Source organism: Panulirus ornatus, chromosome 25, assembly GCF_036320965.1.
Source record: "Panulirus ornatus isolate Po-2019 chromosome 25, ASM3632096v1, whole genome shotgun sequence".
Taxonomy (NCBI): Eukaryota; Metazoa; Arthropoda; class Malacostraca; order Decapoda; family Palinuridae; genus Panulirus; species Panulirus ornatus.
The window spans coordinates 22,210,492-22,312,164 of record NC_092248.1 but is presented as its reverse complement, the minus strand read 5'-3'; the positions used below and the strand labels follow the sequence as shown (position 1 = coordinate 22,312,164).

The following is a 101,673-nucleotide window of genomic DNA, read 5'->3' as shown; positions in this document are numbered from 1 at the left end:
ATTTTGAAGGTTTGTTGAATGTGTTTGATGATAGAGTGGCAGATATAGGGTGTTTTGGTCGAGGTGGTGTGCAAAGTGCGAGGGTTAGGGAAAATGATTTGGTAAACAGAGAAGAGGTAGTAAAAGCTTTGCGGAAGATGAAAGCCGGCAAGGCAGCAGGTTTGGATGGTATTGCAGTGGAATTTATTAAAAAAGGGGGTGACTGTATTGTTGACTGGTTGGTAAGGTTATTTAATGTATGTATGACTCATGGTGAGGTGCCTGAGGATTGGCGGAATGCGTGCATAGTGCCATTGTACAAAGGCAAAGGGGATAAGAGTGAGTGCTCAAATTACAGAGGTATAAGTTTGTTGAGTATTCCTGGCAAATTGTATGGGAGGGTATTGATTGAGAGGGTGAAGGCATGTACAGAGCATCAGATTGGGAAGAGCAGTGTGGTTTCAGAAGTGGTAGAGGATGTGTGGATCAGGTGTTTGCTTTGAAGAATGTATGTGAGAAATACTTAGAAAAGCAAATGGATTTGTATGTAGCATTTATGGATCTGGAGAAGGCATATGATAGAGTTGATAGAGATGCTCTGTGGAAGGTATTAAGAACATATGGTGTGGGAGGCAAGTTGTTAGAAGTAGTGAAAAGTTTTTATCGAGGATGTAAGGCATGTGTACGTGTAGGAAGAGAGGAAAGTGATTGGTTCTCAGTGAATGTAGGTTTGCGGCAGGGGTGTGTGATGTCTCCATGGTTGTTTAATTTGTTTATGGATGGGGTTGTTAGGGAGGTGAATGCAAGAGTTTTGGAAAGAGGGGCAAGGATGAAGTCTGTTGTGGATGAGAGAGCTTGGGAAGTGAGTCAGTTGTTGTTCGCTGATGATACAGCGCTGGTGGCTGATTCATGTGAGAAACTGCAGAAGCTGGTGACTGAGTTTGGTAAAGTGTGTGAAAGAAGAAAGTTAAGAGTAAATGTGAATAAGAGCAAGGTTATTAGGTACAGTAGGGTTGAGGGTCAAGTCAATTGGGAGGTGAGTTTGAATGGAGAAAAACTGGAGGAAGTGAAGTGTTTTAGATATCTGGGAGTGGATCTGGCAGCGGATGGAACCATGGAAGCGGAAGTGGATCATAGGGTGGGGGAGGGGGCGAAAATTCTGGGAGCCTTGAAGAATGTGTGGAAGTCGAGAACATTATCTCGGAAAGCAAAAATGCGTATGTTTGAAGGAATAGTGGTTCCAACAATGTTGTATGGTTGCGAGGCGTGGACTATGGATAGAGTTGTGCGCAGGAGGATGGATGTGCTGGAAATGAGATGTTTGAGGACAATGTGTGGTGTGAGCTGGTTTGATCGAGTAAGTAACGTAAGGGTAAGAGAGATATGTGGAAATAAAAAGAGCGTGGTTGAGAGAGCAGAAGAGGGTGTTTTGAAATGGTTTGGTCACATGGAGAGAATGAGTGAGGAAAGATTGACCAAGAGGATATATGTGTCGGAGGTGGAGGGAACGAGGAGAAGAGAGAGACCAAATTGGAGGTGGAAAGATGGAGTGAAAAAGATTTTGTGTGATCGGGGCCTGAACATGCAGGAGGGTGAAAGGAGGGCAAGGAATAGAGTGAATTAGAGCGATGTGGTATACCGGGGTAGACGTGCTGTCAGTGGATTGAATCAAGGCATGTGAAGCGTCTGGGGTAAACCATGGAAAGCTGTGTAGGTATGTATATTTGCGTGTGTGGACGTATGTATATACATGTGTATGGGGGTGGGTTGGGCCATTTTTTTCGTCTGTTTCCTTGCGCTACCTCGCAAACGCGGGAGACAGCGACAAAGAAAAAAAAAAAAAAAATATATATATATATATATATATATATATATATATATATATATATATATATATATATATATATATATATGTGTGGTGAGGTGCCTGAGGATTGGCGGAATGCGTGCATAGTGCCATTGTACAAAGGCAAAGGGGAAAAGAGTGAGTGCTCAAATTACAGGGGTATAAGTTTGTTGAGTATTCCTGGTAAATTATATGGGAGGGTATTGATTGAGAGGGTGAAGGCATGTACAGACCATCAGATTGGGGAAGAGCAGTGTGGTTTCAGAAGTGGTAGAGGATGTGTGGGTCAGGTGTTTGCTTTGAAGAATGTATGTGAGAAATACTTAGAAAAGCAAATGGATTTGTATGTAGCATTTATGGATCTGGAGAAGGCATATGATAGAGTTGATAGAGATGCTCTGTGGGAGGTATTAAGAATATATGGTGTGGGAGGCAAGTTGTTAGAAGCAGTGAAAAGTTTTTATCGAGGATGTAAGGCATGTGTACGTGTAGGAAGAGAGGAAAGTGATTGGTTCTCAGTGAATGTAGGTTTGCGGCAGGGGTGTGTGATGTCTCCATGGTTGTTTAATTTGTTTATAGATGGGGTTGTTAGGGAGGTGAATGCAAGAGTTTTGGAAAGAGGGGCAAGTATGAAGTCTGTTGTGGATGAGAGAGCTTGGGAAGTGAGTCAGTTGTTGTTCGCTGATGATACAGCGATGGTGGCTGATTCATGTGAGAAACTGCAGAAGCTGGTGACTGAGTTTGGTGAAGTGTGTGAAAGAAGAAAGTTAAGAGTAAATGTGAATAAGAGCAAAGTTATTAGGTACAGTAGGGTTGAGAGTCAAGTCAACTGGGAGGTAAATTTGAATGGAGAAAAACTGGAGGAAGTAAAGTGTTTTAGATATCTGGGAGTGGATCTGGCAGCGGATGGAACCATGGATGCGGAAGTGGATCATAGGTTGGGGGAGGGGGCGAAAATACTGGGAGCCTTGAAGAATGTGTGGAAGTCGAGAACATTTACTCGGAAAGCAAAAATGGGTATGTTTGAAGGAATAGTGGTTCCAACAATGTTGTATGGTTGCGAGGCGTGGGCTATGGATAGAGTTGTGCGCAGGAGGGTGGATGTGCTGGAAATGAGATGTTTGAGGACAATATGTGGTGTGAGGTGGTTTGATCGAGTAAGTAACGTAAGGGTAAGAGAGATGTGTGGAAATAAAAAGAGCGTGGTTGAGAGAGCAGAAGAGGGTGTTTTGAAATGGTTTGGGCACATGGAGAAAATGAGTGAGGAAAGATTGACCAAGAGGACATATGTGTCGGAGGTGGAGGGAACGAGGAGAAGTGGGAGACCAAATTGGAGGTGGAAAGATGGAGTGAAAAAGATTTTGTGTGATCGGGGCCTGAACATGCAGGAGGGTGAAAGGAGGGCAAGGAATAGAGTGAATTGGATCGATGTGGTATACCGGGGTTGACGTGCTGTCAGTGGATTGAATCAGGGCATCTGAAGCGTCTGGGGTAAACCATGGAAAGCTGTGTAGGTATGTATATTTGCGTGTGTGGACGTATGTATATACATGTGTATGGGGGTGGGTTGGGCCATTTCTTTCGTCTGTTTCCTTGCGCTACCTCGCAAACGCGGGAGACAGCGACAAAGCAAAAGAAAAAAAAAAAAAAAAAAAAATATATATATATATATATATATATATATATATATATATATATATATATATATATATATGTATATATATATATATATATATACATATATATATTGGGGAGATTGGGGAGAAAGAATACTTCCCACGTATTCCCTGCGTGTCGTAGAAGGCGACTAAAAGGGGAGGGAGCGGGGGGCTGGAAATCCTCCCCTCTTTTTTTTTTTTTTAGTTTTCCAAAAGAAGGAAGAGAGAAGGGGGCCAGGTGAGGATTTTCCCTCAGAGGCCCAGTCCTCTGTTCTTAACGCTACCTTGCTAACGCGGGAAATGGCGAATAGTTTGAAAAATATATATATTCCTATGAGTCCACGGGGAAAATGAAACAAGATAAGTTCCCAATCGCACTTTCGTGTAATAATCACATCATCAGGGGAGACACAAGAGAGAAATATAAGTCAGTTGATATATATCGAAGAGACGAAGCTAGGACGCCATTTGGTAAACATGCGATTGTCCAAGACATACAACGAGCGTTCATAAACTTATAGTTTCTGAACCTATAATGAGTTCAGAAGGCCCCATCACATATAAATTGTCAAAATGGTTAGTTTCTTTATTTAGTGGGTAAGGTATCAAATTCTAATATCATGAATAATGTACATTTAGTCAACAAGCTAAACAATATCAATGTTAATTTTGATTTCAAACTAGTCAGCTTTGATGTTTCCTCACTTTTCACTAAAGTTCCAGTTGATGACCTTGTAGAATATCTATTTGATGTCTTGAATGATATTCATTCACGTTTCAAAGTCTGTTTTCACTGAACTGATAAAATTGTGTATAAAAGACTGTGTATTTCAATTCAATGGAGATTATTATGCTCAAGAATTTGGTATGGCAATTGGTAACCCTCTTTCACCTAGACAAAGTAATCTTTATATGGAATTTTTTGAAACAAAATTACTAAAGGATATCTTATCTCCTAATGCATTTTGGTTTAGGTATGTAGATGATGTTCTTTGTGTTTGGCCAACAAATGAAAATTTACAAATATTTCTCCCGTTACTTAACAAGTTAGTACCTTCCATCAAATTTACTGTATAAAATGAAAATAGTGGTATGTTACCATTTTTAGATTGCATGATCCATAGGCAAGGAAACAAGTTTAAGTTTATCATATACAGAAAACCTACCAATGTATGCTTATATATTCATTATTACTCGTCTTAACATGGCAGTTGAATTATCATCATTTCAATCTATGTTCCTTAGACCATTACGTATTTGCAGTCCAGAATTTATTGATGAGTTTGAGAAGATATATTCTATTTGATCTAACTTAAAGTACCCCAGATCTTCCATTGATAAATCCCTTAAGATAGCAAAGAAATCATTTTATAGAGTTGAGCCCAAACCTCCCATTGACACAAAGAATCTTTTACTTCTCCATTTTGATAATAATTTCACTAAACTTCCCATGTTCCTTAAATCCTTTAATGTAAATGTTACCTTCAGCAACAATGATACTATAAATAATATCTTAATCAGGAATTCACCAGAAAACTTCTCTTGGATGCATCTATAAAGTGCCATGTGGAAATTGTGATATATTTTATGTTGGGCAGACTGGTAAGGATCTTTCTGTTAGACCTAAGCAACGTAAATATAGTATAAGAACGGAACAAGAATCAAATGCCTTATTCAATCACGTTAAAAACTATGATCATTGTATTGACTGGAGTAATGCCATCTCAGTTATTAACTCTAACTCTATTACCAAGAGAAAGATAATTGAATCTTCTATTATTAAATGCACAAAGAATCATAATCTTAATATTAGTGATGGTCTATACAAATTAGATAACTTTATTGTTGATAAAATTTGTAAAATGATAAGTTTATGAAGGCTCGTTGTATATGTTAGACAATCGCATGTTTACCAAATGGCGCCCTAGCTTCGTCTCTTCGATGTATATCAACTGACTTATATTTCTCTCTTGTGTCTCCCCTGATGATGTGATTATTACACGAAAGTGCACTTGGGAACTTTTCGTGTTTCATTTTCCCCTTGGACTCATAGGAATATCTTGATCACGCGCAAAATTGTGATTCTTTTGCTTTGTCGCTGTCTCCCACGTCAGCGAGGTAGCACTAGGAAACAGACGAAAGAATGTCCCAACGCACCCACATACACATGTATGTGGTCCACACACGCAAATATATATACCTTTACATCTCAACGTATACATATATATACACACACAGACATATACATATATATACATGCACATAATTCATACTATCTGCCTTTATTCATTCCTATCACCACCTCATCACACATGTTCAGGCCCCGATCACTCAAAAGCTTTTTCACTCCATCTTTCCACCTCCAATTTGGTCTCCCACTTCTCCTCGTTCCCTCCAAATCTGACACAAATATCCTCTTGGTCAATCTTTCCTCACTCATTCTCTCCATGTGACCAAACCATTTCAAAACACCCTCTTCTGCTCCCTCAACCACACTCTTTCTATTACCACATATCTCTCTTACCCTATTATTATGTACTCGATCAAACCACCTCACACCACTTATTGTCCTCAAACATCTCATTTCCAGCACATCCACCCTCCTCCACACAACTCTATCTATAGCCCACGTCTCGCAATCATACAACATTGTTGGAACCACAATTCCTTCAAACATACCCATTTTTGCTTTCCGAGATAATGTTCTCGACATCCACACATTCTTCAAGTCTCCCAGAATTTTCGCCCCCTCCCCCACCCTATGATTCACTTCCGCTTCCATGGTTCCATCCGCACCCAAATCCACTCCCAGATATCTAAAACACTTCACTTCCTCCGGTCACTCTCCATTCAAACTTACCTCCCGATTGACTTGACCCTCAACCCTACTGTACCTAATAACCTTGCTCTTATTCACATTTACTCTCAACTTTCTTCTTTCACACACTTTACCAAACACAGTCACCAGCTTCTGCAGTTTCTCACATGAATCAGCCATCAGCGCTGTATCATCAGCGAACAACAACTGGCTCACTTCCAAGCTCTCTCATCCACAACAGACTGCATACTTGTCCCTCTTTCCAAAACTCTTGCATTCACCTCCCTAACAACCCCATCCATAAACAAATTAAACAACCATGGAGACATCACACACCCCTGCCGGAAACCTATATTCACTGTGAACCAATCACTTTCAACTCTTCTTACACGTACAGATGCCTTACATCCTCTATCAAAACTTTTCACTGCTTCTAACAACTTGCCACATACACCAAATATTCTTAATAGCTTCCATAGAGCATCTCTATCAACTCTATCATATGCCTTCTCCAGATCCATAAATGCTTCGTACAAATCCATTTGTTTTTCTAAGTATTTCTCACATACATTCCTCAAAGCAAACACCTGATCCACAAATCCTCTACCACTTCTACCACTTTTTAATAAATTCCACTGTAATACCATCCAAACCCGCTGCCTTGCCGGCTTTCATCTTCCGCAAAGATTTTACTACCTCCTCTCTGTTTACCAAATCATTTTCCCTATTCCTCTCACTTTGCACACCACCTCGACCAAAACACCCTATATCTGCCACTCTATCATCAAACACTTTCAATAAACCTTCAAAATACTCACTCCACCTCCTTCTCACATCACCACTGCTTGTTATCACCTCCCCATTAGCCCCCTTCACTGAAGTTCCCATTTGTTCCCTTGTCTTACGCACTTTATTTACCTCCTTCCAAAACACCTTTTTATTCTCCCTAAAATTTAATGATACTCTATCACCCCAACTCTCATTTGCCCTCTTTTTCACCTCTTGCACCTTTCTCTTGACCTCCTGCCTCTTTCTTTTATACATCTCCCACTCAATTACATTTTTTCCCTGCAAAAATCGTCCAAATGCCTCTCTCTTCTCTTTCACTAATTATCTTACTTCTTCATCCCACCACTCACTACCCTTTCTAGTCTGCCCACCTCCCACGCTTCTCATGCCACAAGCATCTTTTGCGCAAGCCATCACTGCTTCCCTAAATGCATCCCATTCCTCCCCCACTCCCCTTACATCCTTTGTTCTCACCTTTTTCCATTCTGTACTCGGTCCCTCCTGGTACTTCCTCACACAAGTCTTCCCAAACTCACTTACTCTCACCACTCTCTTAACCCCAACATTCTCTCTTCTTTTCTGAAAACCTCTACAAATCTTCACCTTCGTCTACACAAGATGATGATCAGGCATCCCTCCAGTTGCATCTCTCAGCACATTAACATCCAAAAGTCTCTTTCGCGCGCCTATCAATTAACATGTAATCCAATAACGCTCTCTGGCCATCTCTCCTACTCATGTACGTATACTTATGTATATCTCTCTTTTCAAACCAGGTATTCCCAATCACTAGTCCTTTTTCAGCACATGAATCTACAAGCTCTTCACCATTTCCGTTTACAACACTGAACGCGCCATGTATACCCATTATTCCCTCAACTGCAACATTACTCACCTTTGCATTCAAATCACCCATCACTATAACCCAGTCTCGTGCATCAAAACCACTAACACACTCATTCAGCTGCTCCCAAAACACTTGCCTCTCATGATTTTTCTTCTCATGCCCAAGTGCATTTGCAACAATAATCACCCATCTCTCTCCATCAACTTTCAGTTTTACCCATATCAATCTAGAGTTTACTTTCTTACACTGTATCACATACCCCTACCACTCCTGTTTCAGGAGTAGTGCTACTCCTTCCATTGCTCTTGTCCTCTCACTAACCCTGACTTTACTCCCAAGACATTCCCAAACCACTCTTCCCCGTTACCCTTGAGCTTCGTTTCACTTAGAGCCAAAACATCCAGGTCCCTTTCCTCAAACATACTACCTATCTCTCCTTTTTCTCATCTTGGTTACATCCACACACATTTAGACACCCCAATCTGAGCCTTCGAGGAGGATGAGCGTTAGCGAGGTAGCGTTAATAGCAGAGGACTGAGCCTTAGAGGGAAAATCCTCACTTGGTCCCCTTCTCTGTTCCGTCTTTTGGAAAATTAAAAACTGGAGGGGAGGATTTCTAGCCTCCCGCCCCCTCCCCTTTTAGTCGCCTTTTACGACACGTATGGAAAACGTGGGAAGTTTTCTTTCTCCCTAAAGAAAATATATATATCATCAACGTCACGGCTCAATTTCGATCGATCGATGAACTTTAGTTTACGAAAGTGATTTACTGAATACCTCAAACAAGACAGACGGATCCTGGTTAAGTTTGGGCTTTGGGACTACCAGTTGCCAGGGTCATTAAGGCCGTTAACGTTGAGCTGCCTCCACCAAGCGAACTATACCGTAACACCTTCGCTGTGTGTGTGGCGATGGGGAAGGAGTGGGTCCAGCGATGTGACTGCGACGCCACTCTTAACAAACGCCACGTCCTGGCCTCCTTACGTCGAAAGCACTACTTAGCTGGAATTTTTTCTTAAATCAGTTGATGAAATTATCGAACAAAAACGACTGAAAATGACGAAGTGGGATGTGGACAATATCTTTTTTTCGCAAGTGTTCAGCAAAAAGAAAAAATGAATACAGTAAATACATTAAGAGTATTGGTTCGTGGCTTGTTGGCCCCAAGGCGATGGTGCATGAAATATAGTGACATTTAGTAACACAATTCCTGTAAGTAGAAGGTAGTGCTAGGTAGCCACAGTGCGGCCTTTTGCCATTACTACCAAAATCTTAGTCACCAGATCCCGTCTGCAAAGGGCATTTTGCCCCCAACCTCATAACTGGATCCAGTTTGTTCCATTACCCAACACATTTTATTCGTTCTCTGCTTCGATATCCAATATATATCGGCACTTTTCCTCATACTCTAAATGATGAATCACATTAAAAAAAAGAAAAGTAGAAATAGACCAATGGTTTACTAATTGTTCAGAAGAATGGGAATCACAGTTTATGGAACTAGATGTAGGAATTTACCTCCAGTGTGAGGTTAAATAATGTGAGACTAAAGTATTTCCAATGATTTTATTGAGGTCGTCCAATTGATGCTTCCGCATGCATTTGACGCATCACCTACGATACATTAATGATATTCTGTATCATGTATTACCTTCAGGGAAGCAATCCGATACTGGAACACGATTGCCACTATTGAGGTTATTTAGAAACATTTAAGACTTCCAGACCTCAAAGACAAATCCATATGACATAAAAACATTAATTCAGTCTTTCTATCGTCCCCTCTTGCTCCCATAATCCATCTGGCATGGACACACAATCCGCAAACAAGACCAAACAAGGGCCGCTGGTATAGTCAGGGTGGACGTGATCTAAGAGTTATCCTCGCTGCCGGAAGAAGGTGTTGGAAGATTTTTCGGTTCGTGGATGCACATTGACGTCGACGGAGGGCGTCCATGATCCTGGAGATTGATAGGCTAAAGAAGCCTAAACTTATGTACAGGATCTGAGGTCAGCCACACCTGAATATCTATGATTATATTTCCGCTTCAGAAAACAACCTCGATACCTCCTGGAGATGGGGCAAGTACTCTCCCTCCTTTGTAGAGGCACACATTGCCTTCCTCCCTAGGAGAGGTCCTGGTTGTCCTCCTTAACGGTAGAGGTCAGATTGTCTTCCTCTCTCTAAAGGCGACGGTTGTCTTCCTCTCAGAGCATGGCGTTAGGTTATCTTCCACTCCAAGAGGAAGTTAGGCTCTCTTCCTTTCCGGTGTGGACTCGATTGTCTTCCACCCTTACAATGGGGTCAGAATGTCTCCCTCCCTAAGAAGGGGTCAGGTTTCTTCCTCTGTAAGTGTCAGGTTGTCTTCCTCCATCGGAAAGTGTCAGGTTGTCTTCCTCCATCGGAAAGTGTCAAGTTGTCTTCCTCCCTAGGCCTCGATTGACTACATACATAGGCAGGTTCAGTTACCAAGCAACACCTCACGGAAGTACACGTAATTATGTCCTTCAGATTCTCTGGTTCTTTACCTGATACATCAAACTGTTCCTTGTTAACAACTGCATTCGTTTTCGTTGGAAGTTCCACGAAAACTGAAAGTTTCAATCAACGACTGACTTCATACGTTCCATGTGTTATCCTACAACACCATCATACACACACACGCACAAGGATACATTTAACAGTGATAACTGGTCCAGCCAGACATCAACTTTTGTAAAGTTTTAACATTTATGCAAATACATAGATCATCATAAAAACATAATCAATTCGTATCTGGTACATAACACGGTATAATCTCAGAGTATAAGAAGACTAACAAAAATACACAATATTCATCACTTTCAACAGAAGATTACGTCCTTAAGACTAAGAACGACAAAAGACAAACAGATACGATACAATGTAGGTATGTTTTACTCCACTTCGGTTTGAGAAGTGATGTTACATGCGGAATGGCTGGCGTCTTGCTGCGTTCTGTCCTGCATTTAGGAAGTAAAAACTACGATGCCTTGTTGAGCATTTCGGCCCTGGACGGAGTTAGTGACGGGAGGCCACAAGTGGCAGTGGTCAACGTTAACTGACCAAAGTTAAACAGATCCTCACGTCGCTGGCCCAATGCAAGTTCAAGGTCTGAAGAGCATTCTAGTCTGGTGGCGCAGTCAGGTTATCTACAATACTTTTGCAACTCGCATAATAATACTGCAGACGACGCTGAGAAATGAAGTTGTTTGATGAGACTAAGTACATTAAACCACAGCGTCTCTATGTCCTCTTTGCTAACGTACATCACATGGCACTTTATTATTTACTAGAAGATTAGGGGCCTCGTCTGCCTGCTCCGGATCAGTTGATCACTGACCTTTGGTCTCTGATTTACAATGAGTAGACGCTTCGACAAGTTTCAATGGAGAACGGCGGACCGGCATTCATCAATGGTATAACCAGTTCTCCCCCGTCATTTTTTTCAGTGTATACCTCCCTTATTGCTGGCACAAATTTATGTCTAAACATAACATATCACGCTATTAGACAGGAATTTTAATTCTGCTAAGGAAACACATCAGTTATTGGCAACTTATTATGGGGGTCAACTGTCGTGTGCATGGATCCACAGACAGAAAAGACCGAAACTACTTTCAGTAGTGCATAATATGATACAAAATCTTCCCTAAAATATATCACCTAAGCAGGAAGCCTAGGCTGTCCGTGCCGTCTCAACTAACATAAGAAAAAGAAATCTATCTTTAATTATTGGCACTTGTGTACGAGAAGCAATCGTCCTGTGGACAGTATCTTTTCCGGCGTGTCAACAGACAGGACCGACTTATTAGTGTAGACCTATAGCTGTATAAAGCCAGTCGTGAGAAAGACATGGATTAACAGAGCTTCAAATGAGGTTACAGTAAACGCTGCTGACATTGATTCGATATCTGGTAAACCATAATTTTGGTGGTTCCATTCACGGACATGATCTGGGCGAAGTCTTACACAAGTCTGGGGGATATATCAAATACAGGGAGATATATGAAACAAGTTCCATGTTACGAACTGAAGCAGGTTTTGCCAAAGGTTCATACGATGTATGAAACTCGTGGTATAGGAGTATATGAAATGAAGCACCTGAAATCCTGTTACCATATGCGGTTCTGAAAACCAAAGCAAGAGTTTGATGCTGCTTCGAGACATCAGGTCCTCTGATGTACGTTCTCGAAGGCTGGAATTTCGCTGCTTGAGCTCAATACAATCCTCGTCCTTATGGGTGTTCAGGGGCCACTACTTGGGGTCAACATAATCCTCGTCCTTATAGGTGCTCAGGGGTACTACTTGAGATCAACACAATCCTCGTCCATATGGGTGTTCAGGGATCACTACTTGGGGTCATCAGAATCCTCGTCTTCATGGGTGCTCAAGAGTTTTGACTCCTCTGTCTTGCCTTCTGCTGTGTCCATCTCTATGTCCTCTTCCTGCTCACCGTAAAGGTCCAGCTGATGGCTGTAGCAGAACACGACAATGTCGCCGATCACCGAGACTAGAGTCAATGCTGAGGGCGGAAAGCAAGTCCACTATCAGTAACCATTTCCCTGGTGAAATGATGAATGGTCGACAACTGATGTCCACGGTTATGAATGAGAGAAGCATGGAAAAATGTTGAGACACATCCATCTAAAATACTAGTAACAGAAGTTACAGTCACAACATACTTGATATAAACTGTATGCTACATCCAAGTTAACTCCAAGAGTCTTCAATACATTCTACTAAAATTAACATACACAAGAGCAGAAAGGAAGACGATTAACTGCAATATAATGATCAGTCCAAGCCATGATCTGGTTAACCAAAATGTAACACTTGAAAAGTTTATTTCTTTGCTTTTCCAGTAAGTACTACTTTACCTGGGGTTTTCAATCACCTCTGACTTAGAGCACCTCGTTTACATAAGGAACTTGCCCGGTCCTCTCCATCAGAGATCATCAGTCGCGCTTTGCGTTACCTAGTCGATAACGAGACTCTCTGTAACCAGGTCGTCAACGATCACACATTTGGGGTACGATCCAGACAACAAAACCTCCTGCACCCTCATGGTGGATCAGTGCATTGCTTCATCCACCGTCTACATCCGCAGTCTCTGGTTAGCTTCCATCAACTCCGCCCATGATTGTTAGTCTTAAATGACACAAAACATTTTACTTTCGAAACAAGACGACATCGCTGTGAATAATTCGCACCGTACATCTACACTCTCTGGCCGATTTATCTCCGTGGTTGATGATGGATCAGCCTCCCCACCTTTCTCTATCAACAGCAGTGTCCCTCAAGGTTCTGTCCTATTCCCTACACTCTTTCTCCATTTTATCAAGGATTTCCTGCTTTTCACAAATAACCAAATGCACTCACACGCTAACGACGTCCTTTAATTCTACTCCTTCTCCTCTCACTCGATCTGCATCTCATCTCAACAGAACTTCCTCTATAAACTCAGACTTGGACAGGATGTCTCAGTGAGGTAGACGAAATCTTGTTAAGTTTAATGCCTCCAAGACCCGGTTTCTACCTATCTCACCATCGCAACTTTCCTCTCTCCTTTGCCGGTTCTGTAATTCCACCTCTTGACTCAATGAACATACTTGGTGTTACTGTAACGTCCACTCTATCTTAGAGCTCCCACCAGACCTGCTTCTGCCATAGGCATGGTGATCTACCAGACCTGTTCTTTATACTTGGCTTTAACACAGGTATGGTGATCCACTAAACCTGAACCTAACACAGGTATGGCAACCTACCAGGCCTGCTCCAAAAACAGGTATGACAACCTACCAGACCTGCCCTTAACACAGGGATGGCAACCTTTCACTTGAGACCTACCTGCAGGTACAAGGTGTATTATGATCCTGAACTTGTCCGAGTCGTAGAGCCAACAGTTGCCAAATATACCACAAGACTTTTCCCACAACAGACACGACGAATCTGGGAGAAAAATGAAGAAGAAAATGGGTCTCAATCGTCACATCAACAAAAGTACCGACTTTTCGAACTGATTTGTGAATTGAATTGATTTTCTGATATATTTTTTTCTTTGTTTTACGTTAAATAACTCTATCCATTACCTCATGAGTGTTAGCGGGCTCCACCTGTAAGGGAAAGCACCGCTGGCAAGAAGTCACCTTATGTTTACTTTTCCATCGTCAGTGGCGCAAAAAGTGTAGTACAACGCTGAGGATCTCGTCTGAAAGTAACTCACTTTGGCCTGCTTCAGCGTGGAGCGTAGCATTGAAAGCTAAAGGAGTCCCATAATTAGGGTCCTAAGGCTCCTTAATACTGCCTCATTTTCGATACACTGTTCTCAGGTTACTTACGGAGAAAATGTATTTAAAGTTTGTAATCAACTTCACAGATGTTATGGTATTTTGGTAAATGTAACAAATTCTTTGATATGATTTTCGTTGACCCTCTGGTTTCCATCGCGCAGCCGTAAGACATACAACGATCATATCTACTTCAGAAACTGCAATAATGACAAGACCCAGGTAGACGTATATACTGGCTTCGGTCAATCTGGATGACAATGCTGGTCCATGAAAGAAGACCCCCCCCCCCCCGACACACACACACACACACACACACACACACACACATTTTCTTCACCTCGTAGTGTAAAAAGAAGTTTTTCATCGTGAATGGTAGTGAAAACTATTAGGCTTATTTACCAATGGAAAAGACTGTTTGAGCGGAAGCACCCCAAGTGTTCGAAACGTGGTGGTTTCACTTTCATCAGTCAACACATCGAACACTTTCAATCAGTAGAAGCAGAAGGACGCACTGTCTTCCCAAATGTAACGAGTCATTACGAGTTTTTTCCGATTCGAACCATAAGATAATCTGACCTAAACTCTTGAGATCCAGATAAGAACGTAGATAAGAATGCAGCTCTCGATACCGCACTTTATCTACATCTCCGTCAGAATGTCATGCTATCGCTGAGTAAATGTTAATGACTTGCATGACTTAGCATAACAGGTAGATAGTGGCGGCTAGGATCTACACTGACGGCACTTAAAAGCAGACCATCAGTCAAAGTCTTTCTAAAAACAACATATCGTAATTCCAGGTCAGCCACGTTCATCCATAGCATGTAGCTGTCAGCCACTCACCTATGATCGCGCCCATTATGATAGGTGCTGGAATGAAGCCGAAGAAGCTGATGAAGACAGTGAGCGCACCCAAGGCCAGGCCCTTATCTTCATCCGCCACAGACCTGCGAAGAAGAGAAGTTCGGGTAATGGAACACTGGCCCTCCTCCTTCAGGCTAGTCGATACAATTGTTATTCTTATAAATCTTGGCAACTTCAACCGTGTCCTTCAGGTTGGTAGATAATCGATTATATTAGTGTGTTGAGGGAACACTTCACGCAAAACTATTGTTCTTGTGGACGCAAAACTCAATCAAGAGTCAGTCAGTAGCTTCAGTCCTATAAGGCTCATGACTCAAGTGCTGGTAACAGACCCTACAGGTTCTGACCGTCCATACAGACCCTACAGGTTCTGACCGTCCATACAGACCCTACAGGTTCTGACCGTTCATACAGACCCTACAGGTTCTGACCGTCCATACAGACCCTACAGGTTCTGACCGTTCATACAGACCCTACAGGTTCTGACCGTCCATACAGACCCTACAGGTTCTGACCGTTCATACAGACCCTACAGGTTCTGACCATTCATACAGACCCTACAGGTTCTGACCATTCATACAGACCCTACAGGTTCTGACCATTCATACAGACCCTACAGGTCCTGACCGTCCATATTTTCTACCTACTTTCAGTTGCTTGTGACAATAATTTTGTTTTTTCTTTTTTTTTCGCCTTGAGATATATTATTATGATGATAAGTATCTCTTAAATAACCGTTTCCCGTTTGTGCTAACAAGTACATCACTGTTAAACTTTATTTTCCATATCAGAAAATATACTGAGGGGAATAACATGTTCTTACTGAGTTATTAATTATACAAAAACTTACAGGAATATAAGAAGATATACTAGTTCATGAACTGTATTTTCTCCCTGTAGGTTCCGATGGTTGGAATAAGACTACCTGTTATTCACCACAAACGCCAGAGTTCTTATCCATGTACAATAAATGGAATATACCAATATCATAACTGGATTTTAATGCCAAAAAATTCAGTAAGGGTCTAGTGCTGTAAGATACTAAGGAACATTATAGTGGAAAAAAAGATTAGTTTACATCATGATTGGCGTCGCATCAAAACATATACAATTGAAAAGAAAAAAAAATCTTGTAAACTATGACTTACCTAATATGAAGCAGACTACTGCCCGCTCTGCTGGTCGAGGACACAGTCTTGATGATGATCTGAATGATGAGGTAGTAGAAGAAGGTGTCGCACGGCTCGGGGCAGTAACCGCTCGTCCCATACCCAAACCCATCGCCAGTCTGTAAACATTGACCGAAAGGAATCAAATCGTCATTGCAGAGGGTTACAGCGGCCCTGGCTCTGGGGCAGTTCCTCATCTGACATATATTTAGAAGTGTAACTTGATTCATCACACATATCCTCAACTTCAATAAACTGCGATCATGAATCTGAAATGCACTACATCTTCCTCAGAAAACTCTTATTTTCACTGAAATTATAATGAGCTTAACGTAGTGAAGATAAGGGTAGAGTGCTGAAGTCCTTTGCAATGAAGATGTGAGTAATGAGTACAAAATCTGCTGGACCTGGAGCCTCTAAGCTGAGTAAAGGAAAAGGATAATGAGGAAGAAGGTTAGTGACCAAGAGTATGAGGGACATATGTTCAAGGACAATGTGTATTTACGACATCACATTCGTTCTTGAGAGTTGGTACGGGTCGTAGCCTTGTACCAAGGAATCATACCGTCACGTTCAAGTACCGTGCCGTCGTAAACATGCATTGTGCCCTCACGCTCAAAGGATCGCACCGTCGTACTCAAAGGATCGCACCGCCGTACTCAAGGGATCGCACCGTCGTACTCAAAGGATCGCACCGTCGTACTCAAGGTATGTTAACAGGTGACACAGCTCTCCGGAAAAGTCACCCAGCAAGAGCAGTTAAAGGCCGTTCATCACAGTCAACATACTGTCATAAAGCAATAACTCAAAGTCTGAAAATGTACCTGCAGTCCATCCCGTTGAAAGTAAAATTTAAAAAAATCAACTCCTGGAAGACCATGTCAGCGATGGTGAACGCGTGTGTGTGCGCAAGCCTCTTATGTAGAGAGGCATCTAACGGAAAAGAAAAAAAAAACTGCTCACATGAAAACTTGGTTCATCAGCCAGCTCTTCAGTACCAGTGTCATTCATTCCTCACACTATGCTCGGGTTACACAAGGCATGTCTGATTCTCTTACCTCTGGCGGTAAGGTAGTGCTGGCGGGCGGCGTAGTAAAGATATCTGATGGTGGAGTGGACGTATTGCTGATACACTTGCACCCACTGAATACCTGCAAGCGGGAAAAGAATGAATTAGTTTAACCTTTCCATCTCAGAAGGTACGCGGGTGCATCTATCTGAGTGGTGTGAGGTGATGGCCGATCATGTACGGGTCCTCTGCTACTTTCATTATCCAATTTCCAACGTCTTTACATTCATGACAACCTTCCTGTATCCTACAGTAAGTATTGACTGGCCTAAAACAAAGACTCTCTCTCTCTCTCTCTCTCTCTCTCTCTCTCTCTCTCTCTCTCTATATATATATATATATATATATATATATATATATATATATATATATATATATATATATATATATATATATATATATATTTTTTTTTTATTATACTTTGTCGCTGTCTCCCGCGTTTGCGAGGTAGCGCAAGGAAACAGACGAAAGAAATGGCCCAACCCACCCCCCATACACATGTATATACATACGTCCACACACGCAAATATACATACCTACACAGCTTTCCATGGTTTACCCCAGACGCTTCACATGCCCTGATTCAATCCACTGACAGCACGTCAACCCCGGAATACCACATCGATCCAATTCACTCTATTCCTTGCCCTCCTTTCACCCTCCTGCATGTTCAGGCCCCGATCACACAAAATCTTTTTCACTCCATCTTTCCACCTCCAATTTGGTCTCCCTCTTCTCCTTGTTCCCTCCACCTCCGACACATATATTCTCTTGGTCAATCTTTCCTCACTCATCCTCTTCATGTGCCCAAACCACTTCAAAACACCCTCTTCTGCTCTCTCAACCACGCTCTTTTTATTTCCACACATCTCTCTTACCCTTACGTTACTCACTCGATCAAACCACCTCACACCACACATTGTCCTCAAACATCTCATTTCCAGCACATCCATCCTCCTGCGCACAACTCTATCCATAGCCCACGCCTCGCAACCATACAACATTGTTGGAACCACTATTCCTTCAAACATACCCATTTTTGCTTTCCGAGATAATGTTCTCGACTTCCACACATTCTTCAAGGCCCCCAGGATTTTCGCCCCCTCCCCCACCCTATGATCCACTTCCGCTTCCATGGTTCCATCCGCTGCCAGATCCACTCCCAGATATCTAAAACACTTCACTTCCTCCAGTTTTTCTCCATTCAAACTCACCTCCCAATTGACTTGACCCTCAACCCTACTGTACCTAATAACCTTGCTCTTATTCACATTTACTCTTAACTTTCTTCTTCACACACTTTTCCAAACTCAGTCACCAGCTTCTGCAGTTTCTCACATGAATCAGCCACCAGCGCTGTATCATCAGCGAACAACAACTGACTCACTTCCCAAGCTCTCTCATCCCCAACAGACTTCATACTTGCCCCTCTTTCCAAAACTCTTGCATTTACCTCCCTAACAACCCCATCCATAAACAAATTAAACAACCATGGAGACATCACACACCCCTGCCGCAAACCTACATTCACTGAGAACCAATCACTTTCCTCTCTTCCTACACGTACACATGCCTTACATCCTCGATAAAAACTTTTCACTGCTTCTAACAACTTTCCTCCCACACCATATATTCTTAATACCTTCCACAGAGCATCTCTATCAACTCTATCATATGCCTTCTCCAGATCCATAAATGCTACATACAAATCCATTTGCTTTTCTAAGTATTTCTCACATACATTCTTCAAAGCAAACACCTGATCCACACATCCTCTACCACTTCTGAAACCAAACTGCTCTTCCCCAATCTGATGCTCTGTACATGCCTTCACCCTCTCAATCAATACCCTCCCATATAATTTACCAGGAATACTCAACAAACTTATACCTCTGTAATTTGAGCACTCACTCTTATCCCCTTTGCCTTTGTACAATGGCACTATGCACGCATTCCGCCAATCCTCAGGCACCTCACCATGAGTCATACATACATTAAATAACCTTACCAACCAGTCAACAATACAGTCACCCCCTTTTTTAATAAATTCCACTGCAATACCATCCAAACCTGCTGCCTTGCCGGCTTTCATCTTCCGCAAAGCTTTCACTACCTCTTCTCTGTTTACCAAATCATTTTCCCTAACCCTCTCACTTTGCACACCACCTCGACCAAAACACCCTATATCTGCCACTCTATCATCAAACACATTCAACAAACCTTCAAAATACTCACTCCATCTCCTTCTCACATCACCACTACTTGTTATCACCTCCCCATTTGCGCCCTTCACTGAAGTTCCCATTTGCTCCCTTGTCTTACGCACTTTATTTACCTCCTTCCAGAACATCTTTTTATTCTCCATAAAATTTAATGATACTCTCTATCCCCAACTCTCATTTGACCTTTTTTTCACCTCTTGCACCTTTCTCTTGACCTCCTGTCTCTTTCTTTTATACATCTCCCACTCAATTGCATTTTTTCCCTGCAAAAATCGTCCAAATGCCTCTCTATTCTCTTTCACTAATACTCTTACTTCTTCATCCCACCACTCACTACCCTTTCTAATCAACCCACCTCCCACTCTTCTCATGCCACAAGCATCTTTTGCGCAATCCATCACTGATTCCCTAAATACATCCCATTCCTCCCCCACTCCCCTTACTTCCATTGTTCTCACCTTTTTCCATTCTGTACTCAGTCTCTCCTGGTACTTCCTCACACAGGTCTCCTTCTCAAGCTCACTTACTCTCACCACCCTCTTCACCCCAACATTCACTCTTCTTTTCTGAAAACCCATACAAATCTTCACCTTAGCCTCCACAAGATAATGATCAGACATCCCTCCAGTTGCACCTCTCAGCACATTAACATCCAAAAGTCTTATGTATATCTCGCTTTTTAAACCAGGTATTCCCAATCATCAGTCCTTTTTCAGCACATAAATCTACAAGCTCTTCACCATTTCCATTTACAACACTGAACACCCCATGTATACCAATTATTCCCTCAACTGCCACATTACTCACCTTTGCATTCAAATCACCCATCACTATAATCCGGTCTCGTGCATCAAAACCACTAACACACTCATTCAGCTGCTCCCAAAACACTTGCCTCTCTTGATCTTTCTTCTCATGCCCAGGTGCATATGCACCAATAATCACCCACCTCTCTCCATCAACTTTCAGTTTTACCCATATTAATCGAGAATTTACTTTCTTACACTCTATCACATACTCCCACAACTCCTGTTTCAGGAGTATTGCTACTCCTTCCCTTGCTCTTGTCCTCTCACTAACCCCTGACTTTACTCCCCAGACATTCCCAAACCACTCTTCCCCTTTACCCTTGAGCTTCGTTTCACTCAGAGCCAAAACATCCAGGTTCCTTTCCTCAAACATACTACCTATCTCTCCTTTTTTCACATCTTGTTTACATCCACACACATTTAGGCACCCCACTCTGAGCCTTCGAGGAGGATGAGCACTCCCCGCGTGACTCCTTCTTCTGTTTCCCATTTTAGAAAGTTAATATATATATATATATATATATATATATATATATATATATATATATATATATATATATATATATATATATATATATAAATTATATGGTAAATTATATGGTAAATTATATGGGAGGGTATTGATTGAGAGGGTGAAGGCATGTACAGAGCATCAGATTGGGGAAGAGCAGTGTGGTTTCAGAAGTGGTAGAGGATGTGTGGATCAGGTGTTTGCTTTGAAGAATGTATATGAGAAATACTTAGAAAAGCAAATGGATTTGTATGTAGCATTTATGGATCTGGAGAAGGCATATGATAGAGTTGATAGAGATGCTCTGTGGAAGGTATTAAAAATATATGGTGTGGGAGGCAAGTTGTTAGAAGCAGTGAAAAGTTTTTATCGAGGATGTAAGGCATGTGTACGTGTAGGAAGAGAGGAAAGTGATTGGTTCTCAGTGAATGTAGGTTTGCGGCCGTGGTGTGTGATGTCTCCATGGTTGTTTAATTTGTTTATGGATGGGGTGGTTAGGGAGGTGAATGTAAGAGTTTTGGAAAGAGGGGCAAGTATGAAGTCTGTTGGGTATGAGAGAGCTTGGGAAGTGAGTTAGTTGTTGTTCGCTGATGATACAGCGCTGGTGGCTGATTCATGTAAGAAACTGCAGAAGCTGGTGACTGAGTTTGGTAAAGTGTGTGAGAGAAGAAAGTTAAGAGTAAATGTGAATAAGAGCAAGGTTATTAGGTACAGTAGGGTTGAGGGTCAAACCAACTGGGAGGTAAGTTTGAATGGAGAAAAACTGGAGGAAGTAAAGTGTTTTAGATATCTGGGAGTGGATCTGGCAGCGGATGGAACCATGGAAGCGGAAGTGGATCATAGGGTGGGGGAGGGGGCGAAAATCCTGGGAGCCTTGAAGAATGTGTGGAAGTCGAGAACATTATCTCGGACAGCAAAAATGGGTATGTTTGAAGGAATAGTGGTTCCAACAATGTTGTATGGTTGCGAGGCGTGGGCTATGGATAGAGTTGTGCGCAGGAGGATGGATGTGCTGGAAATGAGATGTTTGAGGACAATGTGTGGTGTGAGGTGGTTTGATCGAGTAAGTAACGTAAGGGTAAGAGAGATGTGTGGAAATAAAAAGAGCGTGGCTGAGAGAGCAGAAGAGGGTGTTTTGAAATGGTTTGGGCACATGGAGAGAATGAGTGAGGAAAGATTGACCAAGAGGATATATGTGTCGGAGGTGGAGGGAACGAGGAGAAGAGGGAGACCAAATTGGAGGTGGAAAGATGGAGTGAAAAAGATTTTGTGTGATCGGGGCCTGAACATGCAGAAGGGTGAAAGGAGGGCAAGGAATAGAGTGAATTGGATCGATGTGGTATACCGGTGTTGACGTGCTGTCAGTGGATTGAATCAGGGCATGTGAAGTGTCTGGGGTAAACCATGGAAAGCTGTGTAGGTATGTATATTTGCGTGTGTGGACGTATGTATATACATGTGTATGGGGGTGGGTTGGGCCATTTCTTTCGTCTGTTTCCTTGCGCTACCTCGCAAACGCGGGAGACAGCGACAAAGCAAAAAAAAAAAAATATATATATATTTTCCATACTATTTGCCATTTCCCGCATTAGCGAGGTAGCGTTAAGAACGGAGGACTGGGCCTTTGTGGGAATATCTTCACCTGGCCCCCTTCTCTGTTCCTTCTTTTGAAAAAAAGAAAAAAAAAACAAAAAAAACACGATAATGAAACACGATAAGTTCCCAAGCGCACTTTTGTGTCGTGATCACATCGTCAGGGGAGATACTAGAAAGAGAAGGAAGACGTAGAACAATCAGTTTATACACAAAGAAGAGACGGAGCTAAGACGCCGTTGGTACACAAGCGGTGGCGTTCGGGTCTGGCACCGTGCATGGGAGGCTGGGAGGGAGGAAGTTTCGGTTACAGGGTCAATGTGTGGTGAAACAGCAACTATTTTGCGTCCAAGTTGGTCTTCGGATGGCCAGTGCCTGGTTTCAGCTTATGCAATGAATAATAGTGGCCCCACATCTCAAATTATTGAACGAGATAGATGGAATACTGATAAGAATTTTGTTGGGCATCGGAAACCTGCAACGTGTGGTTTGGATACTCTACCTAAAGAAGCACAAAGAGCTCAAAGAGAATGACTACAGGAAGGCAACAAAGATGGTACCACTATTAAGAGAGCTAAGCTACAAGAAAGGGCTTTAAATCTACTCACCTTGAAAGAAAGAAGACTGAGGGGTAATCCTGATCACAACCTTCAATTTTCTAAAAGAGATCGACAAAATGGACAGTGGACAGTTCTTTGAAAGATGCAGAGACAGCAACCAGAGGACACAACATGAAATCAAATTACTTAAATCCTTTAATGTAAATGTATCCTTCAGCAACAAAAATACTATTAAGAATATCTTAAAAACTCGCCAGAAGATTCTGCAGGTTGTTTTTACGGAATCCCTTGTAAGAACTGATATGTTTTATACTGGGCAGACTGTTAAGGATCTCTAGGTTAGGCTCAAGCAGCATAAATATACTATAAGAACAGGACTAAAATCTAATGCTTTAATCATGTTAAAAATCATACCATTGTATTGACTGGAGTAACGCCAATACAGTTATTAACTGTAACTCTCTGACCAAAGGAAATATCACTGAGCCTTCTCTTATCAAATACACAAAGAGTTGTGACATTAATATTAGTGAAGGTCTCTACAAACTTGATGTAGCTTCGTCATAAGCAAAATCTGTAAACGGTTCATTGATAAATCTTTCAAGTTGGCAAAGAAATCATTTTACAGAGTTGAACCTAAAACTCCGAGTGACACTAAGAACCTTTAAGTTCTCCCTTTTAATAATAATTTTACCTTACTTCTCATGTTGCTTAAATCCTGTAATGTAAATGTTGCCTTCAGCAACAACAGTATCATAAAGATCTTAATCAGGAACTCACCAGAAAGTTCCGCACGGTGCGTTTACATAGTACCACGTATATATTGGATAAGTTTTACATTGGGCAGACTGGTAAGGATCTTTCTCTTAAACTTAAGCAACATAAATGTAGTATAAGAATAGGTCAAAGAATCAAATGCCTTGTTTAATCATGTTGAAAATTATGATCATTGTACTGACTGGAGCAATGCCAACTTAGTTATTCAATATCATTGAAGCTTCTGTTATTAAATACACAGAGAATTATAACATAAATATTAATGAAGGTCTATATATATTCGATAGCTTTATTGTTGATAAGATTTGTAAACAGTTCCTTTCTTGTCCACACGATAAATCTTATGATACGCATATTGTCAGACTTGAACGCACCTAACTTCCCCATAACTCTTCATAATTCATTTATCAACGTACACAACGATTCGCCTATGCGCTAGATATCGTCATGGGAAAGTGAATGACACAATACATATCACTGAATTTACAAATCCACCAGAGAAAGTTGGAGTTGGAAGTAAAGGAGAGCCACAATGAGAGCAGAAAAGACAGGTCAGGTGCTTGGGTCCCTCTCCACCCGTGGGCCGCCCAGGAGGACAGGGCCCGCGCCTCCTGAGCTGTAGGAGAGTTTCAACTCAAACAACGAACAACTCACTCAAAACTTTCTTATGTTTACTATGGAATGATCAATCCATTTCAGACATGAGGGTTTGTAAATCCTTATGATCCACCCACGTCGAACGCGCACTTCCTGTCAGTACAAAGCCAGTCATCAATTACTGAGACAATGAAATCAGAAAACAACCCTTGGACTTCATGAAGCAGTTTCTGAGAACGTGAACACAACTTGACTCATATCCTAATGGTAAGCATATCACTGTCCAGCCACCAAAAATGATGATTTACCTTTTTCGTTATACATGCCATTTATATCCACTGAACACCATACCCTTTTTCACACTAAAGGTTAAGATGTAACGGAGGACTGCTTAATATTTTCATTTTAAAATAACCGACATGACAAGAATGAAAGAAAAAAATAGCACAGGAAAAAGAATGAAATAAGTCATAGCTCTTTCAGTGTCTGCAAATCTGACTCTCAAAAGTGGAGAGGTTGTAGGAAAGGACGAAAGAAAGAAGAGAATTTCATTCTTTCGCTGTCCAAGAAAAGGAGTTATCATAAAGGCCAATCCTCGTCTGGCTAGACTCCACACAGAATCTGTAGGATGCAGTAGCCAAGCGCGTGCCACGGGTCAAAGCCTTAGTGTGAGGGAAGCGATGAAGTAGCTAATGAGAGCATTGGTCGAAATGACACCTGGAGAAAAAATAGAGGTCAGCATCATCTCACAAGACGGAAAAGCAGGGATGAAGATCGATAATGCCAGGAGACTTTGATAAGATGAAAGGTGTGATAACAAAGTTGATTCTGTTTTGTACCCCTGCCATGTGTACAGAGTTAATGTTTTTGCAAGATATTATAGTATGATACAGATGCAATACAGAGGGTGCCTGTTTACGCTGATTATATAGTGCTTGTGGTTCTATGGTATATTACCAGAACGTCAATGAATAAGTCTTCAAATACAACCTACGGAGCGGTTTTCATCTAGGAACTGAACTTACTATTGGGCTAACTGAAGTGTTAGCGTGGGTGCAGCCAGCGTAGCAGGCGGAGTAGAAGACAGTGGTCTGGTCCTGGGAACACATGGGTGCGAACTTGTCAGAACAGCCGCAGTCAGCCGAGCAGTCTGGCCTCCCTGACCTACAGGTGAGGTAGAAGATATGTTAGTGAGGTGCGGCCATCATGTGGTAGGTGGGAATGCAAGATGAAGGCCACGCACTTCCGCTTGGTCGGCATCACATTTTCCTAAAGTAAACAGATTAAGTTAAATCGTTTGTCTGGTTGATTTCAGCATTATTATTATGGGCATTTACTGTGCCAAAAGGCATGTGGTAATGGATCATGAAAGTGGAGACTATGAAATCTTTTGAAGGGTTGTGTTATTGGTGCTTATAATCCTACTTAAGATTGTTGTGTTGTTACTTGTGGTTACAACGCCACTTGGATGTGTATTGTTATAGAGGTGGGTATTACCGGCGCTCACAGTCCAACCAAGCCAGGGCCGGTTTACCCAAAGGTACAAGTATGCCGAGTGTGCCTGGTAAGTTGTATGGAAGAGTCGTAATTGAGGAAGAACTGAAACGCGCAAAGCATGAGACTGGGGAGGGAGATTGTAGTTTCCAGAGTGATAGAGGATTGTGGATCAGGTGTTCCCTTTGAAAGTTTTGTGTGAGAAACAAAGAACAGAAGGATTTGTATGTGACATTGCTGGATCTGGGAAATAATATGATAGGGTTGATAGAGATGTTTATTGAAGGTGAAGAGTTTATATGGTAGGGTTGATAGAGATGTTTATTGAAGGTGAAGAGTTTATATGGTAGGGTTGACAGAGATGTTTATTGAAGGTCAAGGGTTTATATTAAGACATACGTGTGTGCGAGGAGGCAGAGAGCAGCGTGTGGTTCCAAGTGAAGATGGGTCATAGCATGACAAGGGTGTATGATAGTTATGTTTGAAGGCACAGTAGTTCCGAAGCTGTTGTACGAAAACGAAGCATGGACTGTAGGAAAGAATATACGAAAGAACGTAAATGTGCTGGAAATGAACTGTGTGAGGAGAATATGTGGTGTCACTGGGATTGACTGAGTCAGAAATGATGGAGGAAGAAAGAGTTGTGGTCATAAGAGTATGGTTGAGAGAGGTGGAGAGCATAGGCTGAAGAGGTTTAGACATATGGAGAGAATGAGCGAAGAGATGTTGACGAAGAGGATATATCTGTCAAAAGGGTAGGGAAGAAGACGTGGGGGGGGGGACCGAAATAAAGATGGAGATGGAGTGAATAAGGGTTTTGTGAGGTCGGGCCCAAACACGTAGCAAAGTGAAAAACGTGAAAGGGATAAAGTGAATTCAGGCGATGTGGTCTACATGGGGCGAGATGCTGCCACTGGATTGAATCAGGGAATGTGAAGCAGCTGGGGGATCAGAACAGGTGGCTGTGTTTTCGGAGCATTACAGATGACAGCTAGAGAATGAATACGAGCGAATACGGCCAAAACTTTATCTGTCCTTGGCGCTACTTTGCTTAAGCGGGATACGATGAAGTATGAAATATGAAAGAATTTGTGAATAAATAAATAAATGATAAATACCACTTGAATTTTTGTATGCTGTCTGCATTAACCACGTCCTCAGTCAATGTTCCAATCCTCCACAACTCTTAGTACAATGCAAGTATTTCTTCATATCCTTATTTACAAGTTATCTACTAAATTTCATGTTCTTTTCTCTTGTTCGGTCGGTTTCACTACATCTCTCACAATACTGTACACTGTCCACCTCCTCCAAGATGGGTCAATTTAAAGTTCTTAATCCTGGTACCATCTCTGCTGTCCTCCTCCAGACCGTCTCTGTGAATTCTTTGTGCTTCATTAGGTGTGGTGGCCAGACCTGTGTGTGTGTGTGTGTGTGTGTGTGTGTGTGTGTCTGTGTGTGTGTGTCTGTGTGTGTGTGTGTCTGTGTGTGTGTGTGTGTGTGTGTGTGTGTGTGTGTGTGTGTGTGTGTGTGTGTGTGTGTGTGTGTGTGTCTGTGTGTCTGTGTGTCTGTGTGTGTCTGTGTGTCTGTGTGTGTCTGTGTGTCTGTGTGTGTCTGTGTGTCTGTGTGTGTCTGTGTGTATGTGTCTGTGTGTGTGTGTCTATGTGTGTGTGTCTGTGTGTGTGTGTCTGTGTGTGTGTCTGTGTGTGTGTTGATCAAGCAGTGTTTTGCTTTTTTGTTGTTCCTTTACTTAAATTTTGTTTTGTTTAATCAGTTTAACCAGTGTGCCTAAGGACTGGCGGAAGGCATGCATAGTGCCATTGTACAAAGGCAAAGGGGATAAAAGTGATTGCTCAAATTACAGAGGTATAAGTTTGTTGAGTATTCCTGGGAAATTATATGGGAGGGTATTGATTGAGAGTGAAGACATGTACAGAGCATCAGATTGGGGAAGAGCAGTGTGGTTTCAGAAGTGGTAGAGGATGTGTGGATCAGGTGTTTGCTTTGAAGATGTATGTGAGAAATACTTAGAAAAGCAAATGGATTTGTATGTAGCATTTATGAATCTGGAGAAGGCATATGATAGAGATGATAGAGATGCTCTGTGGAAGGTATTAAGAATATATAGTGTGGGAGGCAAGTTGTTACAAGCAGTGAAAAGTTTTTATCGAGGATGTAGGGCATGTGTACGAGTGGGAAGAGAGGAAAGTGATTGTTTCTCAGCGAATGTTGGTTTGCGGTAGGGGTGCATGATGTCTCCATGGTTGTTTAATTTGTTTATGGATGGGGTTGTTAAGGAGATGAACGCAAGAGTTTTGGAAAGAAGGGCAAGTATGCAGTCTGTTGTGGATGAGTGAGCTTGGGAAGTGAGTTAGTTGTTGTTCGCTGATGATACAGCGCTGGTGGCTGAGTCGAGGGAGAAACTGCAGAAGCTGGTGACTGAGTTTGGTACAGTGTGAAAGAAGAAAGCTGAGAGTAAATGTGAACAACAGCAAGGTTATTAGGTACAGTAGGGTTGAGGAACAAGTCAATTGGGAGGTAAGTTTGAATGGAGAGTGACTGGAGGAAGTGAAGTGTTTTAGATATCTGGGAGTGGATTTGGCAGCGGATGGAACCATGGAAGCGGAAGTGAATCATAGGGTGGGGGAGGGGGCGAAAGTTATTGGACCGTTGAAAAATGTGTGGAAGTCGAGAACGTTATCTTGGAAAGCAAAAACGGGTATGTTTGAAGGAATAGTGGTTCCAACAATGTTATATGGTTGCGAGGCGTGGGCTATACATAGAGTTGTGCGGTTAAGGGTGAATGTGCTGGAAATGAGATGTTTGAGGACAATATGTGGTGTGAGGTGGTTTGATCGAGTAAGTAATGAAAGGGTAAGAGATATGTGTGGTAATGAAAAGAGTGTGGTTGAGAGAGCAGAAGAGGGTGTATTGAAATGGTTTGGTCGCATGGAGAGAATGAGTGAGGAAAGATTGACAAAGAGGATATATGTATCAGAGGTGGAGGGAACGAGGAGAAGTGGGAGACCAAATTGAAGGTGGAAAGATGGAGTGAAAAAGATTTTGAGTGATCGAGGCCTTAACATGCAGGAGGGTGAAAGGAGTGCAGGGAATAAAGTGAATTGGAACGATGTGGTATACTGGGGTAGACGTGCTGTCAATGAATTGAACCAGGGCATGTGAAGCGTCTGAGGTAAACCATGGAAAGTTTTGTGGGGGCCTGGATGTGGAAAGGGAGCTGTAGTTTCGGTGCATTATATATGACAGCTAGAGACTGACCGTGAACAAATGTGGCCTTTGTGTCTTTTCCTAGCGTTACCTCGCGCACAAGCGGGGGGAGGAGGTTGTCATTTCATGTGTGGCGGGGTGGTGACGGAATAAGAGCAGACAGTATGAATGAATAAGGGCAGACAGTATGAATTATGTACATGTGTACATATGTACATGTCTGTGTGTGTATATATATGTATACGTTGGGATGTGTAGGTATGCATATGTGCGTGTGTGGACGTGTATATATATATATATATATATATATATATATATATATATATATATATATATATATATATATATATATATATATATATATATATATATATATATTATTATTAATATTATACTTTGTCGCTGTCTCCCGCGTTTGCGAGGTAGCGCAAGGAAACAGACGAAAGAAATGGCCCCACCCCCCCCCCCATACACATGTATATACATACGTCCACACACGCAAATATACATACCTACACAGCTTTCCATGGCTTACCCCAGACGCTTCACATGCCTTGATTCAATCCACTGACAGCACGTCAACCCCGGTATACCACATCGCTCCAATTCACTCTATTCCTTGCCCTCCTTTCACCCTCCTGCATGTTCAGGCCCCGATCACACACACACATATATATATATATATATATATATATATATATATATATGTATGTGGGTGTTTCCTTGCGCTACCTCGCTAACGCGGGAGCCAGCGACAAAGTATAATAAGAAAAAAAAATTTAATCAGTTTAATACTCTGTGAACAACAGTTATCTTTTGTATGTTTTCATTATCGTATGTACTGAGAATGTATGTACTGAGAATGTATGTACTGAGAATGTATGTACTGAGAATGTATGTACTGAGAGTGTATGTACTGAGAATGCTTTACTGACTGTCTGTCATATCTAGATCGTAACTGTGGTCATCAAACTGGTCGTACGTGATGATCATAACTAAACGTTCAGTCTCGCATGCGTCAACAGCATGTTTATCACAAGAACTGTATCTCTCACAGTCAGGGGGGACGAAGGTGACCGCGCATGTGTGCCCACTCCAGATTAACCCCCACCTGTTGCCAGGGTTCCTCATACTCGAACTGTGCAGCGGCGTTAATGGAGCCTCGCAGGGCGTCGAGGGAGACGGGGTTGGCTAGAAGGGCGGGTGGGCGGGCGGAGGGGGGGGGGGGTTAAGATGAATTGGGTTTCTGACGTAACTTACGGATGGGAGGACACGAACCAGCATGAGAAGTCAAGGTCTGTCGCTACCCACGACCATTACGGGGTGTCGTCCTTCATACCCTAGGGAGGCTTGCGTTAGCACGACCATGAAGGCACTGGTGACGATCCGTCTAGGTAAGTGTTCCGTCCCATCCAACTGTACAGGCCTGGTCGACCTATCAACACCACAACCACGAACACACGACCAGAAACGCACTTTGGCTCTCGCACCGAAACTGAGCACTTTAAGAAGATGTAGTTCCGCCACAAAAGACAGAGAGAGAGAGAGAGAGAGAGAGAGAGAGAGAGAGAGAGAGAGAGAGAGAGAGAGAGAGAGAGAGAGAGAGAGAGAGACAGACAGACAGACAGACAGACAGACAGACAGAGGGAGAGAAGAAATCTAATCTAAACTACAGGCTTCATTCAGACGGAGGGCAACTGTACCACCAGATAATTCACATCGCTCGCTCGGTACGATGCAGGCCAGCGATAAGCCATTACATCGCGGATACATCTATTGTAGTACTATCTAAAACATGAAAATAAAAAACTAAAGGTTCTGATTTATTACTGCAAATCATAAATTTATTACAGTGTTACTGTCGTCAAAAGATGAACACTGACTATTATGTAATAAAACATACAATGCATACCAAAGCCATACAATTTTATCATTTTTCAAATTTGATTCCCGAAATATTACCGGACACCGCTTATCACGGAGATCCAACGAATGCAAATTCAATTTGCTGTTATTGAAAATCTAAGATATCAGTGATATATACATTTTTCATAATTGATCGCAGTTTCCCGCGTTAGCGAGGTAGCGCCAGGAAACAGACTAAGAAAACATCCACTCATACGCATATATGTATATGTATATATATATATATATATATATATATATATATATATATATATATATATATATATATATATATATATATATATATATATTTTTTTTTTTTTTCTTTTTTTTTGCCGCTGTCTCCCGCGTTTCCGAGGTAGCGCAAGGAAACAGACGAAAGAAATGGCCCAACCCACCCCCATACACATGTATATACATACGTCCACACACGCAAATATACATACCTACACAGCTTTCCATGGTTCACCCTAGACGCTTCACATGCCCTGATTCAATCCACTGACAGCACGTCGACACCGGTATACCACATAGTTCCAATTCACTCTATTCCTTGCCCTCCTTTCACCCTCCTGCATGTTCAGGCCCCGATCACACAAAATCTTTTTCACTCCATCTTTCCACCTCCAATTTGGTCTCCCACTTCTCCTCGTTCCCTCCACCTTCGACACATATATCCTCTTGGTCAATCTTTCCTCACTCATTCTCTCCATGTGCCCAAACCATTTCAAAACACACTCTTCTGCTCTCTCAACCACGCTCTTTTTATTTCCACACATCTCTCTTACCCTTACGTTACTTACTCGATCAAACCACCTCACACCACATATTGTCCTCAAACATCTCATTTCCAGCACATCCATCCTCCTGCGCACAACTCTATCCATAGCCCACGCCTCGCAACCATACAACATTGTTGGAACCACTATTCCTTCAAACATACCCATTTTTGCTTTCCGAGATAATGTTCTCGACTTCCACACATTCTTCATGGCTCCCAGGATTTTCGCCCCCTCCCCCACCCTATGATCCACTTCCGCTTCCATGGTTCCATCCGCTGCCAGATCCACTCCCAGATATCTAGAACACTTTACTTCCTCCAGTTTTTCTCCATTCAAACTTACCTCCCAATTGACTTGACCCTCAACCCTACTGTACCTAATTACCTTGCTCTTATTCACATTTACTCTTAACTTTCTTCTTTCACACACTTTACCAAACTCAGTCACCAGCTTCTGCAGTTTCTCACATGAATCAGCCACTAGCGCTGTATCATCAGCGAACAACAACTGACTCACTGCCCAAGCTCTCTCATCCACAACAGACTGCATACTTGCCTCTCTTTCCAAAACTCTTGCATTCACCTCCCTAACAACCCCATCCATAAACAAATTAAACAACCATGGAGACATCACACACCCCTGCCGCAAACCTACATTCACTGAGAACCAATCACTTTCCTCTCTTCCTACACGTACACATGCCTTACATCCTCGATAAAAACTTTTCACTGCTTCTAACAACTTGCCTCCCACACCATATATTCTTAATACCTTCCACAGAGCATCTCTATCAACTCTATCATATGCCTTCTCCAGATCCATAAATGCTACATACAAATCCATTTGCCTTTCTAAGTATTTCTCACATACATTCTTCAAAGCAAACACCTGATCCACACATCCTCTACCACTTCTGAAACCACACTGCTCTTCCCCAATCTGATGCTCTGTACATGCCTTCACCCTCTCAATCAATACCCTCCCATATAATTTACCAGGAATACTCAACAAACTTATACCTCTGTAATTTGAGCACTCACTCTTATCCCCTTTGCCTTTGTACAATGGCACTATGCACGCATTCCGCCAATCCTCAGGCACCTCACCATGAGTCATACATACATTAAATAACCTTACCAACAAGTCAGTAATACAGTCACCCCCTTTTTTAATAAATTTCTAATAAATTTAATTATATATATATATATATATATATATATATATATATATATATATATATATATATATATATATATATATATATATATATATATGTATAATAATAATGATAATAATAATACTTACTCGTCTTCAGCCATACTCGGCCTCACTCCGCCCCCACGTGAAACAACAAAAAAATGAATGGAGAAAAAAAGTATATATACAATCTCTCCTCCCCCACACCTGATCGCCACCCCCTGCGTCAGTGAGGTGGCGCCAGGAAACATACGAAGAAAGGCCACAACCGCTCAATGAAACCACAGCCCCTTATCCACACCCAGATTTCCATGGTTTACCCTGGGCGTCTTATATGCCCTGGCTCAGTCCATTGACAGCAAGTCGACCCCAGAGTACCACATCGTTCCAAATCACTCCACTCTATTCTATGCACGCCTTTCACCGTCCTTTATTTTTAGGCCCCGATCGTTCAAAATTTTTTTCATTTCATCCTTCCATCTCCAATTAGGTCTCCCGCTTCTCCTTGTTCCCTCCACCTCTGACACATATATCCTCTTTGTCAATCTTTCCTCACTCATTCTCTCCATATGTCCAAACCATTTTAACACACCCACTTCTGCTCTCTCACCCACTCTTTTTATTACCACACATCTGTCTTAACTTTTATTACTTACTCGATCAAACCACCTCACGCCACATATTGTCTTCAAACATTCAATTTCTAACACTTCACCCTCCTCCGCAAAATTTTATCTATAGCCCATGCCTCGCAACAATGTAATATTGTTGGAACTACTTTTCCTTCAAACATACTCATTTTTGCCCTCCGAGGTAACTTTCCCTCTTTCCACATACTCTTCAACGCTCCCAAAACGTTGCTTCCTTCCCCGCTCTATGACTCACTACAGCTTCCATGGTTCCATTTGCTGCCAAGTCCACTCTCAGATATCTAAAACACTTCACTTCCTCCAGTTTTTCTCCATTCAAACTTATATCCCTACTAACTCGTCCCTCAACACTGCTGAACCTAATAACTTTGCTTCTGCTCACATTTACTCTCAACTTTCTCTTTTCTCACACTCTTCCGAACTCAAACACCAACTTCTGCAGTTTCTCACCCGAATCAGCCATCAGCGATGTATCATCGGCGAACAACAACTGACCAACTCCCTAGTCCCTCTTATCCCCGAAAGACTGCCTATTCGACTCTTGCATTTACCTCCCTCACCACCCGATTCATAAACAAATTAAAGAATCATGTGGACATCACACACCCCTGCCGCAGACCGACATTCACTGGAAACCATTCACTTTCCTCTCTTCTTACTCGCGCACACGCCTTGCACCCTTGATAAAAACATCTCACTGCTTCTACTAGCTTACATCCAACATTGTATACTCTTAAGACCTTCCACAAAGCATCTCTATCAACCCTATCATTATGCCTTCTCTAGATCCATAAATACTACATACAAATCCATCTGTTTTTCTAAGTATTTTCACACACATTCTTCAAAGCAAACACCTGATCCACACATCCTCAACGACCTCCGAAACCACACTAATCCTTCCCAGTCTGATGTCCTGTACATGCCATTACCCTCTCAATCAATACCCATCCATATACAACTTGCCGGGCATACTAAAAACTTAAACGCCGGGCATACTAAAAACTTAAACCTCTGTAGTTTGAAAATTCATCTTTATCCCCTTTTACCTTTATATAATGGCACTGTGCATACATTCTGCCAATCCTCAGACACTTCACCATGATCAGTAAATGCAATAAGCATCATCACCAACCAATCAACAACACAGTCACCCCCATTCTTATTGAATTCAATTGCAATACCTTCCATTTCAGCCGCCTATCCGCATTTCATCTTACGCAAGGTTTTCACCACCTCTTCTCTCTTCACAAAACCACATTTTACTGTTAAACACATACACGCACACACGCATGCACGGGCCGCCTGGGGTCAAACCCATATAAGTTCGAACCCTGGTCACGGAAGCCAGTCCACAGTCCAACTAACTGTTCATCCTCCCTAGAGGCTGGTCAGTGAAATGGGGACCTGGCTTAGGATAAGGTGTGTGTGTGTGTGTGTGTGTGTGTGTGTGTGTGTGTGTGTGTGTGTACATAAACACAGGGGTACAACAATGGCGCATATATACATTGTTAAGAAACGGGACCACACGAGTGTAAAACTCTCTCACCTTAAGACACAAATAGTAGTCACACATACACATAAGAGACAGACTTAATGATAAGCGCTTATGGCTTTAGACATATCATGTCCACCTAAGGGAGGTGTTTATGGCCTTTCGACTGTCTGCTGCAACATGATAATGAAGGCCTCGTTAAACCTAAAAGTCGAAAGGCCCCAAGTCCAAACCATCCAACCAAACCAGAGACATAAATACGGTATAAATTGAACACTTAAACACTTGAACACTTAAAACGTGTTCAAGTTTTGTCGATGGTTGACTATAACCTACTGTTAAATGACCCTTACAGTTGATAGGCCTAAAGTCCAAAAGAACAAACATCCACAGATATTCAGATTATCGAACCACATCCCAATTATAAAATGGCTCCGGGAAGTCCCGCAGCAATGCATCATAAATCAGATCCCCATATGACTATAACTAAAATGTTGGAATAAATGAAACGAATCTTCCAGAAACTTACCCGTCAACTGGGCCAACAACGTCTAACCTCGAGCAGCCAATAAACATGAGGGATATGAACCCGGCAGCCTGGAAGAGGGTGACGAAGAGGACGTAGCCAGCCACGAAGCGAGGCCTTGGTCGGATCCAGCGCAAGACGGCCCCGCCCAACCCCGTACCCAACACCACAGATGTGAAGCTTGCCATGCCTATGGTGCAGGAGAAGATAACCTTGTGACGTGCAGTGGGGATAACCCTGTGATGTGGGGGGTCAGGCATAGTGGGACCTTTCTGAGAGAGAGGGTTATGAAAAGGGAGACCCTTCCAGAGGTCCTAGAATTATATCTATATCTTAACAATTTGTGTGTATATGTGTGTGTGTGTGTGTGTGTGTGTGTGTGTCTGTGTGTGTGTGTGTGTGTGTGTGTGTGTGTGTGTGTGTGTGTGTGTGTGTGTGTGTGTGTGCGTGTGTGTGTGTGTGTGTGTAAGAGGTTCTGCTGCCGGCCTTAAACTTAGTTTAGTGAAGGTAAGGATGTAGTGATGATGGCCTTTGTCATGAAGATGTGGGCATACTGAAGAAGAGGCGAGTCAGCTGCTGTTTGCTGTTAGCACGGTTTTAGTAGTGGACTCAAATAAAAAATTGTTGAAGCTGGTGTCTGAGTCTGGGAGAGTGTACATTAAGAGAAAGTTGGGAATAAATGGAAATAACAACAAGGTTTTATATCTTAGCATGGGAAAGAGACAGGTTGGTTGAAGTGTACACCTGAATGGAGAGAATGTGGAGAAAGTAGTGCGCTTTAGATACATGAGAGTGGAGACAGCAGCGAATGGAACTATGGAAGCTGAAGTAAGCCATAGGGTGGGACAGGAACCTAAGGTCCAGAGTGCATTGAGAAGTTGTGCGGAAAGGACCGTGTGTGAGGGCTATGGCTGTGTCTGATGGTATAGTAGTCCCAATGGAGTTGTATGGATATATCAAGAACAAAATGCTGGGGGACAATACATGGTGTAGGGAAGGTTGATCGAGTGAGCAATGATAAAAAGTGAGGTGTGGTAATAAGAGTATGGTCGCGAAAGCTGGAGAGGGTGGGCTAAAATGGTTTGGCCAATGGAAAGGACGAGTGAGGAGAAACTTATTAATAAAGTATATGTCTCAGTGTGGAAGGTATAAGAAGGGGGAGACCTAAATGGAGATAATAACATGCATTAGGATGTGAGGCGTGCACAGGATAAAGCTAAAAAACAGGAGCAATGTGGTATCGAGGGAATGAGGTGCTATCAATGGGCTGAACCAGGACATACGTAGCTGTCAGGAGAAACCTCGGAAAGGTCCTCTGAAGATTGACTACAGATAGAGGCTTTGCTTCCAGTGTATTTTACATTCCTGCTTGAAAGTGGATGTAAGTAAGTGGAGCCTTTCTTCGTCTGTTCCTGGTGCTACTTCGCTTTACGAGAATTGGCGATCCAATACTCATGAGAAGGATTGAGTGAAAAAGATTTTGAGCGACCGGGGCCTGAACATGCAGGAGGGTGAGAGGCGTGTAAGGTATAGAGTGAATTGGAATGATGTGGTATACCGGGGTTGACGTGCTGTCAATGGACTGAGCCAGGGCATGTGAAATGTCTGGGGTAAGCCATGAAAAGGTCTGTGGGTCCTGGATGTGGAGAGGGAGCTGTGGTTTCGGTGCATTATACGCAACAGCTAGAGACTGGGTGTGAACAAATGTGGCCTTTGTTGTTGACTCACTTCCCAAGCCCTCTCATCGATAACAGACGGCATACTTGCCCCTCACTTCAAAACTCTTGCATTCACTTCCCTAACAACCCCATCCATAAACATAATTAATCAATCATGGAGATATCACGCACCCCTGTCGCAAACCGACATTTACTAAAATAGTTTGGACATACGGAGAGGATGAGTGAGAAGAAACTGACTAAAAAAGGTGAAAGAGGTGAAGAAGAGGGCAAATGAGAGTTGGAGTGAGAGAGTATCATTAGATTTTAGGGAGAATAGCAAGATGTTTTGGAAGGAGATAAATAAAGTGCGTATGACAAGAGAACAAATGGGAACATCGGCTAATGGGGAGGTAATAAAAAGTAGTGGTGATGTGAGAATGAGATAGAGTGAGTATTTTGAAGGTTTCTTGAATGTGTTAGATGATACAGTGGCAGATATAGGGTGTTTTGGTCGAGGTGGTATGCGAAGTGAGAGGGTCAGGGAGAATGATATGGTAAACAGAGAAGAGGTAGTAAAAGCTTTGCGGAAGATAAAAGCAGGCAAAGCAGCGGGTTTGGGTGGTATTGCAGTGGAATTTATTAAAAAAGGGGGTGACTGTGTTCTTGTCTAGTTGGTAAGGATATTTAAAGTATGTATGACTCATAGTGAGGTGCCTAAGGATTGGCGGAATGCATGCATTGTACCATTGTACAAAGGCAAAGGGGATAAAGGTGAGTGATCATATTACGTAGGTATAAGTTTGTTGAGTATTCCTGGGAAATTATATGAGAGGGTATTGGTAGAGAGAGTGAAAGCATGTACAGAGCATCAGATTGAGGAAGAGCAGTGTTGTTTCAGAAGCGGTAGAGGATGTGTGGATCAGTTGTTTGCTTTGAAGAATGTACGTGAGAAATACTTAGAAAAGCAAATGGATTTGTATGTAGCATTTATGCATCTGGAGAAGGCATATGATAGAGTTGATAGAGATGCTCTGTGGAAGGTATTAAGAATATATGTTGTGGGAAGCAAGTTGCTAGAAGCAGTGAAAAGTTTTTATCGAGGATGTAAGGCATATGCACGAGTAGGAAGAGAGGAAAGTGATTGGATCTCAGTGAATGCCGGTTTGCGATAGGTGTACGCGATGTTTCCATGGTTGTTTGATTTGTTTATGGATGGGGTTGTTAGGGAGGTGAATGCAAGAGTTTTGGAGAGAGGGGTAAGTATGCAGTCTCGTGTGGATGAGAGGGCTTGGGAAGTGAGTCAGTTGTTGTTCGCTGATGATACAGCGCTGGTGGCTGATTCGGGTGAGAAAATGCAGAAGCTGGTAAATGAGTTGGGTAAAGTGTGTGAAAGAAGAAAGAAGAGAGTAAATGTGAATAAGAGCAAGGTTATTAGGTACAATAGGGTTTAGCGATAAGCCAATCGAGAGGTAGGTTTGAATGGAGAAAAACTGGAGGAAGTGACGTATTTTAGATGTCTGGGAGTGGATTCGGCAGCGGATGGATCCATGGAAGCGGAGGTGAGTCACAGGATCGGGGAGGGGGCCAAAGTTCTGGGAGCGTTGAAAAATGTGTGGAAACCAGGAACATTATCTCGGAAAGCAAGAATGTTTGAAGGAATAATGATACCAACAATGTTATATGGTTGCGAGGCGTGGGCTATATATAGAGTTGTGCAGAGGAGAGTGGATGTGTTGAAAATGAGATGTCTGAGGACAATATGTGGTGTGAGGTGGTTTGATCGAGTAAGTAATAATAGGGTAAGAGAGATGTGTGGTAATAAAAAGAGTGTGGTTGAGAGAGCAGAAGAGGGTGTTTTAAAGTGGTTTGGTCGCATGAACAGAATGAGAGAGGAAAGATTGACAAAGAGGATATATGTGTCAGAGGCAGAGGGAACGAGAAGTAGGAGACCAAATTGGAGGAGGAAGAATGGAGTGAAGATGATTTTGAGCGATAGGCCCCTGAACATGCAGGAGGGTGAAAGGCGTTCAAGGAATAGAGTGAATTGGAACGATGTGGTATACCGGGGTTGACGTGCTGTCAATGGATTGAAACAAGGAATGTGAAGCGTCTGGGTTTCGGTGAATTACACACAACAGCTAGAGACTGAGTGTGAACGAATGTGGCCTTTGTTGTCTTTTCCTAGCGCTGCCCTCGCGCGCATGCGGGGGGAGGGTGTTGTCATTTCATGTGGCGGGGTGACGACAGGAATGAATGAAGGCAGCAAGTCTGAATTATGTACATGTGTATATATGTGTATGTCTGTGTATGTATATATATATGTATACGTTGAAATGTATAGGTATGTATATGCGCGTGTATGGACGTGTATGTATATGCTTATGTATGTGGATGGGTTAGGCCATTCTTTTGTCTGTTTCCTTGTGCTACCTCGCTAACGCGAGAGACAGCGACAAAGTATATACTTTGGCTATGGATAGAGTTGTACGGAGGAGGGCGGATGTGCTGGAAATGAGATGTTTGAGGACAATATGTGGTGTGAGGTGATTTGATCGAGTAAGTAATAATAGGGTAAGAGAGATGTGTAGTAATTAAAAGAGTGCGGTTGAGAGAGCAGAAGAAGGTGTTTTGAAATGGTTTGGTCACATGGAAAGAATGAGTGAAGAAAGATTGACCAAGAGGATATATGTGTCAGAGGTAGAGGGAACGAGGAGAAGTGGGAGACCAAATTGGAGGTAGAAAGATGGAGTGAAAAAGATTTTGAGTGATCGGGACCCGAACATGCAGAAGAGTGAAAGGCGTGCAAGGAATAGAGAGAATTGGAACGATGTGGTATACCGGGGTCGACGTGCTGTCAATGGATTGAATCAGGGCACGTGAAGCGTCTGGGGTAAACCATGGAAAGTTCTGTGGAGCCTGGACGTGGAAAGAGAGCTGAGGTTTCGGTGCATTATACATGACAGCTAGAGACTGAGTGTGAACGAATGTGGCCTTTGTTATCTTTTCCTAGCGCTACCTCGCGCATATGTGCGGGGGAGGGGGCTGTTATTTCATGTGTGGCGGGTTGGCGATGGGAATGAATAAAGGCAGACAGTATGAATTATGAACATGTATATATATGTATATGTCGGTGTGTGTACATATATATATGTATACGTTGAGATGTATAGGTATGTATATTTGCGTGTGTGGACGTGTATGTATAATACATGTGTATGTGGGTGGGTTGGGCCATTCTTTCGTCTGTTTCCTTGCGCTACCTCGCTAACGCGGGAGACAGCGACAAAGCAAAATAAATGAATAAATATATATATATATATATATATATATATATATATATATATATATATATATATATATATATATATATATATATATATATATATACACACACACACACACGAACAAGGTGCATATGAACCGCTGGGCTATGATCGCCCCTAGGGGCGATCATAGCCCAGCGGTAGCGCTCCCGCCTGTTGCACGGTGTTCGATCTTGGCTGTTGGAGGTTTGTATGATATATATATATATATATATATATATATATATATATATATATATATATATATATATATATTATTTTTTATTTTTTTATTATACTTTGTCGCTGTCTCCCGCGTTTGCGAGTTAGCGCAAGGAAACAGACGAAAGAAATGGCCCCACCCCCCCCCCCCCCCCCATACACATGTATATACATACGTCCACACACGCAAATATACATACCTACACAGCTTTCCATGGTTTACCCCGGACGCTTCACATGCCTTGATTCAATCCACTGACAGCACGTCAACCCCGGTATACCACATCGCTCCAATTCACTCTATTCCTTGCCCTCCTTTCACCCTCCTGCATGTTCAGGCCCCGATCACACAAAATCTTTTTCACTCCATCTTTCCACCTCCAATTTGGTCTCCCTCTTCTCCTCGTTCCCTCCACCTCCGACACATATATCCTCTTGGTCAATCTTTCCTCACTCATTCTCTCCATGTGCCCAAACCACTTCAAAACACCCTCTTCTGCTCTCTCAACCACGCTCTTTTTATTTCCACACATCTCTCTTACCCGTACGTTACTCACTCGATCAAACCACCTCACACCAAACATTGTCCTCAAACATCTCATTTCCAGCACATCAATCCTCCTGCGCACAACTCTATCCATAGCCCACGCCTCGCAACCATACAACATTGTTGGAACCACTATTCCTTCAAACATACCCATTTTTGCTTTCCGAGATAATGTTCTCGACTTCCACACATTCTTCAAGGCCCCCAGAATTTTCGCCCCCTCCCCCACCCTATGATCCACTTCCGCTTCCATGGTTCCAACCGCTGCCAGATCCACTCCCAGATATCTAAAACACTTCACTTCCTCCAGTTTTTCTCCATTCAAAGAAACCACCCAATTGACTTGACCCTCAACCCTACTGTACCTAATAACCTTGCTCTTATTCACATTTACTCTTAACTTTCTTCTTCCACACACTTTACCAAACTCAGTCACCAGCTTCTGCAGTTTCTCACATGAATCAGCCACCAGCGCTGTATCATCAGCGAACAACAACTGACTCACTTCCCAAGCTCTCTCATCCCCAACAGACTTCATACTTGCCCCTCTTTCCAAAACTCTTGCATTTACCTCCCTAACAACCCCATCCATAAACAAATTAAACAACCATGGAGACATCACACACCCCTGCCGCAAACCTACAATCACTGAGAACCAATCACTTTCCTCTCTTCCTACACGTACACATGCCTTACATCCTCGATAAAAACTTTTCACTGCATCTAACAACTTTCCTCCCACACCATATATTCTTAATACCTTCCACAGAGCATCTCTATCAACTCTATCATATGCCTTCTCCAGATCCATAAATGCTACATACAAATCCATTTGCTTTTCTAAGTATTTCTCACATACATTCTTCAAAGCAAACACCTGATCCACACATCCTCTACCACTTCTGAAACCACACTGCTCTTCCCCAATCTGATGCTCTGTACATGCCTTCACCCTCTCAATCAATACCCTCCCATATAATTTACCAGGAATACTCAACAAACTTATACCTCTGTAATTTGAGCACTCACTCTTATCCCCTTTGCCTTTGTACAATGGCACTATGCACGCATTCCGCCAATCCTCAGGCACCTCACCGTGAGTCATACATACATTAAATAACCTTACCAACCAGTCAACAATACAGTCACCCCCTTTTTTAATAAATTCCACTGCAATACCATCCAAACCTGCTGCCTTGCCGGCTTTCATCTTCCGCAAAGCTTTCACTACCTCTTCTCTGTTTACCAAATCATTTTCCCTAACCCTCTCACTTTGCACACCACCTCGACCAAAACACCCTATATCTGCCACTCTATCATCAAACACATTCAACAAACCTTCAAAGTACTCACTCCATCTCCTTCTCACATCACCACTACTTGTTATCACCTCCCCATTTGCGCCCTTCACTGAAGTTCCCATTTGCTCCCTTGTCTTACGCACATTATTTACCTCCTTCCAGAACATCTTTTTATTCTCCCTAAAATTTAATGATACTCTCTCACCCCAACTCTCATTTGCCCTTTTTTTCACCTCTTGCACCTTTCTCTTGACCTCCTGTCTCTTTCTTTTATACATCTCCCACTCAATTGCATTTTTTCCCTGCAAAAATCGTCCAAAAGCCTCTCTCTTCTCTTTCACTAATACTCTTACTTCTTCATCCCACCACTCACTACCCTTTCTAATCAACCCACCTCCCACTCTTCTCATGCCACAAGCATCTTTTGCGCAATCCATCACTGATTCCCTAAATACATCCCATTCCTCCCCCACTCCCCTTGCTTCCATTGTTCTCACCTTTTTCCATTCTGTACTCAGTCTCTCCTGGTACTTCCTCACACAGGTCTCCTTCCCAAGCTCACTTACTCTCACCACCCTCTTCACCCCAACATTCACTCTTCTTTTCTGAAAACCCATACAAATCTTCACCTTAGCCTCCACAAGATAATGATCAGACATCCCTCCAGTTGCACCTCTCAGCACATTAACATCCAAAAGTCTCTCTTTCGCACGCCTGTCAATTAACACGTAATCCAATAACGCTCTCTGGCCATCTCTCCTACTTACATAAGTATACTTATGTATATCTCGCTTTTTAAACCAGGTATTCCCAATCATCAGTCCTTTTTCAGCACATAAATCTACAAGCTCTTCACCATTTCCATTTACAACACTGAACACCCCATGTATACCAATTATTCCCTCAACTGCCACATTACTCACATTTGCATTCAAATCACCCATCACTATAACCCGGTCTCGTGCATCAAAACCACTAACACACTCATTCAGCTGCTCCCAAAACACTTGCCTCTCATGATCTTTCTTCTCATGCCCAGGTGCATATGCACCAATAATCACCCACCTCTCTCCATCAACTTTCAGTTTTACCCATATTAATCGAGAATTTACTTTCTTACATTCTATCACATACTCCCACAACTCCTGTTTCAGGAGTATTGCTACTCCTTCCCTTGCTCTTGTCCTCTCACTAACCTCTGACTTTACTCCCCAGACATTCCCAAACCACTCTTCCCCTTTACCCTTGAGCTTCGTTTCACTCAGAGCCAAAACATCCAGGTTCCTTTCCTCAAACATACTACCTATCTCTCCTTTTTTCACATCTTGGTTACATTCACCCACATTTAGGCACCCCACTCTGAGCCTTCGAGGAGGATGAGCACTCCCCGCGTGACTCCTTCTTCTGTTTCCCATTTTAGAAAGTTAATACAAGGAGGGGAGGATTTCTGGCCCCCCGCTCCCGTCCCCTCTAGTCGCTTTCTACGACACCCGAGGAATACGTGGGAAGTATTCTTTCACCCCTATCCCCAGGGATAATATACATATATATACACATATACACATACACACATATACACATACATACGCACATATACACACACACACACATACATATATATACATATGAGAAATGTAAGAAACAATTTTGAAAACAAACTTCTAGCTTGAAATGAATGAAAAAATGAATGTCACATAATGGTTCAACCTCTGGCTATGGAAAAAGGAAATGTATAATTTATTTACACAAACGTCAATAGCAGTTCTCATCAATTTAACCACTGTATCAATAAGCTTCAATGTCCAAGCTACATTTTTCTCCAATTTTACTATTTTCTTGTCAAAATATATATATATAGATATATATATATATATATATATATATATATATATATATATATATATATATATATATATATATATATATATATATATATATATATATATACATATATATATATATATATATATATGTATATATATATATATATATATATATATATATATATATATATATATATATATATATATATATATATATATATATATATATATATATATATATGATTTATGGTTATTCTGGTTAAATTATCCAAAATATGTCCCTCTGAGGTTCTGGTTTGAACATGACATGGCAGAGATTCCTCAACTTACCAAAACAATCCATCATAACACCAGGATATGTGGGTAAACTATGCCATTAATATGTTAAGGACGATCTCATGTGCTCTATCAGTGGAAGGTTTCCTAGTACTTGAAGGCCACTAGTGTTTGCCTTGGTGTTGAGCAGTACATTAATGAAGGTACTGAGTCTTGTTTTCACCTGTGTAATAGCTGGCTTCGGCGGCACTCTTACGGAACTGGTTTTCCAGGTACTTCGGTTTGAAGTTCCAGTACCCAGAGAAGGCCAGGACGGCGAAGATCGTGTTGAAGACGTAGCCCATCCACACCTTGTTGGTGAAGAGTCGCTTGAGAGCCTTCATGAGGTCTGCAGACACAAAGAGTAATGGACGGGATACACTACAGTAGAAGACAACGATGTCAGGTAAAGCGCTGTCAGGAATTTCCCCAACAAACGCCCAAGTTTAGGGGAGATTACGTTAAGTCTAGTTCCGTGAAGGGAAGAGTATTTCAACTCGCTTGTTCGTCCCTGATAACGTGTAAAATGCGCGGAACAATATACGTTCCTTATAGAGAAAAAAAAAAGCATTGAATTCTCTGGCAGTGAAATCTAATTCTAACTAAATCAATAAAATCTTTTTACACATTAATTTTGTTCATTTTCTAGTCAATACGTCAGGGGTGCAGACACATGACAATATGGAATGGACACAGAACCATATAGCAATACGTAGACACAGTTGGTATGCAGTTATGATGGCAAGTAGGTATTAAGGACGCTTCTTTCGTACTCTACATAATGGAACTTTGTAACTAGCGCATCACGAAGTACACTAACCAACGGCTAAATACACAGAAATTTCGTACACAGCAAAATTCACAAATCCATGTTGATAATTTCCTACACGATTTGTTTATGTCTTCTAGAGTTATACAGTTTTACACAGTTTTCTTCACCCAAATTCTGTTGCAACCAATATACTTTAATGATAACAATACTTCAGATTATCGTACAGTGAATATTCACGTTTTATATTTACCGGTTGTTGACGAAGGCCATTATACAATGTATGTATTGCGACGTTCCATAGAATTACTCTATCAAAAATGATACATATCTTTTAGACTGCAGTTTACCATATGGAGTTGAATATGAAAACCAACACTTCTCATCAGTCCCATCTTTAAGTAATGTTTCGTTTGAACAAATGTTGAATGGGATCTGATTGCATCGGACGTGATAGCCTGACTGGAGATGGTTGTGCGCACTGTCAAATTCATAATACAGATGGGGTTCAACATACGTTGCTGCCAGCCTATTTCATGTACTTACATTTGCGTAGACGGATAGGTATATGATACTGCAAGCTGACTTTACGTATCATGAATGCTTTCGTAACTGCATCCACACATTTTGGTCCCACTGTGTGCTGATCTGGAAACTCATCCATAACATCAAACATAACATGATCTCATTTGTGCTCGAGTCTTTTCACTCGATTTGCAGCACAGAAACGCATGAACAAACTCATGTTCTTGAATATCAGTCAAGATTAATTATAATACTAGAAACTCTTTCGAACAGCAAGAAAATGAATGTTTCCACCTTTGCGTAAAATCTGTCTTAAATCAAAACCAGATCTTGAGGAAGACACAGCGCTGAGCGGACGACAAAGTTCAGTAAGACTATACCAACGCCAACAGCAGGCAGAGAGCAGAATGTGAACGGCCCGTCCTATGTATGTTGGAAGTCTGTGTAACATAAATAAACAACAGAAAGGTATCTAGTGATCACTGTCATATCAATGGCGAGGAAAACATTCGATTTATCAATCTGTTATGTAGTTATTCATTCCCATTTATTCTCTAAGTATTGCAACTGCAACAAATTACTGCTGTATTATCAAGCCTTGGCTTATCATAACTGACTCGAGATCACCGAATTCATAAGTCGTTCCATATGTGTCATCAACAAATACTTCAACACGCTCCATGTCAAGTCGTAAACTGAATCATTATCAATTTATGCTAGAGTACAGATAAAGCACTGACCGTACGCTAAGTTTATTTCAACAAATGTTATACTAGCTATGGAATATACTGTCAGTTTACACGTTTTGCCTTAAGGCATAAGACCCTCATGAGGCAGGCATCTGAAGCGGTAAGCATTTCAGTCTCCGGCCGTACAGCAACGCTTACTTCATGAAACACTGTATCAGATAATGGGACGACCACATATTCATTTGGTTGCCATAAGTTCTTACCCACGATATAGCAACACTCACTAGGTAAGCTTGGTTTGTCGTGTTGCTTCTTGGTCTTGGCCAGGGAGGCGAAGTACTCCACACCCCGCTTGCTTCCCTCCTTCTCGTCCTTGTTAGCCTGCCTCACCACCCTCTTCGCCACCCTCGTCAGCGTAGAAGGAAGCTTGCGGGGGAAGAGGAAGAAGAGGCTGCCTACGAGGACGAGACAGCAGCCAATAAACAAGTAACCTGGAACGGTAGGAGAACTGTGTTTATAATATACCGGCAACAGATTTAAATGAAACCATCCCTTAGTATCCTCGACAGAGAAGTTATCCACTCCATCCTAAACTACGCCTCACATTCCTTGATGATACTAAGCAAACGCCCTTTCTCTGCCCTGAAATACACGAAGGAAAGAGTATAACCATAACTAGCAACTGAAATATTTGGACCAGAATTTGGTCCTGTGAGAAATATTTTCCTCGTAGTTTATGTCACATACAGTAAGTGATACCACTCTGGGGAGATTACTGGCCAAGCAAACGCTTGAAGTGTTCGTCTACAACCATGTTAACGATACTACTGGTGATGATTGATGTGATAAGAGAGAGGAAATTACAGCCTTTTACAATCATAAGGGCTCTCTAGTATTACTATTAATCATTCATTTTCAATCTTATATTTACTTTCTATAGATGATGATTAATGAACCTGCCCAATGTCGACTACTACAGTACACCGAACAGGTATAACTGTGTTTTCCATTCCCGTGTTGAATTAAGTGCAGTTACAAGGAAACAGACTAATCTCTCTATACAAAACAGGTCAGTAGAAAATACGGGTCACATCAGAGAACACATGTAACACTATGAAAGAAGCTAGAAGGACTTGAAACTATTTTGACAGAATTACTACTCAAATCCAATATTCCTTTGACTTCTAATGACAATCTGGCGGTTACAATGGAAAACTAAATTCGTTCTTTAAGCGCCAGTGAAAACTATTTGCTTATAGAAGGTCAAAACTTCATATGAAAATTTAGCCCGATAATCAAAGCTTCATACCGTATACTTTCTTATTAGTAGTATAAATAAGTCTTACTGTGAACCATTGTGACTAACGCTTTGCAATGTTTACAAAGCGTACCTATACTCCCAGGCAACTAACATCGCCGTGGATCTTTCCTGGTTATGTGCTCACCTGACTTCGTACAAAAGCACACTCCCGCAGAACTTGAAAATGGAACTCACACTATTGAACAGAATTTCTCACTTGTCCTTCTTGAGGTGTCTTACCTAACCACCAGGCACCGAGCCATCGAGGATCTTTCCTAGTGAGGTTAGGACTCTCTGATGGGTCGATCCACATCGACAGACATTTTCCCCCAATCAGGAAGCCGAGGACGGGACCCAGGATCCTCAGCAACAATGCCAAGGCTGAAAGAAAATAAATGCTGTAAGTTAAAGTGAAGTTAATCATATAGGGTACACAGATATACTAGGTTAAAGTGAAGTTAATCATATAGGGTACACAGATATACTAGGTTAAAGTGAAGTTAACCATATAGGGTACACAGATATACTAGGTTAAAGTGAAGTTAACCATATAGGGTACACAGATATACTAGGTTAAAGTGAAGTTAACCATATAGGGTACACAGATATACTAGGTTAAAGTGAAGTTAATCATATAGGGTACACAGATATACTAGGTTAAAGTGAAGTTAATCATATAGGGTACACAGATATACTAGGTTAAAGTGAAGTTAACCATATAGGGTACACAGATATACTAGGTTAAAGTGAAGTTAACCATATAGGGTACACAGATATACTAGGTTAAAGTGAAGTTAACCATATAGGGTATACATATATACTAGGTTAAAGTGAAGTTAATCATATAGGGTACACAGATATACTAGTTTAAAGTGAAGTTAACCATATAGGGTACACAGATATACTAGGTTAAAGTGAAGTTAACCATATAGGGTATACATATATACTAGGTTAAAGTGAAGTTAATCATATAGGGTACACAGATATACTAGGTTAAAGTGAAGTTAACCATATAGGGTACACAGATATACTAGGTTAAAGTGAAGTTAACCATATAGGGTACACAGATATACTAGGTTAAAGTGAAGTTAACCATATAGGGTACACAGATATACTAGGTTAAAGTGAAGTTAACCATATAGGGTACACAGATATACTAGGTTAAAGTGAAGTTAATCATATAGGGTACACAGATATACTAGGTTAAAGTGAAGTTAACCATATAGGGTACACAGATATACTAGGTTAAAGTGAAGTTAACCATATAGGGTACACAGATATACTAGGTTAAAGTGAAGTTAACCATATAGGGTACACAGATATACTAGGTTAAAGTGAAGTTAATCATATAGGGTACACAGATATACTAGGTTAAAGTGAAGTTAATCATATAGGGTACACAGATATACTAGGTTAAAGTGAAGTTAATCATATAGGGTACACAGATATACTAGGTTAAAGAAGTTATTGTTGGGGTGGACGATGTGCCAAGTCAAGAACGCGGCTGGAAGTTGGTTGTTCGTGACCGTCTCAATTGAGTGAGACTAAACCCAAGCCGCACACAAGTCACACGATGATCTGGTGATATGTGCCGTTTCTGTGATTCAGCAGAGGTCAAAGGTCACTATAAGCCATACTGATTGAGGAGTCAAGGCAATATTTTGCCATATATCAGCCAGATGTCTTCTTGTGTGGCCCACATTATACCAAACTTGCGGATAAAAGTGAGTGGAAGGGTATTGATTGAGAGGGTGAAGGCATGTACAGAGCATCAGATTGGGGAAGAGCAGTGTGGTTTCAGAAGTGGTAGAGGATGTGTGGATCAGATGTTTGCTTTGAAAAATGTATGAGAGAAATACTTAGGAAAACAAATGGATTTGTATGCAGAATTTATGGATCTGAAGAAGGCGTATGATAGAGTTGATAGAGATGCTCTGTGGAAGGTATTCAGAATATATGGTGTGGGATGCAAGTTGTTAGAAGCACTGAAAAGTTTTTATCGAGGATGTAAGGCATGTGTAAGTGTAGGAAGAGAGGAAAATGATTGGTTCTCAGTGAATGTAGGTTTGCGGCAGGCGTGTGTGATGTATCCATAGTTGTTTAATTTGTTTATGGGTTGTCAGGGAGGTGAATGCAAGAGTTTTGGAAAGAGGGGCAAGTATGCAGTCTATTGCGGATGAGAGAGCTTGAGAAGTGAGTCAATTGTTGTTCGCTGATGATACAGCGCTGGTGGCTGATTCGGGTGAGAAATTGCAGAAGCTGGTGACTGAGTTTGGGAAAGTGTGTGAAAGAAGAAAGCTGAGAGTAAATGTGAATAAGAGCAAGGTTATTTGGTACAGTAGGGTTGAGGGACAAGTTAATTGGGAGATAGAGTTGAATGGAGAAAAACTGGAGGAAGTGAAGTATTTTAGATATCTGGGAGTGGATTTGGCAGCGGATGGAACCATGGAAGTGGAAGTGAATCATAGGGTGGGGGAGGGGGCGAAGGTTCTGGGAGCGTTCAAAAATGTGTGGAAGTCGAGAACGTTATCTTGGAAAGCAAAAATGGGTATTTTTGAAGGAATAGCGGTTCTAACAATGTTTTATAGTTGCGAGGCGTGGGCTATAGACAGAGTTGTGCGGAGGAGAAAAGATGTGCTGGAAATGAGATGTTTGAGGACAATATGTGGTGCGAGGTAGTTTGATCGAGTAAGTAATGAAAGGGTAAGAGAGATGTGTGGTAGTAAAAACAGTGTGGTTGAGAGAGCAGAAGAGGGTGTTTTGAAATGGTTTGGTCACATGGAGAGAATGAGTGAGGAAAGATTGACAAAGAGGATATATGTGTCAGAAGTGGAGGGAACGAGGAGAAGTGGGAGACCAAATTGGAGGTGGAAAGATGGAGTGAAAAAGATTTTGAGTGATTGGGGCCTGGAACATGCAGGAGGGTGAAAGGCGTTCAAGGAATAGAGTGAACTGGAACGATGTGGTATACTGGGGTTGACATGCTGTCAATGGGGATAGGGGAGAAAGAATACTTCCCATGTATTCCCTGCGTGTCGTGGAAGGCGACTAAAAGGGGAGGGAGCGGGTGGCTGGAAATCCTCCCCTCTCTTGTTTTTTTTTTTTCATTTTCCATAAGAAGGAACAGAGAAGGGGGTCAGGTGAGGATATTCCCTCTAAGGCCCAGTTCTCTGTTCTTAACGCTACCTCGCTAACGCGGGAAATGGCAAATAGTATGGAAAAAAAAAAAAAAAAAAATATATATATATATATATATATATATATATATATATATATATATATATATATATATATATATATATATATTTTTTTTTGTCGCTGTCTCCCGCGTTTGCGAGGTAGCGCAAGGAAACACACGAAAGAAATGGCCCAACCAACCCCCATACACATGTATATACATACGTCCACACACGCAAATATACATACCTACACAGCTTTCCATGGTTTACCCCAGACGCTTCACATGCCTTGATTCAATCCACTGACAGCACGTCAACCCCGGTATACCACATCGCTCCAATTCACTCTATTCCTTGCCCTCCTTTCACCCTCCTGCATGTTCAGGCCCCGATCACACAAAATCTTTTTCACTCCATCTTTCCACCTCCAATTTGGTCTCCCTCTTCTCCTCGTTCCCTCCACCTCCGACACATATATTCTCTTGGTCAATCTTTCCTCACTCATTCTCTCCATGTGCCCGAACCATTTCAAAACACCCTCTTCTGCTCTCTCAACCACGCTCTTTTTATTTCCACACATCTCTCTTACCCTTACGTTACTTACTCGATCAAACCACCTCACACCGCACATTGTCCTCAAACATCTCATTTCCAGCACATCCATCCTCCTGCGCACAACTCTATCCATAGCCCACGCCTCGCAACCATACAACATTGTTGGAACCACTATTCCTTCAAACATACCCATTTTTGCTTTCCGAGATAATGTTCTCGACTTCCACACATTCTTCAAGTCTCCCAGAATTTTCGCCCCCTCACCCACCCTATGATCCATGGTTCCATCCGCTGCCAGATCCACTCCCAGATATCTAAAACACTTCACTTCCTCCAGTTTTTCTCCATTCAAACTCACCTCCCAATTGACTTGACCCTCAACCCTACTGTACCTAATAACCTTGCTCTTATTCACATTTACTCTTAACTTTCTTCTTTCACACACTTTACCAAACTCAGTCACCAGCTTCTGCAGTTTCTCACATGAATCAGCCACCAGTGCTGTATCATCAGCGAACAACAACTGACTCACTTCCCAAGCTCTCTCATCCCCAACAGACTTCATACTTGCCCCTCTTTCCAAAACTCTTGCATTCACCTCCCTAACAACCCCATCCATAAACAAATTAAACAACCATGGAGACATCACACACCCCTGCCGCAAACCTACATTCACTGAGAACCAATCACTTTCCTCTCTTCCTACACGTACACATGCCTTACATCCTCGATAAAAACTTTTCACTGCTTCTAACAACTTTCCTCCCACACCATATATTCTTAATACCTTCCACAGAGCATCTCTATCAACTCTATCATATGCCTTCTCTCTCTCTCTCTCTCTCTCTCTCTCTATATATATATATATATATATATATATATATATATATATATATATTTTTTTTTTTTTTTTTTTTTTTTTTTTTTTTTTTTTTTTTTTTATACTTTGTCGCTGTCTCCCGCGTATTGCGAGGTAGCGCAAGGAAACAGACGAAAGAAATGGCCCAACTCCCCCCATACACATGTACATACACACGTCCACACACACAAATATACATACCTACACAGCTTTCCATGGTTTACCCCGGACGCTTCACATGCCTTGATTCAATCCACTGACAGCACGTCAACCCCTGTATACCACATCGCTCCAATTCACTCTATTCCTTGCCCTCCTTTCACCCTCCTGCATGTTCAGGCCCCGATCACACAAAATCTTTTTCACTCCATCTTTCCACCTCCAATTTGGTCTCCCTCTTCTCCTCGTTCCCTCCACCTCCGACACATATATCCTCTTGGTCAATCTTTCCTCACTCATTCTCTCCATGTGCCCAAACCATTTTAAAACACTCTCTTCTGCTCTCTCAACCACGCTCTTTTTATTTCCACACATCTCTCTTACCCTTACGTTACTTACTCGATCAAACCACCTCACACCACACATTGTCCTCAAACATCTCATTTCCAGCACATCCATCCTCCTGCGCACAACTCTATCCATAGCCCACGCCTCGCAACCATACAACATTGTTGGAACTACTATTCCTTCAAACATACCCATTTTTGCTTTCCGGGATAATGTTCTCGACTTCCACACATTTTTCAAGGCTCCCAAAATTTTCGCCCCCTCCCCCACCCTATGATCCACTTCCGCTTCCATGGTTCCATCCGCTGACAGATCCACTCCCAGATATCTAAAACACTTCACTTCCTCCAGTTTTTCACCATTCAAACTCACCTCCCAATTGACTTGACCCTCAGTCCTACTGTACCTAATAACCTTGCTCTTATTCACATTTACTCTTAACTTTCTTCTTCCACACACTTTACCAAACTCCGTCACCAGCTTCTGCAGTTTCTCACATATATATATATATATATATATATATATATATATATATATATATATATATATATATATATATATATATATATATATATATATATATATATATATATATATATATGTATATATATATGTTGGTTTGCGGCAGGGGTGCGTGATGTCTCTGTGGTTGTTTAATTTGTTTATGGATGCGGTTGTTAGGGAAGTGAATATAAGAGTTTTGGAAAGAGGGGCAAGTATGCAGTCTGTTGTGGACGAGGGAGCTTGGGAAGTGAGTCACTTGTTGTTCGCTGATGATACAGCGCTGGTGGCTGATTCGGGTAAGACTCTGCAGAAGCTGGTGACTGAGTTTGGTAAAGTGTGTGAAAGAAGAAAGTTGAGAGTAAATGTGAATAAGAGCAAGGTTATTAGGTACAGTAGGTTTGAGGGACACGTCAATCGGGAGGTAAGTTTGAATGTATAAAAACTGGAGGAAGTGAAGTGTTTTAGGTACCTGGGAGTGGATTTGGCAGCGGATGGAACCATGGAAGCGGAAGTGAATCATAGGGTGGGTGAGGGGGCGAAAGTTCTGGGAGCAAGGCATGGGCTATGTGATTGGGCTATCACATGTTTACCAAATCGCGTCCTAGCTTCGTCTCTTCGATTTATCTCTTGTGTCTCCCCTAATGATGTGATTATTACACGAAAGTGCACTTGGGAACTTTTCGTGTTACATTTTCCCCGTGGACTCATAGGAATATTTATATATATATATATATATATATATATATATATATATATATATATATATATATATATATATATATATATATATATATATATATATATATATATATATTTTCAAACTATTCGCCATTTCCCGCATCAGCAAGGTAGCGTTAAGAACAGAGGACTGGACCTCTGAGGGAACATCCTCACCTGGCCCCCTTCTCTGTTCCTTTTTTTGGAAAATCAAAAAAAAAGAAAAAAAAAACAAGAGGGGAGGATTTCCAGCCCCCCGCTCCCTCCCCTTTTAGTCGCCTTCTACGACACGCAGGGAATACGTGGGAAGTATTCTTTCTCCCCTATCCCCAGGGATAATTATATATATATATATATATATATATATATATATATATATATATATATATATATATATATATATATATATATATATATATATATATATGTATATATATATATATATATATATATATATATATATATATATATATATATATATATATATATATATATATATATATTATCCCTGGGGATAGGGGATTAAGAATACTTTCCACGTATTCCCTGCGTGTCGTAAAAGGCGACTAAAAGGGGAGGGAGCGGGGGACTGGAAATCCTCCCCTATCTTTTTTTTTTTAAATTTTCCAAAAGAAGGAACAGAGGGGGCCAGGTGAGGATATTCCAAAAAAGGCCCAGTCCTCTGTTCCTAATGCTACCTCGCTAACGCGGGAAATGGCGAATAGTTTAAAAAAAAAAAAAAAAAAAAAAATATATATATATATATATATATATATATATATATATATATATATATATATATATATACATATATATATAACGTAATGACATGGCCTTCATTAGTTTATTCAACTGCCAGTCCGTCGCAGCTAAAGTAAACTAAGTGCTAAAAGTCAGCGTTTTTCCAGTCAAAGACGCTGAATACGAAAAAAATTAAATAAAACCTTGGTAATTCCCAACTGGCACCGTACTACAGGGAGGAAGCAGTACACTGGTAGCGCCTCCCGGCTATTGAACTTTCTCTACTATCAGAGAATGTTTTGAATTTGCGTCCTTAGTCATACAGTTCCACTTATCCACCTCTCATACTGGCCGTGTTTGAAAGACCTATTCAAACTCTGACGTATGTAGTCCACTGAAACTATACTGAATCATCTTTACCAATTGCCTCTAGTAAAAGTGCTCTCCATTACAAATGACTTGGCCCCATCTACGGTGAAATTAGCCTAAAGCTTCATCGTGGAGTCCACAGTAAACTTTTTTTATGCTAAGAATTGAATTACCATTGGTTTCTGACGATCTAACAAACTCCACATACTCCACCAATCTCTAAACACTTAACAGCACAACACAGAGTCCTCGCTCGTCTGGTGACTTCAGTCTGTCAAGATTGCCATATCTCGTATCAGACACTTCAGACACCCTCACGTGATGTCATCCTCCCATCACAATATCACCAACCTCGTTGAACGCTCCCTTCACGACTTGAATGACCTCGTTGAACATTCCCTTCACGTAATCAGTGACCTCACTCAATATTCTCCTCACGGCATCAATGATCTCGTTCATCATGATCTAGTTCATCATGATCACGTTCATCGTGATCTCGTTCATCAGTGATCCCGTTCATCATGATCTCGTTCATCATGATCTCGTTCATCATGATCTCATACATCATGATCACGTTCATCATGATCTCGTTCATCATGATCACGTTCATCATGATCTCGTTCATCATGATCTCGTTCATCAGTGATCCCGTTCATCATGATCTCGTTCATCATGATCACGTTCATCGTGATCTCGTTCATCAGTGATCCCGTTCATCATGATCTCGTTCATCATGATCTCGTTCATCATGATCTCATACATCATGATCACGTTCATCATGATCTCGTTCATCATGATCACGTTCATCATGATCTCGTTCATCATGATCTCGTTCATCATGATCTCGTTCATCATGATCTCGTTCATCATGATCCCGTTCATCATGATCTCGTTCATCATGATCACGTTCATCATGATCACGTTCATCATGATCTCGTTCATCATGATCTCATTCATCATGATCTCGTTCATCATGATCTCGTTCATCATGATCTCGTTCATCAGTGATCACGTTCATCATGATCCCGTTCATCATGATCTCATACATCATGATCTCGTTCATCATGATCTCGTTCACCAGTGATCACGTTCATCATGATCTCGTTCATCATGATCTCATACATCATGATCTCGTTCATCATGATCTCGTTCATCATGATCTCGTTCATCAGTGATCTCGTTCATCATGATCACGTTCATCATGATCTCGTTCATCAGTGATCTCGTTCATCAGTGATCACGTTCATCATGATCTCGTTCATCATGATCTCATACATCATGATCTCGTTCATCATGATCTCGTTCATCAGTGATCTCGTTATTCATGATCTCATACATCATGATCTCGTTCATCATGATCTCGTTCATCAGTGATCTCGTTCATCATGATCACGTTCATCATGATCACGTTCATCAGTGATCACGTTCATCATGATCTCGTTCATCATGATCTCATACATCATGATCTCGTTCATCATGATCTCGTTCATCAGTGATTTCGTTCATCATGATCACGTTCATCATGATCTCGTTCATCATGATCTCGTTCATCAGTGATCTCGTTCATCATGATCACGTTCATCATGATCTCGTTCATCAGTGATCTCGTTCATCAGTGATCACGTTCATCATGATCTCGTTCATCATGATCTCGTTCATTAGTGATCCCGTTCATCATGATCTCGTTCATCAGTGATCACGTTCATCATGACCTCATACATCATGATCTCGTTCATCATGATCTCGTTCATCATGATCCCGTTCATCATGATCTCGTTCATCATGATCTCGTTCATCATGATCTCGTTCATCATGATCTCGTTCATCATGATCCCGTTCATCATGATCTCGTTCATCATGATCTCGTTCATCATGATCTCGTTCATCATGATCCCGTTCATCATGATCTCGTTCATCATGATCTCGTTCATCAGTGATCACGTTCATCATGATCTCGTTCATCATGATCTCGTTCATCAGTGATCACGTTCATCATGATCTCGTTCATCATGATCTCGTTCATCAGTGATCACGTTCATCATGATCTCGTTCATCATGATCACGTTCATCATGATCTCGTTCATCATGATCTCGTTCATCAGTGATCACGTTCATCATGATCTCGTTCATCATGATCTCGTTCATCATGATCTCGTTCATCATGATCTCGTTCATCATGATCTCGTTCATCATGATCTCGTTCATCATGATCTCGTTCATCAGTGATCACGTTCATCATGATCTCGTTCATCAGTGATCACGTTCATCATGATCTCGTTCATCATGATCTCGTTCATCAGTGATCACGTTCACCATGAGCTCGTTCATCAGTGATCACGTTCATCATGAGATCGTTCATCAGTGATCACGTTCATCATGATCTCGTTCATCAGTGATCACGTTCATCATGAGCTCGTTCATCATGATCTCGTTCATCAGTGATCACGTTCATCATGATCTCGTTCATCAGTGATCATGTTCATCATGCGCTCGTTCATCAGTGATCACGTTCATCATGATCTCGTTCATCAGTGATCACGTTCATCATGATCTCGTTATCAGTGATCACGTTCATCATGAGCTCGTTCATCATGATCTCGTTCATCAGTGATCACGTTCATCATGATCTTGTTCATCATGATCTCGTTCATCAGTGATCACGTTCACCATGAGCTCGTTCATCAGTGATCACGTTCATCATGATCTCGTTCATCAGTGATCACGTTCATCATGAGCTCGTTCATCATGATCTCGTTCATCAGTGATCACGTTCATCATGATCTCGTTCATCAGTGATCACGTTCATCATGATCTCGTTCATCAGTGATCACGTTCATCATGATCTCGTTCATCAGTGATCACGTTCATCATGATCTCGTTCATCATGATCTCGTTCGAACATTTTCAAGCCACATAAAACAAACACACACATCCCGTCAGCTTCCCCATCAGATAACAGCATTGATATCTGAGAGGCCAGTACACCTCCCGCCCTGTCATCACACACACACACACATCAAACACCTTGACACAGGCACATACAAGTTCAGTAACTGCGGAGGTGGAAAAGAAAATGATAATGAGAATGAAGTCAGCAGCATATTACAGCTGAAGATCACCTCCAGGTTGGCGCAAGGGACCTGGCAGCTAAAGAATGGATGTGAGCGAATGAGGCCTTTGGTCTGGCGCTCTCTGGCTAACGCGGGAAACTCCAAACGAGAATGGGGAATATATACATACATACATATATATATATATATATATATATATATATATATATATATATATATATGGTACCACCGTGATGTTACCCGTTCGTTTACACCCAGAAAAACTATGTACCCAGAGGGTATAAACACTTTGATAAGAAGGAACACAGACGACTCCCCAGCGACGGGGTGATGGGCCAGAGGACCAAGATAGGCAGAGAAGAAAACAACATAGTACCTGGAGGGCCATTAGTGGTGTTTCAAAGATACGTATGAAGAGGAGGCTAGGCCTCGTGAGGGTCAAATTCCCTTCCCAGATGTACACACAAGTGATCAAAACAGACGTATATACAGGCACAAACATTCACACAGACAGACACATGCACATAGAGAAACAAATTCACTTGCCCTCCTGAGTGTAGTGGTCAGCTTGGTAAGTCTCGAACCTCACGGGCCAGTGTTCAAGTCGTACTTTTAACTTTCATCCACGGTCGGATAGCCTTCACAAAAAAAATCCCCATATTCTCTGTGTTGAATTTCAAACTTCTTATGTTTCGTGACACAGGAGATCAACTTGACTTTACATTATTTCCAAGTCGCCTCGTCCACTTCATGTGAATACATCGTTTATATTACATCTCGTATAAAAGTTCAAGAAGCACATACTTTGTCTAATGCTCTGCCACAAGTAAACAAATCCTTCCAAAATTTTGTGAGCCGTGATGTCTTAGCCTTCGGCCTTGAAAATGAGCGTCCTATTATCCAGCACTCATGCGTCATAGCACTTGTCAAAATATATAGATAAATATAGTGATCCTAATATGCATGTTAATGCGAATACGTTCCCCAGATTCTGGTCAGTTGGTCACCTCCACAGGAAGAACCTATGGTATAGGGATAAAGTTTCTATGCTGTACCGTTCTTGAGTTATGGTGCCGACAAGACTGTGCCCATAGTCGACGGACACACGCTGGGGTGATGGCATATTATCCCGCATGCTTTATGCTGTATGTGATAACCTCATCCAATACATCTACCACTAGGTAGCGCATTCTTTTCTCCAGTGGGCACATATTGCGTCCAATCCTCGTTAATGTCCGCATATTTCCAGATATCAATTCTTGAAGTCTAACATTTACAGTGTTTGCCAGCACGAACTATTCTGAAAGAGGACGAATAACAGAGGAGAAACACCACCTTTAGGGAAAGAAAGGGCACGCGTTCCACGGCTCTTACGACGTATTGTTGTTAAAGAGTGAGGTGGGTGGCGTGGGGGGAGAGTGTAACTGTGTCATGTCGAACTGATTGTATTAGCCTGCTACTCAGCTCACCCGACTTGATGCGTAGGAAATCGACTTGAGAGCAAATTTCACCTGCATGAACCGCCAAATTCCGTGAGATATCACGTGTTATCACTGCAATGCTTTAAAGTTATTTCGTTATACAACTGACGTATGGCAACGGAAAACATAATGTCTGCATTCGTATAAGAAACCCATAGTAGGTTCCATATCACTTACGAATTAAGGGATGTAACATCAGGGTATGAGAACAGATGTTGTGGTAAGTGTTATGTCTTCTTCACATGTTACAAATCTGATGGTGTTACTTGAAACACAATTTTACTCACCTAAACCACAATCAACAACACTCGATTTATCTTCAAGAGAAAGCAATTTAGATCCATGTTGCACACGACATGACGACTAGTTAGCTTCGTTCCACTTAATGAGTAAGGTCACTGGATGAATGGCAATAAATGACTGCCTGAATGACGACGAAATGCATTTCAACTCGACTGGAGGACTGAACATGGCCTACGTCCCCGGTGCCAGTGACGGATACTCTCTATTACCTGACTCGGGTATTCTTGTCTCCATTTTCTTTCAAAGTAGTAATGATGAGGCGTGTGCCGCTTACATGATAACATCTCGCAGGAAGTCCCTACCCGGTGATTCTGTCTATTCTTTCTCAGTTCATTACTCCTACTGCGACTGCGCACCAGATGGTGACAATCCTATCCGGATTTGCCGGACGACGGAACGTATGACGAACACGGGAGCAGATTACATTAAACTAGCATCAGATGTTGTATACTTCACTTGGTTTAATCATCTATAGTCTCATGATAATATATAATGGGGGAGATGGACGTTACTGTTACAATCTTATTAACTTCCAATATTCACGACCATATGTCATACATTCAATGTACCTCAATGAGTTTTACTCTCGAACACTTCACACAATGTTTCCTGAGACCTCATAACCAAGGCTGAATTCGTAAACTGGTGCAAGTCTGATGGCGTCGTAAAGGTTAGATTTCCTGTAGCTACACCTTCAACTCCATGGACGTTTCTTAAGTTCAGCCACAGAGACGCTTCATTTGACTGCAGGACACTTAAACTCAGTCCTGCTTATGTAAAGTTGTATCTTATATTTTTATTTCGTTTCAGTTTTCAGATCCGTCAGAAATATATAAGATGAAAGCCGGCAAGGCAGCAGGTTTGGATGGTATTGCAATGGAATTTATTAAAAAAGGGGGTGACTGTATTGTTGACTGGTTGGTAAGGTTATTTAATGTATGTATGACTCATGGTGAGGTGCCTGAGGATTGGCGGAATGCGTGCATAGTGCCATTGTATAAAGGCAAAGTGGATAAGAGTGAGTGCTCAAATTACAGAGGTACAAGTTTGTTGAGTATTCCTGGTAAATTATATGGGAGGGTATTGATTGAGAGGGTGAAGGCATGTACAGAGCATCAGATTGGGGAAGAGCAGTGTGGTTTCAGAAGTGGTAGAGGATGTGTGGATCAGGTGTTTGCTTTGAAGAATGTATGTGAGAAATACTTAGAAAAGCAAATGGATTTGTATATAGCATTTATGGATCTGGAGAAGGCATATGATAGAGTTGATAGAGATGCTCTGTGGAAGGTATTAAGAATATATGGTGTGGGAGGCAAGTTGTTAGAAGCAGTGAAAAGTTTTTATCGAGGATGTAAGGCATGTGTACGTGTAGGAAGAGAGGAAAGTGATTGGTTCTCAGTGAATGTAGATTTGCGGCAGGGGTGTGTGATGTCTCCATGGTTGTTTAATTTGTTTATGGATGGGGTTGTTAGGGAGGTGAATGCAAGAGTTTTGGAAAGAGGGGCAAGTATGAAGTCTGTTGGGGATGAGAGAGCTTGGGAAGTGAGTCAGTTCTTGTTCGCTGATGATACAGCGCTGGTGGCTGATTCATGTGAGAAACTGCAGAAGCTGGTGACTGAGTTTGGTAAAGTGTGTGAAAGAAGAAAGTTAAGAGTAAATGTGAATAAGAGCAAGATTATTAGGTACAGTAGGGTTGAGGGTCAAGTCAATTGGGAGGTGAGTTTGAATGGAGTAAAACTGGAGGAAGTGAAGTGTTTTAGATATCTGGGATTGGATCTGGCAGCGGATGGAACCATGGAAGCGGAAGTGGATCATAGGGTGGGGGAGGGGGCGAAAATTCTGGGAGCCTTGAAGAACGTGTGGAAGTCGAGAACATTATCTCGGAAAGCAAAAATGAGTATGTTTGAAGGAATAGTGGTTCCAACAATGTTGTATGGTTGCGAGGCGTGGGCTATGGATAGAGTTGTGCGCAGGAGGATGGATGTGCTGGAAATGAGATGTTTGAGGACAATGTGTGGTGTGAGGTGGTTTGATCGAGTAAGTAACGTAAGGGTAAGAGAGATGTGTGGAAATAAAAAGACGTGGTTGAGAGAGCAGAAGAGGGTGTTTTGAAATGGTTTGGGCACATGGAGAGAATGAGTGAGGAAAGATTGACCAAGAGGATATATGTGTCGGAGGTGGAGGGAACGAGGAGAAGAGGGAGACCAAATTGGAGGTGGAAAGATGGAGTGAAAAAGATTTTGTGTGATCGGGGCCTGAACAAGCAGGAGGGTGAAAGGAGGGCAAGGAATAGAGTGAATTGGAGCGATGTGGTATACCGGGGTTGACGTGCTGTCAGTGGATTGAATCAGGGCATGTGAAGCGTCTGGGGTAAACCATGGAAAGCTGTGTACGTATGTATATTTGCGTGTGTGGACGTATGTATATACATGTGTATGGGGTTGGTTTGGGCCATTTCTTTCGTCTGTTTCCTTGCGCTTCCTCGCAAACGCGGAAGACAGGGACAAAGCAAAAAAAAAAAATATATATATATATATATATATATATATATATATATATATATATATATATATATATATATATATATATATATATATATATATATATATATATATATATAATTATTATTATTATTATTTTGCTTTGTCGCTGTCTCCCGCGTTAGCGAGGTAGCGCAAGGAAACAGACGAAAGAATGGCCCAACCCGCCCAAATACACATGTATATACATACATGTCCACACACGCACAATATACATACCTATACATCTCATTGTACACATATATATACACACACAGACATATACATATATACACATGTACATAATTCATCCTGTCTGCGTTTATATGTTCCCATCGCCACCTCGCCACACATGGAATAACAACCCCCTCCCCCCTCATGTGTGCGAGGTAGCGCTAGGAAAAACACCAAAGGCCCCATTCGTTCACACTCAGTCTCTAGCTGTCATGTAATAATGCACCGAAACCACAGCTCCCTTTCCACATCCAGGCCCCACACACTTTGCATGGTTTACACCAGACGCTTCACATGCCCTGGTTCAATCCATTGACAGCACGTCGACCCCGGTATATCACATCGTTCCAATTCACTCTATTCCTTGCACGCCTTTCACCCTCCTGCATGTTTAGGCCCCGATCACTCAAAATCTTTTTCACTCCATCCTTACACCTCCAATTTGGTCTCCCACTTCTCCTCGTTCCCTCCACCTCTGACACATATATTCTCTTGGTCAATCTTTCCCCACTCATTCTCTCCATGTGACCAAACCATTTCAATACACCCTCTTCTGCTCTCTCAACCACACTCTTTTTATTTCCACACATCTCTCTCACCCTTACATTACTTACTCGATCAAACCACCTCACACCACATATTGTCCTCAAACATCTCATTTCCAGCACATCCACCCTCCTGCGCACAACTCTATTCATAGCCCACGCCTCGCAACCATACAACATCGTTGGAACCACTATTCCTTCAAACATACCCATTTTTGCTTTCCGAGATAATGTTCTCGACTTCCAAACATTCTTCAAGGCTCCTAGAATTTTCGCCCCCTCCCCCACCCTATGATCCACTTCCGCTTCCATGGTTCCATCCGCTGCCAGATCCACTCCCAGATATCTAAAACACTCCACTTCCTCCAGCTTTTCTCCATTCAAACTTACCTCCCAACTGACTTGACCCTCAACCCTACTGTGCCTAATTACCTTGCTCTTATTCACATTTACTCTTAACTTTCTTCTTTCACACACTTAACCAAACTCAGTCACCAGCTTCTGCAGTTTCTCACATGAATCAGCCACCAGCGCTGTATCATCAGCGAACAACAACTGACTCACTTCCCAAGCTTTCTCATCCACAACAGACTGCATACTTGCCTCTTTCCAAAACTCTTGCATTCACCTCCCTAACAACCCCATCCATAAACAAATTAAACAACCATGGAGACATCACACACCCCTGCCGCAAACCTACATTCACTGAGAACCAATCACTTTCCTCTCTTCCTACACGTACACATGCCTTACATCCTCGATAAAAACTTTTCACTGCTTCTAACAACTTGCCTCCCACACCATATATTCTTAAAACCTTCCACAGAGCATCTCTATCAACTCTATCATATGCCTTCTCCAGATCCATAAATGCTACATACAAATCCATTTGCTTTTCTAAGTATTTCTCACATACATTATTCAAAGCAAACACCTGATCCACACATCCTCTACCACTTCTGAAACCACACTGCTCTTCCCCAATCTGATGCTCTGTACATGCCTTCACCCTCTCAATCAATACCCTCCCATATAATTTACCAGGAGTACTCAACAAACTTATACCTCTGTAATTTGAGCACTCACTCTTATCCCCTTTGCCTTTGTACAATGGCACTATGCAAGCATACCGCCAATCCTCAGGCACCTCACCGTGAGTCATACATACATTAATTAACCTTACCAACCAGTCAATAATACAGTCACCCCCTTTTTTAATAAATTCCACTGCAATACCATCCAAACCTGCTGCTTTGCCGGCTTTCATCTTCCGTAAAGCTTTTACTACCTCTTCTCTATTTACCAAATCATTTTCCCTAACCCTCTCACTTTGCACACCACCTCGACCAAGACACCCCACATCTGCCACTCTATCATCAAACGCATTCAACAAACCTTCAAAATACTCACTCCATCTCCTTCTCACATCACCACTACTTGTTATCACCTCCCCATTAGCGCCCTTCACTGAAGTTCCCATTTGCTCCCTTGTCTTACGCACTTTATTTACCTCCTTCCAAAACATCTTTTTATTCTCCCTGAAATTTAATAATACTCTCTCACCCCAACTCTCATTTGCCCTCCTTTTCACCTCTTGCACCTTTCTCTTGACCTCCTGCATCTTTCTTTTATACCTCTCCCACTCATTTGCATTTTTTCCCTGCAAAAATCGTTCAAATGCCTCTCTCTTCTCTTTCAGTAATAATCTTACTTCTTCATCCCACCACTCACTACCTTTTCTAATCAACCCACCTCCCACGCTTCTCATGCCACAAGCATCTTTTGCGCAAGCAATCACTGCTTCCCTAAATACATCCCATTCCTCCCCCACTCCCCTTACCTCCTTTGTTCTCACCTTTTTCCATTCTGTACTCAGTCTCTCCTGGTACTTCCTCACACAAGTCTCCTTCCCAAGCTCACTTACTCTCACCACTCTCTTCACCCCAACATTCTCTCTTCTTTTCTGAAAACCCCCACAAATCTTCACCTTCGCTTCCACAAGATAATGATCAGACATCCCTCCAGTTGCACCTCTCAGCACATTAACATCCAAAAGTCTCTCTTTCGTGCGTCTATCAATTAACACGTAATCCAATAACGCTCTCTGGCCATCTCTCCTATTTACATAAGTATACTTATGTATATCTCGCTTTTTAAACCAGGTATTCCCAATCACTAGTCCTTTTTCAGCACATAAATCTACAAGCTCTTCACCATTATCCTTTACAACACTGAACACTCCATGTATACCAATTATTCCCTGAACTGCCACATTACTCACCTTTGCATTCAAATCACCCATCACTATAACCCGGTCTTGTGCATCAAAACCACTAACACACTCATTCAGCTGCTCCCAAAACACTTGCCTCTCATGATCTTTCTTCTCATGCCCAGGTGCATATGCACCAATAATCACCCATCTCTCTCCATCAACTTTCAGTTTTACCCATATCAATCTAGAATTTACTTTCTTACACTCTATCACATATTCCCACAACTCCTGATTCAGGAGTAGTGCTACTCCTTCCCTTGCTCTTGTCTTCTCACTAACCCCTGATTTTACTCCCAAGACTTTCCTAAACCACTCTTCCCCTTTACCCTTTAGCTTCGTTTCACTCAGAGCCAAAACATCCAGGTTCCTTTCCTCAAGCATACTACCTATCTCTCCTTTTTTCTCATCTTGGTTACATCCACACACATTTAGACATATATATATATATATATATATATATATATATATATATATATATATATATATATATATATATATATATATTTATATATATATTTGCCGCTGTCTCCCGCGTTTGCGAGGTTGCGCAAGGAAACAGACGAAAGAAATGGCCCAACCCACCCCCATACACATGTATATACATACGTCCACACACGCAAATATACATACCTACACAGCTTTCCATGGTTTACCCCAGACGCTTCACATGCCCTGATTCAATCCACTGACAGCACGTCAACCCCGGTATACCACATCGCTCCAATTCACTCTATTCCTTGCCCTCCTTTCACCCTCCTGCATGTTCAGGCCCCGATCACACAAAATCTTTTTCACTCCATCTTTCCACCTCCAATTTGGTCTCCCACTTCTCCTCGTTCCCTCCACCTCCGACACATATATCCTCTTGGTCAATCTTTCCTCACTCATTCTCTCCATGTGCCCAAACCATTTCAAAACACCCTCTTCTGCTCTCTCAACCACGCTCTTTTTATTTCCACACATCTCTCTTACCCTTACGTTACTTACTCTATCAAACCACCTCACACCACACATTGTCCTCAAACATCTCATTTCCAGCACATCCATCCTCCTGCGCACCACTCTATCCATAGCCCACGCCTCGCAACCATACAACATTGTTGGAACCACTATTCCTTCAAACATACCCATTTTTGCTTTCCGAGATAATGTTCTCGACTTCCACACATTCTTCAAGGCTCCCAGAATTTTCGCCCCCTCCCCCACCCTATGATCCACTTCCGCTTCCATGGTTCCATCCGCTGCCAGATCCACTCCCAGATATCTAAAACACTTCACTTCCTCCAGTTTTTCTCCATTCAAACTCACCTCCCAATTGACTTGACCCTCAACCCTACTGTACCTAATAACCTTGCTCTTATTCATATTTACTCTTAACTTTCTTCTTTCACACACTTTACCAAACTCAGTCACCAGCTTCTGCAGTTTCTCACATGAATCAGCCACCAGCGCTGTATCATCAGCGAACAACAACTGACTCACTTCCCAAGCTCTCTCATCCCCAACAGACTTCATACTTGCCCCTCTTTCCAAAACTCTTGCATTCACCTCCCTAACAACCCCATCCATAAACAAATCAAACAACCATGGAGACATCACACACCCCTGCCGCAAACCTACATTCACTGAGAACCAATCACTTTCCTCTCTTCCTACACGTACACATGCCTTACATCCTCGATGAAAACTTTTCACTGCTTCTAACAACTTGCCTCCCACACCATATATTCTTAATACCTTCCACAGAGCATCTCTATCAACTCTATCATATGCCTTCTCCAGATCCATAAATGCAGCAGGTTTGGATGGCATTGCAGTGGAATTTATTAAAAAAGGGGGTGACTGTATTGTTGACTGGTTGGTAAGGTTATTTAATGTATGTATGACTCATGGTGAGGTGCCTGAGGATTGGCGGAATGCGTGCATAGTGCCATTGTACAAAGGCAAAGGGGATAAGAGTGAGTGCTCAAATTACAGAGGTATAAGTTTGTTGAGTATTCCTGGTAAATTATATGGGAGGGTATTGATTGAGAGGGTGAAGGCATGTACAGAGCATCAGATTGGGGAAGAGCAGTGTGGTTTCAGAAGTGGTAGAGGATGAGTGGATCAGGTGTTTGCTTTGAAGAATGTATGTGAGAAATACTTAGAAAAGCAAATGGATATATATATATATATATATATATACGAATAAAGTGTATATGAACGCGCACCTTCATAGAACATACAAAGCTACAACAGCCAGGATCGAACCTGGGACCCCTTGTGCAAGAGGCAGGCATGCTAACCGCTAGGCTAAGGGACTGTATAATAGGAAACAACTATTCGAAATACTAAGTACTCGAATACCCATCGTCTCACAATGGTGAGCAACGGGGTCTATCGGTTGTTTCCGAACAGAACACATAGCCAGCTGATAGCGTTTTACCGAACCTGACTGTACAACGCGGAGTTATATGAATACGAATAAAGTGTATATGAACGCGCACCTTCATAGAACATACAAAGCTCCAACAGCCAGGATCGAACCTGGGACCCCTTGTGCAAGAGGCAGGCAGGTTCGATCCTGGCTGTTGGAGCTTTGTATGTTCTTTGAAGGTGCGCGTTCATATACACTTTATTCGTATTCATATAACTCCGCGTTGTACAGTTAGGTTCGGTAAAACGCTATCAGCTGGCTATGTGTTCTGTTCGGAAACAACCGATAGACCCCGTTGCTCACCATTGTGAGACGAAGGGTATTCGAGTACTTAGTATTTCGAATAGTTGTTTCCTATTATACAGTCCCTTAGCCTAGCGGTCAGCATGCCTGCCTCTTGCACAAGGGGTCCCAGGTTCGATCCTGGCTGTTGGAGCTTTGTATGCTCAATGAAGGTGCGCGTTCATATACACTTTATTCGTATTCATATAACTCCGCGTTGTACAGTCAGGTTCGGTAAAACGCTATCAGCTGGCTATGTGTTCTGTTCGGAAACAACCGATAGACCCCGTTGCTCACCATTGTGAGACGAAGGGTATTCGCGTACTTAGTATTTCGAATAGTTGTTTCCTATTATACAGTCCCTTAGCCTAGCGGTTAGCATGCCTGCCTCTTGCACAAGGGGTCCCAGGTTCGATCCTGGCTGTTGGAGCTTTGTATGTTATATATATATATATATATACATATATATATATAACACCAGATATCCACATCTTTTGTTGCAAACTAACGCAGATAATTCATTAGTCTGTCAGTACTGAATTTCTGCCCGATTTTACGTAACTAAGAAATACCGAGACATTTGGCTTCTCCGTGTGAGTATGACTACCCAGCCACCTATCACATCGTTGTTATAATAACTTACCCAAGTTGATATCAAAGATACCTTATCTTAGCATGACTTTGCATCGAAAGTATTTGCTTCCATATTCTAGCTGTAAGCTCTACGTCTATTGTATTTACTTACTGCAATTTCGTCATTTATGCATGGTGCTTGCGGATCATCATTCAATGGTGGGAGCGAAACTGAGTATTTTGTCGTATATATATTTCGCGGCCACACTCGTTAATCATACTTGGTGTCTATGGAGTGGACGGAGTTTTAATACTCTCATTTCAATCCTCCTACAGAAAGAGTGTTCAACACGAGAAATTGTATGATGGGCATGGGAATCCAAGCCTATGGGCGCAGCACAAGCCAAAGGATACGATTCGAAGTGGTCAGCCCTTACACAGCGCGAGCAGGATTTTCATACACATACGATCGAGTTCAGACTGGGTTCGACCTACTAGGTTCCTTAAAGTAACGTTACAGAACGTCCCGCTCACGCTATTCCTCCCTTTTACCAACTGTTGCCGTTGAAAACACGCTCACGGATTATCATCCTCTGCCTAGAAACACGATCAGTCTATGATGATGTTATTATTTCTGAACACATCCCGCTATCACCTTTATCATCTATGCTGACCTCATACTTAAGCTAAATGAAACAAATTTTGGATAATAGCTTCCGAGAGGTGGGTGCAATTTTATGTTCCCCCACAGATAGGCAGCCTACGCAACACTCAGCAAGCTGGTGTGTCGCATAATTATTATCATCTGGCCGTTGGCAACTCATGAGTACGTCACCTTGATAACTGTTTACCTACGTAGAACTCGAAGCTTTGCAGCTCTCTACCCTCCCGTGTCTCTCCTAATAACTTACGACCTGGTACGTTTTGAAATACAAGTCTTTCACTTCCTCCAAAATTAGTAAATGCTTTCTCCTGTCTCTTCCTTTTCCCCTTCATAATATTTTCTACATTTCAAACAAGGCCTGACCTTGATGTGGTGTACGTAAGTCCATGACTGGAGGCTTTAATGTAAAGAAAACGAAAGTAATCCACAATGAGTTCGTCTCCTTGGCCAGCAAGAGAAAGGTGAGGATGAAGCAACTCACAGTAGTAGATTGGGTAGGTCTTCTTGCTAACGTTGTCGTCCAAGTAGGTGATGCCGATGCTGTAGAAGAGGCTGATGGCTATGCCCACAAAGAACTGCGAGACGAAGAAGAGGATGACAGGTCCCGTGTAGGATCCTAAGATACTGTCCTCATCCTCGCAAGATTCTTTCGCGTCGCTAAAACACACTTCAACTTCCTCTGAAAATTCCGGTGGTTGAGAGTCTGGGTTGCGTCTGGACCAATGTCGTGATATTTGAAGATTAAGATTACTCAGTACATCTTATCATTAAGAGTACTCAGTACATTTTGTTAAGTATATCAAAAGAGACAAACATTAGAGAAAAAATAGAGGTTCATAGGTTATGTTCCTCTATAAATCTAGTGATAGTGAGGCCTGAGTTCACAAATGTACTATTCCATCAAAAGCACTTCAAGCAGAATGATAAACTGAAACCCTGATCAAAAGGACACCACTTAATTTGGGTTCACCAACATTATTGACGTTCCTAAGTAAATTTCATTGCCTTGAAGGTAATCTACGAAACGTTCCAGCCTTAACTTATCCATTGGACCAAAGTGTTGCAGTCTGTCGTTAAAGCTAACCAGTTATTGACTGGTGTCAATATGAGATATGATCAGAATCGGTTGATCTTACTTACTTCCTTTCGTCATGGCGTTAGTTGCATTCGAGAGGAGGCTTTTCAGGCCGCCTGAGGTCGACTCGACGATGTCTATGGCGTCCTGGCCCGGGCCGTACACGAAGTGAGGGATGGCGGCGGTGAAGCAGGAGGCAGCCGCGCACAGCATCCCGAACCCTAGCCACTGTGGACGGTGGCCGTAGTTGCCGTAGTAGCCCAGCAGTATGGCCAGGATCACCTGCGAGATGTCATTACCAGCCAGCATTGTCCCTGGCGGCATATAATGGTGAAACATTATCATAATCACTGTTGATTATGATGAGTTTATTATCACAATTAATAATAATAATAATAATAATAATAATAATAATAATAATAATAATAATAATAACAATAACAATAATGAATTGTTTGCTTTTCTTTCACTGCTTGCCTGGCGGCAGTTCAGTGGCTGTCAAGTTTCACTCTTATCGCCCAAGATGCCGTATTCTTTCCGCCTCACCCACGCGTTGGTTGCTGCTAGTTTTCAGTCGACATAAGAGAGAGAGAAAGATATATATATATATATATATATATATATATATATATATATATATATATATATATATATATGTTGGTTGTGAAGAGGGTGGTGAGAGTAAGTGAGCTTGGGAAGGAGACTTGTGTGAGGAAGTACCAGGAGAGACTGAGTACAGAATGGAAAAAGGTGAGAACAATGGAAGTAAGGGGAGTGGGGAAGGAATGGGATGTATTTAGGGAATCAGTGATGGATTGCGCAAAAGATGCTTGTGGCATGAGAAGAGTGGGAGGTGGGTTGATTAGAAAGGGTAGTGAGTGGTGGGATGAAGAAGTAAGAGTATTAGTGAAAGAGAAGAGAGAGGCATTTGGACGATTTTTGCAGGGAAATAATGCAACTGAGTGGGAGATGTATAAAAGAAAGAGACAGGAGGTCAAGAGAAAGGTGCAAGAGGTGAAAAAGAGGGCGAATGAGAGTTGGGGTGAGAGAGTATCATTAAATTTTAGGGAGAATAAAAAGATGTTCTGGAAGGAGGTAAATAAAGTGCGTAAGACAAGGGAGCAAATGGGAACTTCAGTGAAGGGCGCAAATGGGGAGGTGATAACAAGTAGTGGTGATGTGAGAAGGAGATGGAGTGAGTATTTTGAAGGTTTGTTGAATCTGTTTGATGATAGAGTGGCAGATATAGGGTGTTTTGGTCGAGGTGGTGTGCAAAGTAAGAGGGTTAGGGAAAATGATTTGGTAAACAGAGAAGAGGTAGTAAAAGCTTTGCGGAAGATGAAAGCCGGCAAGGCAGCAGGTTTGGATGGTATTGCAGTGGGATTTATTAAAAAAAGGGGGTGACTGTATTATTGACTGGTTGGTAAGGTTATTTAATGTATGTATGACTCATGGTGAGGTGCCTGAGGATTGGCGGAATGCGTGCATAGTGCCATTGTACAAAGGCAAAGGGGATAAGAGTGAGTGCTCAAATTACAGAGGTATAAGTTTGTTGAGTATTCCTGGTAAATTATATGGGAGGGTATTGAATGAGAGGGTGAAGGCATGTACAGAGCATCAAACTGGGGAAGAGCAGTGTGGTTTCAGAAGTGGTAGAGGATGTGTGGATCAGGTGTTTGCTTTGAAGAATGTATGTGAGAAATACTTAGAAAAGCAAATGGATTTGTGTGTAGCATTTATGGATCTGGAGAAGGCATATGATAGAGTTGATAGAGATGCTCTGTGGAAGGTATTAAGAATATATGGTGTGGGAGGCAGAGTTGTTAGAAGCAGCGGAAAGTTTTTATCAAGGATGTAAGGCATGTGTACGTGTAGGAAGAGAGGAAAGTGATTGGTTCTCAGTGAATGTAGGTTTGCGGCAGGGATGTGTGATGTCTCCATGGTTGTTAGGGAGGTGAATGCAAGAGTTTTGGAAAGAGGGGCAAGTATGAAGTCTGTTGGGGATGAGAGAGCTTGAGAAGTGAGTCAGTTGTTGTTCGCTGATGATACAGCGCTGGTGGCTGATAGATGTGAGAAACTGCAGAAGCTGGTGACTGAGTTTGGTAAAGTGTGTGAAAGAAGAAAGTTAAGAGTAAATGTGAATAAGAGCAAGGTAATTAGGTACAGTAGGGTTGAGGGTCAAGTCAATTGGGAGGTGAGTTTGAATGGAGAAAAACTGGAGGCAGTGGAGTGTTTTAGATATCTGGGAGTGGATCTGGCAGCGGATGGAACCATGGAAGCAGAAGTGGATCATAGGGTGGGGGAGGGGGCGAAAATCCTGGGAGCCTTGAAGAATGTGTGGAAGTCGAGAACATTATCTCGGAAAGCAAAAATGGGTATGTTTGAAGGAATAGTGGTTCCAACAATGTTGTATGGTTGCGAGGCGTGGGCTATGGAAAGAGTTGTGCGCAGGAGGATGGATGTGTTGGAAATGAGATGTTTGAGGACAATGTGTGGTGTGAGGTGGTTTGATCGAGTAAGTAATGTAAGGGTAAGAAAGATGTGTGGAAATAAAAAGAGCGTGGTTGAGAGAGCAGAAGAGGGTGTTTTGAAATGGTTTGGGCACATGGAGAGAATGAATGAGGAAAGATTGACCAAGAGGATATATGTGTCGGAGGTGGAGGGAACGAGGAGAAGTGGGAGACCAAATTGGAGGTGGAAAGATGGAGTGAAAAAGATTTTGTGTGATCGGGGCCTGAACAAGCAGGAGGGTGAAAGGAGGGCAAGGAATAGAGTGAATTGGATCGGTGTGGTATACCGGGGTTGACGTGCTGTCAGTGGATTGAATCAGGGCATGTGAAGCGTCTGGGGTAAACCATGGAAAGCTGTGTAGGTATGTATATTTGCGGGTGTGGACGTATGTATATACATGTGTATGGGGGTGAGTTGGGCCATTTCTTTCGTCTGTTTCCTTGCGTTACCTCGCAAACGCGGGAGACAGCGACAAAGCAAAAAAGAAAAAAAAATATATATATATGCACCTGGGCATGAGAAGAAAGATCAAGAGAGGCAAGTGTTTTGGGAGCAGCTGAATGAGTGTGTTAGTGGTTTTGATGCACGAGACCGGGTTATAGTGATGGGTGATTTGAATGCAAAGGTGAGTAATGTGGCAGTTGAGGGAATAATTGGTATACATGGGGTGTTCAGTGTTGTAAATGGAAATGGTGAAGAGCTTGTAGATTTATGTGCTGAAAAAGGACTGATGATTGGGAATACCTGGTTTAAAAAGCGAGATATACATAAGTATACTTATGTAAGTAGGAGAGATGGCCAGAGAGCGTTATTGGATTACGTGTTAATTGACAGGCGTGCGACAGAGAGACTTTTGGATGTTAATGTGCTGAGAGGTGCAACTGCAGGGATGTCTGATCATTACCTTGTGGAGGCTAAGGTGAAGATTTGTATGGGTTTTCAGAAAAGAAGAGTGAATGTTGGGGTGAAGAGGGTGGTGAGAGTAAGTGAGCTTGAGAAGGAGACCTGTGGGAGGAAGTACCAGGAGAGACTGAGTACAGAATGGAAAAAGGTGAGAACAATGGAAGTAAGGGGAGTGGGGGAGGAATGGGATGTATTTAGGGAATCATTGATGGATTGCGCAAAAGATGCTTGTGGCATGAGAAGAGTGGGAGGTGGGTTGATTAGAAAGGGTAGTGAGTGGTGGGATGAAGAAGTAAGAGTATTAGTGAAAGAGAAGAGAGAGGCATTTGGACGATTTTTGCAGGGAAAAAATGCAATTGAGTGGGAGATGTACAAAATAAAGAGACAGGAGGTCAAGAGAAAGGTGCAAGAGGTGAAAAAGAGGGCAAATGAGAGTTGGGGTGAGAGAGTATCATTAAATTTTAGGGAGAATAAAAAGATGTTCTGGAAGGAGGTAAATAAAGTGCGTAAGACAAGGGAGCAAATGGGAACTTCAGTGAAGGTCGCAAATGGGGAGGTGATAACAAGTAGTGGTGATGTGAGAAGGAGATGGAGTGAGTATTTTGAAGGTTTGTTGAATGTGTTTGATGATAGAGTGGCAGATATAGGGTGTTTTGGTCGAGGTGGTGTGCAAAGTGAGAGGGTTGGGGAAAATGATTTGGTAAACAGAGAAGAGGTAGTGAAAGCTTTGCGGAAGATGAAAGCCGGCAAGGCAGCAGGTTTGGATGGTATTGCAGTGGAATTTATTAAAAAAGGGGGTGACTGTATTGTTGACTGGTTGGTAAGGTTATTTAATGTATGTATGACTCATGGTGAGGTGCCTGAGGATTGGCGGAATGCGTGCATAGTGCCATTGTACAAAGGCAAAGGGGATAAGAGTGAGTGCTCAAATTACAGAGGTATAAGTTTGTTGAGTATTCCTGGTAAATTATATGGGAGGGTATTGATTGAGAGGGTGAAGGCATATACAGAGCATCAGATTGGGGAAGAGCAGTGTGGTTTCAGAAGTGGTAGAGGATGTGTGGATCAGGTGTTTGCTTTGAAGAATGTATGTGAGAAATACTTAGAAAAGCAAATGGATTTGTATGTAGCATTTATGGATCTGGAGAAGGCATATGATAGAGTTGATAGAGATGCTCTGTGTAAGGTATTAAGAATATATGGTGTGGGAGGAAAGTTGTTAGAAGCAGTGAAAAGTTTTTATCGAGGATGTAAGGCATGTGTACGTGTAGGAAGAGAGGAAAGTGATTGGTTCTCAGTGAATGTAGGTTTGCGGCGGGGGTGTGTGATGTCTCCATGGTTGTTTAATTTGTTTATGGATGGGGTTGTTAGGGAGGTAAATGCAAGAGTTTTGGAAAGAGGGGCAAGTATGAAGTCTGTTGGGGATGAGAGAGCTTGGGAAGTGAGTCAGTTGTTGTTCGCTGATGATACAGCGCTGGTGGCTGATTCATGTGAGAAACTGCAGAAGCTGGTGACTGAGTTTGGTAAAGTGTGTGGAAGAAGAAAGTTAAGAGTAAATGTGAATAAGAGCAAGGTTATTAGGTACAGTAGGGTTGAGGGTCAAGTCAGTTGGGAGGTGAGTTTGAATGGAGAAAAACTGGAGGAAGTGAAGTGTTTTAGATATCTGGGAGTGGATCTGGCAGCGGATGGAACCATGGAAGCGGAAGTGGATCATAGGGTGGAGGAGGGGGCGAAAATTCTGGGGGCCTTGAAGAATGTGTGGAAGTCGAGAACATTATCTCGGAAAGCAAAAATGGGTATGTTTGAAGGAATAGTGGTTCCAACAATGTTGTATGGTTGCGAGGCGTGGGCTATGGATAGAGTTGTGCGCAGGAGGATGGATGTGCTGGAAATGAGATGTTTGAGGACAATGTGTGGTGTGAGGTGGTTTGATCGAGTGAGTAACGTAAGGGTAAGAGAGATGTGTGGAAATAAAAAGAGCGTGGTTGAGAGAGCAGAAGAGGGTGTTTTGAAGTGGTTTGGGCACATGGAGAGGATGAGTGAGGAAAGATTGACCAAGAGGATATATGTGTCGGAGGTGGAGGGAACAAGGAGAAGAGGGAGACCAAATTGGAGGTGGAAAGATGGAGTGAAAAAGATTTTGTGTGATCGGGGCCTGAACATGCAGGAGGGTGAAAGGAGGGCAAGGAATAGAGTGAATTGGAGCGATGTGGTATACCGGGGTTGACGTGCGGTCAGTGGATTGAATCAAGGCATGTGAAGCGTCTGGGGTAAGCTATGGAAAGCTGTGTAGGTATGTATATTTGCGTGTGTGGACGTATGTATATACATGTGTATGGGGGGGGTTGGGCCATTTCTTTCGTCTGTTTCCTTGCGCTACCTCGCAAACGCGGGAGACAGCGACAAAGTATAATAAAAAAAAAAAAAAATATATATATATATATATATATATATATATATATATATATATATATATATATATATATATATAAATTGGTAAAGTGTGTGAAACAAGAAAGCTGAGAGTAAATGTGAATAAGAGCAAGGTTATCAGGTACAGTAGGGTTGAGGGTCAAGTCAACTGGAAGGTAAGTTTGAATGGAGAAAAACTGGAAGAAGTAAAGTGTTTTAGATATCTGGGAGTGGATTTGGCAGCGGATGGAGCCATGGAAGCGGAAACGAGTCACAAGGTGGGGAAGGGGGTGAAAATTCTGGGAGCGTTGAAGAATGTGTGGAAGGCGAAAACGTTACCTCGGAAAGCAAAAATGGGTATGTTTGAAGGAATAGTGGTTCCAACAATATCATATGGTTGCGAGGCGTGTTAGCTATGGATATAATTGTGCGGAAGAGGGTGGATGTGTTGGAAATGAGATGTTTGAGGACAATACGTGGTGTGAGGTGGTTTGATCGAGTAAGTAATGAAAGGGTAAGAGAGATGTGTGGTAATAAAAAGAGTGTGGTTGAGAGAGCAGAAGAGGTTGTTTTGAAATGATTTGGTCACATGGAGAGAACGAGTGAGGAAATATTGACAAAGAGGATATATTTGTCAGAGGTGGAGGGAAAGAGGAGAAGTGGGAGACCAAATTGGAGGTGAAAGGATGAAGTGAAAAAGATTTTGAGCAATCGGGGCCTGAAGGTGCAGGAGGGGGAAAGGTGTGCAAGGAAGAGAGTGAGTTGGAACAATGTGGTATACCGTGGTCGACGTGCTGTCAACGGATTGAACCAGGGCATGTGAAGTGTCTGAGGTAAACCATGAAATGTTTTGTGGGGCCTGGATGTGGAAAGGGAGCTGTGGTTTCGGTGCATTTATACATGACAGCTAGAGACTGGGTGTGAACGAATGTGGTCTTGTTGTCTTTTCCTTGCGCTACCTCGCGCACGTAAGGGGGGAGGGGGTTATTTCCTGTGTGGCGGGTGGCGACGGGAATTAATAAAGGCAGCAAGTATGATTTATCCATGTGTATATATATGTATATGTCTGTGTATGTATATATATGTACACGTTGAAATGTTTAGGTATGTATATGTGCGTGTGTGGACGTGTATGATACATTTGTGTGTGTGCGTGGGTTGGGCCATTCTTTCGCCTGTTTCCTTGCGTTACCTCGCTAACGCGGGAAACAGCGACAAAGTATAATAAAGAATATATATATATATATACATATATGACTGCAGTGAAATAATCCCGGAACGGATCTATGGTCCGACACGTCGCGGTGGTCTGGAACAGCTCATGGCTGTGTTCTAAGCGGGAGCAGGATAAAGTAGGCTCCTCTGAGGCAAGAAGGTCCTCGACGATTGACCCCACCGATGACGTACAATTGACCGATGACCTTAATTCCAGACAACTTTATGACGTCAACTGTTCTTGTATACCTTTTTTCAAGGCTGAGCTGAAGCACATAGAAGCACCAGAGGTCGGGTGTAGGTACTCTACAATTTGGACGAACTGCGCTTTAACCTTGAAAGGTGAGGCACTCATTCACAACAGGCAAGATACCAGCCTATAGTGAAGATACGTCAGGAGCAAAAGCAGAATCCATGGGTACCTGAGCTTTTGCCTTTAGGATCCACCCTTTAAGGTTCATATTTACTGCAGCGTCCAGTAACACCGAGCGGATACGGTTCTAGGGTACAGCACGCTGGCCATAAAGGTTTTTTGAGGCTACCAAAGACCATCAGATACCCAGCTTTATACGTACATAATATAGATACAGAGTCCCATAATATCCTCCACAAACAGTTCATCCGCTCTCTCCTAAGCTGAGCTTCACCTGCCTGCTCATCCATCCTGTCAAAAGCAAGTATAAAATAAAGATGTGTAAACTACAGAAAACAGGGAACTCAGAGCAATCACCGGCTTCCTAGTAATCATAATCAATCAACAAACATTCGCCCAATACATTGCCATCTCAATATGCCTGGTACTAAGTCCTCCACAGCAGCACGAGACCTTTCACATCCAAATGACTCCATAACCAACCAACAGCCCTTAAGAAGAAATAAAACACCGACTCCTGATTCACATTTCAAGTATCTATACTCATAGATTCCTCCTTCCCCAGTGAACACAACAATGACCAGATATATACAAGCCGGAATGACCCGACAAGTCCTGGACACTCGCCCTTACAACCCACTCTCAAATATCATCCCATCCGCATCTGTTCCACGTTTTGGACATCTTCCATTTCCATATCATAAACGTCATCTCAACCTATTACATGACCCTTCATGCCAAGGATGGACCTTCCAAACTCACCTTACTACGGCAACATGATCACACACTATGACCCGATGTCCGGTGGCCGTGGCCGGTTTTCCGAGCGCTGTAGGAGCTCTACAGAAGGAGCTCCTTGGAGTAGAAAGGGAAGAGAAGGTTAAGGTATAGCGTCCTGACGTGCTAGTTTGTGCCTCTCACGAGAAATCTCTGGATCAGTTACTGTCGACGTGAACCGTATTTTCCTACGGTGTGAAATACAGCCTTGACCAGAGGCTTTACTCAATACGTGTACTAACATAACTCACAGTTTATATAATGTGAGATACTTTGATAATGACATTGCTGACGTGAACCTACCCGCACAAGCTTGCCCAGCCTCCACATCCTAGCTGTGGCTGATGTGCGGGTGCGTTACCTTCATATGGTGACTAAATGATTCGAGGGAGAGTGGGACTGGACTGTAGATGAGAGCAAAGCAAAGTTCTCCTGACTCTCTGATAAGGTAAAAGCAGGGCAAGTTGCCCTGATGTGAGCAGATAACAGCGGTTTGTTTGTTTTTTAGTATATTTACCTGTTCGTACAGTGTGATAACGGTGTTCTCCGCCTGTGAGGGGCCCCATCTCTTGAACTGTATCTACTACCAGGAAATTCTTCAAACTTTTCTACAGAATTAGCATTCACAAGTTCATCGCTCAGTTTACTGAGTACATTTCTGATGTTCATAACTGTCTTCCCCGCCTTAGCGAAATACCTTCTTGGACAAACGAACAGTGGCCTCGTTTGTAACTTGGTACTATGTACTGAGACTAGAACCACCATACACAGCTCTGGTTCAACCCTTCATTTACCTCACCGATCCAGCTCATTTTCTATCAAATGCACGACTCATGTTCCTCTAAATGTTCAGGGACCATTATCCCACAGAATAAGTCACTTTATTCCTCCACCTCCTTTTCGGTCTGTTCCTTCCCCGTATTTTCCTCCACTTCTGACATGTACATCTTCTTAGTTGCTCCTTCGCTCATCCTCTCCACGTGCCTGAACTAAGTCAGCGGTCAGTCCTCTCAATTCCACGAAGGTTACTACCATACCTCATCTTCTGACACCGTCATTCCTCACATGATCAGTCCTCCTCTCCATCACATATCCTCCTCAGGCAGTACATTTCCAACACATCCATCCTCCTCCTTTCCATTACGTCCATGCACGTAGCAGTATCAGGACTACTGGACTCTCAGACATAACCATGTTCACCTGACAGACACTGGCCTCTTTGGCTTACTCCTCAATACACTCAGGACTTCAGCTCCTTCCTCCACCCTGGCTCACTTCAGCTCTCATGGTTCTATCCACTGCCAAGTCCACCCCCAGGTGCACCTCACGCACCGCACGTCCTCTGTTTATATAACATCGTGTCTCCTCAACCCCCACTGCACCTCAGTATCTCATATTTGTTCATTTACTCTCAATCTTCCTCTTTCACACCATCCCAAACTCTGACAGCAGCTTGGGGAGTTTCCTTCTGGAGTCTGTCAATAAAGCCGCATTATCTGCGAACAGCAACGGATCAATTTCCATTCCACTCGACCACTGATATATTGTAACGCACCTCTCTCTCCCCAGCGTCATCACCTCGTCCTTGAGCAGATCAAATAGCCATGATGACATCGCACATCCTTAATGCTGACCTTTCTTCACCATGAACCACTTCCCCTACACACACATGCATACACACACACACACACACACACACACACACACACACACACACACACACACACTCACACCTGACTATCCTGGTAAAAGATCACAACATTTGGTAACTTTCTATTTTCCTAGTGTGGGAAATATATATATATATATATATATATATATATATATATATATATATATATATATATATATATATATATATATATATATATATATATATATATAGCGCCGTCCACAAAGTCTATTATACGTTTTCTCCAGATCCAAAACGACACATGCATTCACTGTTTCCACAAGTATTTCTCACACAAACTCTCCATAGCAAACATTTGGTCTACACAACTCCATCTCTTCTTAAGCCACAATTCTCTTCCCATTTGAGATGCATTGTCCATCGTTATCACCCTCTAAATCCTCAGTTGCCCCATTCTCCCTACCAGGTAAAGTCAACATATTTTGAAGCTATACTACCGCCTGTTGGCTACACACCTGCTTGATTACTGCGTACCTACCTGATGGCTACACTCTACTCACTCTACTTTTCTTGTACTCTTCTGTCTCTCAAAAGCCTCAAGGAATGAACTACACCCGCTTCTTACATCCCTGTCTGTTGCCCACCCTGTATGTTTACGAAGCAATGCACCGAGCTGAACAAACACCCATTGTGCTGCTGAGGTCACATCTCTGGGCACACTCCAGTCTCTCGGTTACATCTGACAATTGCCATCGTAATGGTTACATAGTTATGTTACTACAAGTTAATTGAAAACAATCTACTGCCTACCATAAACTATGTCCACTTTAAAGAGGCAACTGGTTGCTCGTTTCTAATGGCTTTCTACCATTTCACGGGCTATACATCCTCACGTTGACTACATCTCTGTTGACTACATACCTGTCTGTTTACTGGTGAGTTTGAACCTCTTCTCGATGGTGGATATGATGGAAACGGTGTAGGTGAAAAACATGCCTATTATCAGGCCCACCAGACAGAACACCAAGATATACGACTCCTTCTTCGCCAAGCCCTGAACCCAAGAGAACAAAAAGAAAATGGTGTTGAATACTCAAATCAACTATGGGCTATATAAATATAGAGGCAAAAATTTAATCAAAAGCTTTGAATTTATTAGTAATGTAGATTCCGAAAGCATCATCTTTTTCTTCTGTCCTTTCACACAGGTGAAGACATAGTTTCCCAGGAAAGTTCAGAGGAACGAGAATGTTTTCAGAGAAGTTTGCCGGTGATTCCAGAAAAAAATAAAGGGAGTAATCTTTCAATTGTATGAATGTGACACGGGGAAAATTATGACGGCTGTCATGATAAAAGTAGGTGACTATCCTTCCGAAGATGCAGTCCATGTAAAGAACCTCAGAATGCTGGGAAGGTCTAGAAAGGATAGTTTAAGTAAAAGCTTTCCGATGACATTGCCATCATCATGGTTTGTGTTACTCTCAGTAACACTCTTTCGGGTCTTGGGATTCTGCAGAGGAAAATCACATTAACACAGATGCACTGAATGTTATACGATATATTTATGGTTAAGAAGTCAAAACTCTCTGGGATGACTCCGATAGAAACATACGATTCTCGTCACCACTGCAACATTCCTGATGGTGCTCTGATCACTACCATTGTCTATACTAAATTCAACCACAGCCTAAGATACAAAAGCATATCATACATCATGTTACACAGAGGAACACATTATTTACGGCTCTCCTTTTTCTTCTTCTTCATTTTGCGTCCGTCCAACTTGAAACTTGGTGGGGATGTACCTTGGTTCAACACGAGTATATATATATATATATATATATATTTTTTTAAAGTCATCTGATGGATTTTATGGAGTTACAGTTCTATCCCTAGCCCCAATATATATATATATATATATATATATATATATATATATATATATATATATATATATATATATATATATATATATATATATATATATATATATATATATATATATATATATATATATATATATATATATATACCTATATATATATATATATATATATATATATATATATATATATATATATATATATATATATATATATATATATATATACCTGAATCAGCCACCAGTGCTGTATCATCAGCTAACAACAACTGACTCACTTCCCAAGCCCTTTCATCCACAACAGACTACAAACTTGCCCCTCTCTCTAAAACTCTTTCAATCATCTCCCTAACAACCCCATCCATGAACAAATTAATCAACCATGTAGACATCATGTATCCTTGCCGCAAACCGACATTCACTGGGAACCAATCACTTTCCTCTCTTCCTACACGTACACATGCCTTACATCCTCGATAAAAGCTTTCACTGCTTTTAGCAACTTACCTGCTACACCATATACTCTTAATACCTTCCACAGAGCATCTCTATCACCTCTATCATATGCCTTCTCCATATCCATAAATGCTACATACAAATCCATCCATTTTTCTAAATATTTCTCACATACATTCTTCAAAGCAAACACCTGATCCACACATCCTCTACCACTTCTGAAACCACACTTCGCTTCCCCAATCTGATGCTCTGTACATGCCTTCACCCTCTCAATCAATACCCTCCCATATAATTTACCAGGAATACTCAACAAACTTATACCTCTGTAATTTGAGCACTCACTCTTATCCCCTTTGCCTTTGTACAATGGCACTATGCATGCATTCCGCCAATCCTCAGGCACTTCACCATGAACCATACACACATTGAATAGCCTCACCAACAAGTCAACAACACAGTCACCCCCTTTTTTAATAGATTCCACAGTAATACCATCCCAACCCGCTGCCTTGCCGGGTGTCGTCTTCAGCAAAATCTTCGCTACTTCTTCTCTCTTTACCAAATTATTTTCCCTGACCCTCTCACTTCGCACACCACCTCGACCCAAACATAATATATCTGCCACTCTGTCATCAAACATATTCAACAAACCTTTAAGATACTCACTCCATCTCCCTCTCACTTCACCACTACTTGTTATTACCTCCCCATTTGCCCCTTCACCGATGTTCCAATTTGTTCTCTAGTCTTACGCACTTTATTTACCTCCTTCCAAAACATCTTCTTATTCTCACTAAAATTTACTGATATTCTCTCACCCCAACTCTCATTTGCCCTGTTTTTCACCTCTTGCACCCTTCTCCTCACCTCTTGCCTCATTCTTTTATACATCTCCCACTCATTTGCACTATGTCCCTGCAAAAATCGTCCAAAGGCCTCTCTCTCCTCTTTTACTAATAATCTTATTCGTCCATCCCCCACTCACTACCTTTTCTGATATTCCCACCTCCCACCTTTCTCATGCCACTAGCATCTTTTGCGCAAGACATCATTGCTTCCCTAAATACATTCCATTAATCACCCACTCCCCTTACTTCATTTCCTCTCACCTTTTTCCATTCTGCCCTCAATCTCTCCAGGTACTTCCTCACACAAGTTTCCTTTCCAACCGGTACATACCTTCACCTTCACCTCCACAAGATAATGACCAGACATCCCTCCGGTTGCACCTCTCAGCACATTAACATCCAAAAGTCTCTCTTTCGCGCGCCTATCAATTAACACGTAATCCAATAACGCTCTCTGGCCATCTCTCCTACATACATACGTATACTTATGTATATCTCGCTTTTTAAACCAGGTATTCCCAATCACCAGTCCTTTTTCAGCACATAAATCTACAAATTCTTCACCATTTCCATTTACAACACTGAACACCCCATGTACACCAATTATTCCCTCAACTGCCACATTACTCACCTTTGCATTCAAATCACCCATCACTATAACCCGTTCTCGTGCATCAAAACTACTAACGCACTCACTCAGCTGCTCCCAAAACACTTGCCTCTCATGATCTTTCTTCTCATGCCCAGGTGCATATGCACCAATAATCACCCATCTCTCTCCATCCACTTTCAGTTCTACCCCTATCAATCTAGAGTTTACTTTCTTACACTCTATCACATACTCCCACCACTCCTGTTTTAGAAGTAGGGTTAATCCTTTCCTTGCTCTTGTTCTCTCACTAACCCCTGACTTTACTCCCAAAACATTCCAAACCACTCTTCCCCTTTCCCTTTGAGCTACGTTTCACTCAGAGCCAAAACATCCAGGTTCCTTTCCTCAAACATACTACCTATTTCTCCTTTTTTCTCATCTTGGTCATATCCACACACATCTAGACATCCCAATCTGAGCCTTCGAGGAGGATGAGCACTCCCCGCGTGACTCCTTCCTCTGTTTCCCCATTTAGAAAGTTAAAATACAAGGTGGGGAGGGTTTCTAGGCCCCCGCTCCCGTCCCCTTTAGTTGACTTCTACAACACGTGAAGAATGCGTGGGAAGTATTCTTTCTCCCCTAACCCCAGGGGAATAGGACACATAGGACACATAATACCCTCCAACAGCCAGAACTCGCAACTAGTACCTTTGTGTGGTTGTTGGGAACTCTAACCACTCGGCTATGATCATAGCCGAGCGGTTAGCGTTCCCGACAACCAAGCGAAGGTCCTGGGCTCGAGTCCTTTCTATGATATATATATATATATATATTCATTATACATTATTATAATTTATCGCTGTCTCATGCGTGAGCAAGGTAGCGCAAGGAAACAGACGAAAGAATGGCCCAACGAACCCACATACACATGTATATACATACACGCCCACACACACACGTATATATGCCTATACAATTCAATGCATACATATCCATACACAGACATATACATATACACATGTACATAGTTCATACTTGCTGCCTTTATTCATTCCCGTCGCCACCCCGCCACATATGAAATGACAACCCCCTACACCCCCGCATGCGCGCGAGGTAGCACTAGGAAAAGACAACAAAGGCCACATTCGTTCACAATCAGTCTCTAGCTGCCATGTATAATGCACCGAAACCACAGCTCCCTTTCCACATCCAGGCCCCACAGAACTTTCCATGATTTACCCCAGAGGCTTCACATGCCCTGGTTCAATCCATTGACAGCACGTCAACCCCGGTATACCATATTGTTCCAATTCACTTAAGTCCTTGGCACGCCTTTCACCTTCCTGAATGTTCAGGCCCCGATCGTTCAGTATCATTTTCACTCCATCCTTCCACCTCCAATTTGGTCTCCCACTTCTCGTTCCTTCCACCTATGACACATACATCCTCTTTGTCAATCTTTCCTCACACATTCTCTCCATGTGACCAAACCATTTCAAAACACCCTCTTCTGTTCTCTCACCCAAACTCTTTTTTATACTACACATTTCTCTTACCCTTTCATTACTTACTCGATCAAACTACCTCATACCACATATTGTCCTTAGACAACTCATTTCCAACACATCCACCCTCCTCCGCACAACTCTATCTATAGCCCACGCCTCGCAACCATATAACGTTGTTGGAACCACTATTCCTTCAAACATATCCCATTTTTACTTTCAGAGATAATGTTCTCGACTTCCGGACATTTTTCAACGCTCCCAGACCTTTCGCCACCTCCCCACCCTGTGACTCACTTCCGCTTCCATGGTTCCATCCGCTGCCAAATCCATTCCCAGATAATTAAAACACAACATTTTTTCTCCATTCAAATTTACCTCCCAAATGACTTGTCCTTCAACCCTACTGTACCGAACAACCTTGCTCTTATTCACATGTATTCTCAGCTTTCTTCTTTCACACACTTTACCAAACGCAGTCATCAGCTTCTGCAGTTTCTCACCCAAATCAGCCACCAGCGATATATCATCAGCAAAGAACAGCTGACTCACTTCCCAAGCTCTCACATCCACAACAGACTGCATAATTGACCCTCTCTCCAAAACTCATACAATCACCTCCCTAGCAACCTCATCCATAAACAAATTAAATAACCATGGAGACATTACGCTCCGCAGCCGCAAACCGACATCCATTGAGAACCAATCACTTTCCTCTCTTCCTACTCGTACACATGCCTTACATCCTCGATAAAAACTTTTCACCGCATCTAGCAACTTGCCTCCCTCACCATATATTCTTAATCCCTTACACAGAGCATCTCTATCAACTGTCATATGCCTTCTCCAGATCCATAAATGCTACATACAAATACATTTGCTTTTCTAAGTATTTCTCACATACATTCTTCAGAGCAAACACCTGATCCACACATCCTCTACCACTTCCGAAACCACACTGCTCTTCCCCAATCTGATGCTCTGTACATGCCTTCACCCTCTCAATCAATACCCTCACATATAATATCCCAGAAATACTCAACAAACTTATACCTCTGTAATCTGAGCACTCACTTTTATCCGCTTTGCCTTTGTAGAATGGCACTATACAAGCATTCCGCCAATCCTCAAGCAACTCACCATGAGTCATTGATACATCAAATAACCTTACCAACCAGTCAACAATACAGTCACCCCCTTTTTCAACAAATTTCTGAAGTTATGTACATGCTCTCACTCTCTCAATCAATTAATATATATGTATATATATATATATATATATATATATATATATATATATATATATATATATATATATATATATATATTTTTTTTTTCTTTTAAACTATTCGCTATTTCCCGCGTTAGCGAGGTAGCGTTAAGAACAGAGGACTGGACCTTTGTGGAATATCCTCACCTGGCCCCCCTCTGTTCCTTCCTTTGAAAAAAAAAAAAAAAAAAACGAGATGGGAGGATTTCCAGCCTTCCGCTCCCTCTCCTTTTAGTCGCCTTCTACGACACGCAGGGAATACGTGGGAAGTATTCTTAATCCCCTATCCCCAGGGATATATATATATATATATATATATATATATATATATATATATATATATATATATATATATATATATATATATATATATATATATATATATATATAAATATATATATATATATATATATATATATATATATATATATATATATATATATATATATATATATATATATATATATGTATATTCATATATATATATATATATATATATATATATATATATATATATATATATATATATATATAAATATATATATATATATATATATATATATATGTATATATATATATTCTTTTCTTTCATACTATTCGCCATTTCCCGCATTAGCGAGGTAGCGTTAAGAACAGAGGACTGGGCCTTTTAGGGAATATCCTCACCAGGCCCCCTTCTCTGTTCCTTCTTTTGGAAAATAAAAAAGAAAAAAAAATTGAGAGGGGAGGATTTCCAGCCCCCCGCTCCCTTCCCTTTTAGTCGCCTTCTACGACACGCAGGGAATACGTGGGAAGTATTCTTTCTCCCCTATCCCTATATATATATATATATGTGAGAAATACTTAGAAAAGCAAATGGATTTGTATGTAGCATTTATGGATCTGGAGAAGGCACATGATAGAGTTGATAGAGATGCTCTGTGGAAGGTATTAAGAATATATGGTGTGGGAGACAAGTTGTTAGAAGCAGTGAAAAGTTTTTATCGAGGATGTAAGGCATGTGTACGTGTAGGAAGAGAGGAAAGTGATTGGTTCACAGTGAATGTAGGTTTGCAGCAGGGGTGTGTGATGTCTCCATGGTTGTTTAATTTGTTTATGGATGGGGTTGTTAGGGAGGTGAATGCAAGAGTTTTGGAAAGAGGGGCAAGTATGAAGTCTGTTGTGGATGAGAGAGCTTGGGAAGTGAGTCAGTTGTTGTTCGCTGATGATACAGCGCTGGTGGCTGATTCATGTGAGAAACTGCAGAAGCTGGTGACTGAGTGTGGTAAAGTGTGTGAAAGATGAAAGTTAAGAGTAAATGTGAATAAGAGCAAGGCTATTAGGTACAGTAGGGTGGAGGGTCAAGTCAATTGGGAGGTAAGTTGGAATGGAGAGAAACTGGAGGAAGTAAAGTGTTTTAGACATCTGGGAGTGGATCTGGCAGAGGATGGAACCATGGAAGCGGAAGTGAATCATAGGGTGGGGGAGGGGGCGAAAATCGTGGGAGCATTGAAGAATGTGTGGAAGTCGAGAACATTATCTCAGAAAGCAAAAATGGGTATGTTTGAAGGAATAGTGGTTCCAACAATGTTGTATGGTTGCGAGACGTGGGCTATGGATAGAGTTGTGCGCAGGAGGGTGGATGTGCTGGAAATGAGATGATTGAGGACAATGTGTGGTGTGAGGTGGTTTGATCGAGTAAGTAAAATAAGGGTAAGAGAGATGTGTGGAAATAAAAAGAGCGTGGTTGAGAGAGCAGAAGAGGGTGTTTTGAAATGGTTTGGGCACATGGAGAGAATGAGTGAGGAAAGATTGACCAAGAGGATATATGTGTCGGAGGTGGAGGGAACGAGGAGAAGTGGGAGACCAAATTGGAGGTGGAAAGATGGAGTGAAAAAGATTTTGAGTGATCGGGGCCTGAACATGCAGGAGGGTGAAAGGCGGGCAAGGAATAGAGTGAATTGGATCGATGTGGTATACCGAGGTTGACGTGCTGTCAGTGGATTGAATCAGGGCATGTGAAGCGTCTGGGGTAAACCATGGAAAGTTGTGTGGGGCCTGGATGTGGAAAGGGAGCTGCGGTTTCGGGCATTATTGCATGACAGCTGGAGACTGAGTGTGGAAGAATGGGGCCTTTGTTATCTTTTCCTAGCGCTACCTCGCTCACATGAGGGGGGGAGGGGATGGTATTCCATGTGTGGCGAGGTGGCGATGGGAATGAATAAAGGCAGGCAGTGTGAATTGTGTGCATGGGTATATATGTATGAGTCTGTGTGTGTATATATATATGTGTACATTGAGATGTATGGGTGTGTATGTTTGCGTGTGTGGACGTGTGTGTATATACATGTGTATGGGGGTGGGTTGGGCCATTTCTTTCTTCTGTTTCCTTGCGCTACCTTGCAAATGCGGGAGACAGCGACAAAGCAAAATAAATAAAAAAAGATAAATAAATATATATATATATATATATATATATATATATATATATATATATATATATATATATATATATATATATATATATATATATATATGTGTGTGTGTGTGTGTGTGTGTGTGTGTGTGTGTGTGTGTGTGTGCATAAGAGCAAGGTTATTAGGTACAGTAGGGTTGAGGGACAAGTCAATTGGGAGGCAAGTTTGAATGGAGAAAAACTGGAGGAAGTAAAGTGTTTTAGACATCTAGGAGAGGATCTGGCAGCGGATGGAACCATGGAAGCGGAAGTGAATCATAGGGTGGGGGAGGGGGCGAAAGTTCTGGGAGCCTTGAAGAATGTTTGGAAGTCGAGAACATTATCTCGGAAAGCAAAAATGGGTATCTTTGAAGGAATAGTGGTTCCAACAATGTTGTATGGTTGCGAGGCGTGGGCTATGGATAGAGTTGTGTGCAGGAGGGTGGATGTGCTGGAAATGAGATGTTTGAAGACAATATGTGGTGTGAGGTGGCTTGATCGAGTAAGTAATGTAAGGGTAAGAGAGATGTGTGGAAATAAAAAGAGTGTGGTTGAGAGAGCAGAAGAGGGTGTTTTGAAATGGTTTGGTCACATGGAGAGAATGAGTGAGGAAAGATTGACCAAGAGGATATATGTGTCAGAGGTGGAGGGAACGAGGAGAAGTGGGAGACCAAATTGGAGGTGGAAAGATGGAGTGAAAGAGATTTTGAGTGATCGGGGCCTGAACATGCAGGAGGGTGAAAGGTGTGCAAGGAATAGAGTGAATTGGAACGATGTGGTATATATATATATATATATATATATATATATATATATATATATATATATATATATATATATGTGTGTGTGTGTGTGTGTGTGTGTGTGTGTGTGTGTGTGTGTGTGTGTGTGTGTGTGTGTGTGTGTGTGTGTGTGTGGAGGTGAGAAAGAGGGCAAATGAGAGTTGGGGTGAGAGAGTATCATTAAATTTCAGGGGGAATAAAAAAATGTTTTGGAAGGAGGTATATAAAGTGCGTAAGACTAGGGAACAAATGGGAACTGCAGTGAATGGGGCTAATGGGGAGGTGATAACAAGTCGTGGTGATGTGAGGAGATGGAGTGAGTATTTTGAAGGTTTGTTGAATGTGTTTGATTATAGGGTGTTTTGGTCGAGGTGGTGTGCAAAGTGAGAGGATTAGGATGAATGATTTGGTAAACAGAGAAGAGGTAGCAAAAGCTTTGCAGAAGATGAAAGCCGGCAAGCAGCGGGTTTGGATGGTATTGCAGTGGAATTTATCAAAAAAGGGGGTGGTGACTGTATTGTTGACCGGTTGGTAAGGTTATTTGATGTAGCGATGACTCATGGTGAGGTGCCTGAGGAATGGAGGAATGCTTCCAGTGCCATTGTACAAAGGCAAAGGGGATTAAAGTGAGTGCTCAAATTACAGAGGTATAAGTTTGTTGAGTATTCCTGAGAAATGATATGGGAGGGTATTGATTGAGAGGGTGAAGACATGTACAGAGCATCAGATTGGGGAAGAGCAGTGTCCTCAAACATCTCATTTCCAGCACATCCATCCTCCTGCGCACAACTCTATCCATAGCCCACGCCTCGCAACCATACAACATTGTTGGAACCACTATTCCTTCAAACATACCCATTTTTGCTTTCCGAGATAATGTTCTCGACTTCCACACATTTTTCAAGGCTCCCAAAATTTTCGCCCCCTCCCCCACCCTATGATCCACTTCCGCTTCCATGGTTCCATCCGCTGACAGATCCACTCCCAGATATCTAAAACACTTCACTTCCTCCAGTTTTTCTCCATTCAAACTCACCTCCCAATTGACTTGACCCTCAACCCTACTGTACCTAATAACCTTGCTCTTATTCACATTTACTCTTAACTTTCTTCTTCCACACACTTTACCAAACTCAGTCACCAGCTTCTGCAGTTTCTCACATGAATCAGCCACCAGCGCTGTATCATCAGCGAACAACAACTGACTCACTTCCCAAGCTCTCTCATCCCCAACAGACTTCATACTTGCCCCTCTTTCCAGGACTCTTGCATTTACCTCCCTAACAACCCCATCCATAAACAAATTAAACAACCATGGAGACATCACACACCCCTGCCGCAAACCTACATTCACTGAGAACCAATCACTTTCCTCTCTTCCTACACGTACACATGCCTTACATCCTCGATAAAAACTTTTCACTGCTTCTAACAACTTTCCTCCCACACCATATATTCTTAATACCTTCCACAGAGCATCTCTATCAACTCTATCATATGCCTTCTCCAGATCCATAAATGCTACATACAAATCCATTTGCTTTTCTAAGTATTTCTCACATACATTCTTCAAAGCAAACACCTGATCCACACATCCTCTACCACTTCTGAAACCGCACTGCTCTTCCCCAATCTGATGCTCTGTACATGCCTTCACCCTCTCAATCAATACCCTCCCATATAATTTACCAGGAATACTCAACAAACTTATACCTCTGTAATTTGAGCACTCACTCTTATCCCCTTTGCCTTTGTACAATGGCACTATGCACGCATTCCGCCAATCCTCAGGCACCTCACCATGAGTCATACATACATTAAATAACCTTACCAACCAGTCAACAATACAGTCACCCCCTTTTTTAATAAATTCCACTGCAATACCATCCAAACCTGCTGCCTTGCCGGCTTTCATCTTCCGCAAAGCTTTTACTACCTCTTCTCTGTTTACCAAATCATTTTCCCTAACCCTCTCACTTTGCACACCACCTCGACCAAAACACCCTACATCTGCCACTCTGTCATCAGACACATTCAACAAACCTTCAAAATACTCATTCCATCTCCTTCTCACATCACCACTACTTGTTATCACCTCCCCATTTACGCCCTTCACTGAAGTTCCCATTTGCTCCCTTGTCTTACGCACCCTATTTACCTGGAAAGAGGGGCAAGTATGAAGTCTGTTGGGGATGAGAGAGCTTGGGAAGTGAGTCAGTTGTTGTTCGCTGATGATACAGCGCTGGTGGCTGATTCATGTGAGAAACTGCAGAAGCTGGTGACTGAGTTTGGTAAAGTGTGTGGAAGAAGAAAGTTAAGAGTAAATGTGAATAAGAGCAAGGTTATTAGGTACAGTAGGGTTGAGGGTCAAGTCAATTGGGAGGTGAGTTTGAATGGAGAAAAACTGGAGGAAGTGAAGTGTTTTAGATATCTGGGAGTGGATCTGTCAGCGGATGGAACCATGGAAGCGGAAGTGGATCATAGGGTGGGGGAGGGGGCGAAAATTTTGGGAGCCTTGAAAAATGTGTGGAAGTCGAGAACATTATCTCGGAAAGCAAAAATGGGCATGTTTGAAGGAATAGTGGTTCCAACAATGTTGTATGGTTGCGAGGCGTGGGCTATGGATAGAGTTGTGCGCAGGAGGATGGATGTGCTGGAAATGAGATGTTTGAGGACAATGTGTGGTGTGAGGTGGTTTGATCGAGTAAGTAACGTAAGGGTAAGAGAGATGTGTGGAAATAAAAAGAGCGTGGTTGAGAGAGCAGAAGAGGGTGTTTTGAAATGGTTTGGGCACATGGAGAGAATGAGTGAGGAAAGATTGACCAAGAGGATATATGTGTCGGAGGTGGAGGGAACGAGGAGAAGAGGGAGACCAAATTGGAGGTGGAAAGATGGAGTGAAAAAGATTTTGTGTGATCGGGGCCTGAACATGCAGGAGGGTGAAAGGAGGGCAAGGAATAGAGTGAATTGGAGCGATGTGGTATACAGGGGTTGACGTGCTGTCAGTGGATTGAATCAAGGCATGTGAAGCGTCTGGGGTAAACCATGGAAAGCTGTGTAGGTATGTATATTTGCGTGTGTGGACGGGTGTATGTACATGTGTATGGGGGGGGGGGGCATTTCTTTCGTCTGTTTCCTTGCGCTACCTCGCAAACGCGGGAGACAGCGACAAAGTATAAAAAAAAAAAAAAAAAATATATATATATATATATATATATATATATATATGACCAATTTTCAGTATTCTAGAGACATCAAGTCACCTAAAATGATAAAAATTAATAAATATTTTGCCAATATCCAGTATATGAGACGACCAATTCAAGCTATCCTTAAAGGTAAAGGGTTACCAAAGATTACAATAATTCTTAAGCACTAATCCATCTTACTTCAGCCAATGTTGAATCTTAGTCGTGTCTTGCTTCGCTTTGCCTTGCTTCACCTTATGTCTCGCCTCACCTTGGGTCTTGCCTCACCCTGGGTCTTGCCTCACCCTGGGACTCACCACACCTAAGGTCTGACCTCACCCTGCGTCTCCTCTTACCCAGGACCCTGCCTTATCTTGTCTCGCCTCACCCTGGTTCTTACCTCGCTGCGTCGTGTTTCACTTACATCCTTGCCTCACCCTGTCTCGCCTCACCCTAGGTCTTATCTCGCCATATTTTGCCTCATCCTATGCCTTGCCTGACTCGGGCCTTGCCTCATTCTTTCTTGCCTTTCCATGGATTTTGCCTCATTATGTCTTACTGTATGGGTCAAGGTGAGGTGCCTGAGGATTAGTGTTATGTCTGTGTGGTGCCATTGCATAAAGGCAAGAAGGACAAAACATGGATCTGGAGAGAATATATGATATGCTTCATACAGATGCTATGTGGATGATGTTATAAATATATGGTGTGGGAGACAAGCTACTAGAAGAAGTGAAGAGTTTCTATCAAGATTAAGACGTGTGTGCGTGCAGGAAGGGAGGTGAGTGGTTCCGGTTATAGTTATGTCTGCGGCAAGGGTGTGCGATGTCACCATGGCTATTTGATTCTTTCATGGACAGGGTGGCCAGATGGGTGAATGTAAGGATCTTGGCGAGAGGGACGAGTCTGCAAGTCTGCTAGGGGGCAGATGAGCCTGAAGGGTGTCAGTTACTATCCACTGATGATACGACTCTGGTGGCAGACTCGAGTGAGAAACAGCAGTGGCTGGTGTCTAAGTTCGAGAGAGTGTGAGAGATATGAGAGTTAAGAGTTATTGGGAGTAAAAATATGGTTAACAGGTTGACTGGAGTGTGATTTGACCAGGGAGAACCTGGAGGACGTGGACCGTTTTAGCTGCCTGGGAGTGGACGTGGAAGCAGGTGAAACGATGGGAGCTGAAGTAAGCTACAAGAAGGTTGAGGGGGCTGAGATCCAGAGTGCACTGAGGAATTCCTGTAGAGAGGACAGTGTGTGGGAGGGCAAAGACTGGTATGTTAAATGATATCGTACCCGACGGTGTTATATGAAGTCGATGCGTGAGCCCTAGAAAAAAAATGGATGAATTGCAAATGAAAAGCCTGGGTGGTAGAGGAGGGTTGACTGAGTAAGTGACAGGTATGGTAGTAGCAAGAGTATGTACGGGTGAGAGAGTTGAAATGTTTTCACCCACTGGAGAGGATGATAGAGGAGAGACTGACTGAGGGGGTGTACGTGTTAGATGTGGAAGGAACATGACGAGAGTCAGGCCATTTCCACATAACTTTTCAACTAGTTTAGTTAAGACTTGACATCGGGATCCCTCACTACAATTCCTACGTTCTCGGTAACGTTTACTTCCCCCAAATGATCTTGACGAGTCTTGACATTAAGTTATAATCAATGCCAAGACTACGTAAGGCCAACACTCGTAAGCGAGTGTTGGCCTTGATATATATCATCAATGTATAATGTTTCATATCATGAAACGCATCCACAACCTATGTGTTTTAAAAGCCACAGTCTTGTAGATATTCCTATACTGCTTCGATAATTTTGTGTACCCTTAACTACTCAGTGACTGTTAGCAGAGGAAAAAAACAAATCGTAGCGCTTATAGTTGCACAAACACAACACTACATGGCACTAAGATTGCGAGGTCTATCTTTCAAGAGTGGTAAGTAAACGCAACCTAATTCTATTGGAGACCCAGTCCTTAGAACTGGCACCGCAAAATGGGTTTTGCGTCGCAGCCTAGTCGAAGGAGAGAGATCATCTCAGTCCAACACTGTATATTAAGCTCTTCTAACAATACCATCTGAAGCGCAAAGAGGAAAAAAGTGGGCTTTGACCTTCCTTCTATACTCACCTGAAGCCATTTAGGTCTGAACGGCCCAATTCCACACATAGTTTCCTGCACATCCTTATCATCGAATATTAATTCTCTCGTTTCCATAATGGATTCTACCGAGGGCTTCCATTCACTAGTTGCATCTTTCATGAAACTTAATCTACGGAGAAAGCCCATGTTGGGGAGGAGGCTAGGCTTGGTGGCCTTTCCGAAGTTCGTCTCCGACAGACGTCTCGACTTGTTCTCCCCATTAGCCAGACTGTTCTGTGCCATCGTGCTGACCCTGTGAGGTAGGAAAAATAGAGTAATTACAATGAGAGATTTCCAAGTTTAGAGACATTATCAGAAAAGGATTTCAATATACAAGGATCTAGCAAGGCTGAAAACGGAATAGAAAAAAAAATTAGCTGAAGATTATGAGATTTAGACAAAAAAAGTACACAGAAAACAAGGACACTCAAATTATAAGCAGAAATGTTTTCAAATTTAAAGATTTAGATATAGGATTTAGATATAGGATTTAGATATTTATGTGGAGAAATATTGCTTGGGCTCTCTTTACTTTTGATATTCAGACATGATACCAAACAACAACAGCATTTCACACTTTTATCAAACGTACAAAGAAATTTTCATTAAAGTTTGATCTTTCTGTTCTCTGTAAGGTTGAAGGAAATTAACCTTCAGCCATTGCGAGCCTTCGACCAGATGTGTGGGTTGTTTGCCGAACTCTATGCCTTCTCATGTCTTTCCCAGTAACAATGACACAGGTTTTTCCCTTCCTTCAAAGTTTATAAATACTTCTACTTGTTCTTTCCCTACTTCAAAAGTCTCTAAATATTTCAGCTGAGTCCTGCTATCTGGACGTGGACTTTTGTCCTTGACTGGAGCCTCGAACGTAAAAATGCCTCATCAGCTTTGCTAGGATATCCCAGAGACCCCCACACTGCTTGACCAGGGTACAGCTTATACTGGGCAAGCCCAGGCTTTCCCTATCATGCAACAGTCTGCTTTACAACCTCAAGGAACTTGTCAAATGTGGTGAATATGATACATTCATCCTAGTTGTCAGTGTTGTCGACAAGGCGTTATTTTTCCACGGACAGATATTATCTAACTATTTTTGTGTTTGTAAGTTTCTCCTTAAATATCATTAATCTATCGCTGCCTGCAGCATAACTTTAAGTCTTGGTACAGGACTGAACAGTCTTACTATGTTTGTCACAAACACACGTTGTCCACAAGAAATGCTGACTCGCAACTCTACTGCGTGTATACCACGCAAGCTGCAGCTAGCTTCATGTAATCCAATGCTCCTATCATTGGTCTCATTCTGCTTCAGACGTTTTCTGAAACGACCAGATCAGATACCCTGAGCCTTCAGTCTTATATCAGACTGGAGCCAAAGGTCATATATTCTTTAGAGTCTTGGAATTTAGGGTTAGTTATCAGACAGACACGCTATTCCAGATCACATTACCGGTTCACAAGATCACCTCCACCTCCCTGGCTCAGAATGCCACGTTCAGATTATTAGAATACTTCTTAGAAGACCTCAGAGAAGGGATGGACCTACATCGGTCTAAAGAAGACAAGTTACAGCTAAACCTCTAGCTAACAGCTTGGTGACCAAACAAACATATGCACAAACCTCCCTCAGAGCAAACGACCCACAATGAACACAAGTAAGCTGGTTAACGAGAAGGTCGTTCCCTTTCACCGAAATCCTCTTCCTCGTCGCCTTTTTTTTTCATATCGTTTCCCTTCTCGTCCTGACATAAAGCTTCAACTAGAAAAAATATATAGATTTGTCACATATCCATTCCAGCCACAATTCACCTTGTTAGTAACCCATTCTTTTGTAGCAAGACAATGAACCCACATTCTCCGCCTCGTTTAAATTTTTTGAAAAGATCTTTTTATTTCTATTTGAAAATTCTATGTGAGGCAATTCTATGTGAGGCATAGAATTTCTGAAACAACGTTATTTTCGTTCGTATCTCAAAACCACATAAATCTAATGTAACGGCGTCCATCATATTTCAATTACTTTGTGCAAGTGAAGTGTTTTGCTGGTCTTCAAAGGCCAGGTAGGTATCTGGCACCGGTGGCGTGACCGTAAAATCTGAGCAGATCTAAAAGAAACTATTTTCTTGATACAAACAGCATCGAAAAATCGACTGTAGTCATTAAGCTACAAAACAGATATCGCATAGTCAATAAGATTAACCCTAAGACGGTGGAAGTTATAACAGTAACCGAGATAAAGACATGATTAACAGTGTTTTGATCAACTTAAAACTGAAACATTACCATCAATAACTACTCTGCTGCATCAAAACAACAGCTTATAACAGTCAGCTTTCAGACGTATTACACTCCCCTGCTTCTCAGCCACAGTATCAGTTACACTCGTTCACCCTCACGTCAGTAAGTCACAGAAGTGAGTACATGCCTGAGAGGAGCGACAGAGAACTCCCTGGTGATGACCCGTCGTACAGTAACAACCTATCCGTAGCGATCACACGGCAGGACTGAGTCTAAGCGATGAGCTAACCTAATAGTTCCACCAGGGCCGTCCCTCACCACCCTCTGTCAGGCCATTGCGGAATAACGCTGGCGTATCATAGTGCCTTCAAGTGGCGAGGGACCACACTTGAGTGTTATCTGAGGACGATGTACCCATTATTTTGCTTGATTTCCATAAGTCGTAAAGGAAATATGACGACCGATATAAAATCAATGTTGGATGATAAACGGGTCTTAGTATCATTGTGACTTCAACTATGAATGAATGGAGTCGTTAGAATATCCCGTTCAAACTGCAGTACGAGAGAGGCTATATAGCTGAACATACGGGATCCTAGGCAGACAAAATGTGAGGCTGAAAATTCGGATATTATTTTGAAGGAATATAAATCATTGTAACAAATCTTAAGCTAAATATTGTGGTTGTCAGACATACAGGAAATGTTCGATAATCATCAAACAACATTGTATTTATGTACAACGAACGTTGTTCCCGGACTTCTCTCTCTCTCTCTCTCTCTCTCTCTCTCTCTCTCTCTCTCTCTCTCTCTCTCTCTCTCTCTCTCTCTCTCTCTCTCTCTCTCTATCTATCTATCTATCTATCTATCTATGCTATCTCAGCAATGGTAGCACCGACGAGCTAAATCACCTTATACGAGACTCTTACGTTGGTGAACGGAGTGGGTTACAGTGTCGTCGCTATCAAAATGACAAGTGCGCACGCTCATGGAATGCGGACTACTCAAATCTTATTTTTTGTGAGGTGATCAGCAGCTGAGTGGGTCCCGTGGCAATGTTGGGTAATTCAGTTATACTCCCTCGAGTTTTGTTTGTGTGGGATCTTTCCATTCATGGCTGAATGTCTCGGTGGCTTCTGAGCAAGACTGACACCGAGGAGACGCTGTAGACTGAAGAGCAATGTGTTCTTTGCTCTGTCGGCTCTTGATTGCAGGCAACCTAGGGTGATCATGATTAACTGTTCGGGCTTGAGGACAAGGTCCTTGAGACCATCGACGCCATACTGCATCCACTGAACGGAATATCTTTCCCACACCTTCGGGTGATGAGGCATTAATCTTAAGGCCAATCTGCCCACTTATTATGCATGTGGACCATACAAAGTCCTTAAGGGTCTTCAGTCCAGTCATCCACTTCAATGTCTGATAGTGTTGGTCGTACAACTAATGATCTAAAAAAAAAGTCAGTGAAGGAGAGAAAGATGAAGACTCTCTCTCTCTCTCTCTCTCTCTCTCTCTCTCTCTCTCTCTCTCTCTCTCTCTCTCTCTCTCTCTCTCCCTCTCTCTCTCTCTCTCACTCTCTGTGTTTTTTCTATTTTCTTCAATGGAAATGATGGATTCCTTTGGAGTGAAATACTTTGTCGAGACTGAACTGATCTGTCTTGGAGCCGTCCATCTGGAGGTGGATATAGTCGCGAGAGTTGTAAACAATTTGACGCGTCTCCTGCAGGCAGGGAGCCAACTGGCACTGACGGTGATGCTGAGTGGCTCCTACGGTGATATGCTTATGCATGGCAGTTCATCCTTCTTTCTTACACTGGTGTTGGTCAGATGACATAGGAGGTGGGGCCTGATGGCCATAGACCTGACACTTTTGTTTAGATGCTTGTAGAGGAGGAGTGAGCGCCGGCTGGATGTCTGGCGTTTTGTGTCCTGGATGTTTTGGTGCCGTATGTAGATGTGAGGTGGTCGGAAAGAAAACGGAGAGAAAGCAGAGTTGCCTCATCTTCCATGCATGCGACCCGAGTGCAGCTCAGGGTTCCACCACACATTCACAGATATCTAAATACAGGCTTCCGTGGTGTGGTGGTTAGCGTCACTGTGATTCAGCACGGATCCGCATGGGTTCGAATCCTGGGAGCGGCAGTCGGTCCACAGCCAACTTAGGTATTCATCCTTCCCTTGGGGCTGGTCGGAAAATAATTACCTTGGTTTGGCTGTGTGTGTGTGTGTGTGTGTGTGTGTGTGTGTGTAAACACAACATAGGAAGAAAAACGTGATACATGGTTAACATACAGAGTAACACGTGTAAAACTGTCCCCCGCAACACACACATGATGATAACATCCAACCTCTTAAGATCGCTCGTCTGGGTGCGGGTGACGCCAGCCACAGCAGGAGTAGCCAACCTTTCATCTCATACTTGTCATAATCTAATCTCCCTTCAGCCGTCTTTGCTTCCGTGTTCCCTAATCTTATGGTTTTAAAAGAGATACAGAAGGAGACTGACAGCATCTAAAGCGTATTCAATGATTTTATGTATATGCACGACTTCTCATAAGTGAACCGTGCTAGGTTTTATTCACTGGTCTGTAATGTCTGACCGTTCTTTATTCACTTATAATTATTTGTTTGTGCTAGGTGGTCTATGCAGTTTATTTATTAGCGCTGCACATAACCAAAATCTTCGGTGGTTTAAAGTTATTTTCTTTATGAGAATGAAATGTAGATTTTTGTTGAATAAAGATTGGTCATCAATAACTATGTCATTTCATTTCGTCTCGCAAAAGCTCTTTGTTCACATTTAACATTCAATAAATCGTTGTATCTAACCGTTGTGAGTATGTATAGTTCTCTCTGATAGAAATACCTGTTATTCATCAATAGTAACAGCTGGACAACGTAACAATCTTAATGTCAATAAATGTCTTTGTCAGATTCTATGTCATGCAACGACTCCTATCATCATTCCTATGTTTCCTCTGGACCATGAAAAACTTATGATATTTTCAACTAAAAATCGCAAATCAGTCATGTTGTTTAATGCATCATGTAGTCAGAGACTCTAAGTTATAAAGGCATATTTGTCGTTGATAATGACAATAAATGTTATTACTGGTGAATAATGGTAAAGTCTCAGTCATTGTTAAGCACGTAGACAATATATTGGTGGTCCTTTTTTTTTTTCGCACGCAGATCTTTCGCTCCTAACTACGTTAAATATCTGGCCATCACAGAAGGTCACTTATTTCGCAGATGTGAGAAAGTTCACTTGACAAATGTCAAGCGAACTAAAAGAGTTCACCTTATCCTGTTTCCGCTTGGATCACAACCTCGGTGTTGCAGGAGCTCCTGGAGTGAGATCCTTGAAATGACGGGTGTGAATGGCAGTCTTTTGCCTTACCTAAATTCTTGGTCAGTATTAATGGAAGGACTGCAGGCCCTTCCCTCTGTTGATAACAAAAACCCAAAAGCAACAAAGACCAATACTTTGTG

General features: G+C 42.0%; 1 protein-coding gene across 3 annotated transcripts; it reads right to left on the bottom strand.

The window, feature by feature from the left end:
* Nucleotides 1-9,488: 9,488 nt before the first annotated feature.
* Nucleotides 9,489-99,133, bottom strand: LOC139757316 (solute carrier organic anion transporter family member 74D-like). Of its 3 annotated transcripts, none has more exons than XM_071677717.1 (15): nt 99,108-99,133; nt 95,930-96,194; nt 81,766-81,898; nt 71,086-71,334; nt 70,427-70,624; nt 48,392-48,532; nt 47,136-47,342; nt 45,053-45,217; nt 35,701-35,887; nt 25,446-25,584; nt 17,341-17,433; nt 16,262-16,401; nt 15,093-15,196; nt 13,807-13,908; nt 9,489-12,481 (listed from the first exon to the last, which is right to left on the bottom strand). In XM_071677717.1, the coding sequence occupies exons 2-15, from the start codon at nt 96,182-96,184 to the stop codon at nt 12,309-12,311; spliced, it is 2,286 nt and encodes a 761-aa protein (XP_071533818.1). In that variant the 5' UTR covers nt 96,185-96,194; nt 99,108-99,133; the 3' UTR covers nt 9,489-12,308. The 3 variants fall into 3 exon arrangements, with proteins under 3 accessions (XP_071533818.1, XP_071533817.1, XP_071533819.1); XM_071677716.1 differs by lacking the exon at nt 99,108-99,133 and adding an exon at nt 98,225-98,334; XM_071677718.1 differs by lacking the exons at nt 81,766-81,898; nt 95,930-96,194; nt 99,108-99,133 and adding an exon at nt 79,729-80,351.
* Nucleotides 99,134-101,673: the final 2,540 nt, after the last annotated feature.

What these genes read in the sequence shown, in the direction of transcription:
- LOC139757316 (XM_071677717.1), bottom strand. Translation starts at nt 96,184, where the DNA reads ATGGCACAGAACAGTCTGGCTAATGGGGAGAACAAGTCGAGACGTCTG. An exon ending in GCTCGGTGCCTGGTGGTTAG is followed by an intron (nt 47,343 to 48,391) that starts GTAAGACACCTC and finishes CTACCGTTCCAG; the next exon opens with GTTACTTGTTTATTGGCTGC. An exon ending in CGAAGCCAGCTATTACACAG is followed by an intron (nt 35,888 to 45,052) that starts GTGAAAACAAGA and finishes CCTGCACCATAG; the next exon opens with GCATGGCAAGCTTCACATCT.